The 144179-nt window shown below is 42.2% G+C and overlaps 7 protein-coding genes and 1 long non-coding RNA gene across 15 annotated transcripts; 5 read left to right on the top strand and 3 right to left on the bottom strand.

Annotated features, from left to right (window-relative positions):
- Nucleotides 1-1663: 1663 nt before the first annotated feature.
- Nucleotides 1664-37198, top strand: LOC124010871 (double-stranded RNA-specific editase 1-like). The gene is made up of 11 exons (XM_046323615.1): nucleotides 1664-1878; nucleotides 11718-11744; nucleotides 26908-26976; nucleotides 28945-29918; nucleotides 31006-31120; nucleotides 31432-31600; nucleotides 31775-31929; nucleotides 32011-32179; nucleotides 33104-33285; nucleotides 34587-34765; nucleotides 34964-37198. Exons 1-11 carry the CDS (start codon nucleotides 1770-1772, stop codon nucleotides 35138-35140), a joined length of 2325 nt encoding a protein of 774 aa, XP_046179571.1. The 5' UTR covers nucleotides 1664-1769; the 3' UTR covers nucleotides 35141-37198.
- Nucleotides 37199-44443: 7245 nt separating this feature from the next.
- On the top strand, nucleotides 44444-50282 carry LOC124010694 (centrosomal protein of 70 kDa-like). Its single transcript, XM_046323345.1, has 12 exons — nucleotides 44444-44638; nucleotides 44773-45111; nucleotides 46453-46633; nucleotides 46905-47080; nucleotides 47215-47274; nucleotides 47399-47501; nucleotides 47642-47847; nucleotides 47997-48270; nucleotides 48493-48642; nucleotides 48850-49018; nucleotides 49526-49640; nucleotides 49796-50282. The coding sequence occupies exons 2-12, from the start codon at nucleotides 44966-44968 to the stop codon at nucleotides 49866-49868; spliced, it is 1653 nt and encodes a 550-aa protein (XP_046179301.1). The 5' UTR covers nucleotides 44444-44638; nucleotides 44773-44965; the 3' UTR covers nucleotides 49869-50282.
- On the bottom strand, nucleotides 50135-56888 carry LOC124010787 (septin-10-like). 2 transcript variants are annotated; one of them, XM_046323448.1, is made up of 11 exons: nucleotides 56597-56888; nucleotides 56051-56101; nucleotides 55738-55852; nucleotides 55309-55504; nucleotides 54836-55022; nucleotides 53956-54117; nucleotides 52860-52956; nucleotides 52564-52732; nucleotides 52282-52414; nucleotides 51830-52014; nucleotides 50135-51204 (listed from the first exon to the last, which is right to left on the bottom strand). In XM_046323448.1, the coding sequence occupies exons 1-11, from the start codon at nucleotides 56621-56623 to the stop codon at nucleotides 51189-51191; spliced, it is 1338 nt and encodes a 445-aa protein (XP_046179404.1). In that variant the 5' UTR covers nucleotides 56624-56888; the 3' UTR covers nucleotides 50135-51188. The 2 variants fall into 2 exon arrangements, with proteins under 2 accessions (XP_046179404.1, XP_046179405.1); XM_046323449.1 differs by lacking the exon at nucleotides 56051-56101 and having other exon boundaries at nucleotides 56597-56872.
- LOC124010786 (ankyrin repeat domain-containing protein SOWAHC-like) lies at nucleotides 56799-61682 on the top strand. Its single transcript, XM_046323447.1, has one exon. The coding sequence runs from the start codon at nucleotides 58421-58423 to the stop codon at nucleotides 60149-60151; it is 1731 nt and encodes a 576-aa protein (XP_046179403.1). The 5' UTR covers nucleotides 56799-58420; the 3' UTR covers nucleotides 60152-61682.
- Nucleotides 61683-86377: 24695 nt separating this feature from the next.
- On the bottom strand, nucleotides 86378-120180 carry LOC124010949 (dehydrogenase/reductase SDR family member on chromosome X-like). Of its 2 annotated transcripts, none has more exons than XM_046323782.1 (7): nucleotides 119934-120180; nucleotides 106191-106298; nucleotides 105692-105760; nucleotides 96244-96345; nucleotides 94685-94892; nucleotides 91975-92182; nucleotides 86378-88898 (listed from the first exon to the last, which is right to left on the bottom strand). In XM_046323782.1, exons 2-7 carry the CDS (start codon nucleotides 106243-106245, stop codon nucleotides 88716-88718), a joined length of 825 nt encoding a protein of 274 aa, XP_046179738.1. In that variant the 5' UTR covers nucleotides 106246-106298; nucleotides 119934-120180; the 3' UTR covers nucleotides 86378-88715. The 2 variants fall into 2 exon arrangements, with proteins under 2 accessions (XP_046179738.1, XP_046179737.1); XM_046323781.1 differs by lacking the exon at nucleotides 119934-120180 and adding an exon at nucleotides 112394-112633.
- LOC124010948 (E3 SUMO-protein ligase ZBED1-like) lies at nucleotides 108853-112543 on the bottom strand. The gene is made up of 2 exons (XM_046323780.1): nucleotides 112394-112543; nucleotides 108853-111133 (listed from the first exon to the last, which is right to left on the bottom strand). Exon 2 carries the CDS (start codon nucleotides 111079-111081, stop codon nucleotides 109000-109002), a length of 2082 nt encoding a protein of 693 aa, XP_046179736.1. The 5' UTR covers nucleotides 111082-111133; nucleotides 112394-112543; the 3' UTR covers nucleotides 108853-108999.
- An 880-nt stretch (nucleotides 120181-121060) lies between the features above and the next one.
- Nucleotides 121061-134996, top strand: LOC124010564 (CD99 antigen-like protein 2). Of its 6 annotated transcripts, XM_046323139.1 has the most exons (14): nucleotides 121064-121353; nucleotides 124650-124679; nucleotides 125132-125194; nucleotides 125553-125591; nucleotides 126090-126134; nucleotides 126356-126412; nucleotides 127050-127088; nucleotides 127672-127722; nucleotides 127868-127960; nucleotides 128865-128897; nucleotides 132950-133072; nucleotides 133286-133339; nucleotides 133542-133569; nucleotides 133670-134996. In XM_046323139.1, the coding sequence occupies exons 1-13, from the start codon at nucleotides 121293-121295 to the stop codon at nucleotides 133544-133546; spliced, it is 693 nt and encodes a 230-aa protein (XP_046179095.1). In that variant the 5' UTR covers nucleotides 121064-121292; the 3' UTR covers nucleotides 133547-133569; nucleotides 133670-134996. The 6 variants fall into 6 exon arrangements, with proteins under 6 accessions (XP_046179099.1, XP_046179098.1, XP_046179095.1 ...); XM_046323138.1 differs by lacking the exon at nucleotides 133542-133569 and having other exon boundaries at nucleotides 121067-121353; XM_046323142.1 differs by lacking the exons at nucleotides 126090-126134; nucleotides 133542-133569 and having other exon boundaries at nucleotides 121063-121353.
- Nucleotides 134997-135240: 244 nt separating this feature from the next.
- LOC124010420 lies at nucleotides 135241-136969 on the top strand. Its single transcript, XR_006834432.1, has 4 exons — nucleotides 135241-135680; nucleotides 135931-136101; nucleotides 136428-136575; nucleotides 136914-136969. It is a non-coding gene; the product is annotated as an uncharacterized LOC124010420 (long non-coding RNA).
- The last annotated feature ends 7210 nt before the right edge of the window (nucleotides 136970-144179 follow it).

The following is a 144179-nucleotide window of genomic DNA, read 5'->3' on the forward strand; positions in this document are numbered from 1 at the left end:
AAACATTAGCAAAAGTTGCCCAATTAGCGGAAGAGATGGGGGGGGGGCAAATTCTTCATGGGGTGCACAAGTTCAGAATGTCTGTCAGTCAAAACCCATACAATGCTGTGAATCGCAGAGCCTGAGATCTGACGTCAATGATAGTATGTTATTGTACCGCCACTGTGTTCCAATTCAGGCGCTTATTAATGCCCAAATCTGCCATTTTCAACCCGCGTCCAGGTACAAGTATATTCATTGACAACTTCAGATGCAGTTTATGTATGTGTTCATATTCCCTTCAATGTAAACAAGCCCCTTTCTGATTCTAAACGACGTGCACCTTTTCATGACGCGGCCCGGGAAATGGGTCTATTACGATGTTGTTCAAAAATGGGCTTGGTTCATTTGTGGTGATTACACCACTCCAAGACATGCCACAGGGGGGCAGTGTAGGCCTGAGAACCTGTTCCTCATCTGGCGTTGGTACAGCATACTATCAGTAGATGCACGTCATGCGTCTATCTGTGCATGTGCAGGCCATCAAATAAAAGGCACTCCTTCGATATGAAGTTGTTTTTGTCGAAAATGAAAATGTGTTTAGTTTGTCACTGTCACGAGGTTGGAGTAATAATAGCATGTTCAACTATGTAAGACATTGGCTATAATCGAGGTTGTGCCTTTAGATTTCGAGAAAAGTAACAACTCGGGGAGAATTCCTCACTTCTCTCATTGACTTCTCAAACCCAAAACTCCAGCCTGGTCTGTTTGGTCTGTTTCGCAAGCGTTCCCGGAAGTCTCGCGATGTTGTGCCTCTTGGGTTTAGAAACTCTGTGATACCATGTCAGGTTTTGGTTCCAACATATTTGGATCGCGTTCACTGTTCACTGGAGGGAGACAGAGGTCCACTATTAAGTTATACCGTCTTTCTTGTGTTGTCACGAAACCCACAATGCACTACTTGTATTTTCTTACTGTATGTGTAATTAATATACAATTACAGCTCATCTCCCTCTCTTTATGAGGGCGAGGAGTTTCATAATAACCCCAGGCCAGATTTAGCTGATGCCTGAATGATAGTAGACATGGACACTAAGTGGTGTGGCACTTCTACAGAGACCCAGCCAGGGAGCCACTGGTGCATGTCAGGACAATAATTACCCCCAGGATTAGAGAGGTCTGGATAGGGGACAGGTGTCAGGTGATACCTGAATGTGACACTGGGATAACTGTGACACCATGACAGCAATGGGACAATATAGATCCTTTGAATGTGACATACGTGACTGTGACATGTGTCTCCTCAGATCACGGGGGGTCCGTAAGGAGAGGGCGAGTATTGGCCACCATTGGAGTGACGTTGGTTCGTTTTACAGCATTCATATAAAAGTACCGGCTGGCAAAGCTCATGACATCTGAGGGTGTGAACGACAGACAGGAGAGAGAGAGAGAGAGAGGAGAGCAAGAAAGAGAGGCATATTTTGCTATATTCATTTGACAGCTGTTTACCATGCTGGATCAACATGCCAGACATCACCCTCCTCCACTGTCATAGCCTGACTGCACCTCCTCCACTTATTCCTCGCCCTTCCTCCTCCTCCCAAAGTTGAGTGTGAGGGGAAGGAGGGAGGGTCTGCGCCTGGCGCCTGCACAGTACTTAGCGGAGTGAGAGAGGGAGGGGGGAAGTGCAGTGCCTCCTAGACTCTCCAGGCTAAAGAGAGCCTAGGGGCAACAGGGCAGCCTAAGGGGCAAAACGACTGCTTAGAGGCAACAGAAGAGCCCTGTTTGGCATGGCTCTGTTTCTGGATAGCTCCCAGTCCATGGGGACCGTGGGGGCCTATTACTGCTTGATCCGGAGGAGGTTCAAGAGGAGGCGCAAGAAACGCTCCGAGCGCAAAGGTACTCCTCTCCAGGAGGGATAGGCATTGTGTGGTTGGAGGGGAGTGCTAGTGTGGACTTGTGTGTGTGTATCTGTAGGTCTGTGATTTTTTTTTTATGTCACTGTACTTAACATTGATGTACTATTGGTTGATTGATGAATGCAAGGATTGCTCTTGTGTGCTTGTGTATTTGGTATTTACGGAGTTGTGAGCGTTATTACTGCACATGTTGTGTCTGAGAATGATGCCGGCAGTTTTCAGATATTGGAAATATGCCATTAATATGGTGGAGAATTCAGGCATAGAAATGAACAATGTTGTGGTTGAGTGCCTCAAATGCACGTTAAAAGTTTTTGAGGCAAACCTGTATTTCTAGTAGAATAGTATTACTTTATTTTCCACCGAAACAGAAACATCTATTTGTGTTGTGGTATTTGTGTCAGAAGGATCTAGAACTGTGTTTATGTCACATATAATCTTGCTTACTTGGACTATTCTAGTAGCGGCTGCAGTTTTCTGTCATGCTAGGGCGGCAGACCGGCCCGGCCTCAGGCCACACATCTGTCATTTTCTCTATGGATCTAGTTTTTCCCCTTTAAACAGCACTATAGTTGTCGCACATTCAACTCTGAACCGTACTGTCAGTGCCACTCAGACTTCACACACTATATACAGTACGGGTTATGTATTCTGTCATTTTCTATGACAGGATACAGGCTCAGCCCCTTGCTTTGGGTGATGGTAATAGGCAGATATATTAACTTTCTGCAACGATGGGGGAACCGGTAGTCTATTGCAAGACGAGCAGATATTAGTTTTCAATTCAGAGAGGTGTCCATGCGGAAAGTATAAACCCTCCTTCCACTCCTGGGCTTTAATCTCTGGAGCGTGGATACACCATGGCGATAGGCAGTTTTGTCTCTTTGCATACTGTAACGTGTCCCCGTTATAGTCTTTGAGATCCAAAGCTCTACGAGAGAAAGGAGAATCTGAAAGGAGATGAGGAATGTGATAGTTAAGTTTTTTTTTAAATGATCTGATGTGTTTGATTAATAAAAATACAAATCTTATAATATTCCTGATGTGGGGGAACTCTTGTGCACTTGTTTCTTCAGTTGTTCACCCTGTATAGAGTCTGGAAGGTATCGAGAGAAATAGCAGTAGTGTCTCTCTGCCATGCCTCGTTGGTCAAAGCCTGTGGGGAAATTAAAATGTTTTGGTTTTTTTTTTTTGGGGGGGAGGATAAATGCTAAAAAAAATAAGGTTTATGGTAAACAAAGGCTGAGGATATCTTCTATGTTTTGTTCTATGAGATAATCTTCACCAGCTAATGTCACTTGTTTTGTGAATTTTTAAGCATTTGTCATTTTTTTTAAAGCACATAAAGGCTTCATAATTCATAAAGTAATGTTAACTGACAGATATTGTCTCATAGAACAAAACGTATTAGATCTCATAAGGCTGTGTCAATCTCAGGCCTTATTTTTGGCGTTTATGCCAAAACCCCATTCTTTCTCCATTCATTTTCCCATTAGGAGTGGCTGAACAAACCAGAGGTAACTCCTTTCCATTTTTTAGGAAAGGGAAAGGGGGATACCTCATCAGTCGGACAACTGAATGCCTTCAACTCAAATGTGTCTTCCGCATTTGACCCAACCCCTCAGAATCAGAGAGGTGCGGGGGGGCTCCCATAATCGACATCCACGTCTTCGGCGCCCGTGGAACAGTGGGTTAACTGCCTTGCTCAGGGCGACAAGCTGGCGAGCGCTATAGACAATGTCTAACTTTATAAGGAACTAGAGGAATCGAGTTTTCCCCAGTTTTCCAATGATTTCTTGGAAGTGCTTGGTCTGATTCCTCAGAGCTACAAAACATCTGTTGATGCATTACGAGGAAGGACACCAGTAGGGATTATTGCTTTATTGCTTTGTTGCTATAATAGTCTGTCAAGAGGTAAACAATGAGCTGCCACCTTGGCATATTAATCATATGAATGAATTAAAGGGTAGTTCAGCAGAAGCTTTTAATTATTAGACACGTTTAATATTCTGGCATAAAGCCGCCTCCCGTGACTGAATGAGTAAATCAAATCTATTGTAGTGGAACATTTAGTAAGTATATTTGGGACTGGAGATATTGTAGTCTCTCCGAGCATTATCTGTAATGTGCTGTGCTGCCTGCTGAAGTCATTTTTGTAATATCCTCGCTTCGTTGGCTTTTGACACGATTTGCCAATGGCTGCTAATATTTCGGGGGCTAAATAACTCTGCCGCTTACTCAGCACAACCCCCACATAATATTTGAATTGCAGATTCCCTGTCTTCTTGAAACACTCACACGGCAACGCAGCAATTACTTTGGTCTCATTCTGTCTCATGTATAAAATACATAAATGTAGCTCTAACCCATTGTAAAAAGGTAAATAGTAAAATAAATAAAAATGACTAAGATATTTCCACTATTTACACCCTGCACACTGGGAAGCTATGCGTACCGTCATTTCCGCTGAACCTTGATGCTAACTGGTGTGCGGCGAGGTGAGGTGAAGTGTGAGTGGAATCTACTGGGGAGGAAAGTGAATTCCAGACGAGGTACGCGGACGGACGGAGCACACGGCTGCTCTGTGAGACGTTACCTGGCTGCCCTGGGATGCTAAAGGATGTGTCCGTCTCGGCTGCCTGAGCCGTACGCCATGAGCCTCTTGTCAGTCTGTCTGTCAGACGTAGCAGTATCCTCTTCTCTGATAGGTGGGGGTTGATAGTGATACTTGATAAGTGGCTGTGCTGTATCCAGATGATCCTGGTATCCAGTGAACCCTAAGATAGCTTGCGTTCCATTCTAGGTGGTTCTAGGTATATGATTTAATGAACCTAGGTTGTGTTGTAGCTTTGGTACCAGCGCCACTATAATCAGTGGGTAAAATCCAATTTTGCACACACAAAATAAATTGTCCCACCCAGCGAAGGAATGGCACCCTGTGTGAAGAATTCGATGAGAAACAGTGCATACAGTGACATGCACTAAATGACCTAAATTGATCAACCCCATATTGGTCTCTAACAGTCAGGCCAACCCAAGCTGTACTGTGCAAGTAGGCTACTAGTAGGTCTGCTATTGAAATAGATAAATGAGGCTGTCAACTGAGTCCGAAATACGCAGGTGTCACACTGTTTCAATAGAAAAACAACATAAGCGGATGTTCAAAGTCCACAACAATGCTTGAACCACATCAGGAGACACCCTTTGAGGTCAGAATTTGTTTTTGTGTCGTTGCCCTTTAATTGAAGTGTGCAGGCACCTCGCACTGTTTGGTTAGCGGAAACACTGTTGCACATGAGATCGAGTTTGCAAAACAATTGGCCACTGGATTAATGCAAATAATGGGGATATCATTCTGCAAGGTAGGCGTAGGCTACTTTGTAGTTCACATTTAATTGAGAAGGTTTTCGGGAAAGCATTTTCATCTACCAGAAGACGGTTAGGCCTGTCATTAGCGTCGCTATTTTGCCTGTTCCGTGATTGTTTGAAACCTGGACGTTTTATGTCAGATTATCTTACAAAGACATTTTACGTCAAAGTAGCCTACAGCGTAAATCCCACCATAGAAACGCGGAAGCAATTATTTTATAGAGATGGCCTCATTTGCGTCCTCCTGTTCTGTTGGTTTTCTTTAAACCTTCTTTCGTTGTCTAGAAGGCATTATCCTCGTCATATTAGCAGCCCGTGATCGTTGTTGCATCTTTAGATCTCCCCTCTTTCTACGTTTTGAATGGATATTTCCGTCTATGGAACCACTTTTAGAACATGTGTTTTCTGAAAATGTTGAAGAAATAGTAGTTTATCAACATTTCAAGCTAAACATTCTGATCTATCAGCCTTATTAATGGATACGGCATATACCTCCACCACGCTACCACGATACGCATCCTGGGGTTTAAGAAGTGAGCATATGCAATGCCCACGGAAAAATAAATGGGTTTACATTCAGCGCATGTCACTGCGGATATAACCTCCACTACACCACTAACTATAATGTTACATGCAGCTGACCCTCTCAAACAGGGGCCACCTCTCCCTCCCCCATCCCCCACCTCGCCCCTCTCCTGGGTAGTCGGCCTGTCTGTCAACATTACCTCCAGACCTGGTTAATCCAGGAGCCGTGAGGTGTGAAATTCAACATCTTACCCTTCCCTTCTCTCCATTCCCTCCCTTCTCTCCCAGAGATAGAGGAGCACCTGGCCCGGCCTTGATGGCAGCGGCAGCGGGGGAAGACAGCGATAGTCATCTGTTGTGAGCTACGGGGGTAGTGGTGCGGAGAGAATGGCTGGGGATGGGAAGAGAGCTAAGGCAGAGCTAAGGCAGAGCTAGGAACCTGGAATCGCTCATCTGTCGTGTACCTACCTGCTGAGCACCTGACAAAAAAATGGTGTGCCTCCTCAATGTACGGTGTGGGAGAGAGTACAAAATCACCTGCCTGAGTCTAGGAAGGTAACTGGCTACATGTGACACAGTTGGACTGTCACATGCAGGGCAATTTACACAGTAGCAATTTTCAGCACTGGAGGCCACAGGGCAACCCGTGATGGCGTTAAATGGATTTGATCCAACTGGCAGTCAGCCAGCTGGTTAGGAAGGACGAGGGGCTGCTTCGGTGGGTTGCATCAAGGTTTCAGGACTCGGGGCAGCTAGAAGAATTTAACAGGAATATTGGCTTCCAGTCTGACCTGGTATTCCCAGAAAGATCCAATAATGTAAACTTGTGATTATGATTGTGTGTTCTGCCTTTGTCGTCATCAGGCCTGCAGACCAGAGGCTGAGAGATATAGGCCTAAGGTTAACCCTTGTTAACCCTTGTTAACCCTTGTTTACCCTTGAGCATGACAGTGACAGACCCCTCTGCTCTGCCTAGCCCTTAAGAGTGCAGGTGAGAGGTGATTGCGTAGTGTGTGTTTGTGCCTGCATGCGCGAGTTAAGAGAGAGAGTTGACTGAATACTGCGTATGAATGCCAGGCTGTCATCAGCATAGATCTGGAGACTTCTCTCCCATTGGAGAAGACCCACAGGGGAGGCTGATCCCCCTCCCCCTGACCCTAGCCTGTTAAGTGACACTGATTAGTGTGTAGAATATATACAGCTTCCCTGTTGTCCCCTGTGCCATCATAAAGATGTAATTAGTTCCTATGGGGAAAATGGTAAAGGGACCGAAGTCACTTAATGTCCTTGAAGACCAGGATAGATTTTATTAGCTGTGCAGCAATGGGAGCACTGATCTATATTAGCTAAGGCTACCATTTACAATAAAATTGACAGGACTCACCCTTACTAAGAAGGTTGGGGGGAAAAAACTCAAATGTATTCCAGGTGACTACCTCATGAAGCTGGTTGAGAGAATGCCAAGAGTGTACAAAGCTGTCATCAAGGCATAGGGTGGCTACTTTGAAGAATCTAAAATATAACATATATTTTGATTTGTTTATCACTTCTTTGCTTACTACATGACACCATGTGTGTTATTTCATAGTTTTGATGTCGTCATTATTATTCTACAATGTAGAAAATAGTAAAAAATAGAGGAAAGCCCTTGAATGAGTAGGTGTGTCCAAAATGTTGACTGGTACTGTATATCAGACAGATTGATATATACTGTTATGCCTTTTGATTTATTGCAGTTCAGTTTCAGACCATTTCAAGGTTTAGATAGGCATACTTTCTTCATTTGAGATCTTCATGCGACTACGCCCTAAATGTCACACGATGGATCGACTACTGCAAAATGATTTTTTCCACCCTTGGAACTTTCAGTTTAATAGCCACAACATTTGTAACTGACAAACTGAAAAAGGTCAACCAAAAAGGTTGATTTACCAGATTGCATTATAAGGTCAACAATTGTGGAATTTTAATAACATGTCATTGTTACATCTTCAATTAGCTCCCTCAGTTTGTACACTATTGCTGATGAAGAAAATAAGAGGAAAAGCTATGAACTAGCCTACTGCTCAGTTCCCTCTTGATCTGGTAGTTGATTGTGATTAATTTCATAGCCAATGAGGTACTATGTACAGTAGGAACTCTAGAAACAGGTACTATGTACAGTAGGAACTCTAGGAACAGGTACTATGTACAGTAGGAACTCTAGGAACAGGTATTATGTACAGTAGGAACTCTAGGAACAGGTATTATGTACAGTAGGAACTCTAGGAACAGGTATTATGTACAGTAGGAACTCTAGGAACAGGTATTATGTATAGTAGGAACTCTAGGAACAGGTATTATGTACAGTAGGAACTCTAGGAACAGGTACTATGTACAGTAGGAACTCTAGGAACAAGTATTATGTACAGTAGGAACTCTAGGAACAGGTATTATGTACAGTAGGAACTCTAGGAACAGGTATTATGTATAGTAGGAACTCTAGGAACAGGTATTATGTACAGTAGGAACTCTAGGAACAGGTACTATGTACAGTAGGAACTCTAGGAACAAGTATTATGTACAGTAGGAACTCTAGGAACAGGTACTATGTACAGTAGGAACTCTAGGAACAGGTACTATGTACAGTAGGAACTCTAGGAACAGGTATTATGTACAGTAGGAACTCTAGGAACAGGTATTATGTACAGTAGGAACTCTAGGAACAAGTATTATGTACAGTAGGAACTCTAGGAACAGGTATTATGTACAGTAGTAACTCTAGGAACAGGTACTATGTACAGTAGGAACTCTAGGAACAGGTACTATGTACAGTAGGAACAGGTACTATGTACAGTAGGAACTCTAGGAACAGGTATTATGTACAGTAGGAACTCTAGGAACAGGTATTATGTACAGTAGGAACTCTAGGAACAAGTATTATGTACAGTAGGAACTCTAGGAACAGGTATTATGTACAGTAGGAACTCTAGGAACAGGTATTATGTACAGTAGGAACTCTAGGAACAAGTTATGTACAGTAGGAACTCTAGGAACAGGTATTATGTACAGTAGGAACTCTAGGAACAGGTACTATGTACAGTAGGAACTCTAGGAACAGGTACTATGTACAGTAGGAACAGGTACTATGTACAGTAGGAACTCTAGGAACAGGTATTATGTACAGTAGGAACTCTAGGAACAGGTATTATGTACAGTAGGAACTCTAGGAACAAGTATTATGTACAGTAGGAACTCTAGGAACAGGTACTATGTACAGTAGGAACTCTAGGAACAGGTACTATGTACAGTAGGAACTCTAGGAACAGTTACTATGTACAGTAGGAACTCTAGGAACAGGTATTATGTACAGTAGGAACTCTAGGAACAGGTATTATGTACAGTAGGAACTCTAGGAACAAGTAGTATGTACAGTAGGAACTCTAGGAACAGGTATTATGTACAGTAGGAACTCTAGGAACAGGTACTATGTACAGTAGGAACTCTAGGAACAGGTACTATGTACAGTAGGAACAGGTACTATGTACAGTAGGAACTCTAGGAACAGGTATTATGTACAGTAGGAACTCTAGGAACAGGTATTATGTACAGTAGGAACTCTGGGAACAGGTACTATGTACAGTAGGAACTCTAGGAACAGGTACTATGTACAGTAGGAACTCTAGGAACAGGTATTATGTACAGTAGGAACTCTAGGAACAGGTACCATGTACAGTAGGAACTCTAGGAACAGGTACTATGTACAGTAGGAACAGGTACTATGTACAGTAGGAACTCTAGGAACAGGTATTATGTACAGTAGGAACTCTAGGAACAGGTATTATGTACAGTAGGAACTCTAGGAACAGGTACTATGTACAGTAGGAACTCTAGGAACAGGTATTATGTACAGTAGGAACTCTAGGAACAGGTATTATGTACAGTAGGAACTCTAGGAACAGGTACTATGTACAGTAGGAACTCTAGGAACAGGTATTATGTACAGTAGGAACTCTAGGAACAGGTATTATGTATAGTAGGAACTCTAGGAACAAGTATTATGTACAGTAGGAACTCTAGGAACAGGTATTATGTACAGTAGGAACTCTAGGAACAGGTACTATGTACAGTAGGAACTCTAGGAACAGGTACTATGTACAGTAGGAACAGGTACTATGTACAGTAGGAACTCTAGGAACAGGTATTATGTACAGTAGGAACTCTAGGAACAGGTATTATGTACAGTAGGAACTCTAGGAACAGGTACTATGTACAGTAGGAACTCTAGGAACAGGTACTATGTACAGTAGGAACTCTAGGGACAGGTATTATGTACAGTAGGAACTCTAGGAACAGGTACTATGTACAGTAGTAACTCTAGGAACAGGTACTATGTACAGTAGGAACAGGTACTATGTACAGTAGGAACAGGTACTATGTACAGTAGGAACTCTAGGAACAGGTATTATGTACAGTAGGAACTCTAGGAACAGGTATTATGTACAGTAGGAACTCTAGGAACAGGTACTATGTACAGTAGGAACTCTAGGAACTGGTATTATGTACAGTAGGAACTCTAGGAACAGGTATTATGTACAGTAGGAACTCTAGGAACAGGTACTATGTACAGTAGGAGCTCTAGGAACAGGTACTATGTACAGTAGGAACTCTAGGAACAGGTACTATGTACAGTAGGAACAGGTACTATGTACAGTAGGAACTCTAGGAACAGGTACTATGTACAGTAGGAACAGGTACTATGTACAGTAGGAACTCTAGGAACAGGTACTATGTACAGTAGAAACTCTGATGATTTGGTTGGAGGTTTGGTCTTCTAGTTTGATACATCTTATGTTTGGATTGTCTCTCTCAACCTGTTGTAGGAAGGCAAATAAAAAGTAGTTAGGTACAGACAGCTCCCGAGTGGCGCAGCCATCTAAGGCACTGCATCTCAGTGCTAGAGGTGTCACTACAGACCCTGGTTCGATTCCAGGCTGTATCACAACTGGCCGTGATTGGGAGTCCAATAGGGCGGCGCAGATTTGGCCCGGTGTCGTCCGGGGTGGCCGTCATTGTAAATGAGAATTTGTTCTTAACTGACTTGCCTAGTTAAATAAAGGTTACTTTTTTTTTTAAACAGTCTGTTCCTTTCCGCTCTCACATGCCTCCGTCTCCCTTCCACCATCTCATCTCATCACCTCACCATGGCACATCGATAAGTCACGCCTGTGGCTTGACGGTGCCTGGTCGAGGGTCCTATCCAGCGTGTCTAAAATGATATTTCACGGATAGAAAATGGAGGGTGTGAGAGAGAAATGTATGCTGCCGCTGCTGCCGGCACAAAAAGCTTCCTTGAACATTGCCGGCAGCAGCAACACCTTATTTCCCCCCAGTCCGCCCAAACCCTGTGGATCCATCCATCTGCATTAGACCACCGAGGGGTGGCTCTGACAGTTGGTTTCAGAATTCCCCTCCAGCTGTGGTACTATTCCACTTCTAGAACCAGAACTTTCCCCAACTTTCCATTCATCAGTGTCTCCTCATGGGTTGTCTGGTTAGCTCTGACACCTCTGGCTGGTGTCTTCCTCACAGCGTCTCCCATCATCCTCATCATGAGTTTTGCGTTGTTTTCCTCTCTGATTGGATTTGAGTCAGCGGATTATGGAGTGTGTTACCGGCTCTTGACAAGGGTTGATGATGGTTGACCGATGATTGAGAGCAGGGTACCAGGTGGTTAAATACATATTGTGGTGAACTTCATAACATTACATTTCGTATTTCCACATTTTCCCTCGCAAAAATTCAAGTTGGACTTTTTCATCCCCAGAAAGCATGGAATGGTTTTATCCTATATTATCAGGGGACAATTACCTCAGGTTTTTAGGAAATATCGTTTTTATATTCCAATAATAATAATAATATTCTTATTTTCTCTTATTTTCATAGGTGTTGTCAGCAAAGCAATGACAGAAGGTATGTTGCTCATATTGTCTCGTTTTATGCCCCTTCAACACACTTGAATGTGGTCCTGCCATTTCACCGCATGTGTGTGTGTGTGTGTGTGTGCGCTCACGTGCAAGCCTGCTTGTGTGTACAGGATACTATGAGCACATAACAAGAGTTGTAAGATATGTTCCGGCCTGTGTACCTGTGTGCGGTGATGCGTGAATGTCTATGTATATCGGAGACACGAGTGTATTCTTTGAAGGCGAACGACATCGGCGCAGACATGGTAACTAGGTGCTGGACTCTGGGGCCCAGGCTGTGTGAGATACTGTCTGTTTCTCCGTAGGACGTGAATGACAGGCTTCAGACAGATCTATGTATCAGACATACAGCTCCAGACTCTCCTGGATTTCCTATTAAACACATGTCTACACCACACAGACAGCATACGCTGCTATAGATACGGTACTGTAGAACCACATATTTGATGGTGGATCAGCAGTGTAAATATGGCTGTAGCAATCCTTTATGGCTTTGACATGTTGGTCTTGAGGATGAAATAGTGTGCTCGCATTGATTTGCTAATATCGCGGGTTGATATTCATAGTCCTAAGACTTCCAACATTGATAACTTGAGGGATAGGGAATGTGGATAGCAATATGCTCAGATGTGCTGATGCTACATATCCTTGTAAACATACAGTTGAAGTCGGAAGTTTACATACACTTTGGAGTCACGTTGGAGTCATTAAAACTAGTTTTGGCAAGTCGGTTAGGACATCTACTTTGTGCATGACACAAGTAATTTTTCCAATAATTGTTTACAGACAGATTATTTCACGTATAATTCACTGTATCACAAGTCCAGTGGGTCAGAAGTTTACATATACTAAGTTGACTGTACCTTTAAACAGCTTGGAAAATCCAAGAAAATTATGTCATGGCTTTAGAACAGGGGTGTCAAAGTCAAATGGACGGAGGGCCAAATAAAAAATGTAGCTACAAGCCGAGGGCCGGACTGTTCGAATGTTCATTGAAAATTTTTTAAATGACGCATATAGTCTAGTGAACCTAATTGAACCTACTGAAAACCTAACAAATATATTCCAATATGATCAGATAAATAAAGCAATATTTTCTTATGGCTCTGTCAGTAATCTTTAATTTTCAACAGACACAAAAGACAAATTTCCTTTATATAAAAATCCCCATAACATGAACATTAAATGAAAGAAACCGGTATTCAAGGCACCATCAGTAGCCTATATTTTCTATTTTAGCAAAAGTGGGCTAAATTTACTTCAAAGAAAAAAACAATAATAGCAATTTTCTATCATCCACTCAACTGAAATATTTTTAAAATATAATTGGATTGAAATACAATAAAATAAAGTGCAAAAATCTATTAATCAAAAACAACACTTTGTTTAAGGAGAAGTAACATGCAGTGAAAACAAATATTAAACTTTAACTTTTAAACTTGAACTGAGTAAAAACTCTAAATATGTGATTGCACAGTAATGTTCACTTGTTTGAGGTTGAGGGTGATACTTGGTGGTGTCCCATCTTTTCCACAAGTTCATCAATGTTCGGGGTAAGGCTCTGAGCTGAGGAAATCCTCAGAATTGAGTGGAGGTGTTCAGCAGTAAGTCGACTTCTGTGTGATGTTTTGTTCAAGTTCATCAAAGAAAACAGTTGTTCACACAGGTATGTGCTGCCAAACATAGACAACGTTTGAGCAGCCTGGATGCGCAGCTGGGGCATTGTGTCGGGAGGAAACGGGCGAACTCCGCAGCACCCACTGCCGCATATTTTGCCCTCAGTGCATCATTGCATTGGAGGTCAATCAACTCCATTTGGAGGTTTGGTGGTGAGCTTTCCACGTCAACAGCAAATGGGTTACCGAGCAGTTCCAACCTGCTTTTTTGTGCTTCAAAGTCAGCAAATCGGCGTCGAAAGTCAGCGGCAAGCATACCTATTTTATCAGCCAACTGTGCGCTCGGGAACGCACTGGTAGAGAGCTTCTCTTTCATGGTCTGGCAGCTGGGAAAGTGGCTCAAATTTTCTTTCCGCATCTGCGTCTCCCACAGAGTCAGTTTGGTTTTAAATGCCTTCACTGTACTGTACATATCAGAGATGACACGATCCCGACCCTGCAGCTGCAAGTTCATTGCATTCAGATGACTCGTAATGTCACACAGAAAAGCCATTTCACACAGAAACATTTCGTCTCGGAGTTGTGTTGTGTCTTTCCCTTTGCTGTCCAAGAACAGACAAATCTCCTCACGAAGCTCGAAACATCTTTGAAGCACCTTTCCCTGGCTTAGCCATCGCACCTCTGTGTGATAAGGCAAATCACCATGCTCCGTTTCTAACTCCGTCAGAAATGCCTTGAACTGGCGGTGATTCAAACCTTTGGCTCTGATAAAGTTAACTGTGCGCGTGATGATGCTCATTACATGCTCCATTTTCAAGGCTTTACCGCACAACGCTTCCTGGTGTATGATACAATGATAAGCTGTCAGCTCACCTGTCGCGTTTTCCTCTTGCATCTTGTAAATGTAAATTCCTCTTGCATCCGTAAATGGCCGGGCTGATTTAGCGATCTCTTCTGCCAAAATAAAACTGGCCTTGACAGCAGCCTGGCCTTGTGATTTGGCTTTTTTGAACAGAGCCTGTCGAGATTTGAGGCCTCGTTTTAATTCCTCTGCCTTTTGTAGCCTTTGTTCCATGTCCATATTCTTGTTTTTGTCCGCGTGTTTCGTTTCATAATGTCGTCTCAGATTATACTCTTTCAGTACCGCCACACTTTCTCCACACAGAAGACACACAGGTTTTCCAGCTACCTCCGTGAACAAATACTCCGACTCCCACCTTGTTTGAAACCCCCGGTTCTCAGTGTCCACCTTCCGTTTTGCCATTTTTGATGGGTATCTGAAAGTTAATTTTACTGTGATGCTGACAACTGCTGTGCCAATAAATATTGAAATGAAGCAGCCTACTGCTCGGTGCGTCACCGTTGCATTGTGGGAAATGTAGTATTGGTGCGTGTAAAAGATCTGCGGGCTGCCGGCTTGCTGCGGTCTGCGGGCCGGTTCTAATAACAAATCAAGATCATCCCAGGGGCCGTAAAAAACCTTCTCGCGGGCCGGATGTGGCCCGCGGGCCTTGACTCTGACATATGTGCTTTAGAAGCTTCTGATAGGCTAATTGACATAATTAGAGTCAATTGGAGGTGTACCTGTGGATGTATTGAAGGCCTACCTTCAAACTCAGTTCCTCTTTGCTTGACATCATTTGAAAATCAAAATAAATCCTCCAAGACCTCAGAAATTAATTGTGGACGGGGGAGGCTTGCAAGCTGAAGAACACCATCCCAACCCGTGAAGCACGGCGGTGTTAGCATCATGTTGTGAGGGTGCTTTGCTGCAGGAGGGACTGGTTCACTTCACAAAATAGATGGCATCATGAAGCAGGAAGATTATGTGGATATATTGAAGCAACATCTCAAGACATCAGTCAGGAAGTTCAAGCTTTGTCGCAAATGGGTCTTCCAAATGGACAATGACCCCAAGCATACTTCCAAAGTTGTGGCAAAATGGCCACAACAACAAGGACAGCAAAGTCTAAAAACATGTGGGCAGAACTGAAAAAGCGTGTTGCGACCAAGGAGGCCTACAAACCTGACTCAGTTACACCACCTCTGTCAGGAGGAATGGGACAAAATTCACCCAATTTATTGTGGGAAGCTTGTGGAAGGCTATCTGAAACGTTTGACCCAAGTTAAACAATTTAAAGGCAATTCTACCAAATACTAAACTTCTGACCCGCTGGGAATGCGATGAAAGAAATTAAAGCTAAAATAAATCATTCTCCCTACTATTATTTTGACATTTCACATTCTTAAAATAAGGTGGTGATCCTAACTGACCTAAGACAGGGATGTTTTACTAGGATTAAATTGTGAAAAACTGAGTTTAAATGTTATAATTTAAGGTGTATGTCAACTTCCGACTTCAACTGTATGCTAGCTAAACTTCAATCATGTTTGTATGTGAAACCTTTTACCATGAATGGCTAACAGAGGCTATACAGGCTGTGGATACAATCCAGTGTTGATATCTGTGAGCCTTGAAGTCTGTCTCCCTACTTCCTTTTTCTTCAAACGTGTGTCCACAAACTCACTCACAGATAACTACATTTGTTGACATTTTCTCATTCCCGCCCTAGCTAAATTCTGTCGCCCATTATCTTTGTGAGCGAATGACAACCTAAGCCTTGGTCTCCGTCAATCCAGCACACACAAAGCACGCAGCCGGCATTTCCAGCGAGGCGCCAGGGCTCGGCGGCCTGATAACATTGTCAGCGCTAATGTTCGGAAGGAAGGAGTTGAGTGGCGGCGGGGGTACAAGGCCACTTCTTGTCACGCGGAGAGACGAGATTACACTGTTCAGGCTGAGAGAGAGAGAGGCTGGTTTGGTTAACACAAAAGCCAGCTCTGGTCTTCGTACAACCAAAGCCGCTTAACAACAAGGCTTTCTTGGTTCTACTTGGTTCACTTATGTGATTTACTTACTATAGTGTGCACCGTTCACTGTTGTGTGTATAATTATTGTGCGTCGTCCTACTAAGACTCTAAAACCAGGCTCTTAGAAGAAACCCTGGGAAAGCTGACTGCCATAAAGAATATAGGAGGCATATGGTTAACAAAACCACTCTGTATGTAGCACTGTGCAATACCATATGTGTCAAAGAAAGGAAGGTAAAGACCCTCTTCTCAGCCCTGTCCACCAGCGCCTAGCACTAAGAGCAGCATTCATATCCTGCTGATTTCCCTTCCTGGAATGTGCATTGACCACCCTGCTGATTCTGGTTGTTGTTGTTCCCCTACATTGAATATTAGCTCAGCTGTGGCCCCTAGCAGTCTACAACTATGTATGTGGCCTAGGAGAAATATAGCAATGAGCACATTACCACACCATATGCTTATTGCTATGGTTCTGGCCAATTCAGTGGCCTGCTGTGCTAGGAGCTGTGCAGCACTAGCGCTGTCCATGGTGCTGACTGCTGACAAAGAGCTACTATATTCCTAATGAAACCTATTCTGGAGGCTATGGCAGCCATGGCCGCTGCCCTTTCTTTAATACCCATCTGGCTCCCTGCGCCTGGCCATTATGAATCTGACACATGTTGAGCCAACAGCCACGCAGTTGCCTCCAGCACCATGTTAGTGGAATAGGACGTGGTGCAGCTGGGTGGCTGTAAGGGGTCTGGATGGATGATACCATTATAGCAAGGCTGGATATCACTAGCTACAGACACCTTGTTTCAGTGAGAGCTCATTTTGGCGCTGACACATGCTTCATCACTCAGCTAAACTGATCTGTTCATGCAGGGTCAAGGCAATATGAAACATCATAGACCTGGTGCTTCATTCAGCATTTGTCCACTTGAAAGTGAGAGCAAACCAAACAAAGATTACATTGATACAAAGTAATGAGTAAGACTGTAACTTAACCCAGACCTCCATTTAATCTTCAGTGATGCAAATATGACACTTCCTCTCCCTTGACCTTGGACCCCTGTCATGGAAAGGCCACTCTCCAGGAAGTGACCGTTCAGTCACCGCCCCCTACAGCCAGGAAAGCAAGGTCCCTAATCCCTAGCTAAGAGTGTCACAGTAAAACCTTCCCATCAACGTTTGTTTCAGCCCATAAAGCAGCGATGATAATTATCTGGTCATTCATTCATTCATACGTTTCCTGCCTGGTGGATGACATGTAGAGTGGCAGTTTGGTGATTAACCTAATGTGAATAACCGCAGCGTCGCGTCCCTTATCGTCCTGGAAGGCGAGCGCTGCTGTCTCACGGTGAGCGCTACAGCTTAAGGCGGGGGGGGGGGGGGGGGTTCTAGGGAAGTGATGGCTCTCTGACAGGCAGGCAGGAAGGGGTAGGGGTATAGAAGAAATGTGAGCGATGTCATTTAATAGCTTAGACTCACTTCCCTTCATTGACTACAGCTCAGCGTTCAACACCATAGTATCCCTCAAAGCTCATCACTAAGATCCTGGCACAAAACACCTCCCTCTGCAACTGGATCCGGGACTTCCTGACGGGCCGCCCCCGGGTAGTGAGGGTAGGTAGCAACAGATCTGCCACGCTGATCCTCAACACTGGATCCCCTCAGGGGTGTGTGCTCGGTCCCCTCCTGTACTCACTGTTCACCCACGACTGCGAGGCCAGACACGACTCCAACACCATCATTAAGTTTGCAGACGACACAACAGTGGTAGACCTAATCACCGACAACGACGAGACAGCCTATAGGGAAGAGGACAGAGATTTGGCCGGCTGGTGCCAGAATAACAACATATCCCTCAACGTATGATGATTGTGGACTACAGGAAAAGGAGGACCGAGCACGCCCCCATTCTCATCGACTCGGCTGTAGTGGAGCAGGTTGAGAGTTCAAGTTCCTTGGTGTCCACATCACCAACAAACTAGAATGGTCCAAACACACCAAGACAGTGGTGAAGAGGGCATGACAAAACCTATTCCCCCTCAGGAAACTAAAAAGATTTGGCATGGGTCCTCAAATCCTCAAAAGGTTCTACAGCTGCAACATCGAAAGCATCCTAACTGGTTGCATCACTGCCTGGTACGGAAACTGCTCGGCCTCCGACCGCAAGGCACTACAGAGGGTAGTGCGTATGGCCCAGTACATCACTGGGGCTAAGTTTCCTGCCATCCAGGACCTCTACACCAGGCGGTGTCAAAGGAAGGCCCTAAAAATTGACAAAGACCCCAGCCACCCCAGTCATAGACTGTTCTCTCTACTACCGCATGGCAAGCGGTACCGGAGCGCCAAGCCTAGGACCAAAAGGCTTCTAAACAGTTTTTACCCCCAAGCTATAAGACTCCTGAACAGGTAATCAAATGGCTACCTGGACTATTTGCATTGTGTGTGTCCCCCGTCCCCCGTCCCCCGTCCCCCCTCCCAACCCCTCTTTTACACTGCTGCTACTCTCTGTTTATCATATATGCATAGTCACTTTAGTTATACATTCATGTACTGTACATACTACCTCATTTAGCCTGACTAACCGGTGCTCCCGCACATTGGCTACCCGGACTATCTGTGTTGTGTCCCGCCACCCACCACGCGCCAACCCCTCTTTTACGCTCCCGCTATTCTCTGTTTATCATATATGCATAGTCACTTTAACCATACCTACATGTACATAATACCTCAATCAGCCTGACTAACCGGTGCCTGTATATAGCCTCGCTACTGTTAAAGCCTCGCTACTGTATATAGCCTCGCTACTGTTATAGACTCGCTACTGTATATAGCCTCGCTACTGTTATAGCCTCGCTACTGTTATAGCCTCGCTACTGTATATAGCCTCTACTGTTATACTGTATATAGCCTCTCTACTGTATATAGCCTGTTATAGCCTTGCTACTGTATATAGCCTCGCTACTGTTATAGCCTCTACTGTTATACTGTACTGTATATAGCCTCGCTACTGTTATAGCCTCGCTACTGTTATAGCCTCGCTACTGTATATAGCCTCACTACTGTTATAGCCTCGCTACTGTATATAGCCTCACTACTGTTATAGCCTCTCTACTGTATATAGCCTCGCTACTTTTATAGCCTCGCTACTGTATATAGCCTCGCTACTTTTATAGCCTCGCTACTGTTATAGCCTCCTACTTTTATAGCCTCGCTACTGTATATAGCCTCGCTACTGTTATAGCCTCGCTACTTTTATAGCCTCGCTACTGTATATAGTCTCGCTACTGTTATAGCCTCGATACTGTTATAGCCTCGCTACTGTTATAGCCTCGCTACTGTTATAGTCTCGATACTGTTATAGCCTCGATACTGTTATAGCCTCGCTACTGTTATAGCCTCGATACTGTTACAGCCTCGATACTGTTACAGCCTCGATACTGTTATAGCCTCGCTACTGTTATAGCCTCGCTACTGTTATAGCCTCGATACTGTTATAGTCTCGATACTGTTATAGCTACTGTTATAGCTACTGTTATAGCCTCGCTACTTTTATAGCCTCGCTACTGTTATACTGCTACTGCGGAGTCAATCACCACCTTCCGGAGACACCTCTTTAAGGAATACCTAGGATAGGATAAGTAATCCTTCTCACCCCCCCTTTAAGATTTAGATGCACTATTGTAAAGTGACTGTTCCACTGGATGTCATAAGGTGAATGCAATTTGTAAGTCGCTCTGGATAAGAGCGTCTGTAAATGACTTAAATGTCATTGAATCGCTACTGTTATAGCCTCGTATATACTGCCTCACTGTTATAGCCTTATAGTCTCGATACTGTTATAGCCTCGATACTGTTATAGCCTCGCTACTGTTATAGCCTCACTACTGTTATACTGTTACTGTTATAGCCTCGATACTGTTATAGCCTCGATACTGTTATAGCCTCGCTACTGTTATAGCCTCGCTACTGTTATAGCCCTACTGTTATATACTGTTATAGCCTCGATACTGTTATAGCCTCGATACTGTTATAGCCTCGCTACTGTATATAGCCTCGCTACTGTTATAGCCTCGCTACTTTATATAGCCTCGCTACTGTTATAGCCTCGCTACTGCGGAGTCAATCACCACCTTCCGGAGACACCTGAAACCCCACCTCTTTAAGGAATACCTAGGATAGGATAAGTAATCCTTCTCACCCCCCTTTAAGATTTAGATGCACTATTGTAAAGTGACTGTTCCACTGGATGTCATAAGGTGAATGCACCAATTTGTAAGTCGCTCTGGATAAGAGCGTCTGCTAAATGACTTAAATGTCATTGAATGTAAATACAGTAGCATCGCTACTGTATATAGCCTCGCTACTGTTATAGCCTCGCTACTGTATATAGCCTCGCTACTGTTATAGCCTCGCTACTGTATATAGCCTCGCTACTGTTATAGCCTCACTACTGTATATAGCCTCGCTACTGTATATAGCCTCGCTACTGTTATAGCCTCGATACTGTATATAGCCTCGATACTGTATATAGCCTCGCTACTGTTATAGCCTAGCTACTGTTAAAGCCTCGCTACTGTTATAGCTACTGTATATAGCGCTACTGTTATAGCCTCGCTACTGTATATAGCCTCGCTACTGTTATAGCCTCGCTACTGTTATAGCCTCACTACTGTATATAGCCTCGCTACTGTTATAGCCTCGCTGTTATACTGCTATATAGCCTGTATATAGCCTACTGTATATAGCTACTGTTATAGCCTCGCTACTGTTATAGCCTCGCTACTGTATATACAGTTATAGCCTCACTACTGTATATAGCCTCGCTACTGTTATAGCTACTATAGCTACTGTATATACTGTTATAGCCTCGCTACTGTATATAGCCTCGCTACTGTATATAGCCTGTATATAGCCTCGCTACTGTTATAGCCTCGCTACTGTTTATAGCCTCGCTACTGTATATAGCCTCGCTACTGTTATAGCCTCGCTACTGTATATAGCCTCGCTACTGTATATAGCCTCGCTACTGTTATAGCCTCGCTACTGTATATAGCCTCACTACTGTTATTTTTCACTGTCTTTTTACTGTTATTTTTTTTATTTCTTTACTTTTATTTTTGTTCACCTAATACCTATTTTTAACTTACAAATTGCACTGTTGGTGAGGTCCTGTAAGTAAACATTTCACTGTAAGGTCTACTACACCTGTTGTATTTGGCGCACGTGACAAATAAACTTTGATTTGATTTGACTCAGGATTGATTTGACTAAGGTGGCAGTTGCAGAAGCGCTGTCTAAGTGAACGGTTTCTATTATCTACTATTATCTACTCTGCTTTCAGGTTGACTACAACTACAAACGTGCCCGTTTGCTCCCAAATAGTATTGTCTTTTCTCATTGTCATTGGATGAGAAAAGTTGTAAAAAAGCAAAAACTTTTCAGTTGGACATTTTTGATGTGTTCTATATCTAGTTGTGTCTGCACCCGCTTCTTCTCGAAAGTGTCATTACCGAAGGGATATATGGAGTCTGTATTCCTCAATCACTCCGTCTGTAGTGGCTGGCCTGATTGGATAGATTCTGTGGGAATGCTTATCAAATGCAACCGCTTCAAGGCAACGGCACCAAATAAATGCTTCTGCGGCAATCAGATCATCTCCATTCAACTCCCTCCCTTTTCTCTCATCTGCAGGAGGACTTAGCATTTGTTTCCTTTTGAGAGAGGGGACACCAATTATACTGTCCCGGTCTATGTGAAGTATTTATATCAAAATATTATTGTTTCTATTTGAAACCCTCAGTCATTTATTTCCCCCCCAAAATAAATAACGTGTGTCGAGATTGCTCCAGTAGTGTTTTGAAATGGTATGTTTGAGCAATAGGTGCTGCTGTGGTCCTAGCTGGATATATCCACTCTCTGAAACTCTGAAAATGTGCATTAGAAATATCTGCTTCTTTCCGGGCCTATTTGCAATTGTCCTTCAAGGGCCTCTCCCCTCTCTTCTGAAGAAGAGCTGTGTGGACAACACTGAGTTTCTGTGACCCGCCAATGCAATTGCTTTTCCCCCCTCAGTGTTCCTATGAAGTTATTGCATCTCATTCTGTTGGCTACTCTTCCCTCTACAGAAGTGCTATGTTGTTATCGCCACACCACAGACCGTGGGAGGGGGGGGGAAGAATACAAATCTAACACCCTATTTAATCCCACAGGGAGGAATAGAGAGAACAGGCGACTACTTTTCCGCGTTTCTTGGCTTTGGTCAAGATAGATTGTGGAGATGAGTATTGGGGGAAACGACAGTATGCCCGATACAATACAGCTTGTATTGACTGATGTGTAAAACTGTAGATTCAGTCACTATTTCGTTATATGATTTCCTCGGCAAACGAATATGTGCAACAGCTTCCTTATTAATGCTCTGTGACTGTAGGTTTGATTGGCTGGAGAAATGCCCCGTGTAAAATTGAACAGGTGAGTTAGATTAGCTTAAGGCTGTTTCTCTGTTTTACAATTATTATATTGATTTACTCTCTCTCCTTTCTCCTCCCCTCTCTCCGTTACTTTTCGCTCCGTCTGTTCGTGGGTTGATATAGTATCTGAGATGAACACCACGAACGGTAGTTTCCTCCCGATGGCAGGGGTATATCGCTCGGCCCCGTTGCTTCCTTTTATTGATTTTATTTTACATTTATTTAACCAGGCAAGTCAGTTAAGAACAAATTCTTATTTTCAATGACGGCCTAGGAACAGTGGGTTAACTGCCTGTTCAGGGGCAGAACGACAGATTTGTACCTTGTCAGCTCGGGGGGTGAACTCGCAACCTTCAGGTTACTAGTCCAACACTCTAACCACTTGGCTACCCTGCCGCCCCCCTACAGTTGCTATCACTGTCATGCACATTTGTTCTGGTTACACTATTTTCAGACATCCGATACTCCATTCCGTCAGTGGGTTTCAGTCTTACAATACACTGTACTATTGATACTGTATTTTTAACATACATTTTTTTCATGGCTGTTTGGGGAAATATAATTGAGGTATTATATTTCTGGAGGACTTCCTGTGTATTCTCAAAAGAACAACATTGGCTACTCTACTGTGTAGTGTGTGAACTGCAGCATTTTCCAGAAGAGCTAGTTCAGGGTTTCCCCAACTGTTTTGGGTCCCACGACCCCATTTTCATATCAAAAAGTGTTTGCGATCCCACCAAGTTATGTAATCGACAGCTAATGTTTACTTTAAAAGAAAAATTGGGGGGGGCTATGACAGTTCATTACAAATCAGTCTGATAGCACTTTTGACAATATTTCAATCTGAAGGAAGTGACTGAATTGCACCAGAACGGCATTGGGAAGTTCAGAAGATCATCAGGCCGTACTTTTGTATGATCTTCTGTGTAGGAAAGAATGCGTCGCTGATTTCGTGTCCGGTCCATTCCGAGTCCTGTGCGGCTTGTAGAGGGAAACAGAAGACAACTAAGTGTTCCTGAGAGTCTTACCTTTCAGGGACGGGGTCATAATATTTTCTAGCTTTAAACGGTTTTCAAAGATAGAGACACATTTGTAGGAAAGAAACAGGAACTTCTCTGTTTATTACAACTGCGTCTAGCGGCTCTATGAACCAAAAGCGCAATGAGCTTGTCGAAACCAAGCGATAATGGGACAGATATTAAAGTCGCTAAAGACTGCCCAGACCTATATGGTCAGTCGGCATGGACAGGATTAGTCCAGATGCTGAATATGGACAGTACCAGTCAAACGTTTGGACACACCTACTCATTCATTTGTGGAGTTTCTTTCCTTCTTAATGTGTTTGAGCCAATCAGTTGTGTTGTGACAAGGTAGGGTGGTATTCAGAAGATGGCCTTATTTGGTAAAAGACCAAGAACAGCTCAAATAAGCAAATAGAAATGATAGTCCATCATTACTTTAAGACATGAAGGTCAGTCAATGCGGAAGATTTCAAGAACTTTGAACGTTTCTTCAAGTGCAGACACAAAAAAACTATCAAGCGCTATGATGAAACTGGCTCTCATGAGGACCGTTACAGGAAAGGAAGACCCAGAGTTACCTCTGCTGTAGAGGATGAGTTCGTTACAGTTACCAGCCTCAGAATTTGCAGCCCAAGTAAATGCTTCACAGAGTTCAAGTAACAGACACATTTCAACATCAACTGTTCAGAGGAGACTGCGTGAATCAGGCCTTTATAGTTGAATTGCTGCAAAGAAACCACTACTAAAGGACACCAATAAGCAAAAGAGACTTGCAAGGCCCAAGAAACACGAGCAATGGACATTGACTGGTGAAAATCTGTCCTTTGGTCTGATGAGTCCAACTTTGAGATTTTAGATTCCAACCACCGTGTCTTTGTGAGACACAGAGTAGGATGATCTCTACATGTGTGGTTCCCACCATGAAGCATGGAGGAGGAGGTGTGATTGTGTGGGGGTGCTTTGCCGGTGACACTGTTAGTGATTTTTTTAAATTCAAGGCATACTTAACCAGCATGGCTACCACAGCATTCTGCAGCGATACACCATCCCGTCTGGTTTGCGCTTAGTGGCACTATCATTTGTTTTTCAACAGAACAATGACCCAAAACACACCTGCAGGGCTGTAAGGGCTATTTAACCAAGGAGAGTTATGGAGTGCTGCATCAAATAACCTGGCCTCCACTATCCCCCGACCTCAACCCAATAGAGATGGTTTGGGAGGAGTTGGACCGCAGAGTGAAGGAAAAGCAGCCAACAAGTGCTCAGCATATGTGGGAACAACTTCAAGACTGCTGGCAAAGCGTTACTCATGAAGCCGGTTGAGAGAATGCCAAGAGTGTACAACGCTGTCATCAAGGCACAGGGTGGCTACTTTGTTGAATAATCTAAAATCTAAAATATGTTTCACACTTTTTTTGGTTACTACATAATTCCATATGTGTTATTTCATAGTTTTGATATCTTCACTATTATTCTACAATGTAGAAAATAGTAAAAATAAAGAAAAACCCTTTTAACTCATACTGTATGTATAATATATACTCTAAGATCAACCTTAAAGGAAGATTACATTTCCTCTAGTAACACCTTGTGTTTTTTAATTTAGCTGTGAGACATGATATGTTTTCCAAAAGCAAGCAGTAAAATGTACAGTTGAATAAATTCTATCAACAGTGCATTCGAAATGTATTCAGACCCCTTGACTTTTTCACATTTTGTTATGTTGCAGCCTTATGGATTAAATACATGTTTTCCTCATCAATCTACACAAAATACCAAATAATGACAAAGTGAAAATAAAAACAGAAATACCTTATTTACATAAGTATAATGACACTTTGTTATGAGACATGGGGAAGGGTACCAAAACATTTCTGCGGCATTGGTGGTCCCCAAGAAGACAGTTGCTCCGTCATTTTTAAATGGAAGAAGTTTGGAACCACCAAGACTCTTCCTAGAGCTGGCCGCCCGGCCACACAGCAATCGGGGGAGAAGGGCCTTGGTCAGGGAGGTGACCAAGAACCCGATGGTCAGTCTGACAAGCTCCAAAGTGCCTCTGTGGAGATGGGGGAACCTTCCAGAAGGACAACCATCTCTGCAGCACTCCACCAATCAGGCTTTTATGGTAGAGTGGCCAGACGGAAGCCACTTCTCAGTAAAGGCACATGACAGCCAGCTTGGAGCTTGCCAAAAGGCACCTAAATGACTCAGACCATGAGAAACAAGATTTTCTCATCTGATGAAACCAAGATTGAATTCTTTGGCCTGAATGCCAACCATCACATCTGGAAGAAACCTGGCACCATCCCTACAGTGAAGCATGGTGGTGGCAGCGTCATGTTGTGGGGATGTTTTTCAGCGGCAGGGACTGGGAGACTAGTCAGGATGGAGGAAAAGATAAACGGAGCAAAGTGCAGAGAGATCCTTGATGAAAACCTGCTCCAGAGCGCTCAGGACCTCAGACTGGGACGAAGGTTTACCTTCCAACAGGATAACAACCCTAAGCACACAGCCAAGACAAAACACAGGAGTGGCTTCAGGACAAGTCTCTGAATGACCTTGAGTGGCCCAGCCAGTGCCCGGACTTGAACTCGATTGATCTCTGGTTAGATCTGAAAATAGCTGTGCAGTGACTCTCCCCATCCAACCTGACAGAGCTAGAGTACATCTGAAGTGAAGAATGGGAGAAACTCCCCAAATTGCAGGTGTGCCAAGCTTGTAACGTCATACCCAAGAAGACTCAAGGCTCTAATCGCTGCCAAAGCTGCTTCAACAAAGTACTGAGTAAAGGGTCTGAATACTTATGTTAATGTGATATTTCAGTTTTTATTTTTAATACATTTGCAAAAAAAATCTAAACCTGTTTTTGCTATGTCATTATGGGGTATTGTGTGTAGATTGATGAGAGGAAGAGAAAAAATCGATCAATTTTAGAATAAGTCCAGGACGTAACAAAATGTGGAACAAAAAGTCAATTAGTCAGAATACTCTCCGAATGCGCTGTATAGCAGGATATCTCTTGACTCCTTTCTGGTGTGTGTGTGTGTGTGTGTGTGTGTGTGTGTGTGTGTGTGTGTGTGTGTGTGTGTGTGTGTGTGTGTGTGTGTGTGTGTGTGTGTGTGTGTGTGTGTGTGTGTGTGTGTGTGTGTGTGTGTGTGTGTGTGTGTGTCTTACAGGTCGAGCTGGTGTGAAGCAGCCCCGTAACCAGCCAAGGTTCTTCACCATGGAGGAAGAAGAGAGCATGAGTGAGTTTCTCCCCCCCATTTCACTACACTGGTCCCTCTACTTGCTGTCATGTTGTTTTGCTTGTGAAGTGCTTACACATACTAATAGTAGAATATCCCTAGTTGTGCAAAATGATTTACTTGGTTATATGTTTTCAAGTTGGATACTGTTACCAGTAACACCACATTATTGGAAGGAATCCAGGGAGGAGAATTGTAGGCCTATCGATGTATTAAATCTCCTCTTCCTGATTGGTTTGTGTGGGATTGACCTTGAGAACGTGTCATCAGACTGGGTTTCCTGGCTCAGGAGGGTAGGATCAGAGTTCAAATCTCCCATTCAGTGGGAGATGAGGGGATATCTCCTGCGTTATTTCAGACCATTTTACGAGAAGGATTCTAAGCTTGACCCCCTGCTCCTCTTCTCAAAGCTTCTAAAACCCCACGGAGTACCTCCTTTAGGTTCCGAGAGCAGTTATAGTTCACCCTTAACCTGCCTGCAACAAGCCTGGGAGGGTTATTGAGGAAAGGTTGCTCTTTCTATAGTCAAAGTACAGGGTTTGGCAACAAAAAATGTTTTCCCCCCAAGCCCAATGAGGCTTTCTCATGTTGAAAGGTACTGAGAGAGTGATGGGCTTTATGTATCTATGCCCACAGTATGGAGCAGATGTTGAATTCAGTACTTTGGCCCAGGAACATCATGCGGATCCCATTACACACTTGACAGTTATGATGTTAGGACATGTTATGCGTTCGGACAACCCTAATCCTCCCGCTTCCCTGTTACACCAAGCCCAACCCAGACGGGGGCTCACTTGGATTACTGTGTTGGTCAGGGACGTCCTCGCTGCGGGTTACTCAAGGGCTTTCTGGTGGGTGTGTTTGTGTGTATGTGTGTCTGGGTCAGAACTGAGCATGGTTGGCGACGGACAGTGTTGTCGTGGCGTGATCAATCACAATGCTCTGTTGTTTAAAAAGCTCTTTCCCCACGGGGTTGTATTCACTACTCCCCTCCTGTTGCGCAGGGCGTTAGCCGCGTTGTGTTTTTTTACAGTTTATATTTTCTCTTGCATGCTTGTTATTTACTTTACCACAACCACCAGCCCAGTCATACAAAAACAATCTGATATGTATATACTCTGTAAACTTTGTTTTAGAAAATGATGATATGCAACTTGATCCAGAGCGAAGTCAAATGAAAATAAAAGTATTATTTGAATACATTTTTGACTGCAGTGGTGCATGAAAATCCCAGAAAACACTTGTTTGTTTGTCTCCATTTTGGGGAGGTGGCGATATCCTTATGTTGTCCCTCTTCTTTCCAAGCCCCTTGTCGCTACCTTCTTCTCTCCTCCTGCATTTTGTACAAGGATGTATTTAATCCCTGAGCGCCGAAAGGAGTAACCTATCGAGCTTTTGCTGGAGGATGTTATAAATGAAAATTTACACCCAGTTCCATCAGCTTTATAATCAGGACGTGGCGATATGTGTTCCCTCAACCACAGCTACACCTAATTTATTGATACCATGATTAATACAAGCCTTACAGTTAAATTGGTCATGCAGCCCTTCACAGGACACTTCTAGATGTTTTCAAGCCCATTCTTCAATAACACAGATGAATAGATTAACACTGAAATGTTTAGACATTTTGGTGGGGCTACTTTTGTATTTACACTGCCCATGTCTTTGGTAGTGCTTATTCTGAAAAATACAGAAAAAAACGATGAAGATTTTCCTCAGAAATCTGTCCTTTCCTCAAGTTTTTTTCAGGCCCCCCTTGGATTGTATTGAAGGTTAATGTTGATACTAATATGACTGTGTATTTAACATACACTGTTTTCTGTAATGACTGCTTTGAAAATCTAACATACAAAGGAACACACATCACTTGTCCAGTTACAAAGAGAGATAAAGGAATCTATAAATTTTACATTTACAAGATCCTGCAACGAAGGCGTTGTAAGTTACTCTTTCTGGGCACCGCAGGTTCCAGCAGCACCGACGTTAAGGAAAACCGCAACCTGGACAACGTGGTCTCCTCCTCCAAGGAGGGGTTGGGGGGTGAGGGGGCAGCTCACCTCCCTAATGGGGGCAGTGCAGGTTGTGGAGGGGGCAGGAAGCGTCCCTTAGAAGAGGGTAATAACGGGCATCACAATAACAAGTACAGGCCCAAGAAGCGTAAGAAAATGCCCGGGCCCATTCTGCCCAAAAATGCCCTGATGCAGCTGAATGAGATCAAGCCTGGACTGCAGTACAAGCTGCTGTCTCAGACCGGTCCGGTCCACGCGCCCGTGTTCGTCATGACTGTCGAGGTCAATGGGCAGCTGTTCGAGGGCTCCGGCCCCACCAAGAAGAAGGCTAAACTCAACTCGGCTGAGAAGGCTCTGCGGTCGTTCGTTCAGTTCCCCAACGCCTCCGAGGCGCACATGGCAATGGGTCGGACGCTAACGGTCAACACAGACTTTACCTCCGACCAGGCTGACTTCCCGGACATGTTGTTTAATGGGTTTGAGACCCCGGCCCCTCCGGAGGAGTCCTTCTACCTGGGTTCTAACGGTACCAATGGCTCCTTCAGCTCCCTGGGACTAGTAGAATACCCCCTGCTAGGGAACTCAGGTGCTACCGGCCTGAGTCAGTCCTCGTTAGGCCTACCACTCACCGCCTCCGTCCCGGCCTTCGTCTCCCCCGCTATTGCCAAGAACCCTGTCATGATCCTCAACGAACTACGACCCGGGCTGAAGTACGACTTTGTGTCAGAGAGTGGAGAGAGCCACGCCAAGAACTTTGCCATGTCCGTGGTGGTGGACACGCAGACGTTCCAAGGCTCAGGGCGCAATAAGAAGCTGGCCAAGGCCCGGGCGGCGCAGGCTGCTCTCTCTGCCCTCTTTAACATGCAACTGGACCAGACACCGTCCAGACAGCCCATACCCAGAGAGGGCCTGCAACTGCACCTGCCACAGGTAAGAAATTACTACTCCCAACACCACGTTCTCTCTGAGACTGTTGGATGACATGCTTGTTTCATATGGTTGTTTGAAAAGCTTTACTTTGACTCTATGGCACAGAATAGCACATAGTAAACTCATAACGCAGGACAAACTCCCTCTCCCCATCCAACATCTTGTGTAGCAGTAGAACAATTGTAGTAGTATGCAGAGACTCTTCTTAACTCTATCTGGGTGGTTTAACCCCATGAAATAAGAGGGCAATGGTCACATATGTCAGTTTGGTTCATCCTGCATTGCAGGCAGTATTCAGTGTTCACTTCCTATGAACTATTCTCAGTTTAATTGACCTAATGGTTTAACCAGCTCATTATAAGCCTCTGACAGGGCTTAATTGAAAAGGGAGACGAGGCTTTGAGAGACAGTGGTGCATTACAGCCTTGAGCGTTCCACGTTGCATTGTGTACACTCAAATCTATTTACACGTCACTTAATCCCGTACCCCTAATCCCTCCTGCCTGAGATAGCGACTGACGAGGCAAGGTAAATTAAACTGCAATCTTAATTAACATCAGCTCCCGAATGCTATTCAAACATACCTATTGATCAGACAAGCTGCCTGCTCCGTTGGCCTGTTTAAGAACAGATCAGTCAATGAAGCGGACGGATGATTTGCGTTGCAGCGTTTAAGCTCCCGGGTGTCTTGTCTGTCACTCATCCCCATCTAAACCCTTTTATCTACAGTAGGTATGTCTGATCCCTGAAGAAGTAGGCACCTCGAATCTATTATACTGCACTAGCCTGTCTCCTGTTCTGCTACCTGAGCTTCAGTTTGAGAAAGCAGTGTCTCTTAGGAGTACCCTGGGTTGTCATTGCCTCTGTGATTTCTAATGTACACATTCGTGTGGAGGTTGGGGTTAGATTTTCAATTGATCATAGATGTTTCATCAGAGCTATATGATAAGCCAGAAGGTGATCGTCGTCACGTTTAAACTTTTCTATTCTGTCGAGGTTTAGTCTCTCGTTTTAAGGCCTGGGTTTTTCTTCGGATGTTATGATGCAGAACCTCGGTATCTCATGCTCTGCTTGGTGGTTATTTCAGGTTCTAGCTGATGCTGTGTCCGGTCTGGTAGTTGACAAGTTCAGTGAGCTGACGGATAACTTCACATCCCCTCACGCACGACGGAAAGTCCTAGCAGGCATTGTCATGACAACAGGTACTGTTAGAATATTATTATTTATTTTATTTTTTTACTTCAACCTGATTGTTAATCTCTGACTCTCTGTCAAATCGAGAGAGCCCCGCTGGTGCTGCATGGATCACAACGGGGGGTTTCATTAGAGACTAATCACAAAAGATGTTTGTGTAATTTACATTGTGGATAAGGTATCAATTCACATTTCCTAGGTGATTTTATCACTGCATCATGAAACAAGAAGAACAAATGATACACTGTATTCAGTAGACGATGTCGTTGATATACCATTTTAAACCATTTTTGTCTCACAATCCACACATCTCACCCAGGCACCGATGTCAAGGAGGCACAAGTGATCTGTGTTTCCACCGGGACCAAGTGTATAAACGGCGAGTACATGAGCGACCGCGGCCTGGCTTTGAACGACTGCCATGCTGAGATCATTGCACGTCGTTCCCTCCTTAGGTACCTGTACGCACAGCTGGAACACTTCCTCAGGTAAGTCACTGTAACCACGGAGACTGGGTTAGTAGAAACTGACTGGTCAACAAGACTCCAAAAATGTTTTGGTTTTTTTTACCGGAAGAAACAAATGCCAATGTAGAGAAACGGTTACCCTTTTCTTACCACGCGTCCGTCTGTCCCGTCCGTCTGTCTGTCCGTCTGCCATAGTAACAACAGAGAGGAGCAGCAGAAGTCGATATTCACGAGGTGCGAGAACAAGCAGGGCTTCCGTCTGAAGGACAACGTGCAGTTCCACCTGTACATCAGCACGTCGCCCTGCGGAGACGCACGCATCTTCTCACCCCACGAGGCTGCCTTCGAGGGTGAGACTTCTCCCTAGGTGGCTCTTCTTCTTCTTCATTTTAAACACGCTTCTTCTTATTCCCTTTCCATTTCATCCACAGATCAGGGAGACAGGCACCCTAACAGGAAGGCTCGTGGTCAGCTGAGGACCAAGATAGAGTCTGGGGAGGGGACCATCCCTGTGAAAGTCAGTAACACCATCCAGACCTGGGACGGAGTACTGCAGGGAGAGAGGCTGCTCACCATGTCCTGCAGTGACAAGATTGCCAGGTCTGTGTCTCTCTTTGACACCCCTCCTTTTTTACTTTGTCTACAGTTCGACAACCAGTCAAACTGTAACCATACAGAAGGTGTCTAGTCATTTTCATGGAATGAAGATTTACATGTGATATTCGTAAAAACACCAACAATGTAAATCTACCATTTATGCCATTATTGTGAACTTTGTCCGACTTTTCACAAGTCAGAGACAGCCGCAAAGGCTTTTGCTTGAGCAAATCACATGGAGAGAAAAAGGCCCAGAGAACAAGCCTTGAAGGAACAATCTAACAACCTTTACTGAGATCTAAAGTGTGTAATCAACAATATTGTTCATGATTACACACCTGCAGTTTGACGAGCTGTTACAGTTCCTAGGGCACTCCCAGCAGGGATGCCATTTCCGTGGAGATTAATCAAAGGGCTAATCACAGCTCTAGCATAATCACACCTGTAGCACTGCTCTGTTGGCAGAATGATACACAAGTGATTGGGACTTGAGCGAGGGTAGCTAGCCTGAGGAATGCATTAATCAGAATCATTTGAATAGCATCTGACTCCAGGCAATAAACACCCTTCATCACTAAAAGTGGAGCTTAATGTTTGAAAAATAGAAAATGTCCAACTGAGAGGCTATTACATATTATTTTCTTCAACCCAGGATGCATTATCAGGTGGTGAAAAACCTGGTACAAGTAGACACTTTCAAATTCAACCTCTACGTTCAGATTGATCAGAATGTTCAGGGTAAAAATCCGAAATGTCAAGAGTTTTTAAACTTAGCCTTGGGTCTTAGTCATATCTTGCGCTCGGGAACGTCTGTACTTTGTGGTGGTGAGACTCAAAAGGTCATGTGACTCAAAAGGTCATGTGACTAAAAAAAAAAAAGAAGCGCCTCCCTATGAACACCACTTCTCGCTGCCGCCCTTCTCTCAGGTGGAACGTAGTAGGGATCCAGGGCTCTCTGATGTGTTACTTCACAGAGCCCGTCTACTTCTCCAGCATTATCCTGGGCAGCCTGTACCACGCAGACCACCTCTCCAGAGCCATGTACCAGAGGATCGCTGACATTGAGGACCTGCCTCAGACGTTCAACCTCAACCGGCCACTTCTGAGCGGTAAGGGGTCTGGCTGTCGTCCTACTCATCCTACATCCTCCTCCTACTTAGTTTATGTCAGACAACAGCCCCATGGACTGTCCTGAACAACATACAGTACCAGTCAAAAGTTTGGACACACCTACTCGTTCAAGGGTTTGTCTTCATTTGTTTTATTTTCTACATTGTAGAATAATAGTGAAGACATCAAACCTATGAAATAACACACATGAAATCATATAGCCCTTACGCTGCCTGGAGGTGTGTTGGGTCATTGTCCTGTTGGAAAACAAATGATAGTCCCACTAAGCGCAAACCAGACGGGATGGCGTATCGCTGCAGAATGCTGTGGCAGCCATGCAGGTTAAGTGTGCCTTGCATTCTAAATAAATCACTAACAGTGTCACCAGCAAAGCACCATCACACCTCCTCCGTGGTACACGGTGGGAACTACTGTACACATGCAGAGATCATCCATTCATCTACTCTGTGTCTCACAAAGAAGTGGTGGTCGATTGCTCGTTTCTCTTGGCCCAAGCAAGTCTCTTCTTCTTTTTGGTGTCCTTTAGTAGTGGTTTCTTTGCAGCAATTAGTCTATGAAGGCCTGATTCATGCAGTCTCCTCTGAACAGTTGATGTTGAGATGTGTCTGTTACTTAAAGTATGTGAAGCATTTATTGGTGCTGCCATTTCTGAGGCTGGTAACTCTAATGAACTTATCCTCTGCAGCAGAGGTAACTCTGGGTCGTCCTTTCCTGTGGCGGTCCTCATGAGAGCCAGTTTCATTGCGCTTGAGGGTTTTTCCGACTGCACAGAAATTTTCCACATTGACTGACCTTCATGTCTGAAAGTATTGATGGACTGTCGTTTCTCTTTGTTTATTTGAGCTGTTCTTGCCATAATATTGACTTGGTCTTTTACCAAATATGGCTATCTTCTGTATACCACCCCTACCTTGTTACAACACAACTGATTGGTTCAAACACATTATTAAGAAGGAAAGAAACTCCACAAAGTAACTTTTACCAAGGCACACATGTTAATTGAAATGCATTACTGGTGACTACCTCAAGAAGCTGGTTGAGAGAATGCCAAAAGTGTGCAAAGCTGTCATCAAGGCACATGGTGGCTACTTTGAAGAATCTCAAATATAAAATGACCTCATGATTTCATGTGTTATTTCATAGTTTTGATGTCTTCACTATTATTCTACAATGTACAAAATTAAGAATAACCCTTGAATGAGTAGGTGTGTCCAAACTTTTGACAAGTACTGTATATCTCACAAAGAAATCGTTTTATGTCACTTTCTCTTCTCTGCAGGAATAAGCAACGCAGAAGCACGGCAACCGGGTAAAGCGCCTAACTTCAGTGTGAACTGGGCTGTGGGAGACCAGGGGTTGGAGGTTATCAACGCCATGACAGGCAAGGACGACTTGGGACGGCCCTCGAGGCTCTGCAAGCACGCCCTCTACAGCCGCTGGGTGCGCCTATACTGCAAGGTAGGGTACTTCACCCGCACAACACCATATATACTCTCATGTAGCTGTTGCTGTGCATGGCTGGGTAGTTGAGACTTATTATGTTCCAATCACTCAATTTAAATGGTTTAACATTCTGTTTGTTCACTTGATTGTTGAATCATTTCTTACTCTGTTTTATTCTTGTCCAATTAAAACCTCTCTCTTCCTGCCTTTTAGCTTTCACAGACTCTGAGAATCAAAGGTGCCAAACCCAGCTTGTACCATGACGCCAAACAGGCAGCGTTGGAGTACCATGCTGCCAAGCAGACTCTGACCAAGGAATTCCACAAGGCAGGACTGGGAGCCTGGGTCAAGAAGCCTATCGAACAGGACCAGTTCTCACTCCAGTCCTGAGTGGATTTTTTTTTCATAGAAATAGAATGACTATGTCGTTCTAAAATGTGTATGGTTGTTGTCACGGGAGGAAGAGGGAGGCTCAGATGACGATACTACTCCTACCAGCTGTTTCGACTTTATTTGTTCTGTGTGTGGACGACAGTCGCCCAACCCTTGTTCCCTCTCCTGATCACTCCACTTTTCACCGTTAAGACATTGAATTTGGTTGAATTTAGTCTTGTTGTTTTTCTCAATGACTTACTGTAAAAAGCCACGGTTTTCATTATTGTTCGTGTCAACAGAATGATTGTTATCGATGTTTTGTTAGTTTAATGTCGTTCATTCCACTTACACCAGTAACCTAACGTGTGACATACGACAGCTGTTCAACTGGAAACCTGGGATTTTTTAAACGGATTTTGTTGATTACATTTTATAAATCAATACATGCAAAAAATCAACTGAAATCAGTTGGCTATCTACAGACAAACCTTGTCTACACTCACTGTATAATTATGCCAAATATATAGAAAGGGTTCAAGCTCACCTCCCAGTAGTGGTCATAACAATGACTATTTTGCTGTCTTTTCCCTAAGTATTAGTGCTGTAGCCCGTTCCTCTTGTCTTGAAGGCTGATGTCCTCTCTTGCACTTTTTATGTGCAGTCTTTTCTTTGTTTCCGCTGTGAGATGTAAAGCATTGCACTGTCTGAGGACGATATGCTCGTTTGTTTTTGAATAGTGATAGATACGTGTGTTTTTTGATTCCACAAATCTGATTGAGAATGCTCTCTGATAATGACATGTTTTTATCTAAGTCTATCTGAAGTAGGCCAAAATAACTTCTGAAAAATGTTTGATTCCTTTTTCCCTTTACAGTGAATGACGTAAATTATACTAAAGTGCATATGGCCTTTGAAACGTACATTTCTATGGATATTCCTGCAGTGCGGTTATTTGCTATGCAATTGCAGAATGGCTCACACTCTTGTGGTTGCCAGACAGATGCAGTGGACTTTATGTACTGCTTTTCTATTTGAACACACAGACAACATTTTGCTATTATCATGTAGCATTTGTTGGGAGCTTGATAAAAATAAAAAAAAAACGACTGAAATTATTTTTGCTCATATTTAGCCATGAGTGTTGAGGTAACTTGAGCTAATTTTCTTTGTCTGTCATCATAAGCCTTACCTCACCAAAGATGATTTTTTTATTTGCTTTTTGTTTCTTTAATCTGTAATGTTTGTTTGAACAAAGTTTCTGGTCTCTTCATTTTGATTCCTGTGTTTTAAACTGCTCAATGTCATCTCTTTGGACTATTTATTTTTAAGGAATTGAAATGGATCCCTGTGTTTTAATGTAGCAATTTAAAAGTATGAACCTGTAGATCATTTTGACCTGTTCTGTGTCGTTTTTAACAATTAACATGTTACCAAAAAAAGAAAATATATCCAAAATGTATTACTAACAGGCTCGGAATTGTTCATGTACAGTACTTTATCTAAGTATACTCATTGGAATCAGACAACTCTCGTGAAAAAGCCCATTTTGTAATTTTTTCCCCCCTTTTGTGTTGTCACACTTCTCATCCGCACTTGGCATGTTTTCTTATTTGTTTATTTTGAATAGATTTGTAAGAATCCACAAGTATCAAGGCAATTGCAGTTTTAGAAAGGGGACCAAGCACAACTTGTGATGTAAAAAACAAAAAAAAACTTGAACTGCATCAGAAGTGAATGGCTGGTTAACCATTGTGAATAACTTTTGAACACTCCCTCCCAACCTTTAGGTGTTATGAGGGGGTCTGCTCTACCTATGTTTGCTTTCTCTGACCAAGTTGTGAGCGTTGACTGTGAACTTTGACCGGGTCTTTTCCGTCCTGTAATGGTTCATGCACCGTTTGATTGATGTGCCCAGTCCACTGTAGTCTCTAGAATAAGGGCCCTAATGCATGAGCTCTCACTATAAAGCATGACGAAAAATCCAATAAAACAAACCAGATAAACAAAAATAATACATGTAGAAAATGAGAAAAGGCCTATAAATGAGAAATATAATAAATGGTAATATAGGTAGATGTTGTATATAGTTGTCTTTCTTTATTTCATACACTATTTTCTGCCAAGTTCACTGCATTAAGTAATTTCTTATTTAATACAAAAAAGAAATTAGATTGACAATACAATACTTTAAAAAAATGTGACAAATGTATGAAAAGTAAAAAGTGGCACTATGATGATTTTATAGAAAATAGTGTAATAGCGATGGTGTTAACACTGACGCTAGGCAGCTGCTCTGTTTGCATTAAAGTACCTGTCCAGTGAAAATCAACATTTAAAAGCTTATATTCTGTTTGCTCATACCCAAATAATGTTGTTGACTCGTCCTTGCCGTTGTGGACAAATAATACATTTGAGAAAACCCACTCAGTTAAACCCCATCTCAAAAATGCTTGAAATTTGCTTGGAGAATGACATCATCCTCCTTGGCCGGGACAGGCCTGTCTGTGATTGGTCCAGCAGCTTTTTCCTTGTTACCCCCAAATTCTATGGGAGGGCGCACAAGCGGCTAGTGTTGGCAAACAGGACAAACGCCTATACAACAACTATCTCGCCAGTCACTTCTATTTCAAATGCTGTGGTTTGTAAGAGTTGTCCTGCTGGCTGTTTAGAATCGGTAAGGTAGCATGCTAACGTTAGCTATCGAGACGAACTTAGCTAGCTGTCTAGCCGACAAGAAAGCTAGCCAAAGTAGATCCTCCACACAACAACCATCTCGCCGTTCCCTTCTATTTTAAATCCTGTGGTTTGTAGTTAAAAATAGGATGTCAAGAGGAAACCTAGGTAGCTGTGATTGACTGATATATATAGCAGCAGCAGTTAGTTAGCTAATTTACAGTAGCGCCTAGAAACCACAAACAAAAATACAGTAATTAGTGAAAGCAATGGACGGAAACGAGTCACGCTTGTAAAAGAATCATTCTGCATTTATTGCTGTTATAGTAAAGTGAGGCTGTGCGCAGCCCTGCACCATGTGGATTTGGTATCTACCTTTTATATCCAAGTGAATGCTTTTTATTGTTGTTGCCAAAACCTGTTTCCACTCAGGCCGAGCAGGGGCACATAGCAAATCTGCTTTTTAACATCCTTATTTCTAATCTATTTAACGTATATTTTAATGAAAGGTGGACTCAGCGATATGACATATATGCAGAAAGTAAACTGCATCGTGGGTCAATTTCTGCAACAACTGAGAGCGTTGAAGCGCGAGGCTCAATTTCTCCGCTGTTTTGGTCCTGTGGCTACCACGCTTTACACAGTGTGAAGCGAACCCGTGCAAAGGCGCAGATACTGTGTGAGAGCGAAGTGTTTGCATCTCGCTCATCTCAAATCTCAATAGCTGTTAGTGCTGTTTGTGGCAACGTCATTTCATTGAGTCTACCTTTAATTTTAGGTCAATATTTCATAGAAATCTGGAACGCTGGACAGAGACTTTAAATGTTATCTGGACAATCCCTAACACTATCTCCACATGAGGTGGTGCTGGGGTGCTACTTTGTGTCATATCAGCCTCTTGCACCTGTGCTACATGAGAGCCAGATAATCTCCGCGTGGATTACCTGTCCTTTCTGCCTCAACAGGGAGCAAAACAAACAGAAAATAGAGTGAGAGAGACCTTCTCAAGAATCAGTTTCCTTGCCAATTCAGCAGAAAATGTGTGAGATGGAAATGTGGCACATATGTGTTTTTTTTGTTGCCCGTTACAGTTGTAAATTAATGAATGCATGAAAATTGACAAATGAAAGAATGATGCTGGGAAGTGGCTCTGTGTCAAGGGGAAGTGGGATTAGTGGAGAGAACTCTTCATGCTTTCCCCACTTTCATGTTGTATCTGCAAATTATGTTTCAGGGAGTTAAGTCTCTAAAAGGTGAAAAATAAAACAGTTCTCCCTCCATGACCTTGACAGATGTGACAGCTGGGAGATTTGTTGTAGCCCTCTCCTGTCTATTTCAGTTCATGGTATTGTAGAGACAATTCTCCAAAGTCCAAAACGATGCATCAAGTTATATTATTGTAAAAGACAAGGCTCTTAAGTTAACAACGGTAAATATACAGTATTATTTGGTTGTAGAATACGGTCAAAATGGAAGCTACTTTCTTGGCTTTCCAATAATATTTTGTCTATTCAATTGCACGACATTGATAATAGAACATGGACATAAACTTACGTTCATATAGCTTCAATTTATATTTGTTATACCTTGTGCATACGTTTGTAACATCCTCCCCCCTTTATTTCCCACCTCCTGACTTGGATACAGTAGTGGTCCATCCTTTTGAACATATTTTTCATTTATCACAGCTCATTTGCTCTGACGATGATGATCAACCTCCATTACCCACCTAATGGAGCGGTGGACCCGACGTACATCCAGCACTAGTACTTAACAGATGGTAAGGAAACAGACAGAACTCTACATCAGCAGTGTTTATCCTCCCTTCCTAGCCCCAGCCCCATGCCCTGCACAATAAAAACTAAACTTGAGTTCCTAACAACATTCAGTTCCTATAGCAGCATTCCTAAGAGCAGAAGGACATCCTCATCAGCAGTATACCACCCGCACTATAACCATGCTGCTGTGTTGGCCTAATGTTAGTTTTGGGAGCATCTCATTCTCAACTGCAAAGAGTGGTGATACAATGCTGACTTCTACACAGTAGTTTGGTCATTGGTCAGCAAAAGAGAAAGCTACAACAGAATGAACCAGTGTGCCATGCAAATAGCCTTAGAATAGATATCAGATGGCACATTACACGTTGCTTAGTTGTTTGTTTCATAGAATAAGTCTCCTGAGACTTGAAGAACCGCAGCCAATGCCAGGCTTTCTGCTGAGGCTGCAGAAAGAAACACATTTATACCATCAGGCCACGTGAAACAGATGCCACTAAACTGTTTCATTTAAAATACAAGGACAGCATTAAAAGGTCTTTAGATTAATTAACTGACACAAACTGAAGATAGGCGACTTGCAGTAGAAACAATAAAATACAATAAAAAACCTGCATCATTGAAAAAAAGATTATACAATCTCCAAGTACGTTATTTCTTTTTTACAAAGAAGGATGCCAAATTCTACGTTGCAGAGCTGACCTTGGCATGAGGTGATGTGAATGTCAGCTCTTGGCATTTGCAATCAGGAGGTAATTGTTTGGAGACATTACGTGGCATTTAACAACATTTCAGATAACAACATGAGGTTAATTAACTAGTTCTTTGCAAAATATCTTACACTTTTAGAAGTGTAAAAGTAAATATTTAATGAGACAACATTGTTTTTCTCGAAATTTGAAGACATTTATTTATATGGCCCAATGTCTTCTTATATGGTTGTTGGTAATGGTGGCTATCCAATATCCAGTATCCACTTCGCTCACAGGTATCATTCTATAGGGACCACCCATCTACCATGAATCATTGATCTAAGGCTGCGTTTACACAGGCAGCCCAATTCGGATCTAATTCAGATTTGTTTTCACTCATTTGTCTTTTGATCCATCAGATCAGCTCGGTTCTATTCCAACAATATCAGAATTGGGCTGCCTGTGTAAACACAGCCTTATGTCAACAGGATTGGGCTACCTGTATGAACTCCAGTCTACCTTCCACAGGGAGGCAGGTGATGCCTGGAATGTATAAGGTCTACAGAAATTCTCTAGCTGGATTTGAAAACCTCACAGCATTCACATATACTCTAGGGATGACATATGGGATTTCTTAGATTGTTCGGCTTTATCCAATAGTCTCAAGTGGTTGTTTACTGTATCTGGCCACTGTTTTTTTCAACACCACAATGGCCAATAAGGGAGACATCAGGTAATGTACAATATTCATATTTTTTTTGCCTGGCCAAAAGTCTGAAAAGAAGCAGACAGAATAATTAAAAAACAGACCGTCTATTTATTCACGAGTATACTGTGTGGGTGATAGTGTGGCGGCTAAGATTTGCATTTTGACCTTCTTGAGACAATTACAGGTTTGCCCTTTCTCCAGTGTGGCTGTCCAGTGACGGGAGAAAGACATCAAATGCCACCAGCTTGCACCTGCTCATGTGTAAGAGGTTGACAGATATCATTTTAGTCTCTTTCTTACTAACATTATTATCTTAGGGCAGAGTGATTGTCAAATGTCCATACTGTGTTTAGGTATATGAAATGATGGGTAAAATTCATATCTAGAAGTCATTGGAGGCTGCTGGGGGGGGCTCATAATAATGGCTGGAAACGAGTGAATGGAATCGAATCAAACCATGTGTTTGAACAAAAAATATAAATGCAACATGTAAGGTGTTGGTCCCATGTTTCATGAGCTGAAATAAAATATCCCAGAAATGTTCCATACGCATACAATGCTTATTTCTCTCAAATTGTGTGAACAAATTTGGTTTGTATCAGTAAGTGAGCACTTCTCCTTTGCCAAGATAATCCATTCAACTGACAGGTGTGGCATATCAAGAAGCGGATTAAACAGCATTACCATTACACAGGTGCACCTTGTGCTGGGGACAATAAAATGCCACTTTAAACATTTGCAAAGTATTTGACTTTTCCCACATTTTGTTAGGTTACAGCCGTATTCTAAAATGGATTAATTCGTTTCCCCCCTCATCAATCTACACACAGTAACCCAAAATGACAAAATCTAAAACAGGTTTTTAGAAATTTTTGCAAATTGCAGCAAAGTATTCAGACCCTTTACTCAGTACTTTGTTGGAGAACCTTTGGCAGCGATTACAGCCTCAAGTCTTCTTGGGTATGACACACCTGTATTTGGGGAGTTTCTCCCATTCTTCTCTGAAGATCCTCTCAAACACTATCTGGTTGGAGGTGGAGCGTCGGTGTACAGCTATTTTCAGGTCTCTCCAGAGTCTGGGCTCTGGCTGGGCCACTCAAGGACATTCAGAGACTTGTCCCGAAGCCACTCCTGCATCGTCTTGGCTGTGTCCTAACGGTCATTGTCCTGTTGGAAGGTGAACTTGGGAGCAGGTTTTCATCAATGATCTCTCTGTACTATGCTCTGTTTTATCAGATAATCTTCTTTCTCATGGCCTGAGAGTCCTTTAGGTGCCTTTTGGCAAACTCCAAGTGGGCTGTCATGTGCCTTTTATTGAGGTGTGGCTTCCTCCCAGACCAAGGCCCTTCTCCCCTGATTGCTCAGTTTGGCCGAGCAGCCAGCTCAAGGAAGAGTCTTGGTGGTTCCAAACTTCTTCCATTTAACAATGATGGAGGCCACTGTGTTCTTGGGGACCTTCAATGCTGCAGACATGTTTTGGTACTGTGCCTTGACACAATCCTATCTCGGAGCTCTACGGACAATTCTTTCAACCTCATTGCTTGGTTTTTACTTTGACATGCACTGTCAACTATGGGACTACATATAGGCAGTTGTGTGCCTTTCCAAATCATGTCCAATCAATTGAATTTACCACAGGTTCACTCCAATCAAGTTGTAGAAAAACCTCAAGGATGATCAATGGAAACAGGATGCGCCTGAGCTCAATTTCGAGTCTCATAGCAAAGGGTCTAAATACTTTTGTAAATTTCAGTTTTACATTTTTTATAAATTTGTTAACATTTCTAAAAACCTGTTTTAGCTTTATCCTGATGGGGTATTGTGTGTAGTTTGATGAGGGAAGAAATGTATTTAATCCATTTTAGAATAAGGCTGTAACGTAACAAAATGTGGGAAAATGGAAGGGGTCTGAATACTTTCCTAATGCACTGTAATTGAATGTTAATTTCTCTACCATAAGCCTCCACCATTGTAATTTTTGAGAATTTGGCAGTATGTCCAACCTACCTCACAACCTCGGACCACGTGTACGGCGTTGTGTGAGTGAGTGGTTTGCTGATGTCAATGTTGTGAACAGAGTGCCCCATGGTGATGTTGGGGTTATGGTATGGGCAGGCATAAACTACGGACAACAAACATAATTGCATTTTATCGATGGCAATTTGAAGGCAGAGATAACATGACAACATCATGTTATCTCAAGACATTCACCATCAGCTGGTGAATGTCTTGTCATTCACCAGCTGCCATCACCTCATGTTTCAGCATGATAATACACAGCCTCATTTGTGCATAATATGTGCACAATTCCTGAAAGCTGAAAATGTCCCAGTTCTTCCAGGGCCTGCATACTCACCAGACATGTCACCGATTGAGTTTGTTTGGGATGCTCTGGATATACGTGTACGACAGCATTGTCCAGTTCCTGCCAATCTCCACCAATTCGCACAGCCATTGAAGAGGAATGGGACAACATTCCATAGACCACAATCAACAGCCTGATCAACTCTATGCGAAGGAGATGTGTCGTGCTGCATGAGGAAAACAGTGGTCACACCAGATACTGACTGGTTTTCTTATATGAACTGTAACTCAGTCAAATGTTTGAAATGGTTGCATGTTGTATTTATATAGTTCCAATAATACTGCTCCAGTCATTACCACAAACCTGTCCTGCCCAATTAAGGTGCCACTAACCTCCTGTACAGACGTTTATCATTTTGAGATAAGGTTATTTTGAGATTTATAGCAGATGGCTTTATTCAACTGAAGCAAGTTTGACATATCGTGGGTCAAGATGCTCATTGCATCTTGCTTTCAATAGTAAAAAGCACAGTAATCATAATAGCTTTAATTCACAAACTATTCTTTGTCATATTCGACTGCAATAAAATTATATGGAACGTATTTTTAAGGTTGATGTGTTAGGTTACTGGAACTCAGAAACCCCAAACTCGCCCATGTCTGAGAAAAATCTGTCTTGAACAATCAAAATCCATCATGAACTATCCCCGACATGTTGCTTTATTTTATTGGTTGAAACCGTCCACAATAAACTACTCTACTTCCGCGCGTTTGGTTTGAAATTTGGGAACTGACATTTTTGGAGAAACCAATCATCACAACAAGCACATACATGGTGTATATGTTATGGCCAAACGTTATTGTAGGAAATCTATCTTTTGTTTTGTGGAACATGCTAAACTTGCCTAACTAGTTAGCAACGTAGATTGCTAGCTAGCTAACAGTAGATAGTTATCTAGGTAGCCTATGTGTTCAACATCACTGCTATCTCAGCTAGCTAGTAAACGAACCTATTTTCACTCCTGCAGGTGGAGAAGTGATGACACAGGTATTACAACTATGTGTGTTTGTGTGTTGTCATGGTGGTCTCAAAGGGGGACCAAGTAATTCGATAACACCATATAACGTTGACTGGGGGGAGGGTACAGTAGGAGGCTGACACACCGACAGCCTTCTGTCAAATAGAAGATGGAGCAAGAGGAAGGCTTAGAATTTCTTTATCTCGTCAGGAACAGACAGCGTGGTGTGTATAGCCTAAAGTGTATAACATACTGAGGAAATGGATAGGGAGCACACAAATGATGTGTTTCATTCAAGAGACAAGACATACGTGTTTCTGTGGACCTACAGCCAGTTTCAGGTAGATCTCATATTAAACATTGTATGAATTTTTTAAATAATTGGGAACAATCTGCATCATACTACATCCTTTGTGTGTTGTATTGAAATGGACTGTGTGATTTGGTGGTTTTGCTGTGTGTTTGGACCTATCAGCAGGAGCAGACAGAGTGGGATGCTGTGAACAGACTCCTCCAGCACCATGGGTTCAAGCCGGTTCACTTTGCTGATGTTTCTGGCTAGTTTTCTCAATGTTATTTAGTGAGGCAGTGGTCATGGTACTCAAACAATATAGGCCTATAAGTAAAAATAACTGGAAAGAAAATGGACAATAAGATATTCTACTTTAATGTGTGTCGTCTTGCTCATAGACTTGGTTCTTCTGGAGAAGAAGTCGGCCTGTGACATCAGGACTATGCTGCGGGCGATGCTTACAGACTTGGAGAGGAGACAGACCTTGATTCAGGAGCTCATCGAGTCCAACAACCAACTTAAGTAAGTAGTTATAAAATTAATATTAATTAGTTATATTTATCATTTTAGACACTCACGTACAGGCAGTACATTGCTTTTCCAGTATGTAGGAAACCTCACTTCTTGAAGACTAATATTTTTTAACCCCTAGTTACTTGATCCTATTTCTAACCTCTCAAAACATTCCTCCATCACACCCATCACCTTATATGATTTATTAGAATAATCTCCATGTCAGAAAGAAATATGTTTTTGGCAGGACTGTTGTTCATCCATCTACCTAATAATATAGACCCATGATCCTGCCAGCTGTTGTCACACAATAGTCTTAGTGGACATGAGTAGTAAGCCTAATACAGTGAGACAGAGAGGGGTAAGAGGTAGACATGGGGCCGGCTTACACCAGCTGCTCAGCCAGCAAGTGTTAACCGTGGTCAGTGGTCCTTCTGTAGCTCAGTTGGTAGAGCATGGCGCTTGTAACGCCAGGGTAGTGGGTTCGATCCCCGGGACCACCCATACGTAGAATGTATGCACACATGACTGTAAGTTGCTTTGGATAAAAGCGTCTGCTAAATGGCATATATATATATTAACCATTGGGGCGTGACAGAGGGAGATCACCTGGCCTGAACATCAATCTATCACCATGTTAAGCCTGTCTGTCAGAGACCCTCTCTTTAGCCTGGAATTCAATCTGATATGGTATTTTTTCCCAAAACATCCGTTCGGATTCCAGGCTACCTCACTTAAGCTTCTCTCCTGGAAAGATAATTGATGGTTTTTGACTATGTTTTTCTAGGATAGGTTATTGATGTATCTGACGAATCAATATATGATTGAAAGTTGGATTTTATATTTAATATTGCCCAGTTGATCACTTGAATAATTATGTATATTCTCTTAACCATTATCTCCTGCGAAAGATCTTCTGTTTGATATGTACTAATCCCAATTAGTTCAATATGGCCCTCAATTTTTATTATCCAATAAAATAGGAGGGTGGCAGGTAGCTTAGCGGTTAAGAGCATTGGGCCAGTAACCGAAAAGACACTGGTTCGAATCCGGAGCTGACTAGGTGAGAAACCTGTCTATGCCCTTGTGCAAGGCACTTAATAATTGGTCCTGTATGTCGCTCTGGATAAGAGCGTCTGCAAAATGTTCAAATGTAAATGTAGGATTACATAGGATTTAATAATCCTATCTAGCATTTAGTAAGGGTTAATTGTGTGTCCCAAAGGAGTAGTAAGCAATGCTTCGAAGTGTGACATTTCTGTCTTTGTGTTGCTTTACAATTATCTGTATTGTATCAAAATCCATTAGACCTGCCAGCTTTAAGTAAAGTGTTACCGGTGTTTGTTCCAGAGAGGAGGCTCAGCAGCACGTTAGCCGCGCTGCCCGTCAGTCCCAGAGGGTGACCGAGTTGGAGGGAGTTCTGGACAGGGTGAAGAGCAAGCTGCAGGACCTGGAAGACAGTTACATTGGCAAGGCCACGCAGCAGCACAGCAAAGTGCACCACCTTCAGCAGGACAAGAGAGATGCACAGGTAGGTGGTGCCCTGGAAATAGCCAGGGCTGGTTTACCGGCAGACACAGATTAAGTCTAGTCCTGGACTAAAAAGCACTTTCAATTGAGATTCTCTATTCACCATGCTTTTTAGTCCAGGTCGAGGCTTAATATCTGTGTCTTGGGAACTGGCCACGAGTTGGACACTAATATTTTTTTCCCGACAGCACATGATATCCCCTGATTATACTGTAACTTTCTTGTTTGTCTTTTCTTGTTGTTGTTTTGTTTGTCTGCTCTGCCGCTGGTAGAAATGGTGCCAGGGCCTGGAGCAGAAGCTGTCTGAGGAGAGAGATGTGGTTTCCCAGCTGCAGAGGAAGCTCTACTTCACTGTGACAGAGGAAGAGAGGCATTTTGCTAGGCAGCACAAGGTGTTCTGGCAGATCCACAAGAGATCAGCTCGGCCCAACTCACCAGTGGACCAGCAGTAAGATAAACCGCTGCTGTCGTTAAGACCATAGATTAGGATTGATAATACAACATTTTACCCTTGGTTAACTAAATTATTACAGATTTATGGCTAGAAGTTATAGGATTTCAAAGACCTTTCTTTTCCATCAGGGTGTTGGATGTAATTGACATCTATGAGGCCCAAATGGAACAGCTCTGCGATGATGTCAAGTAAATATTGTATAGACAATCTTATTTTCAATGTTTTGCATCATTTTTATGACAACACCCTTTCTCACTAAGACTAAAGAAAAGTAGATGGATGTCACTAACCAACCTTTACTTCTTCCCTCAGGTCCCTCAAAGCAGATTCTGGGGGATCACAAACATCTGACCAATCGCAGAGCAGCATGAGAAGCACCACCGGAGTCTCCCCCAATCACAAAGCTCTCCTGAAGGTGACTTCCTGTACTTTTTTAACATGATGAACACCAGAACTCTTCATGGTTCTGGATGACTTGTCTTGAACAGTGTAACAACTGTTCCTCTTCCCCTTCATTCCATGATCTTAGTTCTGAATCTTACTTCTCCCCAATAGTCCTATCAGGAACAGTTAATGGACACCAAAGCTCAGAGGGAGGAGCTTAGGAATGAAATTCAGCAGTTGAAGCAAGACTTGGAATCTAGACCCACAGTAAAAGAGCTGAAGTCCTACAAAGAACAACTGAGATGCATGGACAGACTTATTCAGCAGAGTAACATGAAGTGGGGGAAAATGACTGTCATTCTTCTTGGATATGACAAGCACCACAGCTTAACCTCCTAGTTAACCTCTTCCTTACCTTAACCTAGAATGCTGCCTGTCCTATTGGTAGTCATATCTCCTTTACCTCCACCCCAGGTCTGCTCAGGAGTTTAAAGAAGAGGGGAGGGCTGCTCTGAGTAACCAGAAGGTACTCCGTTTATCTCCCCTCGTCTAAAGCGGGAGCGAGTATCAACTCACTTTACATTTTTGATTCAGACTTTGTTGGACTATTTATCTTACCTGACTTTCAGGTTCTGAATGACATCAGAGCGGTTTTGACTACTTCCTGGGCTCCACTGAGGCTCCATAGACCGAGGCCATCAACCAGCCATCCCCTGTCCAACAGGGCCTCAGAGATGGTCGAGTTTGACGAACTCCTCTCCACTCTGGAGATGTGGGCTGACCAACTGGCTTCACTGAAGGTGAGAGCTGTCTTTAAAGCGCATCAAACATGTATGGAGCCAGGTCCAATAGTCCAGTGTCAACTTGCCCTGTCATTGAAAGCCAGAGTTTAAGAACTCTTCATATCTACAACATCTGTTGTCTGTGATATGTATGGCTAGAATAGGCTTCTTTAACCACGTCTGTTTATCATTGTCTAGAGACCCAAGTCTTTACTTGTCTGTCTCTCTCTGTGTGCTTAGGACTTGCACTGTGCCCTGAGTCAGTTGATACTGAGACTGTTACCATGGCAGCCAGCAGGTGCTACTAGTCTTATGGAAAGTGTTCGAGTGGAGGACCTTATGCTACTGGTGGACAGTCTGCTAGAGGATACCAACTCTGGGGAGGATGAGGTTGGTAGTCCTGGCTTACAGCAGTGGATGGAGTAACCATGGAAACTACAGCTCAACTTTAGATGAGGCAAAACATACCTCAGATCATTTCTCATGTACAATGTTTGTGATACAGCGATATTCTCCAATTATTTTTCTTTACAAAAAATGTATGACAAGTTGTGTATAGGTGAAAGCCTAACTCTATGTGAAACCAACTCTAACCAGTTGCTGAGGAGCCCCACTAGGAACACACTCCAGTCCATGGTGTCCCACTTCCAGAAGCTGTTTGATATAACCTCCCTCAGCGGAGTGTATCCACGTATGAACGAGGTCTACACCAGGCTTGGGGAGATGACCACCGCTATGAGGAACCTCAGGGACATCCTGGCCCTGGGTAGGACTGTCTGTCTACAACTCATTTGAGCTATTCTACAGCACCATTGGCACATACTGTACTGGTCAATTCATGTTCTCCAGAACATAACACTGAACAAAAATTAAAATGCAACGAAATCATTCAATTGAAATAAATGAATTAGGCCTTAATCTCTGGATTTCACATGACTGGGAATATAGATAAGGTATCTGTGACCACCAGATGCATAACTTCCCATTTTAAGGTGCACCTGTATAATGATCATGGTGTTTAATCAGCTTCTTGATATGCCACACTGGTCAGGAGGATGGATTATCTTGGCAAAGGAGAAATGCTCACTAACAGGGATGTAAACAAATGTGCGCACAAAATTTGAGAGAAATAAGAATTGTGTAATGGAACATTTCTGGGATATTTTATTTCAACTCATGAAACCAACCCTTGACATATTGCGTTTATATTTTTGTTCAGTATACATGGTTGAGGGATGTAATTCCTTTCCCACTTCTAACAATTTAATTTCAGATGACAGAGCACCCCTTAGTGAGGTGGTAAACCAGGTAGCCAGTCTGGTCAACTCCCCAGAAGCCACGTCCGGCCACGAGCTCCACATCCTCCTGGGAACCAGTGATATTGACAGGTACAAGCAGCAGAATGTATTTTGTTTTATTCTGAGTAATGTTGTTAATGTCATAAAATTTGCCTATTGCCTGGCGTTAAATATGTGTGTTGGTCAGTATTATTTTGAAGCTAAAGGAAAATGTGTTCTTCCCTGCATTCTACTTTTTGGTTCAGGAGCTGCTCCAGACTCCAGGTAGGGAAATGTTATTACCATCCAATAATGCATTTGTTTGAAATCGTTTACTGATCATGTGGTTATTAGTACATCTATTTTGGTTGATCTTACAGATGTTGACTGTCTGGATGACATCATGCCTGTTCTGAGGTCACTAGAGTCAAGAGCAGAGTAACACCGGTGCTTTGTAATTAACAATGCCTTTATGTTTGTGTATTTGATTTGGAGTGATTTTATGGCGTTCTACTTTTGATATGTAAATTAACATGAATTAATACCTCTTCCAACAACAAGATCTCAATTCATTAGTATAGTGAAATAACAACATGACATGTATGTATGTATGTATGTATGAAAAAACACAAGTTTTATTTTTTAGTGATATAAACCCTTCTTTCTCCACACCTAAGAACAAACCTCAGTTAATATGAGTTAAGAAAAAAGCTGTGGACAAAAATATTGCAGGTAAGAGTTATTTTCAGAGCTATCCATTCTGAGGGGGGGGGGGGGGTTGGTAATTATCATGCCACACGCACAACGGTTCTTTACAAAGTCAAAACCACTTGACCTAGTGTTCCATTTAGATAGATCATTGACCAAAAAAACAAAACATGGTTTCACTCTTCAAAAATGAATTCCCATGTCAGCAGCTGCTTCATTCTTTGGCATTTGAATAAAATACTAGTAAGGCACATAAAAATGCATAAAATAAGTGTTTCTTAAAAGTCATATCAATAATACCTCAGTATATTGGAATGTAACACGCGGTGGGTATAACTTCGCTCTGGTCCAGGTCATTGGCGCGCGTTCATCCACTAATGTAACATGAGGTGAGGAACGTGTACTAATGTCCTGGATCAGAGCTAGGTATTTCTAAACATGGAATCTATCCAGAAACCCACAAGTCTACAATAATAATGCATGGAATAAATATCAAGCTATATAAAACACACACTACTGGTGAATAGCATATTTAAAAGACATGCAAATATATATTCTGCTATCTGCAGAATTAAGTGAAGGTTTACAAAACATTATCTGATATCACATTTAAAGTGAATACTCAAGACAACCCGGTAAGAAAACGAATTCCGAGATTGGACAATTAAATACATCTTGAATGTCAAACAAATTGTATTTCTGTTTGGTGTAAAGTACAGTATTTTCAAAGGATGACCTTGATCATTTGGCGCCCTCTAGCTGTAGAAGTGAAAAGTAATACAAAAGGGTTACCAGTCTTAAAGAGCCTTATCAAATACTCTGGCTGGAATTTAACTAACATTTGTGATTTGACTAATAAGGCACACAACGACGACTATCGGTGAATGTATTCCATTTTTGTATTTATTTGTCTTCTGACTGATGTGAGGGGGTCTTTGTCCATTTATTTCTTCACATGAACCCAGAGCTAAAGGAGACCCAACGAGAAAGAGGAAATATAAAATCACTCAATTGGCGAAATGTGTCAACACATCTATACTCCTTAACTAAGCTTTCCTATCAACTGTCAAATCAATAGTTTCCTCTTATCTAAAAACACAAACTGAAATTTTCTTTATACCCTATGTCCCTCCCTATCGTCTCACTGACTTCACAGGTTTCTGAAGCAACAGTTGTGGTTTTGGTTAGTAGCCTCGTCACAAGTCAAGTTAACATCCTTAGCTTCCATTTCTGGACTCCTGTCAATCAGAAATGCAATCACACTGATTAACTAAAATGGCTGTATAACACCTGCAGTCCACACACAAAATATATCATTCTGGTGTACATTAATTTTTGTTAGTCTCTGCAAATGCAACATGAAATTGAGAGGGGAAATAAAGTTTGAATAGGGGAAATAAGTTATGATTGAATGTGATTGACAATGTGTAATAGAGCTTTGAGCTGTCCCAAAACATTTCAGGAATAAACATCTTGAAAGGAATTAAACAGCTGTCCTGAAACATATTTTACAATATCATACTTCTTGCGGTGTTTGTTCTTTTTGCAACCATTTAGGCCTGTGTGATTAAGTATCAAAACTTGTGTCTTACTTTTTACGGTCTTTGTCCTTCTTGAGGTTGGCGTTAGTGTTGAAGGACTGGCCTTGGAGCAGCTCGGCAGCTGCTTTCTTCTTGCTGAAGGTGTTAATCTCGTCCTCTAGAGACCTTCTCTTCTCATCCAGCTTGCTCTTCTCCTCCGAGTGCAGTCTCTTCAGCTGCTCAAACTTACCTTGCAACTGAGGGAAAACGTCAAACGCCAATGTTTTTAATAGCTCAAATTTCTAGTGCTTTTCTAAAACCCAAAGACACTTCTCACATGGATCTCTTCAATCAAAAATACATTAATTTATTATGAAAGATCATTGAAGATGGTTTTTCTGTGATGACTTCCACTACATTTTTTTGTTACAAATCATGAGTCTGAAAGCCACGTCTAGGCCTATGTCTCTTGCTGACCTGTATAGCATGCTGTCACAGTAGAACACTGTGTGTGTGTTCAGTACCTCTCGCTCGGCTTCCTTCAGCTCAGTCTCCTTTTCCTTGACTCTCTGGACAAACATCTGCCTCATCTCCTCCTCTCGCCGCTGCAAGTCTCCCAGGAACTCGTGGCGCTTGGCTTCATAGGTCTCCTGCAGGCTGCAGACACAATTTCATACAAATATACAGCCTCCTCTCGCTGTATAATGTTAAATGTTTTTTCACAGACCTTTTCAATCTATGCAGCTTATCTAGTTATCACAGGCCCAAAATGATAACTGTACGCGCACACACTGCTCTCTCCGTACCTGACTGGCTTGCTCTCTGGGTTTGTGTCCGTGAATCCCATCTCCTCCAGTTTGCAGCGGCGGTAGAGCTCGTAGTGGCGCGTGTGGGTCTGCTCCCTCAGGTCCTCCATGTTCACACAGATCAGCATCTCCCTCAGCTTCACAAAGTCACAGTGGTTCTCATTCTCCACTGAAACAAGGACAGGCAGACATACCTTTACCCCCCCTGGCATTTGTACTGCAGAGCCATAGACACTTCACTTCAAAGAAAGAACGCTGTAAGCCTGAAGCCTACATGGTCAAACAGGTTTACCTACCTTGCACCACACCCCAGGGATACTGCCGAGCTTTGACCATTTTATTTCCAATCTTCACCTCCTCTGAGCTCCCCACAACAGCAAAAGGCAGGATACCCTGACATTAGAAAATAGATCATAGAAGACACTGAGTACATTTACATGCACACTCAATATTAAACAGATTTCGGCAGTAGGATATGTATTGCATCAGTCATGTAAACACCTTACTCTGCATATCTTAATCTGAGTACGGTCAAAATTGAAGCATACGATAGGGTTGGGCGGTATATTCTAATTTACTATATACCGGTATTGATGGATGGACCGTTTACTTTCTTCTATAACGTTATTTCAATGTTTGGTTTGTTAAATGTGATATGCGACTCGTCACTCTCCCTCCCTCTCATCAATATGTTGATAACGATGCTGCTTTCCACTTTGCTTCTTAATATTAATCAAAATAAAACAATTGAATTTGTCACATCCACAAGCGTTCTATAATGACAACTATTAGTCTGTATATATTACTGTCTGCAAATGTTTTTATTGTTAGCCACTGGCTAGCTAATAAATGTACTGAGTCAGAGAAAACATAGCTAGCTAATACACCCTGATACCAGTGCTGGGGTAGGCCTAAATCAGCATGTAGTTTGTGCAACAGTATCTTCTAAATCAGAGAGGAATAGGTGAGGTATGAATAAGTTATCTGCGCATGTGCTAGCACCAGCCAAGCGAGCCTCCCTCTTTAGCGTGAGTGAAGTGAGTTTGGGGGAAAAAAATGAAAGTAGGAATATTTGAAGTAGTTCTCATACAAACTTTAGAAGTTCGAACTCTTTCGGGGGAAAAAAAAAAACACGTCACTGTCGTGGAACATTTATTTTGATTGCATATTTTCTGTATTGCTCAAAGTTCTATCAGGTAGTCCATTAGGGAAATTGTTCTTCTTGCAAAGCATGTAAATATTTTCATCAAACTATCCACAATAATCGTGTTACTGTGTGCATGTAGCCATACTCACAGAGGTGCACTGTCTAGCACAGTCAAATTCACCACTGTGAGGAATGGAATTTGGCAGAGATCCTGAAAGATACCAAGGGAGTGTTCTACAACTCACATTCATGGCAGTGTTGATCTTAGAGACTGTCTCGTCGTCGGTAGGGAACTGGTAGATCTGGACACCGTTACTGACCAACTCACTCATGATCTTGATCTTAAACTTGTGGAGCTCGCTCTTGGAGATGGTGTCTGCTTTGGCGATGACAGGAATGATGTTGACCTACAAACACAGTTTGTAGACAGTTTGTCTTATAAATAATACATTTTCTTTCAGAATTGACATTCCCTCAAGAATCAAACAGGACATCATATTCATACTACAAGTAGAAACAAATTCCCTTTTGTGAAAGAACAGTACTGTAGAACACGACTTATGGGGCTCCCGAGTGGCGCAGCGGTCTAAGGCACTGCATCTCAGTGCTATAGCCATCCCTACAGACCCAGGTTCGATAACAGGCTGTATCACAACCGGCCGTGATTGGGAGTCCCATAGGGAGGCGCTCAATTGGCCCAGCGTCGTTAGTTTGCCCGGGGTAGACTGTCAAGAATTAGTTTAACTAGACAAGTCAGTTAACAACAAAGGTTAAAATAAATACATACAACTAAAGCACAGTCAGGACAGACTTCTGTGATTGCCCAATGTCAACATTATGGTCTGTCCGACTTGTTCAGTCCTGCCACACTAACACAGTAGTAATTACTCATCATGCAAATCCCAGTTTTACCAACCGCCATGACACTTCTTAAACTGCCCAAATACTCCATAAAACACTAAATAAAATTCAAAACGGAATTATACATTTAAACACAACAACAATTCTGAAAAAGTTTATATTTATAGACTAATGCTGTATAACTAATGCTGTATAACTGCCAGAAACAAAATCAAAAGAGAGAAAATGCAATAGTGACAGCTTCTTTTAGTTTTAGGCCCTCACCTTACTGTCCAGTTTCTTCATGGTGACCAGGTCTAGGGACTTGAGAGAGTGTCCTGAAGGGGCGATGAAGTAGAGACAGGCATGGATACGGGAGTCGTGGTAGTTGTGAAGGGACCGCTTGATCTTCAACTCCTCTTGTAGATACGACTCGAACTGGGTGTCAATGTAGTCCACAACATGCTGGTAGCTGCCAATGGAAACATTCAGAGAGGACATATTCCATCAGAAGTTGTGTAGCATATGTGGTAAAACAAGTGATTTGTGGTGTATAGAAAGACATAATAATGTGCTTTGTTTTGTCATTCAGCATCAGGGTCATATTCATTCGGGCATAGGCTACCGTAGCAAAACGTTTGAAACTGAACACTAAAACAAGGGTTTCTTTATTAAGTTTTTGGACACGTTCAGGTAGGCTGTTAGGTTTGGTGCCTAATGAATACGACCCAGGTATATCATGACTGCACTTCTCTCACCTCTCCTGCTTGTTCATCTGGTCCCCAAAGCCCACTGTGTTGACGATGGTCAGCTTGAGTCGCACATTGCTCTCCTGCAGGTCATAGGTCTGCGCTCGCAGCTTCACCTTGGGCTCGAAGTGAGACGACTCAAAGTTCTCAAAGTTAGTGTTGAACAGTGTGTCCATTAGGGTGGATTTGCCAATACCAGTTTCGCCTGCATAGTGAGGGAAATATTGTTTGCTAATCTTAGTGATAACATTGCTTTGGAAAATGAAAAAAAAAAAAACATTTTAGAGTTCCAAAGACATTGAGGATTCTGGGCATAAATCCAGAATAAATTTTAGAAATGAATTTAGAGGAAATGGACCAACATTTTTTTTCCCATCTAAAAAAGGGATTACTGGTCTACCGGATGAACTTTTAATGTAACATCACAACGATACTCACCAATACAGAGGATATTGAAGCAGAAACCTTGACATGTTGATTTGTTGACCAGCTGGTGAGGTAGGCTGTCAAAGCCAACATGGCCAGACAAGGACAGGGGCCGGGCATTTTTGTCCTGTTATAGGGAGACAGCCTAACATTAGACCAACTCAGTATATGATTATATCTGACTGTCTACAGCTTGAACTGGTTAACTAGGTACATAATCTTCTATTCCTATGTTTTCATTGTCTGTACACTACTTACCCATACAGGGCTAAATGTGTCTACAGTACACACAAACATTTATCTATTTCTATGAATGACACCCTACCTGACCTGTACCTTTCTTTACTGACACAGATTGTGGATAGACCTGGAAAGGCTGGAGATAGATGGCAAATCAGTTTAAGCAGCATACATTTGACTAGATTTTGTAGCTAGCACACAAAGTTAACTTTCACTGGCTGCCACATCGGCAAACTAACCCATGCTTTGGCAAACTAGCTAGACAGATCATGGCTAATTGTGGTCTATATGTATTTCATATATTCATTCTTGCTCAAAGGGCGTAAACAAGCTCCGGCAGTAAAACCCTACTTTTTAGAAACTCTGGTTGGAGCTACGCTGTTAGCCACATAGCTAGCTGGATAGTGAAAAAGTTACTGAATCAGTTCCAGGTCGTCTTATTGCAATCCTGCTGTGCAGTCGGTCAGATCTCACAACGCCAAGATAAATTTTTACCTTTCAGGATTACGCAGCGCGACAGCAGTAAAGACGACCTGGAACATAACCATGCTAACTATAGCAAGCTAAAGGTGCCGTAAGTTTTACAACTGTAAATATACATGATTTAGCGATGAAATTAAACAAAAATTACCCCCTGAGCAATATCCGACGTAGTCATCTCGGATTACAGGAGCTAATAGCTACAAATACTAGCAAGTTGTAAAGAAAATAGCCTCAACTAAAAACTTTGAAAAATCGACTACCTACGTAGCCACGAAAGGAATGTAGGCTTGCAAACTTTTTCCATGGCTGGGGATAGACGACTGACAGTTTGTGTTTAACAATATAAACGATATATCTTACAAACATATTAGGTACTACATGTTCTGATTTTGTGATATGTATTTATCAAATTCTGAGTACATAGTAGTTATTTTGAACTGCAAGATTGTTTGTTTACCATATAGCGACCCCCATAGAATGAATGGTATAAACCAATTTTCCGGAAATTCGTTGGACATACATAGTGTGAAACTAAGTAGACATTTTGGTTTTTTGCGCGACTTTGACTGAAGGGCCGCCAATTTAGATTCCAAAATGGCGTTTCAATGGTCACAGTTTCCCAACGTAGTGGTTGCTAAGAGGCGTGGACAGAGATACCTTTGAGGAGATGGAAAACGTCATTGGAATCGTATAACGTTCATTGTGTACGTTGCCCATGTTTCGACTATGGGCCGCGCGGTGCATTCCTGGGATTCTGGGACAAACAGTGAATGGGAGTCGACTGGGCGCTAGCTCAAAAACAACATTAGCATGAATTTAGTGAACAATAAGTATTTTCCGATATGTGAGGATTAAACTTGTTCTCTGAAATATCGTAAAGCTTTGGAATCGTGACATTACGTACTTTTCAGGAACATAGGCAGGTTTCTCAAATCACCCTGATTTTGTGAAGGGATTATGAGAAGATTAGTTTGCAACCACGTGATGCCGCATTACAAGTGAACGCGGTCGTTTGACAGTCTGCTGTTGGGGCGTTATGCCGCGTTCAAGACAACTGGGAACTCTATATCCGACTGATTTAAACGCTTTCAAAGCAACTGGGAACACGAGGGAAAAATCAAGCTTAGACTGGGAAAATTGATCTGAACAGCCATCGAACTCGGAATTCCAACTCTGACTTTCCGACCTTAAGATTACTGACTTCATGATTGGAGGTGGCAGGTAGCCTTGTGGTTAGAGCCTTTGGACCAGTAACCGAAAGGTTGCTAGATCGAATCCCCGAGCTGACAATGAAAAAATCTGTCATTCTGCCCCTGTACAGGGCAGTTAACCCACTGTTCCTAGGCCGTTGTAAATAAGAATTTGTTCTTAGCTGACTTGCCTATTTAAATCAACAAACAATTCGATCGCGTATTTTTCTGAGTTCCCATGTGTCTTGAAGGCTGCATTATACCACAGAACAATGAGACAGATATTAAACCGGGTGTATAAAATTCTCTAACGAAAATATGCAAATATATGCTACCTCCTCGCTTGTTCTTCCCGCCATGATTCATTTTCTCCCATTGGAAACGACAGGCTCTGGTCTATCTTGGGTTAGTGATACGTTCCTACATTCATTGCCCAACATGATTCCTATCTCCTCCTTTCTCTAATATCTCTGGGGTGGATCGCTGTTACCGTATAAATAAAACGGATAGACAGGTCTGCTTGCAAAAGAGGGTCCTTCCCGACTCAACTCTGGGTGGGGTGACGATTCTATTAATTTATATTCTGTATCAAAGAAGCACAACAAGGTCTGTGAGGATGATGTGATGGGACAACCGACTGGCAGGTGAAAACCGTAAATGTACGGGCTGATTTAACTACAGCTAATTTATAAACATATAACAGGGAAGATACTTTTTAGGTATATTAGTGGTTTGCCGAAGGCTACTTGTATGTATTTGTTTTAACCAGCTAATCTAACGTAATGGCGACCGAGTGCACCCAAGAAGCGGTCGTACAATTTCTGACTGAGCGAGGAGGGAGAGTGAAAAAACAGGAATTCATTGACTATTTCAAAGCTGTTTTCCCGGAAGACCCTGACCAGAAAGCAATTGTTCGGGAGAAATTCAAGGGATACGTGGACAACGTCGCATTTGTAAAGTTGGAGAATGGAGTGAAATGTGTGTGTTTAAAAAACAAGTATCGAGTGGAAAAAGACAGCGAAACAGGCACCTTTTTGGAACAAGATAGCAGCACCCCTGTCCTATCAAAATCATATAAGAACTTGATAGACGATTGTACACCACAACTGCATCTGTCAGCATCTTCTGCTGGGGGTGTGCGCTCTTGTGAAACCACTGCAAACGAGGAGGCACAACAAGAAATTTCACCTGGCTCGGGTTACGGAACTGACAATGCCGCAGGAGTGAGACCGCCTGACATTTCAGGAATTATATTGGAAGGTAACATTATAGAAAGAGCTGCGTCAACAAGGTCTGTAGTTCAGAACAATAGTTTACCAGACATTATGGGAAATGCGTTAGGCCTTGGTGGCAATGGAGAGCAGAAATTGACCAAGGAGGACCTTCAGACATTGCAACCGCATGACATACCGCAAATTGCAGTGATTGAGACGTCACCTTTACCTACAGCCGCGGATGGCTCTATGTTCCACTTACCCGGACGTCAATTCCCAACTAATGCACAGGACAGCCTGCTGTCCAGTCACCCTTCATCAGAGGACGGGGCAGACGAAGGCCATAATTATGATTCGCTACTGAGCAAATCGGGGAGTGACAGCAACACACCTAAAAGTAGCCATAACAACTTTATTGAGCTCATGATGAACAGCTCCCCCCAGGTGCGACGCAGCATGGTGTTGAGGAACTCCGTCTACCTGTCTACAAAGTACAGGGACTGTGCCCGGAGCGACAGTGACTCTGTCTCTGTGGTTTCTTCTACTACAGACGAAGACAGAGCTTCAGTCACTCTGGACCCGTTGGAACACGAATGGATGATGTGTGCATCCGACGGCCAATGGGAGAGTCTCCACCGCCTCCTTTCCTGTGAACCGAACCTTGCCATGAAGAAAGATTTTGTGACTGGGTTCACCTGCCTGCACTGGGCTGCCAAGCAAGGCAAACAAGAACTGCTGGCACTTATCGTGAACTTTGCCAAAAAACACACAGTACCCATCAACATCAATGCCCGGTCAAGTGCCGGCTACACACCACTACATCTAGCAGCAATGCACAACCATGTTGAAGTGGTGAAGTTACTGGTAGGAGCCTATGACGCAGACGTAGAGGCCAGAGATTATAATGGGAAAAGGGCGTGTCAGTATCTTACGAACAGTGTGGCCGTTGATATCCGTGACATCATCGGGGCGGGTGGTGGTGCCGACTCGGACTCAGAGAACACAGACGATGGGGGGCATTGGCGGTTGTCTAAAGTTCTCCAGTCTAATCTGATGCCCCTCAAACTGCACAATCACAGTGAGGAGGACACAGGTGATGGAGCAGGGCAGGCCAGACAGAAACCCTTGCGAAGGAAATCATCCCTTAGCAAGATGAGACCCAAACTTCAGAAGATCCGCTTCAGATCTTCGCAGATAGTTCACAGCACTTCGTTCCCAGCACACTGTGAGACAGAGGAGCTTAACGGGTCCAGGAAAAGCTCATTTAAATCCAGACCCATGTCAAATCTGTTTGGCTGAAGAATAGCCTCTAAGTACACCCGACAAAGAGCAAATCAACTACTACAGTGCAGAATGACTGACACAATGCGGTATAGTCTGATGTTACAAGTGTTTGTTTTTTGTGGCATAGGCCAAGTCTGTTGTTACACATACTTAAGGGTTTTTACCCCAGGCATTATATGAATATGCTGAACTAACAGAGTATGGTATTACATGATCTATTGAGTAACTGGCCAGATTGCTACCCCTGGTTAAGGCTAAATATTTCTGTCTTAATCCTATTATCATGCCGAAGTAGCCAAGGAGGTTTTACAGTTTGTCTGCTTTAACCCTTAACGTACATGTAAAGCTGGCTGCAACCAACTGGGCAAAGATGTCAGTTCAACGTCTAGTTTTGATTTACATTTAGTTTTTAACTCTTGCGAATTCAATGTGAAATCAACAAAAAATGTCATTGGATTTGGGTTAGAATTTGGGTGATTTAAAAAAATATTTATTTTTAAATATGAAATTATCTTCCATTGAAGATCAGAACCAAAAATACTTTTTTTTTTCATATCCAATCAGTTTCCCATGTTGATTTGACGTTTTCATATGACATTTTTTGGAGTTGAAATGGCATGGAAACAAGGTTGACTCAACCTGTTTTTGCCAAGTGGGAAGTGTTGAAACTTCCAAGTAATTTGACCACATGGTAGAAACAATGTAATTGATTTCACAATGCTTGGGAGCAAGTCTATCTTATTACTGTCAGACTGTTAGTGATGCTATGAATTTATTCTCCCTTTCCATTTAAGTTGCTTTAAGCTCTTTGAAACCGTTATTGATCCTGCGGTGGATGCCATTCAGTCCAGCTGAAAGACTTGAGATGGGAATTTACTTCCTCTTTGTTTTCAAGTGGAGGATTGGAGGCCAATGAAAAGGCCTCTGGTCCTTTAAGTCTGTAATCGGGATCAGTAGAGGAGCCTTCTGTGTCACAAGGTACGCTTTTTGTTGAGCGTATGGTAGGCCTGCTTGTGTGTAGTGCTATGATGAAAGATCAGGTTTCATAACTATTCACAGTCCACCTTGAATTACGCTATGCAGTTACACTCACTTTATGACCCTCTGATCATAGCTCCTTATTTTGAGTTGTCTAAGGCTGCAGTTGTCTGGTGTTAAGTTGTATGCTACCCTCTGATCTGTTATGCACCAGTGGTTTTCTATCAACAAGCTCCAGCTTGCTGACCCAGGAGAGCCTCTACACACAATAATAAGAATGTGAAAACATGTTTTTAGAAATGTTTGCAAATATATTGAACATTTAAATGCATAAATATCTCAATGACAAAAGTATTCACACCCCTGGGTCAATACTTTGTAGAAGAAACGTTGGATGCGTTTACAGCTGTGAGTCTTTCTGGAGAGCTTTCCAACTTGTGCCCATTTATTATTTTCTAAATTATTCAAGCTCTGTTCAAATTGGTTGTTGATCATTGCTAGACAACCATTTTCAGGTCTTGCCATAGTTTTTCAAGTAGATTTAAGTCAACACTGTAACTCGGCCACTCTGGAACATTCACTGTCATCTTGGTAAGCAACTCCAGGTTAGATTTGGCCTTGTGTTCAAGTTTTTTTTTAAACCTTTATTTAACTAGGTAAGTCAGTTAAGAACAAATTCTTATTTACAATGAAGTCCAAACCCTAACCCGGACGACGCTGGGTCAATTGTGCGCCGCCCTATGGGACTTCTAATCACGGCCGGTTGTGATACAGCCTGGAAACGAACCAGGGTCTGTAGTGACGCCTCTAGCACTGAGATGCTATGCTTGAAAATATGGAGAGTGGTACTCAGTAATGTTTCAGGCAAATCCAATAACACTTTGTATTCAGGACAAAATGTTCATTGCTTAGCCATTTTCTTTGCAGTATTACTTTAGTACCTTGTTATAAACAGGATGCATGTTTTGGAATAATTTTTATTCTGTACAGGCTTCCTTTTCAGACTATCAATTAGGTTAGTATTGTGGAGTAACTACAATGTTGTTGATCCATGCTCAGTTTTCTCCTACCAACTCTTTAACCATTTTAAATTCACCATTGGCCTCATGGCGTAATCCCTGAGCGGTTTCCTTCCTCTCCGGCAACTGAGTAAGGAAGGACGCCTGTATCTTTGTAGCGACTGGATGTATTGATACCCCATCCAAAGTGTAATTAATAACTTCACCATGCTCAAAGGGATATTCAATGTCTGCTGTTTTATTTTTATGCATCTACCAATAGGTTCCCTTATAGCCCTATTGGAAATGTTCCAAGTTCAAATCCCTGAGCTGACAAGGTTCAAATCTGTCATTCTGCCCCTGAACAGGCAGTTAACCCACTGTTCCTAGGCAGTCATTGAACTGACTTGCCTAGTTAAATAAAGGTAAAATAAAATGAATAGCCATGGGAAGTAAAGGTGCTGCAGCACCCCCTGAAAAAATGTTTAAATAATAATAAAAAAATGGAAGAAAATGTATTCTTCACAGAAGTGCACTGGGCCTTTAATAGTCCTATATTTGCAGACTGACATAGCCTTCTCCAGTGCATGCAACAATATTTGTTTTTGTGCAATGTTGCACTGAATTGTAACACTTGTTTTTTGCTAATATAACTGGAGTGTATATTTTCACATATTTAGCAAATCGTTGTCTCACATGTACTAGTCTAATTGTTTGTCTAGATTTAAGGCATAGTACTTATGGCATTGACTGTTTTTGGGGAATATGTTTTCTCAGTCAATGGTTTTTATCACTGAATAGCCTACAATAATGCTACATAGTTTACATCTGATTTTGATTTATTTTATTGTACAGTTTTGTAGTCTTGCCAAATTAGCTCTTACCTTTTTTATTCTGCAATGTTTTTATGTTTTTAAATCAACCACCTGCTGCTAATTCTGATATTCAAAGGGCTGGAACCAAATTTCTCTCTGTCTGTACATTACATTATATTGTTTTATAGCCCTCTTTGATTATCTAACAAAAAAATGTTAACCTATAAAACGATTGTGAGGTGTCAGATTTTGTATCTATGTTCAATACTTTGTCTTCAATAATGTATGCAAAGCTAAAGATTGTGTAGTTTGCATTTTTATCATTTGGAAACCGGAAAATAGCTGTGCAGCAACACTCCACATCCAACCTGACAGAGCTTGATAGGATTTGCAGAGAAGAATGGGATACAGGTGTGGCAAGCTTGTGGCGTCATACCCAAGAAGACTCGAGGCTGACAAAGGTGCTTCAACAAAGTACTGAGTAATAGCATAAATGTGCTATTTCAGTTTTTTTATTTCTAATAGTTTTGCAAACATTTCTAAAAACATCTTTTTGCTTTGTCATTATGGGGAATTGTGCGTAGATTGATGAGGGGAAAACTATTTAATCCATTTTAGAATAAGTCTGTAATGAACAAAATGTGGAAAAAGTCAAGGTTTCTGAATGCACTTTTTATCTATATATACTACCGTTCTAAAGTTTGGGGTCACTTGGACATGTCAGTTTTTGAAAGAAAAGCACCTTTTTTGTCCATTAAAATAACATTGTTGATCAGAAATACAGTGTAGACATTGTTAATGTTGTAAATGACTATTGTAGCTGGAAATGGCAGATTTTTTTCAATGGAACATCTACATAGGTGCACAGAGGCCCATTATCAGCAACCATCACTCCTGTGTTCCAATGGCACGTTGTGTAAGCTAATCCAAGTTTATAATTTGAAAAGGCTAATTGATCATTAGAAAACCCTTTTTCAGTTATGTTAGCCTGTGCTGGAAACTGTTGTTCTGATTAAAGAAGCAATAAAACGGTCCTTCTTTAGACTAGTTGAGTATCTGGAGCAACAGCATTTGTGGGTTTGATTACAGGCTCAAAATGGCCAGAAACAAAGACTCCTTCTTCTCAAATTCGTCAGTCTATTCTTGTTCTGAGAAATGAAGGCTATTCCATGCGAGGAATTTCCAAGAAACGGAAGATCTCATACAACGCTGTGTACTACTCCCTTCACAGAACAGCGCAAACTGGCCCTAACCAGAATAGAAAGAGGAGTGGGAGGGAGTAGGGTTCCATTTGGGACGTATCCCAGGCGATAGAGCCCAGACAGCAGAGAGAGAGTTGGAGGTCATCAGAGAACACAGGACTTTGTGGAATTGCACAGAGTGGGAGTTTGAAGTTGAAACGGCTGACGTGGAATGTGGATCAGAATGAGTCACCAGAGGCACGGCGCCCTTGCTACTCTCTTGCTATGTCTGTATTTCTCTCTTTCTCTTTCTCTCTCACTATCTATGTCTGTCTGTCAAAGTATGTTTACCTAGCTCAAGGCTGATTATCTCACAGGCCAACCAACAGGGTCAGTGTGACACAGCCTCTCTCCACATATCTGTTTATGATTCAGGTTTTAAGCCATGTCTAACATTTTCCACTGGATCCAGTCAGACCGATAAGGTCTGGCACTGAATGGCCGATAAGGTCTGCCAGGATCCAGTGGAAGGTCCTTGATATGTTGAACGTCATTTTACGTTTGCTCTCTGTTCAAGCCTCAGCCTGCACATCTCATTTGAATTACCAGTCCAATGCGTTGAATACGATGTTTGGGTGTTACCTTAACAGTCTACTCCACCTACATGACTCAAACCATGTGTTTTGGTTACCTCCAAATACAGACTTCCATCTGCTTTTCTATACCCCTGAAACACTCTTTACCATATAAAGTGGTTCATAAGACCTCGCAGCCTTCGTTTTGCACAGTCCAAGGCTACTATGCTCAGAGGTTTTTATGATCTATTTTACAAGTGAAACTGTTATAGTTGACATTTACAGTGGGATATAATTCCGACCTTGAGTTGGTGCCTTCTGAGTAAGACACTGAACTGCCCTAGCAAGTCCACTAGATGGCACTGAATGGCTAAACCATTCTCTATCCCCTCTCACTCGGTTTCTTTCTTCCCACCCCCCCTCTCTCTCTCCCCGCTCTCTCTCCCTCTGTCTGTCTCTCTCGCCTCTTTCTCGCTGGTTAATATCATAGATGAGAGTGTATCATAAATTCAGCGGGAGGTGTAATAAATCCTATGTGGCTTAGCCTTCACATTGTCACGTACAGTCGCTAGCTGTGTTAATGAGGACACTTAATCTGACACTGCTGGGGATTGAAATGGGATGTGGGCTACATGAATCAACCGCTCTGGCTAGATGGATCTGCATCCCAAATGGCACCCTATCCCCTATATACTGCACTACTTTGAGGGCTCTGGTCAAAAGTAGTGCACTATAGGGAATAGAATGCCATCTGGGATGTTCACTACGACCCTGACTAGACAATGGAGACTAACTGAGCTATACCATATGCCCTTATTTGATTTAATCTGATTCAAGTCTCTCTGAAGTAAAAATACAATTTAATTTGTTACCTTCTACCAATGTGTCCCATTCACAATGGCAGACTTACCATTTGGCAGACGAGGCAATTGCCTCAGGCCTCACATCATCAAGGGGCCTCTTGAGCTGGGCATAAAATATAATAATTTCTCCGCCTTGAGGCTCCCCCATGATCCACTCGAGGCATAATAAACAAATACTTTTAAAAATCCTGGGCAGAAAAATGAATGTGAAAGGCCATTTAGGTATACAGGTAATTCCAGGATAAAAATGATTGTACTTTTTTTCTGAACGTTCTTATATCTCTCAAATATAGGATAAACACTTCAAAACATACTTCCTTTTGATGACATGTTTAACTATCTGTTTTTCCATGTGTGAATCTGTTATTAAATGTGTTTCTATGGGCTAATAGCAGTAAGGCCAAATTCAATGTTTCGTCCAATACTTTTTTTGTATGATTTTTTTTTTATATCTACAGGGGTTCTACAATTCTAAATCAAATAGCAAAATGATCCTTGGTATGACCATCTTAAAACAATTCCATACGTTAGCTTATTAGTAGTCTCACGTTGCCATACCTCCAAAATCACTTCGCTCTCACACCTTTGAATGGTACAAAGATTATGATTGGATGTTACATTTAAAGAACCCTCCCCCACACACGCCCGTTGGTGCTATGATATGTTCGTCATTGTTGTCAGACTGGGAAGGACACAGTTTGCAGAGAGTTAGTCCAGATGCTAGTTTGCAACATTGCAGAAAATTGAAGAAAACCTGAAGGAAAAACGTAATTGTGTTTCGTCAGCCGTGTGCTCGAAACACACATTCCACATACTGTGCATGTCGCTCTTGCTGCTGGTGATTCTCTGATCCACCTCTACGCAGACAACTCAATTCTGTATACTTCTGGCCCTTCTTTGGACACTGTGTTAACAAACCTCCAGATGAGCTTCAATGCCATACAACACTCCTTCCGTGGCCTCCAACTGCTCTTAAATGCTAGTAAAACTAAATGCATGCTTTTCAACCGATCACTGCCCGCAGCCGCCAGCCTGACTAGCATCACTACTCTGGACGGTTCTGACTTAGAATATGTGGACAATTACAAATACCTAGGTGTCTGGTTAGACTAAACTCTCCTTCAAGACTGACATTAGGCATCTCCAATCCAACATTAAATCTAGAATCGGCTTCCTATTTTGCAACAAAGCATCCATCACCCATGCTGCTAAACACACCCTCATAAAACGGACTATTCTACTGATCCTTGACTTCGGCGATGTCATTTGCAAAATAGCCTCCAACACTCTACTCAGCAAATTAGATAGTCTATCACGGTGCCTTCCGTTTTGTCACCAAAGCCCCATATACTACCCACCACTGCGACCTGCCAAGCTTCACATCTGAAGGAAACCAGGCACCGCTCATCACCTGGCCAATACCATTCCTACGGTGAAGCATAGTGGTGGCAGCATCATGCTGTAGGGATATATTTCATCAGCAGGGACTGGGAGACTAGTCAGTCTCTGGGAGACTAGTCAGTTTATGGGACTCCACCCGGAGGGGCTGGTCCCTAGTAGACAGCCTTACCCTCTGCCCAAGCTGATAGCGGGGAGCAGGGGTCTGGTGGCGATACGCTCGTCACCGATACCTGGATATGGTCTTCAAAAGAGTCTCACAGGCTCTCTTCCAGGTACGGCGACAGCGGTGGATGAACAAAGGCAGAGGGTATGCTGACTTCTTCTTGCTCAGGGAAGAGCGGCCCCAAGGAACACTCAAAGGGCGAGATACCAGTGGCCAAGCAGGGAAGGGTGTTACAGGCGTATTCCACCCACACAAGTTAATGGCTCCAGTTGGTGGGGTTGGCAGAGACGAGGCAACGAAAGGCCGTCTCCAGGTCTTGGTTGGCTCACCCCAACTGGCCGTTAGATTGGGGGTGGAAACCAGAGGACAGGCTGGCTGATGATCCACTGAGGGTGCAGAACGCCTTCCAGAACCGGGACAAGAACTGGGGACCACGATTGGAGACCTTGTCGACTGGAAATCCATGGATCCAAATGAGGGGAAGGGGAATAAAATGGGTGGCTTTAGAAAACCTATCCACCACCGTCAGGATAGTAGTGTTGCCGTCTGATGGGGGAAGCCCTGTAACAAAGTCCAGGGATATATGGGACCAGGGGGGATGAGGAACAGAGGGAGTGGTTGAAGATGGCTAGCCGGAGCTTTCTGCAGAGTCTTATTTTGTGCACACACAGTGCAGGCATTGACGAATTAGGAGACATCCGGAACCATGGAAGGACACCAAAAGCGTAGTCGGACGAAAGCCTGGATGGCAGGTCAGTCTTGAGGAATGTGCCCATTCCAGCACTGGGAGAAACATCCGGTTAGCCGGACCCCCTTCGGGTTTCGGCTCGGAATGCTGTGCCTTTCGGACCAGGCTCTCTATACCCCAGTCGACTGCAGCCGCTAGACAGGAGGTAGGGAGGATGGTCTTGGGGTCAGACGGAGTAGCAGCGTGGCAATACAACTGTGAGAGTGCGTCAGGCTTCACGTTCTTGGACCCCGGCAGTAGGAGAGAGTGTAATTGAAACGGGTGAATAACAGGGCCAACAAGCCTGCCGAGAGTTGAGGCGCTTGGCAGTGTGGAGAGATTCCAGATTCTAATGGTCTGTCTACACTAAGAATGGGTGTTCCGCGACGTCCAACCAGTGCCTCCACTCCTCCAAGCCATCTTGACGGTGAGGAGTTCTCGATTTCCCACATCATAGTTCCTCTCAGCAGGGATAAGACGATGGGAGAGGAAAGCACAGGGGTGCAGCTTTTGGTCCTGGGCTGGATTAAGATGGGGGCTGTAGTAAATCAACATTTTAAATCCGAGAACACCTGGTCAGCTGCTGGAAACCACGTGAAGGGAACCCTGGGAGAGGTGAGTGCTTAGAGGAAAGAAGACAGGGTGCTGTAACCCCGGATGAAGCGACGGTGGAAATGAGCGAACCCCAGGAAACATTGCAGCTGCACTCTGAATGAGGGTTGAGTCCAATCCACCACCATTCCCACCTTGTCTGGATCCATCTGTATATGTCCTGCAGCGATGACGTATTCTAGGAAGGAGATGGTGGAGCGATGGAATTGACACTTCTCCGCTTTAATGAAAAGCTGGTTCTCCAGGAGACGCTGAAGGACTTGTCGGACGTGTTCTTGAGCTGAAAGGGAAAAGACAAGGAGGTCGTAGAGGTAGACAAACAAGAACTGGTTGGAACACCGCCGGAGTATTGGTCAGTCCGAATGGCATAACTAAGTACTCAAAAGTCTGTTTTCCACTCAACTTCCTCACGTATCTGAGCCAGATGGTTGGCATTCCAAAGGTCCAATTTAGAGAAGATGATCATTCTCAAAAGAGGTTTGAAAGCAAATGAGATGAGTGGTAGAGGGTAACAGTTTTTAACCGTGATGCCATTAAGGCTCTTGTAGTTGATACACGGTTGCAGAGTTTTGTCCTTCTTCTCCACAAAGAAGAACCCTGCACCGGCAGGAGATTCCGATGGATGAATACTCCCTGCAGTGAGAGAGATCTCAATGTACTCCTCCATAGCCTTCGTCACCGGACCCGACAGGGAGGAAAGCCACCCACGAAAGGGTGAGGTGCCCGGGAGAAGGTCAATGGCGCAGTCGTAGGGTTGATGCGGAGGGGGAGAAGTAGCGCGGGCCTTGTTGAAGACTTCCCGGAGGTCCAGGTATTCTGTGTGAATGGCGGAGAGATCCGTGGCTTTTCTCAAGCTTGTTAGCACAGGCCTGCTAACCATCTGAATCACTGCATCCCAAACTCTCTGAACCCATTTACTTTCTATCTCTTTTTGATTTTTATTTTGTTTATACCTTCAGGAAACTTGCCTCACCCACTGTGGTACAGAATCGCTGTTACTTTTAATTTTAATTTTATTTTTATGACACACTCAAGAACCTCCAGACGCTAACCAGCTAACTAGCTACAAGCTATTTAGTCATTGTTAGTTTTAAAAAAACAACAAAAACAAAAACATGGATAACACTCGCCAGCCCAGCCCCCCTGCCCCATCCACCGCTGCCCCCTGGACACTGATCTCTTGGCTACATAGCTGACGCACACTGGACTGCCCATTAATCATGGTACTCCACTCTGCTTGTTTGTTTTATCTGTCGGCCCAGTTGCCTAGTCAACGCCATTTTACCTGCTGTTTGTTGTGCTAGCTGATTAGCCTCGCCCACTGTTTTTAGCTAGCTTTCTCAATTCAACACCTGTGACTACTGTATGCCTCGCTGTATGTCTCTCCCAAATGTCAATATGCCCTGTATACTGTTGTTCAGGTTAGTTATCATTGTTTTAGTTCACAATGGAGCCCCTAGATCCACTCTGCATACCCCTGTTACCCCCCTCGTCCCACCCCCCACACATGCGGTGACCTCACCCATTACAACCAGCATTTCCAGAGATACAACCTCTCTCATCATCACCCAGTGCCTGGGCTTACCTCCGCTGTACCCGCACCCCACCATACCCCTGTCTGCGCATTATGCCCTGAATATATTCTACCATGCCCAGAAACCTGCTCCTCTTATCCTCTGCCCCCAACGCTCTAGGCGACCAGTTTTGATAGCCTTTAGCCGTACCCTCATACTACTCCTTCTCTGTTCCGCGGGTGATGTGGAGGTAAACCCAGGCCCCGCATGTCCCCAGGTACCCTCATTTGCTGACTTCTGTGATCGAAAAAGTCTTGGTTTTATGCATGTCAACATCAGAAGCCTCCTCCCTAAGTTTGTTTTACTCACTGCTTTAGCACACTCTGCTAACCCTGATGTCCTTGCCGTGTCTGAATCCTGGCTCAGGAAGGCCACCAAAAATTCAGAGATTTCCATACCCAACTATAACATCTTCCGTCAAGATAGAACTGCTAAAGAGGGAGGAGTTGCAGTCTACTGCAGAGATAGCCTGCAAAGTAATGTCATACTTTCCAGGTCCATACCCAAACAGTTTGAACTACTAATTTTGAAAATTACTCTCTCCAGAAACAAGTCTCTCACTGTTGCTGCCTGCTACCGACCCCCCTCAGCTCCCAGCTGTGCCCTGGACACCATTTGTGAATTGATCGCCCCCCATCTAGCTTCAGAGTTCGTTCTGTTAGGTGACCTAAACTGGGATATGCTTAACACCCCGGCAGTCCTACAATCTAAGCTAGATGCCCTCAATCTCACTCAAATCATCAAGGAACCCACCAGGTACAACCCTAACTCTGTAAACAAGGGCACCCTCATAGACGTCATCCTGACCAACTGGCCCTCCAAATATACCTCTGCTGTCTTCAACCAGGATCTCAGCGATCACTGCCTCATCGCCTGTATCCGCCACGGAGCCGCAGTCAAACGACCACCCCTCATCACTGTCAAACGCTCCCTAAAACACTTCTGTGAGCAGGCCTTTCTAATCGACATGGCCCGGGTATCCTGGAAGGACATTGACCTCATCCCGTCAGTTGAGGATGCATGGTCATTCTTTAAAAGTAACTTCCTCACCATCTTAGATAAGCATGCTCCGTTCAAAAAATGCAGAACCAAGAACAGATACAGCCCTTGGTTCACTCCAGACCTGACTGCCCTCGACCAGCACAAAAACATCCTGTGGCGGACTGCAATAGCATCGAATAGCCCCCGTGATATGCAACTGTTCAGGGAAGTCAGGAACCAATACACGCAGTCAGTCAGGAAAGCTAAGGCCAGCTTCTTCAGGCAGAAGTTTGCATCCTGTAGCTCCAACTCCAAAAAGTTCTGGGACACTGAAGTCCATGGAGAACAAGAGCACCTCCTCCCAGCTGCCCACTGCTCTGAGGCTAGGAAACACGGTCTCCACCGATAAATCCATGATTATCGAAAACTTCAATAAACACTTCTCAACGGCTGGCCATGCCTTCCGCCTGGCTACTCCAACCTCGGCCAACAGCTCTGCCCCCCGTAGCTCCTCACCCAAGCCTCTCCAGGTTCTCCTTTACCCAAATCCAGATAGCAGATGTTCTGAAAGAGCTGCAAAACCTGGACCCGTACAAATCAGCTGGGCTTGACAATCTGGACCCGCTATTTCTGAAACTATCTGCCGCCATTGTCGCAACCCCTATTACCAGCCTGTTCAACCTCTCTTTCATATCGTCTGAGATCCCCAAGGATTGGAAAGCTGCCGCAGTCATCCCCCTCTTCAAAGGGGAGACACCCTGGACCCAAACTGTTACAGACCTATATCCATCCTGCCCTGCCTATCTAAGGTCTTCGAAAGCCAAGTCAACAAACAGGTCACTGACCATCTCGAATCCCACCGTACCTTCTCCGCTGTGCAATCTGGTTTCCGAGCCGGTCACGGGTGCACCTCAGCCACACTCAAGGTACTAAACGATATCATAACCGCCATCGATAAAAGACAGTACTGTGCAGCCGTCTTCATCGACCTCGCCAAGGCTTTCGACTCTGTCAATCACCATATTCTTATCGGCAGACTCTACAGCCTCGGTTTTTCGGATGACTGCCTTGCCTGGTTCACCAATTACTTTGCAGACAGAGTTCAGTGTGTCAAATCGGAGGGCATGCTGTCCGGTCCTCTGGCAGTCTCTATGGGGGTGCCACAGGGTTCAATTCTCGGGCCGACTCTTTTCTCTGTGTATATCAATGATGTTGCTCTTGCTGCGGGCGATTCCCTGATCCACCTCTACGTAGACGACACCATTCTATATACTTTCGGCCCGTCATTGGACACTGTGCTATCTAACCTCCAAACGAGCTTCAATGCCATACAGCACTCCTTCCGTGGCCTCCAACTGCTCTTAAATGCGAGTAAAACCAAATGCATGCTTTTCAACCGATCGCTGCCTGCACCCGCATGCCCGACTAGCATCACCACCCTGGATGGTTCGGACCTTGAATATGTGGACATCTATAAGTACCTAGGTGTCTGGCTAGACTGCAAACTCTCCTTCCAGACCCACATCAAACATCTCCAATCGAAAATCAAATCAAGAGTCGGCTTTCTATTCCGCAACAAAGCCTCCTTCACTCACGCTGCCAAGCTTACCCTAGTTAAACTGACTATCCTACCGATCCTCGACTTCGGCGATGTCATCTACAAAATGGCTTCCAACACTCTACTCAGCAAACTGGATGCAGTCTATCACAGTGCCATCCGTTTTGTCACTAAAGCACCTTATACCACCCACCACTGCGACTTGTATGCTCTAGTCGGCTGGCCCTCACTACATATTCGTCGCTATCCGAGCAGCTAACCGATCGCTGCAGCTGTACATAGTCTATAGGAAAATAGCCCACCCATTTTCACCTACCTCATTCCCATACTGTTTTTTATACGGTTTTTATTTATTTATTTTTCTGCTCTTTTGCACACCAATATCTCTACCTGTACATGACCTGATCATTTATCACTCCAGTGCTAATCTGCAAAACTGTATTATTCGCCTACCTCCTCATGCCTTTTGCACACATTGTATATAGACTGCCCATTTTTTTCTACTGTGTTATTGACTTGTTAATTGTTTATTCCATGTGTAACTCTGTGTTGTCTGTTCACACTGCTATGCTTTTATCTTGGCCAGGTCGCAGTTGCAAATGAGAACTTGTTCTCAACTAGCCTACCTGGTTAAATAAAGGTGAAATAAAATAAAAAATAAAAAGGAAGACGTCCCGGGGCAGGCAGGGCCGACCTAAAACAATGAGCATGGCAGAACAGGCTCCAATCCATGATAGAACCAGTAGCCCAGTCAATCAGGGGATTGTGCTTCTGGAGCCATGAAATTCCCCAAAACCTTGGGGACATTCTATGAGCAGGAACTGCATACGCACACTGTGATTTCCTGATACTCGTAGGTCGATTGGAATCCTAGTGCAGGTGACTCTGCCAATAGAGCGCTCATCCAGCACTCTGACGTCTATGGGAATGGAGAGGGGTTGAGACGAGATTGCCCAGCTCCGACACCATGGTAGTATTGATAGAGTTCTCATCAGCCCCAGAGTCAATGAGCACCCGGAGTGATTTGGCCTGGCCACCCCACAACAGGGTGGCATGAAGAGGGGTGCGAGTAATGTTGTAAAGACTCGAGGCTGTAATCGCTGCCAAAGGTGCTTCAACAAAGTATTGAGTAAAGGGTCTGAATACTTATGTAAATGTGACATTTCAGATTTGATTTGTAATAAATTTGCAAACATTTATAAAAACCTGTTTTTGCTTCATCATTATGGGTTATTGTGTGTAGATTGACGACGGAAAATACAAGGCTTATTCTAAATCCATTTTAGAATAAGGCTGTAACATACCAAAATGTGGGGTCTGAATACTTTCCGAATGCACTGTATATACAGTACCTGTCAAACATTTGGACACACCTACTCATTCAAGGGTTTTTCTTTATTTTTACTATTTTCTACATTGTAGAATATTAGTGAAGACATCAAAACTATGAAATAACACAGTAACCAAAAGTGTTAAACAAATCAAAATATATTTTAAATTTGAGATTCTTCAAAGTAGCCACCCTTCGCCTTGATGACAGTTTTGCACATTCTTGGTATTCTCTCAACCAGCTTCATGAGGTAGTCACCTGGAATGCATTTCAATTAACAGGTGTGCCTTGTTAAAAGTTCATTTGTGGAATTTATTTTCTTCTTAATGCATTTGAGCCAATCAGTTGTGTTGTGACAAGGTAGGGGTGGTATACAGAAGATAGCCCTATTTGGTAAAAGACCAAGTCCATAGTATGGCAAGAACAGCTCAAATAAGCAAAGAGAAACAACAGTCCATCATTACTCTAAGACATGAAGGTCAGTCAATCAAGACAATTTCAAGAACTTTGAAAGTTTCTTCAAGTGCAGTCATAAAAACCATCAAGCGCTATGATGAAACTGTCTCTCATGAGGACTGCTACAGGAAAAAACATGAGCAATGGATATTAGACTGGTGGAAATCTGTCCTTTGGTCTGATGAGTCCACATTTGCGATTTTTGGTTCCAACCTCTGTGTCTTTGTGAGACACAGAGTAGGTGAACGGATGATCTCTGGATGTGTGGTTCCCACCATGAAGCATGGAGGAGGAGGTGTGATGTGTGGGGGTGCTTTGTTGGTGACACTGTCAGTGATTTATTTAGAATTCAAGGCACACTTAACCAGCATGGCTACCACTGCATGCTGCAGCGATACGCCATCCCATCTGGTTTTCACTTATTGGGACTATCATTTGTTTTTCAACAGGGCAATGACCCAACACACCTCCAGGCTGTGTAAGGGCTATTTGACCAAGAAGATGAGTGATGGAGTGCTGCATCAGATGACCTGGCCTCCACAATCCCCCGATCTCAAGCCAATTGAGATGGTTTGGGATAATTTGTACCGCAGAGTGAAGGAAAAGCAGCCAACAAGTGCTCAGCCTATGTGGGAACTCCTTCAACTGTTGGAAAAAGAATTCCAGGTGAAGCTGGTTGAGAGATTGCCAAGATTGTGCAAAGCTGTCACCAAGGCAAAGGGTGGCTACTTTGAAGAATATAAAATATGAAAAATATTTGGATTTGTTTAACCGTTTTGTGGTTACTACATGATTCCATATGTGTTATTGCATAGTTTTGATATCTTCACTATTATTCTACAATGTAGAAAATAATAGAAAATCAAGGAAAACCCTTGAATGAGTATCTGTGTCCAAACTTTTGACTGGTACTGTATATATTTAAAAATATATATATATATATATTGTTGGATACAAAAGACTGTAAAAACACCAGCAAATCTGTTCCAAAGTACACCCATCCATACTAAAGAGATAAACAGTATGTGATCTTATACAATGTAAGCAAGGTTTGAAATTACTAGTTAAATATAGGGCTTCTTGCGGCCAATTTTAAATATAGGGCTTCTTGCGGCCAATTTGCAGTTGACAAATTATTTGTAATTATGTTCAGGCCCCTTGACCAGCCCGGGGCTGAATCACCTGCTGTAAGCTACATACTATACATTACGTGTGAAACATTATATAAGGATTATATAGAGATACAATACACATTTCTTTAGTGATAAGACAGGTGCTGCTGATAATACTGCCATCGTCGTCAAGGCAGAAGACATTAATGTGATTAGATGATACAGTTGAAGTCGGAAGTTTACATACACTTAGGTTGGAGTCATTAAAACTTGTTTTTCAACCACTCCACAAATTTTTTGTTAACAAACTATAGTTTTGGCAAGTCGGTGAGGACACAAGTCATTTTTCCAACAATTGTTTACAGACAGATTATTTCACATATAATTCACTGTATCACAATTCCAGTGGGTCAGAAGTTTACATACACTAAGTTGACTGTGCCTTTAAACAGCTTGGAAAATTCCAGAAAATTATGGCATGACTTTAGAAGCTTCTGATAGGCGAATTGACATCATTTGAGTCAATTGGAGATGTACATGTGGATGTATTTCAAGGCCTACCTTCAAACTCAGTGCCTCTTTGCTTGACATCATGGGAAAATCAAAATAAATCAGCCAAGACCTCAGAAAAAATAATAGTAGACGTCCACAAGTCTGGTTCATCCTTGGGAGCATTTTCCAAACGCCTGAAGGTGCCACGTTCATCTGTACAAACAATAGTAATCAAGTATAAACACCATGGGACCACGCATCTGTCATACCGCTCAGGAAGGAGAAGTGTTCTGTCTCCTAGAGATTAACGTACTTTGATGCGAAAAGTGCAAATCAATCCCAGAACAACAGCAAAGGACCTTGTGAAGATGCTGGAGTGAAGATGCTGGAGGAAACAAGTACAATAGTATCTACATCCACAGTAAAACTAGTCCTATATCGACATAACCTGAAAGGCCGCTCAGCAAGGAAGAAGCCACTGCTCCAAATCCACCATAAAAAAGCCAGACTACGGTTTGCAACTGCACATGGGGACAAAGATGATACTTTTTGGAGAAATGTCCTCTGGTCTGATGAAAGAAAAATAGAACTGTTTGGCCATAATAACCATCATTACGTTTGGAAGAAAAAGGGGTAGGCTTGCAAGTCAAAGAACACTATCCCAACCGTGAAGCACGGCGGTGGCAGCATCATGTTGTGGGGGTGATTTGCTGCAGGAGGGACTGGTGCACTTCACAAAATAGATGGCATCATGAGGGAGGAAAATTATGTGGATATATTGAAGCAACATCTCAAGACATCAGTCAGGAAGTTAAAGCTTGGTTGCAAATGGGTTTTACAAATGGACAACGACCCCAAGCAAACTTCCTGTCACGCCCTGACCTTAGTTGTCTTTGTTTTCTTTATTATTTTGGTTAGGTCAGGGTGTGACGAGGGTGGTATGTGTGTTTTTGTCTTGTCTAGGGTTTTTTGTACATCTATGGGGTTTTGGTTTGTCTAGGTATATATATATATATAGGTCTATGGTGGCCTGAATTGGTTCCCAATCAGAGGCAGCTGTTTGTCATTGTCTCCGATTGAGGATCCTATTTAGGTTGCCATTTTCCATGTTGGTTTTGTTGGTTATTGTCTATGGTTAGTTGCATGTCAGCACTCGTTATATATATATATAGCATCACGGTCGTTTTGTATATCTTGTTCAGTGTTCTCTTTCATTAAAGAGGAATGTGTTCATATCACGCTGCGCCTTGGTCTCCTCGTTACGACGAACGTGACACTTCCAAAGTTGTGGCAAAATGTTTTAAGGACAACAAAGTCAAGGTATTGGAGTGGCCCTCACAAAGCCCTGACCTCAATCCTATAGACAATTTGTGGGCAGAACTGAAAAGTGTGTGCGAGCAAGGAGGCCTACAAACCTGACTCAGTTACACCAGCTCTGTCAGGAGGAATGGGCCAAAATTCATCAAACGTATTGTGGGAAGCTTGTGGAAGACTACCCGAAACGTTTGACCCAAGTTAAACAATTTAAAGGCAATGCTACCAAATACTAATTGAGTGTATGAAAATGTGATGAAAGAAATAATAGCTGAACAAATCATTCTCTCTACTATTATTCTGACATTTCACATTCTTAAAATAAAGTGGTGATCCGAACTGACCTAAAACAGGGAATTCTTACTAGGATTAAATGTCAGGAATGGTTCAAAACTGAGTTTAAATGTATTTGGCTCAGTTGTATGTAAACTTCCAACTTCAACTGTATAACCCATGTAGCTGATGCTTTCTGGCCAAAAAGAGTATGGCATGTCACACTCTTTTTGGCCAGACAGCATCAAATAAATGGGTCACATATAGAAAGACTCGGATGCTGTTTCGCTTGCTCAGATGCTTTCTCCGGTGAGATAGTTTCAGCCACTTGCGAATTGACAGAAAGTTGGCGGGTACACAGTTCAGATGATGGATTTATTTGGGATGAAAGTGCGAATGTAACTTTTGATATTATTTGTTTGACAATCAGATAAAAACATCATGACTGGCTGTGCTTATGGTACATTCAAAAGGTAATACATGTTTTCAGTTGTTTTAGGGGGGGGGGGTCTCAGACTGGCCTCTGCCTGGGCTACCAAATTACTAAGTCCACCCCTGGTCATTCATCATAAACTCAGCTAAAAAAGAAACGTCCCTTTTTCAGGACTCTGTCTTTCAAAGATTATAAAAGGGTTTAAACACTGTTTCCCATGCTTGTTCAATGAACCATAAACAATTAATGAACATGCACCTGTGGAATGGTGATTAAGACACTAAAAGCTTACATATGGTAGGCAATTAAGGTCACAGGTTTGAAAACTTTGGACACTAAAGAGGCCTTTCTACTGACTCTGAAAAACACCAAAAGAAAGATGCCCAGTGTCTCTGCTCATCTGTGTGAACGTGCCTTAGGCATGCTGCAAGGAAGCATGAGGACTGCAGATGTGGCCAGAGCAATAAATTGCAATGTCCATACTGTGAGGGTAGGCAACAACATCTCCTCCCCGCTGATCCTCAACACGGGGGCCCCACAAGGGTGCGTTCTGAGCCCTCTCCTGTACTCCCTGTTCACCCACGACTGCGTGGCCACGCATGCCTCCAATTCAATCATCAAGTTTGCGGGCGACACAACAGTGGTAGGCTTGATTACCAACAACGACGAGACGGCCTACAGGGAGGAGGTGAGGGCCCTCGGAGTGTGGTGTCAGGAAAATAACCTCACACTCAACGTCAACAAAACTAAGGAGATGATTGTGGACTTCAGGAAACAGCAGAGGGAACACCCCCCTATCCACATCGATGGAACAGTATTGGAAAGGGTAGCAAGTTTTAAGTTCCTCGGCATACACATCACAGACAAACTGAATTGGTCCACTCACACTGACAGCGTCGTGAAGAAGGCGCAGCAGCGCCTCTTCAACCTCAGGAGGCTGGAGAAATTCGGCTTGTCACCAAAAGCACTCACAAACTTCTACAGATGCACAATCGAGAGCATCCTGGCGGGCTGTATCACCGCCTGGTACGGCAACTGCTCCGCCCTCAACCGTAAGGCTCTCCAGAGGGTAGTGAGGTCTGCACAACGCATCACCGGGGGCAAACTACCTGCCCTCCAGGACACCTACACCATCCGATGTTACAGGAAGGCCATAGGTCAGTACAGGTGCATCAAAGCTGGGACCGAGAGACTGAAAAACAGCTTCTATCTCAAGGCCATCAGACTGTTAAACAGCCACCACTAACATTGAGTGGCTGCTGCCAACACACTGTCATTGACACTGACCCAACTCCAGCCACTCTAATAATGGGAATTGATGGGAAATTATGTAAATATATCACTAGCCACTTTAAACAATGCTACCTTATATAATTTTACTTACCCTACATTATTCATCTCATATGCATACGTATATACTGTACTCTACATCATCGACTGCATCCTTATGTAATACATGTATCACTAGCCACTTTAACTATGCCACTTTGTTTACTTTGTCTGCAGTACTTAATGCAGCTGGTGGCCACACCAGATACTGACTGTTACTTTTGATTTTGACACCCCCCTTTGTTCAGGGACACATTATTCCATTTATCTTAGTCACATGTCTTTGGAACTTGTTCAGTTTATGTCTCAGTTGTTGAATCTTGTTATGTTCATACAAACATTTACACATGTTAAGTTTGCTGAAAATAAACGCAGTTGACAATGAGAGGACGTTTCTTTTTTTTGCTGAGTTTAGTATCGGTGGGGGCCATAAATGTCTAACCTAGGCTCTGTGTATGTCCATTCTGCTCAAACCACAATGAGACCAATTCTTTGTTCAGGCCTGCCAATGTTCATTAATTATTCTGTATCTTCAGAGGCATCATTCGTTGGCACAGACTTCTGTACATCTACCATGACCTTCCCTTAACCTTAGTCGTGAACATAACGGACATATTGGATTATCTGTGAAATGTTCTCTTACACTGATTTTGGCAGAACCCAGAGCTATGAGAAGGACGGATGCTTCTTTCTTCTAGGCTTGAGACGGTTCTGAGGCTGACTTACCACGTAAAGCCTGCAATGTGCCTGTACTGCATGTTCACGAAGAGACAGTGCTGTGGCTGTCACAGATGATGTGTACATCTATTCCCTGGATAGCGAGAAATCCTATTTTACCGTCTGGCCATGCCATATTGAAATATCTGCCGAGACACAATCCATTTCCTCTGAAAGACATCACAAGGGAGAGTGTGTGTGTGTGTGTGTGTGTGGTGGATGGGATTTCCAAGAACAGTCTTTCAGCCACAGAATAGACTAGACCCATTATTTACATGAGCAGATTAATTGCTTGTTGCATTACACATCTAATTAACTTTAAATAGACCCTCTACCCAGATGGATGATGGATCATCTTAGATTTATATATTACACAGACTAAGTATGCTAAATTGAATCATGAGCTGACATAGTTAAGTAAATCTACAGTGGTTCAAGAGAACATTGCATAAATGGGAAAGGAAGCATGTGAATGGCTATGTCTGGATTGTTTCAATTAAGGTAGAGTGTGTGTAAGTAATTGCAATAGGAAACAATGCATTGTTGATGTAATTAGTGAGAAAGAATGCGGTTTGTGTGAGTGTGCTTGTACAAATATGACAGAGTTTTCTGTTTGAACAAACACACACACACAGTTGAAGTGGGAAGTTTACATACACTTAGGTTGGAGTCATTAAAACTCGTTTTTCAACCACCACACATTTCTTGTTAACAAACTATCGTTTTGGCAAGTCGGTTAGGACATTACTTTGTGCATGACACAAGTAATTTTTCCAACAATTGTTTACAGGCAGATTATTTCATTTATAATTCACTGTATCACAATTCCAGTGGGTCAGAAGTTTACATACATTAAGTTGACTGTGCCTTTAAACAGCTTGGAAAATTCCAGAAAATGTCATGGCTTTAGAAGCTTCTGATAGGCTAATTGACATCATTTGAGTCAATTGGAGGTGTACATGTGCATGTATTTCAAGGCCTACCTTCAAACTCAGTTCCTCTTTGCTTGACATCATGGGGAAATCAAAAGAAATCAGCCAAGACCTCAGAAAACAAATTGTAAACCTCCACAGGTCTGGTTCACCATTGGGAGCAATTTTCAAACGCCTGAAGGTACCACGTTCATCTGTACAAACAATAGTATGCAAGTATAAGCACCATGGGACCATGCAGCCCTCATACCGCTCAGGAAGAAGATGAGTTCTGTCTCCTAGAGATGAACGTACATTGGTGCGAAAAGTGCAAATCAATCCCAGAACAACAGCAAAGGACCTTGTGAAGATGCTGGAGGAAACCGGTACAAAAGTATCTACATCCACAGTAAAACGAGTCCTATATCGACAAAATAGATGGCATCATGAGGAGGGGAAATGATGTATATATATTGAAGCAACATCTCAAGACATTAGTCAGGAAGTTAAAGCTTGGTTGCAAATGGACAATGACCACCAAGCATACTTCCAAAGTTGTGGCAAATTGGCTTAAGGACAACAAAGTCAAGGTATTGTAGTAGCCGTCACAAAGCCCTGATCTCAATCCTATAGAACATTTGTGGGCAGAACTGAAAAAGTGTGTGCGAGCAAGGAGGCCAACAAACCTGACTCAGTTACACCAGCTCTGTCAGAAGGAATGGGCCAAAATTCACCCAACTTATTGTGGGAAGCTTGTGGAAGGCTACCTGAACGTTTGACCCAAGTTAAACAATTTAAAGGCAATGCTACCAAATACTAATTGAGTGTATGTAAACTTCTGACCCACTGGGAATGTGATGAAAGAAATAAAAGCTAAAATAAATCACTCTACTATTATTCTGACATTTCACATTCTTAAAATAAAGTGGTGATCCTAACTGACATAAATCAGGAATTGTTAAACTGAGTTTAAAAGTATTTGGCTAAGGTGAATGTAAACTTCCGACTTCAACTGTATATAAGCATAATTGTTCATGCAATGGTATTTATTTACTTATTTCACTCTAATTGATGCAGAGGCCTCTTCTAACATGCTCTTCTTTAAACACATTGGGGCCGATTCCAGTGCAGGTGAATGGAACGTACTTCCATTTGTTTATTCTGACCTTGAATTTAAGCGTGAGAATAGCATGCATGCTGTTCACACGCTCTTCCTTTTGGGTGGAGTTTGAATAAATAAAGGCGTGGCGGAGGTGTGTCTACAGACACGCTATATTCTGACCTTGACTTAATTCCCTAATAATTCCGCCACCTTTACGCGTGAGGAAACCATGAATAAGGTCTAGCGAACCTACCCGTTTCAAGTGGGAAAAAGCATCTACTTAATTTCCCCCAATAGAAATAACAGAATTATCCATGCACTGTAATTTACAACTTGATAAAAGCTATTGATAAGAGCTAGGTCAATTAGTAATCTGTTTGGAGAAGGGAATTGGAAATATAAATGACACTGTTTTAGATCTATTTGACATGTGAAAACAGTCATATGGCAGCAAACTGAAGCATCTTGCGCCATTATATATTAGCCACTATCAGTATCAACCGTCAGTAGGCCTAATAACCAAACATATTCAACTGCCAATTTACTGTTAGTTCCCTTCAGCTGGTATAGCCTACATTCATTTGCTTCCTCTGTAAACGCGGTCACTGACGTGTGACTGTAGATGAGGTTTATTAGTAAAAGTTGATAGTATTAAAAAAAAACTTGTAGTCTAATGAAAACGAAGCGGAGCGAAGACCAATCCGTGACGGTTTGAACCCGATGCATGGCGGTGTCATCACACAGTTGCATTGTTAGTGTAGGCAATAGACGAGGGTATATTCTTGCTATTATAATTCTACACTAATTTTCAAACATTACCCTGGGTCGAACTGAAAGTAGCATTTTTTTTTTCATTTTCAGAATGAATCAAAAAGGCTCTCGTGTGTAAAGGCTCTCCGAACTAGTTTTTTAATGATTCATAATTACTTTCCTGAACCTAAATAATATACAAGATAAGAGTATTTTTTTAATCTACCAATTGGTGCTGAAACAAAGACGAATATGCATATATTTAGATGGCTTTTTGTCATTGATCCCAATACTCTGAACCCGTTCTCTCGATATGTTCTAGTGAGTCTGTCGACAAAATTCCAGCTAAAAGGTACACCGTATTTAAAGGGAAGGCTTAAGATAAATGAACTGGAACCACTATTCAATGAAAACTTCATGAGAATATATGTTGCCAGCAAGTGGGACGGTTTTCAGCAGTTGAATTAAAATGATTCAGAACACAAGGAAGCCACACCTGCAGAGTGTGCTACGTGGCTGAATACCAAATACTGAGAAGGGCGTAGGAAAGGCTTACATTACTATATCTGAATTGATATGAACACACACACACACACACACCTAACAGCATTTGTCAACATCTAATAGACCACAGGGAGGAAGAGGGTTTTGGTACACTTCAGCTTTCATCAATTTAGCATTCGCAACCTGTTTAAAAGGGCCTGTATTCTGTTCCTATGACTCTAGGCTGTCTCCAACACAAGAATGTACTTAGTTGCCCTTTTTAAAATGGGATTAATCGTAATATAGATAAATTAAAGGTTCAGTCATCAAGTTCGGGTACTACGAACGATGCAGCTAGCAGATGGTTATTTGATTTGGGGTTTTTCCATGACAGAAAATACTAATATAGTCATTGAAGCCTTTAGCACAAGCTCGTTTGAATAATAACATTAAGGTAGCTTCAAAACCCACAGGGATCTTTCTCCCAACTCTGCTTCATTTTCTGCTTGATTTTAATCTCACTCTTGCACAAATATGAGGAATGAATCAATAAAAAGCCTGAATGAATAGCACAGGGTTTAATCAGTCCCATGCTCTCACTAGGGCTCAAATACAGCCTTACTCTTGCTGTTTTGTAATTAAAAACATTAGTTGGACACAACAGCCATTTTAATAATCATTAAACCAACAGCCACACAATACATCAGTACCCCTTTCCTGCAGTCAAATTACCTAGTGGCCTCATGGGTGAAATGTTATTCATTCATTTTTTTAAACGCTCAAAATCCAGTGTTTCAGTGTCAAATGGTTTTGTTATATTTCAGTCGTCTGTGATTTATATAAAGTGTAATATTGGGATTCAAAATTAAATACCTTTTAACTATATCTGAGATGATAAAGGTGTCTTCTTGTTTTTATGCCCATAGTCTTGTGTGTGAGGTGTACAATTCTGTTTCAAAATAGATTTGTTTAAGACTACCAAGAAACACTCACTTGCAGCCCACTGCAGTGAAAGGTTAACAGGTTGAGCAATTCATGATAGTCACCACACTCTTTGCAGGTATGTACTGTACCACTTAAACCTTAACCCAACCCTAAACTATATATCCCTTACCCTAATCCTGCCACATGGACAATGCATCACCTTTTTTCCCTGGACTTTCCTTGTGCAAGAAACCTCATGGAAGAAGCACAGGGAAATGGAATCCCTCTCCTAACTTAACCCTAGGTCTATCTTCCTGTCCACTTCCCGGTTTAACCCCAACTTCATGTCCATATCCCGGGTTCAACCCTAACTTCATGTCCACATCCAGGTTCAATCCTAACTCTAGCTCCATGTCCACATCCAGGTTCAACCCTGACCCTAGCTCCATGTCCACATCCAGGTTCAACCCTAACCCAAGCGCCATGACCACATCCAGGTTCAACCCTAACCCTAGCTTCATGTCCACATCCTGGTTCAACTGTAACCCTAGCTTCATGTTCACATCCAGGTTCAACCCTAACCCTCAACCTCAACTCTAGCCCTACACCAAAAGTGAAATAAGAAAATAACAGCATTCTTAATAAGACATCTGTCTTTCCCCCGCATATACCTCTGGAGTTGGCAGCTATTTCAACCACACAATATGAACGAAGCTGACAGAGCCAGATGTGCTTCCCTGTGGCCCTGGCTCCATTGATAATGCTAACTAGCCCCCAGTGCCTAAGCCCTGTCACTTACCCCCTTTTTACATTTTAAAGCTCTTCTACAGTACAGTTCACAGAGGCAAGTTAACTATTTAGCAGTCACAGAGTTAACTCGGGGACACTCTTTATGGCCAAACGATTGGTCTCTGAATTAGTTTCATATGGATTTTATCGTTATTCAGATACATACCACATATGTGTATAATCCCTGCGGCACTTGAACCCACAACCTTTTGCGTTGCTAACGCCACACTCCGAGCCACACGGGACCACATGGAGCTATTACCTTGCTGAGGTGCCCCAGGACCCGGTTATCTACGCTGACTAACAGGTCTGCTGGAACAACCGCAGGGAACAAGAGGGTGTCCTGTGCATATATAACTAGAGATGGCCGACTTCCCCCAAATCACTGCAGTCAAGGAAATGCTATTCAGCACTCACTATATATCACACATAAACATAAACACACCTGAACACAGGGTTCGTGATCTTGCGGCTCTTAATTCTTTAGCTATCTGTTTGAGACTATAATAAATTGCATTGGCGCAAAATAAAAGCGCAAGGAAAAGACGCAATCGGATGCAGAGCTACGGGTCGAAGCGGTGTCTCGGTAACACACGCATGGGATCACAATGACTTTCTTTTTGCTCAGACCGGATTAAATTCTTTCTTCTAAAACATTTTTTTTTTTAAAGATGGAAGAAAAATGAAAAACATGATAATTGACTCTTCATCCTCTGGCCATTGAGAAATGGGCTGTGCTGCTGAGGCCAGCCCCAGTATAGTTTAGATTCACACTGCTTTAAGACTCTCCTCTCTCAGCATGGATTTATAGAAGAGCCTTACCCAATCTCAGGAATAATATGGAAACAGAGACATGGTAAAAAAAATCCTTGTGTAACTGGTGAATAAAACATTCCCCAAAGTGTGTGTGTGGCCAACTCGACTCATGGTGCCTGAAGAGCAGTGTGCTAAGCCGTCCACTTTGACACACATTATGTATGACGCGCTAGCCTGAAGAAGGACAGATTGGTTTGTCAGATGCTTCGAAAAGACTGAGGCCCTGCTTGCAAGCTGTAGGGGTATTACTTCCACACAGTAACATAATAAATGTCATGGCCTGTCCACGACTCTGTGTGTGTTTGTGTGTGTGTGTCCGTGGTTATGAGAGTAACTGGATCCTTCTTACTTACCTAAACGTCTATACACAGATTGAATATCCTTGAATGAATCAGCTCCCATCATTCTGACAGTGCCTGTGTTTGATGTGAACCAGATCCCCCCCCCACACACACACACACACACACACACACACTATTGTCAATATGTTGAAAATTATAATACAATTTTGTCAACCATTACGCATTACTGTACACAGTAGATTTAAGATAATAGGCAAAACAAAGCTGGGGATAGCAATTCATTTACAATAGATTTTTATTTAGATTTGTGTCCAATGTGGACATCCTTCTCTACGCTATGAGGGAGGACAACACAGTCACATCTAAGAATCACACAATGACTAGAAACTCAAATGAACAACTACTTAATTAATTAGTACAGTCCAACTGAAGAGAACTCGGAAAACAAGGCATCGTTCACAGTGATTGTGGTAATACAATGAACAACCCAAATGACTTCAGATTAAAACGTTCCTACTGAAATGTTTACATCTTGATGTATTATATTTCATGTTTACGGCGTTTATTACGTGTTATTCTTATCTCTTACTTTTCTTCTTTTTTTAAAAAATAGTTATTTTCTTAACTGCATCGTTGATTAAGGGCTTTGACAAGTAAGCGTTTCACTGTATTCGGCACATGTGACAAATAACATTTGATGTCTCTTATGTCTGCCTTTATCCAGCATTAGGACTCATGACACGTGTTGTATTATAACAAAGGCAGACGGAAGCTTGGAGAAGAGTCCTCTTCTCTTCAAACCTTCCTCATTAGTATTCTAAGGAGCATTCGAGTATTGGCACTGTTGTCTTGGGCCATGTACAGAACTGAACCTTACACTGCATACACGCACACACAGTGCTTGAACACAAAACACTTTGGACAAAACACTGCCGATATCCTGCGTGAGAATGTTGACACGCGCACTTAGAATGGATTGGCGACACCAAGAAGAGGTGTTAGATCATCTTAATTAGATAGTTAGATCTTAATTTAAAAGATCTCGTAGCAAGTGTTTGTAATTCAAGCGGCCATCGAACCCGAGCACACATTTCAGGTAGCGCCCCAAGTTAGAACTCTCTACACTAGAAACCTCTTATCATGAGAACCACTTACAGTCATTTAAAGATTCTGAATCTTCTAGTCAGATGAAAATGCCAAAGACAATCATGTCTGAAAACCTGATCCACCAACCATTAACATGTTAAATACTGTTTCAGGACATTTAAAGATGAGCATCATTTTGTTATCACAGTATGGCACAGAGACATCAAAGATCACAACAACATTTCACATCAGTCACAGTGAAGTGGCGATAGCAGGGCAGAACATCCCCTTTGGGCACAGTAAGTCAAACAAGGCAAAGGCATCTACTGTACTATTAGGAAGCTTGCTGTCAGTTCTTGTCCTTGATGATTACAACAACAAGGATTGGACACACGCATTAAATGAGGTAAGTGCAAATTAAGCGGGAATAAGGCTAACCAAGTTAGAGTCTCATGTTTGTCATTGTTAGCCCTTCACCAAAGCATATTTGACATGATATTTTTGATCACAGCTATGAGGCGGCACATCTACAGATATATGGTCCAGTCCTTGATGGGAGTCAGGGTTGGACTAGGACCAGGAATTGCCTCTGGCATTATTCTAACGCAACAGACAATTTTCTTTCCTTGAGGCCCCCCATTATTAACCAGATAAGAAAAAATGTGTTACACAGGCCCACTAGACTAAACATGGACCGGCCCATCTGGCATTTACCCAAAATGCCACATGGCCAGTCCGCCCCTGATGGGAGTCCAAGTAGAAGAAAGAAGAATGGACAGAGGGTCCTATTTTAGGCAGAAAAAAAGATGGCGCTGTTTCGAAGCGATATTACTAGCTCCGAGGCACTACTAGCTCCGATGTTGTTCCTTGCGTCCTTCAATGTTTTGTTATCTGCGATTCCAGAAGAGGGAGCTACAGTACCAAAGCTTCATCAATTTGGCAGCGGGACTGGTATTGCAATATAACAAACAAATTCCATCACTCAATGTGCCGTTCAGCATGTGTTTAATAGTGCTTGTCGCAATGGTAGAATGGACGTCCTCAGAACTGTCTTTGCGGAGGAGAAGAGATGTTAGAAGATATGACGAAGAGTCGATTCCAATGCTGATGTGTTATGCAGTACTATGAGGACAGAGGTCAAGAGAGGACAGTTACAGTAGAGGCAACAACCAAAGTTGGTGCTGAAGCTAGATGTTGCTAAGTAATCAGGAAGCCTAAGTCCACAGGCTGTCGCTGTATGTAATGCTGGCTGGGGCTGACTTGGGCTGTATCCCGATACTACTAAAGTACGCACTTGTGCTCTCCTCCCCATGAATTTAAAAGCATTGGATTGGTGTCAGGCCAGAGGGAGTGGTCTACCATATTTCCTATAGCAGTGCTTTTAGATCCATGAAGGGAAGGGGACAAGTGCACACTTAGGGGCTGTAGGGAAGGGTTGAGAATTGGGACGCAGCTTGGTTGTTGTTGACGCTGGAGGGAGGTGTCATGCCGTTGATCTTGGCATATTTCTAGATCATGGTTCCTGGCTCCTCCTCTAGGCCTCCTGAAGACCAACCAGCGCACAGCTCTGTTTCCACAGCTCAGCCCTCACGTTGTGATCGTAAGTAATGTCAGCGGATTCAGTTCTCTCCCCGTTATAGAAGTAGCAGCCTCCGACCCCCTCCAGCTGAGACGCAGTGGCAGCCAGGATAGCTGTAGACGCTCCCTCGGCTGGGGTCTGGAGATGACACAGAAATAACACATTAAAAAAAAGAACGGCAGGGACAGGCATGTTCTTCAGAAACATAGTGGTCCTCTGTTCCATTTTCAAAATTGTAAACTGAAAGCCCAGTTCTGTCAATCATTCGAAACGGCAACATTAACGCTTTCATAAACAGGATGCAAATACATTTCACATCTGACTTGCTAAGCAGGTTCAGTTAGTTACACCTCGTACCCAGGCTCAATTGCTGGAGAGGCGGCTGGGCGGACGAGATTAGAATTAGGCTATTTAGATACACGACAAACAGTTGTTACAGCAATCTAAGGCGTCTGTGAGCTCTCAGGTGAACTAACACGTCTGTCTGGCAGCAGCAGCCTGTGGTGAGTGATGTGCAGCAGGCCGGGCAGCAGCAGGCAGGTTAAGTGAAGGAGGTTAGAGAGGAGGAAGCAGAGCCAGACTGATCTATTGCAGGCCATGCCTACTGCTCTGGAAAGCCTTGAGCTTATATAAGGCGCATATGGCGGCTCCTAAATGGGCCCACTGCACTGGAGGAGAAACAAACGCCAACACAGAGCATTTAAACACTGCACTCGCTGCCCGTGGGAATCTGAGTTCACGCCCCTCGTTTAAACACACAAACACAATCAACAACACAGAGTGTGAATGTCTTTGCCGATGGGACCTTCGAAAGAGTTCAGAAGAATTTGCTCCCCACAATATATTTGGTCGAGAGGTGAGGCTTTTGTAATCCCAATTGTTGTATGGCCAAACACAGAGTCAATGTGATTAGACACTGAGGATGTTCCTTGAATGGAAAATGTGAATGAAGACACTGGCAGACAGGCCGGCCTGATTTTTGAAACAGCAGATGTTGAAATAGCCCCTAATGGAATCCGTCGACAGATGGGCCACAAAACCACCAGTCCAGAAATGTGTATATACACGTCTTAGACAGCACACATAGATGTCTCACTTATAAAATAAACACTCGTAGAGAAAGGAAAAGTGACTAACATTGAACAAAACAATATTTTGTGCATGTTCAAATTTCTTAGGATGATCATCACTTGCAATATTGCGTAACCATCTGTGGCCAGTGGGCATCACGTAGCTGCCCTCCATAATGCAGTCTGTTGGCAATACAAATGCTGCAATACAAAATGCTGCAATACAAATGCTGCAATACAAAATGCTGCAATACAAAATGCTGCAATACAAAATGCTGCAATACAAAATGCTGCAATACAAAATGCTGCAATACAAAATGCTGCAATACAAATGCTGCAATACAAAATGCTGCAATACAAAATGTTGCAATACAAATGCTGCAATACAAAATGCTGCAATACAAAATGCTGCAATACAAATGCTGCAATACAAAATGCTGCAATACAAAATGCTGCAATACAAAACGCTGCAATACAAAACGCTGCAATACAAAACGCTGCAATACTACAATCCAAACCTCAGTGGATATGAGACATCTTTCCAAACACACAAAACCCGAACGATCAGACCGATAATGAAATATGATTCGGCACTAGACCCCAGTTCCAAGATAAAAACCTCCAAAAGGAAATTATGACTGAGATAAATATCAATATCTGACAATATCAACTCTCATTATCTTTGTGGAATATGAGTATAGAGGAAATGAAATTCAGATGTTTGTCAGGCTATCTTTATATTGTCACCCTTGAAATACTGTATATTTATTTGGAACACTTAAAGCCCAACTAGGTAAGGCTTAATCTCCCAGCACATTTATCTGTGTTAAAGAGGACACAGTCATCTTAAACTATTCAGGCAAACAAGCTAATTGGCTACACTGTCCCTATTAGAATGTCCTAATACAGAATGAATCTGTGACCATGTAATGTGACATTTTAGATGCAGATTCAAGGGTGATTTAAATAATACAAATAATTTTTAAAAATCATTACTGCCACATGCATTTTGCTTGCAGCTAAATTGTTGATTGCCCTAAAATTATAAGCAGGTTGAAGTTTATTGGAACGAGTCTTGTCTTGAAGGCAGAACTGAGCGATCTCTGCTAGATGGTCCAGTTGCAAAGTCAAAATGGTTTATTTTGTTCTCAATTTAAGGTTAGGGTTAAGCATTAGGTTTAGCAGTGTGGTTAAGGTTAGGGTTCGGTTTTAAATGATTGGATGATTTTGTTCCAGCTTGTGACCACTCCAGAACAAGATTCATGACGAGAAACATAACCTGCTAATTAGAATGGGAATTATTATGTGCCATTTGCACAGCACAGGTTTCTCACAAATTGTGATGTAGTTTTCAGAAATACACACACCCGCTCACCAGTGGAGGCTGGTGAGAGGAGGACGGCTCGTAGTAATGGCTGGAACAGAGCGGAATGGAATGGCATCAAACACCTGGTAACCATGTTTGATGCATTTGATACTATTCCACCTATTCTGCTCCAGTCATTACCACGAGCCCGTCCTCCGCAATTACGGTGCCACCAACCTCCTGTGCCTCTCACTCACGTGTGGTTATGAATAAATTGACCACCCCATTGAACACACCCTTTGATGTGACTATAATTGAGATGCTTTTATTATCTCAGAACCCAAAGATTGCAATTATAATCTTTTTTTTTAAAACACATGGATTCCACAGCAATATGATCAACAGAAAAAGTAATTATGAAGCCTGAGCAGTAAAAGCCTGGACCATTCCACATGTGTTGCACCTTATTAGTATTCACATCAATCACCACTGTTAAGCTTTGGTCAAGCGTAGAAGCTTCTTCTATTACCATATCTATCTTTGGTGCATTTATTTCCCCCTCAAGTACTCCAAATTCCTAAGTACTTGTAAAGGTCGTTCACCGTACCCTGAACAGTCTTACAGAACTGTCAGCATAGTCTACGTTACCCTATAGTGAAGTATACGTCTGTTAGGTGGAATACCATGACACTGTTGTTAGTTTTGTGAAGGAATAAGGCAAAACCTACACTTTAACAGTGACACATCATGTGGCCCATATCTATAGTATATTTCATGCATTTTGTCTCAGGTTCCTTTAAATATTTGAATGGTCATCTAGATTAAGATTCTACTTTACCCTAAACAGCATTTTGGCAACAGGTTTCTTGGCTGCCTGGGCTGGAATACAGAGGTTGTTGTACAGGTCAGTGTCCACCATGCCTGGGTCTACTGCGTTGGATGTTACTGGGAGCCCTGCTGCTGTTAGCCTCTCCTGCAGATGGTATGTGAAGAGGACCAGTGCCAGTTTACTCTGAGAGTAGGCACCATGTGCACTGTAGCAGGACCTGGAGGGAGAGAGTGGGATGGAGAGCGAGAGGGAGAGAGAGAATTGGAGAAAGAGGGGGAGGGCGAGAGAGAGACTGTTTATCTCGGGTTAAGTCATCCTTTATAATATGATAATTTGGCAGTTTAGTTTGTCCAAAAAACCTAAGCTAATTAACATACATACAGTGGGGCAAAAAAGTATTTAGTCAGCCACCAATTGTGCAGGTTCTCCCACTTAAAAATATGAGAGAGGCCTGTAATTTTCATCATTGGTACACTTCCACTATGACAGACAAAATGAGAAAATAAAATCCAGAAAATCACATAGGATGTTTAATGAATTTATTTACAAGTGTTCACAAGGTTTTCACACACTGTTGCTGGTATTTTGGCCCATTCCACCATGCAGATCTCCTCTAGAGCAGTGATGTTTTGGGTCTGTTGCTGGGCAACACGGACTTTCAACTCTCTCCAAAGATTTTCTATGGGGTTGAGATCTGGAGACTGGCTAGGCCACTCCAGGTCCTTGAAATGCTTCTTACGAAGCCACTCCTTCGTTGCCCGGGCAGTGTGTTTGGGATCATTGTCATGCTGAAAGACCCAGCCACGTTTCATCTTCAATGCCCTTGCTGATGGAAGGAGGTTTTCATTCAAAATCTCACGATACATGGCCCCATTCATTCTTTCCTTTACACGGATCAGTCATCCTGGTCCCTTTGCAGAAAAACAGCCCCAAAGCATGATGTTTCCACCCCCATGCTTCACAGTAGGTATGGTGTTCTTTGGATGCAACTCAGCATTCTTTGTCCTTCTTTGGATCATCCAAATGCTCTCTAGCAAACTTCAGACGGGCCTGGACATGTACTGGCTTAAGCAGGGGGACACGTCTGGCACTGCAGGATTTGAGTCCCTGGTGTGTTACTGATGGTAGGCTTTGTTACTTTGGTCCCAGCTCTCTGCAGGTCATTCACTCGGTCCCCCCATGTGGTCCTGGGATTTTTGCTCACCGTTCTTATGATCATTTTGACCCCACGGGGTAAGATCTTGTGTGGAGCCCCAGATCGAGGGAGATTATCAGTGGTCTTGTATGTCTTCCATTTCCTAATAATTGCTCCCACAGTTGATTTCTTCAAACCAAGCTTCTTACCTATTGCAGATTCAGTCTTCCCAGCCTGGTGCAGGTCTACAATTTTGTTTCTGGTGTCCTTTGACAGCTCTTTGGTCTTGGCCATAGTGGAGTTTGGAGTGTGAATGTTTGAGGTTGTGGACAGGTGTCTTTTATACCAATAACAAGTTCAAACAGGTGCCATTAATACAGGTAACGAGTGGAGGACAGAGGAGCCTCTTAAAGAAGACGTTACAGGTCTGTGAGAGCCAGAAATCTTGCTTGTTTGTAGGTGACCAAATACTTATTTTCCACCATAATTTGCAAATAAATTCATTAAAAATCCTACAATGTGATTTTCTGGATTTTTTTTCGCATTTTGTCTGTCATAGTTGAAGTGTACCTATGATGAAAATTACAGGCCTCTCTCATCTTCTTAAGTGGGAGAACTTGCACAATTGGTGGCTGACTAAATACTTTTTTGCCCCACTGTAAAATACGTATTCAGTATGTCTATGACCCTGTTGTTCCCAAAACAATGCCCCCTACTAAGCTGTCTGCATGACTAAACCCAATGTCTATTATACAGTGTCTGTATTGTGCTGAATAGATAGACTTATTGTTAACACCATAAACACTGTTCAAAAGCAAATCAACTTGTCTTTACAAACGCACCGTGAAGGTCATAAGAGCATCAGACTGTGAAATACCCAATCTATAATGTGTTTCTCCCCGGTTTCTTTTTCTTACAGCGTGAGATTGTTTCTAGGTAGCACCGTTGCAGCTAGCCGTTGTAGCCAGCAGCATCATCCACTCATTTCTCCCAGATGTGACAAAGCCATCTATCACATCTAAATTCGCAGGCGAGAAAGAGAGACACCGCTGTTCTTGCCCTTGAGGCAAGGAGCCTCTCAGTACAGATTGTATAATAATGGTTTATCATACTATCCGTCATCAAAACAAAAAAAATGTTCCTTGGTAAGAATGTTTTCGAAAACGTTAATATTTATTTTATTGAGGTAAATCTTTTAAGAGTATCAAAAAAATGAAGTTATGGGAATCAAGAGGCTTTGTCGGTCAATGAGATTCATTGGATATGGCATGTATCTTGAATTGAGAATGACATTCACCCGTAGCCACCAGATAAACACTACTACCATTGGTAATGGTTTTAAATGTGCTTCTTGACTGTCCATCAACCATGACTAATACCAACGAGATTACAATACCATGTTGGGATTTTGATTTAGAGAGATTGATTCAATTTCAGCACTCAATTGGACACCTGAGATCAATGTTGGACGCCCTGTACCAAATAATCTGGGTCTGTATTCATAAAGCGTCTCAGGGTAGGAGTGCTGATCAAAAATAATTCTGAGATGCTCTGGGAATACAGGCTCAGGTCCTGGTCCCCTACCTGCCCTGTAGGTCTTCCATATTGAGTCTTCCAACGTGGTGTGTGGCGGAGGACATGGTGACGACGCGGGAGCAGGCGTCGTGTCTCCCAGACCTCTTCAGTTTGTCCAGGAGGAGGTTTGTCAACAGGAAGTGTCCCAGGTAGTTCAGACCAAAGTGCAGCTCGAAACCATCCTCGGTCTTTCCCTCTGGAACCAGCATGATGCCGGCTATGAAGGACAAGCAATATGACATTTCAAACTAAGTGCTTTACAGATACCCAGCCTAAAAACCCCAAAGAGCGAGCAACGCAGAGGCAGAAGCAGAGTGGCTAGGATAAACTCCCTAGGAATGTTTAATCAGTATGTCAATAAGATATAACAGCTGCCTATGCCGATATACAGTAACATACTTCTGTTGAGTGATTGTGAATGGATAAATTCATGGAACCGCTAAGGTCGTGGGTTCAATTCTCAATCCAAGTAAGACTTACAGTACAGTGAGTGCATACATTTTTAGTTTGTGTAGGCCTTAATTCCCTTATCACGTGATCATTAAAAACACTCCCTCTATAGACGACTGACCTCTCGGTGTGCCGTAACACTTACAGACGATGGTCAACAAGACCTGTCTGCAGATCAGTCTATGGTCTCTCAAGCTTCCCCTAATGCAGATTGAAACAGCTCATTACTCAAACCTCAACACCATTGGCTACATGGTAATGGAGGTTACGACGATGTGTTTGTCAATAACACTATTGGACATGCCATTAGACGGCTAAAGTGAAAGAGAGACAAGGCGACATTAGGCCTTGCTTAGCTTACTAAAGCATAGGGCATAGACAGAGAAAACTCACGGCGTGATGACAACTCTACTGGCGGGGGGGGGTTCAGGGAAATCAGAATGCTATAGGGTCCTGCATCCCAAATGGCACCGTATTCTGTATTTAGTACAGAACATTTGACCAGAGCCCTACGGGTCCCCGTCAAGAGTAGCACACTATATAGAGAATAGGGTGCCGTTTGGGACCCATCCTGGGTCTGTGTAGCGATGACCTTTCCCTATCATTACTCTCTCAATGGGACGACACTAACGTCTGCCCTATGTCCTACCTTCGGCATCTACTATCCATTATCTATCAGCCGGGTGTGATATGTGATGTTAGCTGCTGAGAGCATCTTGCAGACTGGTGAATTATTAATTCAGCCTGTTTGTGGGCAGAGAGCGGCTGACTATTACCCCAAGCCAGTCGGTACCGGAGTCTCCATAGACCTTCTCTCAATAAAAGTTATTTTGTTCAAGCAAACTGCCCTGGAGCCTAAAACAATAGGGCTTCACCTGAAATGGCACCATATTCCTATAGCAGAGCACTACCTCATAGTGCTATGATCAAAAGCGGTGCGCCATAGGGAATAGGGTGCCATTTCGGAGGCCCCCTAGGACCATGAGACACTGTATTTTCAAGGGTTGACGACAACCAGTGTTTGCTTGATTTTTAAGATGAAATAACTATGCTATGATTCTCTTTAAAGGTGAATATTGTGGTGTATTGAATAAAGAGGTTGTTTGGTGTATAAGTACCATTGTTCACAAGGACGTGAAGTGGTAGAGCCCGGGCTTTAAACCTTTGGACAAACTGCCGTACCGACTTTAGGGAACACAGGTCCAGGATCAGAAATTCCACTGTGAACAGAACCCAAAAACACACAAACAACATTAACATTCTTCTATGCCTAAATATACCGGCATCTAACTTATAGCATCAACTAATCACAAACAAACATTACAATTTAACTATGCTATAATATATAGATGTCTGGTTAGCTACAGTAGTACTAACACAGGTCAGGACATCATCCTTTCATTTAGTTTTACATCAACCATTGACAGACAGTAAAGTGATCATACCAGTCCAGAAACTGCAAGACAGATTATTGCAAAAACTTTCAATGAGTAGAAGTACATTTTAAAAAGCAGCACAACATTGCTTTGAATCAAGGGCAATGGTGACATCATTGAGGACCTTTAAGGTTGCAGTGACACATCCATAACCTGAGCGGTAACCAGATTGCACACCAGGCATCAAGAAAGCCAGTGACTTGATTATTGACAAGTTTTTCCAACACTTTTGATAAACAGGGCAAAATCGAAATAGGCCTATAACAGTTGGGATCAGCTTGATCTCCCCCTTTAAATAAAGGACGAACTGTGGCTCGCTTCCAAGCAATGGGAATCTCCCCAGAGAGGAGAGAGAGTGATTAAAAAGGTCAGAGACAGGCTTGGCGATAATAGGGGCAGCAACCTTAAAGGAGAAAGGGTCTAAACCATCTGACCCAGATGTTTTTTAGGGTTTAAGTTTAAGGAGCTCCTTTAGCACCTCGGACTCAGTGACCGTCTGCAGGGGAAAACGTTGCAGCGGGGGAAAAGAGAGTCCTCTCCTTGCTTTTAATATCTCAGGAATCCTAATTATGCAAATCCTAATCTTTTACTTCCTTTCCCCCTGAAGGATAAAGCAGCTGTATGATAAGCTATGGTCCCATTCAGTAGTACACTATAAACCGTGAGACAAAAACTAAAACACAAGGTAGATTACATTATGGCAATACACTCAGTAACCTGGCATGAATTAAACATGATCTCATCGGCAGTTGAATAAAAGAGAACAAAGCACGAGTAGATGTATATCTAATATTCTCTGGTATGGAAACTATAACCGACGAAACGTTGTTACAAGAAAAGGTGGAGAGTTAATTGTGTATGCAGGAATCATTCTTATGGGCCAAATGATAGCGTGTTTATTTATCACCACAGGAAGTGACAGAGTAGACAGAGAGCTTCACTGAACTTTACTCATCTGCATAACAGTGCAAGGGAAATAAATACACTTCTTGATCACGGCTCCATCATAAAAAGGGCCACATTAAATCCTAATTACACGAAGTCAAAGCATTTTAAAAGTCAACGCTATAATGAGACAGGAACAAGAATGTCATGACTGAAGCTAGCTCTACAGCTAGGAATCCAGGGTTTAACACAATAGTTTTGAGTAATGACATTAGCTCCCTACACACACACACACACACACACACACACACACACACACACACACACACACACACACACACACACACACACACACACACACACACACACACACACACACACACACACACACACACACACACACACACACACACACACACACACACACACACACGAATCAGAATGTCATATCTCTGAACCACTTGGCACAGCTTGTGGCGTCCCCGAACTGAGTGCTCAAGCACATAATTAAACAAATTTTGTCCCATAATTAGGTATTGTCCCATAATTAGGTAAATTACTCTGCATTACACTAATCACGAGACTCTTCCCCACTGAGTGTAAAGAGTGAACAGTGTTTCAAGCATTGTTGAGCGGCCATATCAATGGCTCCAGAAAATAAGACTAGAGAAATCTGCTATAAATGTAGATGTTCTGTTGGGAAGGAGAACTACAGATGAAAAGATATTCAGCAACTCTTGGTAGGAAAATGGACGTTTGCTTCAAAAATCAACCTTTTATTGTTAAAACCATTCTGAAAATAGCTTCATAAGGGTACTAGGAAAGACCCATAGGCGATGCGCGTGTGTGTGTGTGTGTGTGTGTGTGTGTGTGTGTGTGTGTGTGTGTGTGTGTGTGTGTGTGTGTGTGTGTGTGTGTGTGTGTGTGTGTGTGTGTGTGTGTGTGTGTGTGTGTGTGTGTGTGTGTGTGTATATACTTACAACCCATAACTGTAATGTACAAATATGTGTAAAGCGAGGGGTCAAAGAGGTCAATTGACAGCCCTGTAGCTGTAGAAAGGAGAGGACAGAGGACATCTCTCTGTAATAATCAGTGTGTTGTGTGAGTCAACAAAGGCCTTGTTAGCTAACAATCTTGTATCTTAAGTGGGAGATAACAAAACATGCCCCCGGCTAATGGCTTGTATAAGGTCATCCCAAGAGACCGTGATTTACAAAGAGTAGAAAGTGGAGAGAGGCTGTTCTTTGTCCCTTGTATGAGTAAGCTAACTATATGGTGGTTATAGGCTTCAATTCATCTAATACCATACAAATATCCCAACAAATGCATATTTATTCTCTTTCTCCTCCGTCCTTTCTTCCTCTCAAACTCTTAGGATTTTACGGTGAATTTATCCTCCGAAAATGAACATATCCATAAAAAATAAAATAACTTCACTGCGAATGTGTGAATCCCCAATAAGCTCTCTCTATTCTAATCACTGTCCAATTTTGACCAATATTTGCATAGATTACAATAATTAATTGGAAAAAATATCCATACTGTAGTAAATATTCTTCCAATCCATCTCTAGTGCCAGAGCTTTGTCACGGTGCCAGACCTGTCATGAAGGAAAGTAGGGTATCCTCTAGACTAGTCACAGTGCCAAAGAGCCAGCTGGAGGACACAGACTAGAAGGCGTCATGCCATCTGGAATATCAACAAAGACGTATCATCCAAAGACGTGTTGAAATGCTGCCATCTTCCTGAATTACATTCTCTCCCTGACCAGTTCCGACTGCTGCTGTACATAGACAAACTGACCAGCTGCTGTCCAATAACAGGACAGAGGACTGGAAACAGGCTGGCTGCTAGTTTGACCGTCCAGCTGCAACTCTGATAAGAGATTGATCGTCCACAATTATTTATAGGAGCTTATAGGATAGATTGATGCTGCTCCGAAAGAGGAGGAGGAGAAGGCAGATTGGATGGTAAATCAGCAGGATGTCTATTGGCATGAGATTCGTCTCTCACTCTCCGTTGCAGAAAGGAGGTATGGAAGTCAGGAAGTTGTTAAAAGGAGATGGATGCAGCCACTGGTGTCGCAAACTAAAGCGCTGGGCTTTCTGACACCAACTTTTATTGCTGTGACTCTGCAATGATCATAAAACCCCAGCAGATACAGCACGTTTCTAGATGACCGTAAATAACAGGTTGATTGTACAGTAGTACAGTGGTTGTGGTCCCGCAGTATCACACCAAAATGTGTCATATGGACAAAGGCTCAGACACGGCGATGACAAAACAGCTAAAAGCAGTGGTGGATGTCCAGTCTTTTGCCCACATCACCTGCTGGGTTCTCAACGAGCTATTTTTGACGTTTTGTAGAATCATCGGGAAATCGACTGCTGATATTCTGGTCAGAGGCACGCGGCCGTCCATAGTTCTGGGCCCGGCTTCCCAAAACCATCGAGATTAAATTCATTGTTAGAACTTTGTCGGATCATCTTTAAATCTCGGGACTGTTTCACAAATCCATCGTCACTACAGTTGCCATTGAACATGCTTGTTATTTATTGGGAACAGACAACAGCACAAAGGGCAAGAAGGTAGAGACAACAATACATCACGCAAAGCAGCCACAACTGTCAGTAAGTGTCCATGATTCAGTCTTTGAATGAAGAGATTGAGGTAAAACTATCCAGTTTGAGTGTTTGTTGCAGCTAGTGAACTGAACATTTGAGCGGCCCAGGGATGCGTGTGCTTTGGGGATCTTTAACAGAATGTGACTCGCAGAACGGGTGTTGTATGTGGAGGATGAGGGCTGCAGTAGATATCTTAGAAATCTTAGACAGGGGGGAGTGGGGGGTACAGAGATAAGCAGTTTACGGAGGAGTATAGAGTGCAGTGATGTGTCCTATAAGGAGCATTGGTGGTAAATCTAATAGCCGAATGGTAAAGAAACGCTCGGGAGCACCCTTACCTGCCGATCTATAAATTACATCTCCGTAATCTAGCATATGTAGGTAGGTCATCTGAATCAGGGTTAGTTTGGCAGCTGGGGTGAAAGAGGAGCGAATTACAATGGAGAAAACCAAGTCTAGATTGAATCTTTGCCTGCAGCTGAGAGAAGGCCAGTGTACCATCTAGCCATACTCCCAAGTATTTGTATGGAGGTGACTACCTCAAGCTCTAAACCCTCAGAGGTAGTAATCACACCTGTGGGGAGAGTGGCATTCTTCTTACCAAACCACATGACCATTGTTTTGGAGGTGTTCAGCAAAAGGTTAAGGGCAGAGAAAGCTTGTTGAACACTAAGAATGCTTTGTTGTAGAGCGTTTAACACAAAATCCGGGGAGGGACCTGCTGAGTATAAGACTATCATCTGCATATAAATGGATGAGAGAGCTTCCTACTGCCTGAGCTACAGTGGGGCAAAAAAGTATTTAGTCAGCCACCAATTGTACAAGTTCTCCCACTTAAAAAGATGAACGAGGCCTGTAATTTTCATCATATGTACACTTCAACTATGACAGACAAAATGAGAAGAAAAAAAATCCAGAAAATCACATTGTAGGATTTTTAATTTATTTATTTGCAAATTATGGTGGAAAATAAGTATTTGGTCAATAACAAAAGTTTCTCAATACTTTGTTATATACCCTTTGTTGGCAATGACAGAGGTCAAACATTTTCTGTAAGTGTTCACAAGGTATACACACTGTTGCTGGTATTTTGGCCCATTCCTCCATGCAGATCTCCTCTAGAGCAGTGATGTTTTGGGTCTGTTGCTGGGCAACACGGACTTTCAACTCCCTCCAAAGATTTTCTATGGGGTTGAGATCTGGGGACTGGCTAGGCCACTCCAGGACCTTGAAATGCTTCTTACGAAGCCACTCCTTCATTGCCCGGGCGGTGTGTTTGGGATTATTGTCATGCTGAAAGACCCAGCCACATTTAATCTTCAATGCCCTTGCTGATGGAAGGAGGGTTTCATCTCATGATACATGGCCCCATTCATTCTTTCCTTTACATGGATCAGTCGTCCTGGTCCCTTTGCAGAAAAACAGCCCCAAAGCATGATGTTTCCACCCCCATGCTTCACAGTAGGTATGGTGTTCTTTGGATGCAACTCAGCATTCTTTGTCCTTCTTTGGATCATCCAAATGCTCTCTAGCAAACTTCAGACGGGCCTGGACATGTACTGGCTTAAGCAGGGGAACACGTCTGGCACTGCAGGATTTGAGTCCCTGGTGTGTTACTGATGGTAGGCTTTGTTACTTTGGTCCCAGGTATGGTGTTCTTTGGATGCAACTCAGCATTCTTTGTCCTCCAAACACGACGAGTTGAGTTTTTACCAAAAATATATATTTTGGTTTCATCTGACCATATGACATTCTCCCAATCTTCTTCTGGATCATCCAAATGCTCTCTAGCAAACTTCCGACGGCCTGGACATGTACTGGCTTAAGCAGGGGGACACGTCTGGCACTGCAGTATTTGAGTCCCTGGCAGCGTAGTGTGTTACTGATGGTAGGCTTTGTTACTTTGGTCCCAGCTCTCTGCAGGTCATTCACTAGGTCCCCCCGTGTGGTTCTGGGATTTTTGCTCACCGTTCTTGTGATCATTTTGACCCCACGGGGTGAGATCTTGCGTGGAGCCCTAGATCAAGGGAGATTATCAGTGGTCTTGTATGTCTTCCATTTCCTAATAATTGCTCCCACAGTTGATTTCTTCAAACAAACCTGCTTACCTATTGCAGATTCAGTCTTCCCAGCCTGGTGCAGGTCTACAATTTTGTTTCTGGTGTCCTTTGACAGTTCTTTGGTCTTGGCCATAGTGGAGTTTGGAGTGTGACTGTTTGAGGTTGTGGACAGGTGTCTTTTATACCGATAACAAGTTCAAACAGCTGCCATTAATACAGGTAACAAGTGGAGGACAGATGAGCCTCTTAAAGAAGAAGTTACAGGTCTGTGAGAGCCAGAAATCTTGCTTGTTTGTAGATGACCAAATACTTATTTTCCAACATAATTTGCAAATAAATTCATGAAAAATCCTACAATGTGATTTTCTGGATTTTTTTCTTCTCATTTTGTCTGTCATAGTTGAAGTGTACATATGATGAAAATTACAGGCCTCGTTCATCTTTTTAAGTGGGAGAACTTGCACAATTGGTGGCTGACTAAATACTTTTTTGCCACACTGTATGTTGTTGATGTAAATTGAGAAGAGCGTGGGGCCTAGGATTGAGCCTTGGGGTACACCCTTGGTGACAGTCAGTGGCTGAGACAGCAGATGTTCTGACTTTATACACTGCACTCTTTGAGAAAGGTAGTTAGCAAACCATGCCAAAGACCCCTCAGAGACATCAATACTCCTTAGCTGTCCCACAAGAATGGAATGGTCTACCCTATCAAAAGCTTTGGCAATGTCAATAAATATAGCAGCCCAACATTGCTTAGAATCAAGGGCAATGGTGACATCATTGAGGACCTTTAAGGTTGCAGTGACACATCCATAACATGAGCGGAAACTTTGCATACCAGAGAGAATACTATAGACATCAAGAAAGCCAGTGAGTTGATTATTGACAAGTTTTTCCAACACGTTTGATAAACAGGGCAAAATAGAAATAGACCTATAACAGTTGGGATCAGCTTTATCTCCCCCTTTTAATAAAGGACAAACCGTGGCTGCCTTCCAAGCATCGGGGGGAAAAGAGGGTTGAACATTGGGGCTAGTCGCATTAGAAGTGGTGGTAGATCAGGAAATGTTGGAAGGGCAAGGATGCATGGCTGAGTCAAATAGGAATCCTGACTTAATATATTGGTGATTAAAGAGCTCAGCCATGTGCTTCTTGTCAGTAACAACCACATCATCAACTTTAAAGGACACGGGCAGCTGTGAGGAGGAGGGTTTATTCTCCAGGTCTTTAACCGTCTTCCAGAACTTCTTGCGGTTAGACCCACAGAGAGAACTGCTCCTTAAAGTAACTAACATTGGCCTTCTGGATAGCGTGAGTGCACTTATTTCTCATTTTCCTGAACGAGAGCCAGTCAGCCTGAGTATGTGTGTCGCCAAATGCAATTCTTGAGGTGGAGTATCTCTGCATAGATTACATAGGGTAAGCATTAGAATAAGCCGGCTAAATATTTGTAGCTATATGTCAGGGATCAAATAGATTTTTCATTGAGCGGATGGTCGTAGGCCAGCACATAATTACAAATAATTTGAAGGCTGCAAATTGACAAACATATATATTTGACTAAACATAATAATTGCAAACCTTGCTTACATCCCATGTCTCTCTATTATGTGTGGGAATACTTGAGAAAATATTTTTTAAATTAAAATCACCTGGAGCTGATTACCTGGTGTTTTTAGTCATTTATTTATGTGTTTTCTCACAAATGAAAGCACCCTCTGTGAGAATGCCAGTTGGGGAACCCTGCTATAGGTTGTATTTCATAGGCTGTGATCAAATATCAGTATTGTGGAATAATTCTACAATTAAGGTAAGATTTGAAAGGGAGAAAACTGATCCGAGAGCAGCGCTGCCTTTCTTTTGATCACATCAGTATCGACCGATCTCTCTGCGTGGGGTTTGGGGAAACACATGTTACATCGAGTGGAGCAGCGGTTAAAGGCACTGCATCTCAGAGCTGGAGACGCCCTGGTTCGAATCCAGGCTGTATCACAACCGGCCATGATTGGGAGTCCCATAGGGCGGCGCACAATTGGCCCAGCGTCGTCTGGGTTTGGCCGGGGGTAGGCCGTCATTGTAAATAAGAATTTGTTCTTAACTGACTCGCCTATTTAAATAAAGGTTAAATACGGTCCATCACTACGGGAAACCGGGCCCTGGTGCGTTTCCCCTCTTATGCAGAGACGTCTTTAAAGCAGACAGTCTTGAATAAGGAACAGGGTTAAACTGTTGAGGGGGCAGAATAAATTAGGCTTAATAGGACCTGAAGCTACTGTCTCTAAGCATTGTCTTGCCTGGTTGGCAATTTAGCAAACACATTCTGACAACACACAAATCTGTTCTACTGTCTCCGTATGCTGCTGATGAAGCAAGGTTAGACATTCTGGCCCTACAAAAGTCAGAGGAGAATTCCTGGTGACATGCCACACAAACATTTTCTCAACCATCCAATCTTAGACAGCAAACACAGTGATATGGATTGTATGTTGGGTGACGAGGACAAACTCTGACATATAGAGCTAATACCAAACGTGGTCAGATATGGAGAGGGCATGAAATACACATATACAAAAAAAATGAGCTCAGAAATGCATCTCGGTGGCCGACATTGTTATTGGCTCTCAGGCCTACCAGTACACACTATATAAGACAATCAGATATCCTGTTTATGTCGGAACTCTAACTGTTTTGCCTCCCACACAACTTGTTAGAGGTTTGCTAAACACTGCTTGCCTGACAGTGCATGCCAGGGCTGGGGCGGATTCAATGCACCAGGGGGACATTTCCTGTTCTTAATACAAACAGGCCCATTTCTCATTCCCACGTCTGTCATCATTACTCTGTGGAGCAGGGCATACATAACAGTGATGTTACCCTGGCTGACTGGAGCTGTGCTATGATCAGTCATTTCAGCACCAGAGAGGAAGGGAAGAGCTGCCTGCTTGGGATCAAAAAATGCTGCCTTCCCTTCTTTCCAAACAGCCTCTTTAAATCACATCTGCATGACAATGAAACTGAGACTGGTTGGCAGCAGTTTGCTTTCCTCCTCGTACTCATCAAACACAAGCACAGACAAACATCTCCCTCGCCTTTCCCCTGCTCCCATTCGTGACACAGCTTTGCTTTTATCAAAATAAATGTAAAAAGTACATTTAAGGGAAGGAGGGACCGGGGAAAAAAATGGGAATTGAAGAGAAAACCTGCTACTTTTAGATAATTGCTTTTGGAATGGACTCTGGCGTCCAGGCTGCCTCTGACAAGGTGCAGGTGAACAGACATCCTCCCTCTGTTACAAAGCAGGAGAAGTGGTTTACTCTTACCAGCACGAACCCACATTTTTACCCCGGAAAACACAGTTAAAAGTCAGGGCACTCATGTACATAGGCCTATGTCTGAATAGCTTACTCCCTGTGTATAAGAGCAGACCTATTTGAGAGGTAGCCTATTTATTCTGCAATGGCTGTGTGGAAACGATAGAGAGACAGAGGGAGAGAGATAGAGCGGGAGAGAGAGGCTATTATTATTATATTATTATAAGGGAAACAGTCATGAGAAAATTACCTTTCCCCTCGCTGCCCTCTTCGTGGATCTTCTTCACAGCTTGCAGACCTTCCTCTTCAGAGTTCCCAGCTGGAGGAGAGGGGAATGATTAGGGGGAAAAAATAGGATGGATGGAGGGATGAATGAATGGGGTACTCTGGAGCAGCAAGTATCCTTCCCTCATCATAGAGACCAGGGAGAGCAGAGTGAAAGACTAAACCTACACTTCTGATTTGGGTTTCATTGAAGCAGTGCCACTATTACGTCAATAATGATTTCTTTGCAAAACCCTATTAAATTTGATTGAGGAGTCAAATTTGATTAGGTTAGGAAATAACTGCCTTAGGCAGGAATGTGTTCACAACGTATCAAAGATTCCCTATGTACTGTCGTGAAAATCAGTGCAACATTACTTAGGCTACAATTCAACAAAACATTAACCTAAGGATGTTAGCACACAGGCAATTTAGAATGATTTGGGAGATTACGGAGTCATGACCAAAGGGTGTGTGTACAATACCTATAACCACATGCATGCCAAGGCTTGCCAGGTGTCTTGCAGTTTCATAACCCATTCCTCGGGCACCCCCCGTCACTATGGCAACCCTTCCATTTTGTTTGGGCAAAACTGTGTGAGGAAGAGAAAGAAAACTAAGGTCCATATGTTGCCATCGCCTTGCAACACAATGGAACATCTATGGGTTGATACAAACAGGCGTATTTATTTCATCCAGTCCAACATATCACTGAGAACAACACAATTACGGGCAATCAAAACATAATTCCGCTGACTCCATTTTATTTTGCCCATTATAAAAACCACACAGTACTTCCATTTCGGGGCAATTTGTGTTGGGTCAGAGATTACATTGGGCTATAATCTGCAGTTATCGAAGTGTACGGTGTGGAGTCGGACTGAAGTTGAGTGAGTCACTGGTAAATAAGTCCGTAACGACCTCTAGTCCTGAAACATGAAGGGAGGAAGAGCTCTTCATTATCGATGACACATAGATCCATTTTGCTTGACAACAACAGTTCCTGCCCCTGAAGATAAAATGACGTTGTGCAACAAGCACACAAAGCACAGCTTGCACGCGGCCAGACAGTTTAGCATGACTAAAATTAGAGAGCCGCAGTGCTTATCTATGCACAGAGGGTAATCAGGACGGTTGAGATTTCAACTCTATTACATTTCTCCCAATCAGATTTGTATCACATTTGTCGTGGCGGCTGGTGAGTGGTTAAATGAGCAGTTCGATGCTCATTTAGTTTCCAAAAAAACTGTAACACTGAGGAGAAGCCTATGCATGCAAGTTGATACCTTCGTAGTATCATCAGGACTCATCTGAGGAAGTTGTATTGGACACATTGAACACAAAATGAACACGAACAAGCAGAGATTCAAGTTATATAGGATATATTTTATGTTCTTCTGAGAGTTCAGTACAGATAACAAAGCTTGGCACATCAAAGCTAATCTCAAACGTACTGTAAAGACATCTTAAACAGTCCAAGGACTTCAAAGAGCAAAGCAAAAAATGACTCAGACATGACTTGAACATTGGGACAATAAAAGCCATTTAGCTCTACATCAAATAGTTAATCAAATAAAATCGCAGCATGATCAGAAATAGAAAATTGACCAGATGTTACACTCATATAAATCCTTTTTTACTAGTAAACAACTAAATGCCCTCAGTAGATAGTGCCTTGCAAAATTATTTGGCCCCCTTGAACTTTGCGACCTTTTGCCACATTTCAGGCTTCAAACAAAGATATAAAACAGTATTTGTGAAGAATCAACAACAAGTGGGACACAATCATGAAGTGGAACGACATTTATTGGATATTTCAAACTTTTTTAACAAATCAAAAAATGAAAAATTGGGCGTGCAAAATTATTCAGCCCCTTTACTTTCAGTGCAGCAAACTCTCTCCAGAAGTTCAGTGAGGATCTCTGAATGATCCAATGTTGACCTAAATGACTAATGATGATAAATACAATCCACCTGTGTGTAATCAAGTCTCCGTATAAATGCACCTGCACTGTGATAATCTCAGAGGTCCGTTAAAAGCGCAGAGAGCATCATGAAGAACAAGGAACACACCAGGCAGGTCCGAGATACTGTTGTGAAGAAGTTTAAAGCCGGATTTGGATACAAACAGATTTCCCAAGCTTTAAACATCCCAAGGAGCACTGTGCAAGCGATAATATTGAAATGGAAGGAGTATTAGACCACTGCAAATCTACCAAGACCTGGCCGTCCCTCTAAACTTTCAGCTCATACAAGGAGAAGACTGATCAGAGATGCAGCCAAGAGGCCCATGATCACTCTGGATGAACTGCAGAGTTCTACAGCTGAGGTGGGAGACTCTGTCCATAGGACAACAATCAGTCGTATATTGCACAAATCTGGTCTTTATGGAAGAGTGGCAAGAAGAAAGCCATTTCTTAAAGATATCCATAAAAAGTGTCATTTAAAGTTTGCCACAAGCCACCTGGGAGACACACCAAACATGTGGAAGAAGGTGCTCTGGTCAGATGAAACCAAAATTGAACTTTTTGGCAACAATGCAAAACATTATGTTTGGTGTAAAAGCAACACAGCTCATCGCCCTGAACACACCATCCCCACTGTCAAACATGGTGGTGGCAGCATCATGGTTTGGGCCTGCTTTTCTTCAGCAGGGACAGGGGAGATGGTTAAAATTGATGGGAAGATGGATGGAGCCAAATACAGGACCATTCTGGAAGAAAACCTGATGGAGTCTGCAAAAGACCTGAGACTGGGATGGAGATTTGTCTTCCAACAAGACAATGATCCAAAACATAAAGCAAAATCTACAATGGAATGGTTCAAAAATAAACATATCCAGCTGTTAGAATGGCCAAGTCAAAGTCCAGACCTGAATCCAATTGAGAATCTGTGGAAAGAACTGAAAACTGCTGTTCACAAATGCTCTCCATCCAACCTCACTGAGCTCGAGATGTTTTGCAAGGAGGAATGGGAATCAAATTCAGTCTCTCGATGTGCAAAACTGATAGAGACATACCCCAAGCGACTTACAGCTGTAATCGCAGCAAAAGGTGGCACTACAAAGTATTAACTTAAGGGGGCTGAATAATTTTGCACGCCCAATTTCTCAGTTTTTGATTTGTCGTTCCACTTCATGATTGTGTCCCACTTGTTGTTGATTCTTCACAAAAAAATACAGTTTTATATCTTTATGTTTGAAGCCTGAAATGTGGCAAAAGGTCGCAAAGTTCAAGGGGGCCGAATACTTTCGCAAGGCACTTTATATTCTTTTGTTAAGTATTTCCTTTAGGATTAGGGTATTGTAACTGTTTGGTAGTGGGCAGTGGCCTGCCCAGTTATTCCATGGCCTGACCCAGAGTCCTGCTCCAGTCCCAAGCCCCATTCACCTGAGTCATCCTCAATAGATTCAGCCTCATTGCAGCGCCGTGAGTTTTCATAGAGAAACACCTGTTGGTCTACATGTGCCGGGGTGAGGCGGTTCCTCTTACCACAGAAGAAAGTCCCTGAGGAACTGAACAGTCTGTGGGAGGGGACACTAGTGGCGGGGACACACCAGTACTTCTGGAGCACCTTGGGGAGAGTAGGGAATAAGCCCATACGGTCCGACCACCAATGGAGAGGGTCTTCGTTGAGACCCAGGATCTTCTGGGATTTGAAGTTGCTCAGCTCTTCCACGACCTGAGCGTGTAGCTCTTCTTGGTTCTCGTCATTGCCTGACTGGCAGAATATCACAGCCAAAGGGTTGCCTGCATTGCTACATGAAGGAGAGGGTTTGTCAAGAGTCTGTTTTTTGTTGGGTGGCTCATCAGAAAGAGGAGCCAATTCATCTGTGACCACATTCTCATTCCTCTGTTTCTCAAGAATGGCTTTGGCCTCCTCAATGACTTTACTCTCCACTTGGGAGCGGTCGTGGGGGGACAGGAAAGGAAGCCTCTTGTAACGGGGATCCAGGAAAGTGGCAACGTTGAGAAACATTGCAATCTCAGACGTCTGCGGGTAGGTGCTGGACAACACCTTGGAGATTACCTCTTTGGCCATGCCAACCTCTTTTGCGTCCCCTTCTTTGGCCTTGAGGGTTGTGTTCAGGAGCATGTGAAGGACAGGCCTCACCATACTAATGGTCGGATACCTACAGTCTGTTATCATGTCAGCTACCAGTTTGAAAGGTTGCAGAACTCCAATCAAGCCCTCAACCATGTTCCATTCACTGTCCTTGAAACTCAGCTGATGGTTGTCACTGTCCTCCATGAGTACCACACTGATAATGGCCTGCTGCTCTTTCAGGCGCTGGAGCATAGTCAGTGTGGTCACCCAGGATCGGACCCGGTCTCTGATGAGGACACACTGGGCTAGGCCTTGCTGCCTCTGCTTCTCACGCAGCAAATACATAGCCATCACAGACTGTTGGAAATAATCAACAAGTTTGCGGCAACGTCCCAAAAAACAGTCAATTCTGGGCAGCTGAAAGGCCTCATCCATCCCTCGATTTATAGTGTGGCCAAGGCAAGGCATCTGCACGGATAGATCCAGAAGAGAGCAAGCTTTCACAATGTCCAATGAACCATTAGTGGTGGCACCGTTGACTTTGTGAGTTATCCCCCATTCGACAAATGCTTCGTACAATGCTCTGGTAATATTCTCAGCTGTATTGTCCTCTGGAACTTCAAAAGTTTTCAGGCATTTGGTACTCATGGAGAAACCAGAACCTAGTCCGTTTTGGTTCAGAGAGTGCATGGACAGGGAGATGTAGGTCCTGTTCTGGGTTTGGCTTTGCCAAAGGTCAGTTGAGACACCGCAGTTCACCACCCCTGCCACCTCACCCAGCACTGCATCTCGGATCTGATTGTACCTCTGTGGTAGGGCTTTCATTGCTACGTCGATTCTGCTAGGGGGCAAGTATCTTGGATCTGCAGTCCTTAAAAGGGCCTGAAAGGTGGGTTCTTCCACCACAGACACAGGGTACATCCCTTCACAGACAAAGCTGATGATCGCAGACGTCAGATCATTATGCCGTCGGTTGATATTTTCAAATGCTGGGCTCTGCTTCAGGATGGCTTCCTGACATTGCTGCTGCATAGGTTCAGTCTTTATCTTGGAGTAGGCCGTTGCAACCGCCTCACGCATCTGCTCCGTGTTGCTCTTCACAAACTCACAGAACTCAACTGGGTGGTTCTTCTCCAGGTGGTACGAGAGATTGGAGGTGTTCCCGGAATATGCTATTTGAGTCATACATATGCGACAGTAGATCCTCCTCCAGTGTAGTATACACCCGTCTGCATCGGTGTCAAAGCCAAAATACCTCCATACTTTACTTTTTGCCCTTGGATGTGCAACAAGGTGGAGATTAGATGAGGAAGCACCTTTGGCCTCCATTTTGTTCCTTTGACAATGATCCTTTTAGGTGCCTTCACTCATTACTGAGTACCTAACAAAGGCAGTGAGATAAAGGTAGCATGAGATAACAAAAGGTCAACAACAAGAAAAGAAAATGTCAGATAGGGGCTTTTACCTCAATAATTAATAGGCGATAACTACATTTTTTCTTATTTGTAATTCAACCTATTCTCTAAATAAAATATTCTAAGAGCCAGTACAGAATGAGCTTGCCTCTCCACTGCTGTGGAGGACATTGCGTCACCTTAAACATAAATCTAGGGGACACAATGCAATCTGCTTTGAGTATTGACAATTTTGTTGATCCAATCATCTCTCTAATTCCTAGCCGGTCTTATCTTGATTGGGATACTGAAAATTGCCTGACCCGGTCCCTCACCATAAAGCCTAGGATCCAATTACACAAGCATCTTTTGCAAAGGCTAAAACTAACTTCAGCACAGCTTAGGACCTAAATGACGCAACTGGATTCTTTGCATGCTTAGGTATGTTTGAGAGGTTTAGGCTAATTGGTCTTTCCTATAACAAGACAGAATACAACACTGCTATTGTGCCAGTACAGGCTAGGCTACAAGTTCACATGAGAGGATTTCGACATTCTGATGTGATGTGAATAAGGGGGAATCTGGGCTAAAGGTCATTGATTACCCCTATCCTTCCAAAAGCACTATAGTTCACAAGGCAATGAAGATATGTAGTGAGATTATCATGACGTGTGATTCACTTTACAAGGCATGGTATTATGGCACACTTTTAATTTTTTAAATGTGCATAGGAAAATATAAAAAAAACATTCCCATTACAGACCTAGGCTACTATTGTGGGAGAATCAGTGAGCATACAAACACTAAACTCAAATGTATGGTTAAAGTAGCCCATGTCTGGGGTTGTGTGCATTTGTGAAATGGAATGCTGATATATAATTAATATTTTGTGCTGGAAAATACTGGTTATGGAAAGCAGATCATACATCCCAACAACATAAAGGCTATAGGTAAGTTACAGTAGCAGTCAACTATCGTATAACACTTGCAGCTTAATTTTATGACAGCCAGTTATTTCAATTCCTTAACAATTTGTTAAACAGTGGTTGCATTTTGATATTAATTCGTTTGCTAGTCAATTCTCAGTCAAATTGGCTATTGTTGTTGAAAGCCTTCACTGGCTAGCTAAGTAGCTAACGTTAACAGGCAGCGCTAGCCAGCAGCTAACGTTATAGGCTAGGATAAGTAATAATCACAGCTGCATTCAATATCTGTAATGAATATGGGGATGAACAGAAAAGTCTAACCTGGTAACGTAAATGACTTGTTGAACAGTTGATACAGAAGAACTTTAACTCCCACTAAATACAACCTCAAAATTGGTAAAATGAAAGACAGTAGCCACATATCTGTGCCAGGTCTCTTCGTGTGTTTCAGTCCTTGGATTCCGTGCTACTCTCTGCACACTTGTGCTTCGCTTAAGTTCCTCCTGCTTTGTGAGTGCGCGGAAGCGCGCTCCGACCCTTGACATTAGTTCTGCCCACTCAAATCTGTATCACGAGTAGGGCACGCAACTGGCAGGAGGCGTAGAGATGTGAGGAGAGAGAAAAAAAGGCCTACCCTTATTAATCTAATCTCACAGGTCTGTACAGTGCATCAAATATAATATCGTCAGTATTTTTATTTATTTAGACTTCTTACTTCACAAATCCAGTTATACAATATTAGCCCAATACATTTTTATAAATAATTTTTAAAATGAAGCATTGGCTTTGATTGTAAGGCTTTGACTAGTCGAAAATACTTGAGCTTCACTTCTGTTATAGGGGAGAGTGGGGTAAATTGAGCCAAATGGGTAAATTGAATAATAATAATAATAATATATGCCATTTAGCAGACACTTTTATCTAAAGCGACTTACAGTCATGTGTGCATACATTCTACGTATGGGTGGTCCCGGGGATCGAACCCACTACCCTGGCGTTACAAGCTCCATGCTCTACCAACTGAGCTACACAGGACCACCCTTGCTTCTAGGAAACCATACACCACCCTTGCTTCTAGGAAACCATACACAAAATTAATCATTTGACCAAATATTAAGGAAGAGGTCATAATTTCACGGAGTCTGCGAAGGAAGAAACTACATTAAACATATATTTTTTAATCCAAGTCAAATGAATGTATTGTGTTAGAGGTTTCATGATGCTTGTACTGTATCTAAACCAAATTAGATACTTTTAAGATTGTTCTATACATCAGGTGGGGTCTCTATAAGCTTCTATATGAGGTCCTAAACCTAACATGAAAGTGCATCCTTGTAGCTGTGTGGGCTAATATGGTCAAAATGAGCCAATGGTTGAGCAAATGGCAAGTTGAGCAAATTGAAGTGCTTTCTTCCTAAGCGTAATGCAAGGCATTATCACTGGGATATGAGGTAACAGGGCTTGGTCTATGTTGAAAGTGTTTTTTTTTTAAGTACAAAGTGTTTGTTAGGTGTTAGGTGCATCCAGTGATACATAACATCCTGATATATATGTAGATATCTTTGTTAGAAAGAATACTATGTTTCCCTTGATGGTGTGATGCTGAATGCAAAAAATAAGGAAGGTTTAATGTACATAATATTGCCTAAGGCCCAAGGCGTTGTGGCAACGCCAAGATTTAGGCTTTTGCTCGATCCAACAAAGTCTTGAGTCAAGCAAACCACCCAGACTGATAGACCCTGTCTTTTTTCCTACATTGGTGCCGAGATCACACAGGAGTCTATCAGTTTCTCCCAGCGTTTCCCAAAATAAGGGTCGCGTGCGATTTGCCTGATTTGAAAATGGGGTTGCGAGAGAAACTCTAAAATACGTTTTTTAATCATTGTGCATGGTTCATAGAACCAGGGTTACGTCAGTAACCTCTGGTAGCCACTAGATGCAGTTGTAATAAACAGAGCGGTTTCTGCTTTCTTCCTACAGTACAGATGTGGCTCTGTCTTATGTGTCTTCTGTTTCCCTCTACAATGCCCACAATTTGAGCAGGACTAATTAGAACAGAGTGGACAAGACCAGGCACCAAATCAGACTGGGGAAAAAAGTACTTTATCAATGATGATGTCCTTTTCTACAAAGAAGGTCATACAAAAGAATTGTCTTCTGAACTTCCCAATACCATTCTGATGCATTTCAGTCACTTCAACCCCATGCTTCCTTCAGATTGAAGTCATGTCAAAAGTATAGTCAGACTGATTTGTAATAGACTGTTGATTACATTGGCCGTTGATTACATCATTTTTTTTACATGGTGGGTCATGAAAACATTTAGATATCAAAATGGGGTCATGGGCCCAAAATGTTTGGGTACCTCTAGTTTATCCCTTTCAGTAGAGACAAAAACCCGCAAACTGTAGCATTCCACCAACTTTTCTTTCTGCCCACTTACCTAGTGATGATTGCGGCAGTGGCGTGTATGCATGGACGCATAGTGAAGCGAGGCTAACAAAACATACAAAATAATTTAATGTTTGTCTCTCTGTGTTTCATAAATTTCCTTCAATTCACAAGAGGCTGAATGTAATCTCACCGGAGAAAGCATCCGGGCGAATTAAACAGCGTCCCTCTGTCTCAGTATGTGCAGAGTATCTGTCGGATGCTGTAAGGTCAGAAAGTGCATGACGTTGTTGCCGCCCATAGCATTGAATGCAAGGGAAGTCAGTGAGCATTATGCATAGTCACTTTAATTACTCTACCTACATGTACATATTACCTCAATTACCTCGACTAACTGGTGCCCCCGCACATTGACTCTGTACCTGTACCCCCTGTATATAGCCTCACTATTGTAATTTTACTGCTGCTCTTGAATTATTTGTTACTTTAATAAACTGTCGGCGGCCATGACACTTTACCCGCATCGGATCATTGAAGAGAGAGTGACAGCGTAAATATATTTTATAAGCTGCATGAAATCCATTGTAATGTTATTGCTACATCTGTGAAGTTGTAAGAATGGAAAATTGAATTGTGAACATTATTATACAGTGCGATCTCTGGTGTCATCTACCTTCCGGAGACACCTGAAACCCCACCTCTTTAAGGAATACCTAGGATAGGATAAAGTATCCTTCTCACCCCCCCCCTTAAAAGATTTAGATGCACTATTGTAAAGTGGCTGTTCCACTGGATGTCACAAGGTGAATGCACCAATTTGTAAGTCGCTCTGGATAAGAGCGTCTGCTAAATGACTTAAATGTCAATGTAAATGTAAATTTCTTACTTTTTTAGGTATTTTCTTAAAACTGCATTGTTGGTTAAGGACTTGTAAGTGCATTTCACTGTAAGGTCTATTGTACCTGTTGTATTCGACACATGTGACAAATAAAATTTGATTTGACTTGATAAAAAAAAAATCATAGCCAATTAGCATTGAGCTAAACTGAGTGAGTACAGCTGTGAATGGTCCTGGTGCACCAAAAAAAGGGAAGCCCGTTTGGATTTGGCTTCAGGCTAATCACATCACAAGCCAAACATCATTACTGACAGAGAAAATATGAATTGTTGCATCTCGTTGTGTTGTTGTCCTCTGGTGGCTAGCTAGCTAGCTAAAATAGTCCCTTTCTTAAATTAGCCAAGGATTATTTCTCCGTACTGGTCAATGATTATAACGGTGATTCTGATCCAACCATAAATTCAAATATTGTGCCCCTGGCCTGAGAGAATGGAAGTTCAACATATAGCTAGATGTAGTATGCTAATGTTACCTAGCTGGACTGGCTGTATCGTTGCCCATGAAAGGAAGTTAGGCTAGTGAGCATGTATCTTAGCCAGGTAGCGTAGGACAACAAAAACTAAAAGCGTGAAATATATAACAAGATTCATAGACTGTTCAGACAACATGAAAGAGGAGGATGGTATTAGCATTTCTCTACAAGTGGGGTGAGTCAACATGTTTTTTTCTACTTGGCACACACACACACACACACACACACACACACACACACACACACACACACACACACACACACACACACACACACACACACACACACACACACACACACACACACACACACACACACACACACACACACACACACACACACACACACACAGAGAAATCAATACCATGGATAGCCACATCATATTTAGCTTACGTTGTTTGGACTAAATCACTTTTGGTATATTTTAGTTGTCACTGTATTAGACTAAGCATAGGTGATTATATGATGTTGAAATGGTGCTGGAATAGTGGAGGCAGCTCATGTTTTCTTTGCGACTCTCTGTGGTTCTAAAGAAAGAGTTGTTTTGTGGTCTGAAAATGTTGGAAATATTACCTTGCTTGACCATACTGTAGGTCATGTAGGTTTGTTACATGCAATATGTTTTGGCCTTAGGCCTATATATCACAAGGCATATGAACTAAAAGGTTATATAGCAAACAATGCAATTATCACAAAACATAGATTGTAATATGGCAGTGATTTTACCAATGTCCTCAGTATAAATCTTGCTTTTCATCTTACTGTCTTTGGCACGCATTCAATCTAGAAACACAAAAACGGCAGTCTGCATGACATCGCAACAGCCGGGTCCAAATAGCAACGTTTCCTGTACATTTTTATTGCACCAAAATAAACATGTTTAAAAATGTATTGAGAATATCTTAGTAGCAAGCCATGCAACTAAAATCTACTTTCAAGACAATGTGTTGGTTTGTTACATGCTTGGTAGCTGTCTACCATTAGCTAGCTAGCCAGCTCATTAAAACACGAGACCCATGGCCATAGCTACATAAGAGGTCTGGACATCTGTCATTTTTATTTTATTTTAGGAACTCGCTCAAGGTCTTAGTGTTGAGAGTTAGAATAATAGAATACACAAGGTGCAATTTCGAAAATTGGTTGTGCATCATGAGTTGTTGTTACTTGTTACTCACTGACAGTCACTCAATTAGCCATGACCTTCACTCAATTAGCCAATACCAGTAATTGTTTTTGAGTAGTTAAATAGTCTAGTCAGCTATCTAAACTTGTAGTAATTATGGCGGAATTCTGACCGGGCACACAGGTTTTATCTAACCTTTATTTAAGTAGGCAAGTCAGTTAAGAACAAATTCTTACTTACAATGACAGACCCGAACGTAGCTGGGCCAATTGTGCAACGCCCTATGGGACTCCCAATCACAGCCAGTTGTGATACAGCCTGGAATTGAACCAGGATCTGTAGTGGCGCCTCTAGAACTGAGATGCAGTGCCTTTGACTGCTGCGCCACTCTGGAGCACGTGCCGAGGGCCTCTGACGTCCAGGGGGGCCCCAACTGATTTTGTTAGTTACTTTCACTCAGATAACATATTAACATGGCATAAGTAATGGCAAAATGTGTAGAATTGCAGGAAATTAGCTGTACAACTGCACAAACTTTTTTTCTGTAAAGCAAAGGTATTTGTTAACCCTTTGTTTATTAAATACTTTTTTTTTGCTAAGAGATCCTTCTGTATTAAATTATAGTTTTTAATCCCGGTGCTGAGTTAATGTGAGTTAATGTGTAGGGGCTAATTGTATAGCTAATAGACTATGTATTTGTAGATCGACTGAATGAAGCTACAGCAGCCATGGTGATAATGGCTGGGGCCATTTTTGCTTGTTTTTACTGCTCTCCAAATAGCATTTTAGAGTGACTGACTCGCCGATGTCATAGTGATAGAATGCATCAGATTTTGGTTATTAAACACGATCCTTGACAAGTTACAAGACAGCATCACTGGCAGACAGTCTACAGTCAAATCAAGTCAACCCATTGTTGTGTGTTTCGATGATGTTGTTTACACTGTCAGGAAAGTGCACCGTCTTTGTGTTCTGTCAAACAGCAGGGAGCTCATTCCATGAAGGCCCCCTGAGGGATTGACAAACTTCAGGTTTACCTTTACTGGAATTATAGAGCAGTAGGCTAGGCTAGAACAGAGCAGGTGGGTAAGCTCCAACTTTAAAGTGTTATGCAAACACATTTCTCTCTATTTAGAGAGGTCTCCTATTTAGAGGTCTCCTTTCCTCTGCGTCCCAAATTGCACCCTATTCCCTACATAAAGCTCTAGTCAAAAGTAGTGCACTACATAGGGAATAGGGTGCCATTTCGGATGTACCCAGTCAGTTCTGACTGCACTATTAAAAATAAAAGGTGCAAGTTGGAACCAAATAAAGTTCTTGAGAGCGAAGCCATAAGAAAACCATTTTAGGGTCTTTGAAGAACCATAAATGAGAAGGTTCTTTGAATAAAAAAAAAACAGAAATGGCACAGTAATTGAATAGCCCTGCTGTAAGGTTTTAAGCCTTATCTGCATATACCATCTAAACAGCTGTGAAATATAGTTTCCATAACCAACATATTGTATTTACAGCTGTTTGAAGCTGCTGTACAAAACTGAAAGTAATATATGCAAAAAAAGCAACAATTTGGGGAAGGCCCTTTCCTGTTTCAGCAATGCCCCCGTGCACAAAGCGAAGTCCATACAGAAATGGGTTAATCGAGATCAGTGTGGAAGAACTTGACTGGCCTGCACCGAGCCCTGACCTCAACCCTGTCGAACACCTTTGGGATGAATTAGAATGCCAACTGCGAGCCAGGCCTAATCACCCAACATCAGTGCCCGACCTCCCTAATGCTCTTGTGGCTGAATGGAAGCAAGTCCCTGCAGCAATGTTCCAACATCTAGTGGAAAATAGTGGGGGCTGTTGGAGCAGAGAAAAGGGGAGGGGGGCAACTCCGTATTAAAAACACCCATGATTTTGGAATGAGATGTTTGATGAGAAGGTGGTTCTTTTACACAACTGAGTGTTCATTTAACTCTCATTTAAATGTATGCAGGCTTCCATTTATTTCATGAAGCTTTTAGAATTCTGAAGAACAGTAGATCCACATCAAGAACCCCATGCTTAAGTAAACTGTTCTTTATCAAGGCAAGAGTTATCCAAGGAACCTTAAAAGCTGAGGAAGAACCATTTAAGAACCTTTTTTTCAGCATGAGTGGGAAGTTTAGACTGAGTGGGATTATTAAATAATATTTTTGATGTATTGTAGAATAGACTACTGGGGGCAGTAGGCCTAAATTGTTATCCAACATTATGATTATGATTATTCTCTTTGATTTCAATGCAAATATTTATAGAGATGGTTGGGATTTTGTTATTGCAATGTTAATACATCTAATGTTGGATACACAGGACACTGTATAAGGTCAAAAAAGAAAGAAAAGCAGAGCTGTTTTAAAGGTAAGCATTTACAGGACATTCCGCAGAATTAAAATATTCATAGAATAAAATCAATCCCATCTATCCCCATCACACTTTCCAATTGTGGATGAAGCAAAATCAGAATCAGAACCAGAATGATTCAATATAATTTTAAATGTTATTGGTGCCTCCTCGTGTCTCTATGAATTGTCAACGGTGTTTTTGTTGGATGACCAATAACGGGACATTTGCGAGCGAGGGGGAAAAGGGTGACACAGATGCTTCAAAAACGTGTAGCCAGAACCGCCTTCCCGCCTTCTTTGTCACACGATAGCAGCTTTTCCACTAATATACGTTTTACTGAATTATAAAATATTACTATGAATACCAATAGTAATTAAGGGTAACATTTCCCCTGCTTTGCAATAGCCTACCTCATGCTAACACGAATGTGGCGCAACACGTTGGAGATCAAATTGAATAGGGTATTCAGCCTACACGATACGCATAAAAGGAACTGCACATATTGTACTCAACATCATCAATATATACAAACGAATTCCATGTTACCGTTGGTTAAATGATGCACCTTGAGCTCATGGTCAGAGCGGTCAAGACGCGCCTGTGGACTTACCAAAGGGTCACCCTGGCGCGTCTCCGTATAAGCCAAAGTCAGGGTATCGTCTGCTTTTCTCACGACAAGCGTCAGATACCGTGGTCGCAATCCACGTCTCGGCATATATACCATAGTATTACATAAAGAATGAGTAAGATGGCAAAAATAAACAAAGCCACTAAGATCGCCTTGTTAAATGGAGACAAGAAAGACTGCATGTCAGCAGCGAAGAAAACGAGGATGAATAAGCGGGCTCTGTTGCTCCGGCTCTTATGAATGAAATGATGGACACGTTATCTGCACTCTACAGCACCCGAACTAGTCCGCCTTGGAATCTGCATTGATGCGTGCCAACTTGAAGAGTCAGACTCGCTGGCATCCACTGGCCTATACATTTGTCTTTAGAGACCTCAACATTCACTGAAGCAACACAAATATGATTATAAATCATTATATATAGACAACACTGACCATCCTCAGATGTTGATAAACAGAGACGATTTCAAATGTCATTATTATTATTTTTTAAATAATAAGGCAAACATTATTTCAATATCGTGCTCTGTTATTCGATGTTGGCCATTTTCCTATTATAGATGATGCATTACATCGATTAGGGCCACACTATTTTACAAGATGAGAGTTTGTAGTATAGCTGCCAATTACATTATTTCTCATTACCATTTTCACCATGGCCAGTTGCCACATTTTCTTTGCTTTTACGCACACCGCACAGTATGGAAAGGCACGTTACAAATTAAAGTGAAAACCATGACATCTCGCTAGATGGCACAATCGCCCCGTTCAAATAGCCAATGTGTTATGGGAGTACCACACATTTGGATCTGCTGAGGAGTTTTTGGGAAATAATATTAACGTAGGTGTCTGCAGTGTTCTATATTTGTTTTTACATCATAAACATGACATTGATTCAAAATCGCTTTTGTGTTGTCTATACGCATATGCTGAGAAAATAATAATTTCCCTTGAATAGAGACAGTTCATATAGCGTTTGAGTCAGGATAATTACATACATTTTCAATCAATTGACGGTGATAGGCAACAAGAGTAATGTCAATTTAGGCGTATGCCCCTCACTTCTCTCAGCTTGTGACTTGATGCGCGGCCAGGGTAACGCCTTTATTTTACGAAGTTACCGCAGCACACCCACCCCGACTGCTCTTTCGTTCTGTTGGAAAGTTGACTGCCAATCTGTAACTGGAGAACACTCGAGTGCTAGTAGGCACGTTGACACACCCTAAAGTTACCGATTTATTTTGACAAAGAACTCCGAGCAAGGAATTAGTTAAAATAGCCATATCGATCCAACATCGGATAATTCAGGAAAACTTTTGTTTTCTTTCCTATTCAGCAGACATGAAATCTTGCTTATGGATTGCGTTGTTTGTAACTCTTGCTATAGGGACGAAAACACAGGGTAAGGTTTTTTTTCTTCCCCACCCAGGATACATAACTAAGCCATTATTAGGCCTATTATGAATAGCTATTATGATAATGATAATAATATGATGATAATGATGACCATTGCTATTATTGTTGTTGGGTACTAGTTGTTTTGTTGTTATGTTGATGGTAACGTAGGCCTATTTAAAGTCTTCCTTAGGCCTATCCTTTGGACAAGGTACATACAAGATTGCCCTAGAAGTAGTAGAAATACGTTTATAGATTTAGGCAAGAAAATAGAAATGCCATGTCTGTGCCCCCGTATGTGTTAGGGCACGTGCCTGTTGCATGCATTTGTTTCGCACCCCACTCACCCATGCAGTTTTTAGTTGAACAGCTAAGAATAACATGCATTTACCTTAATAAGGATCGGCCCCTTTTTTTCAAATTTTGACTAAAATGACATACCCAAATCTAACTGCCTGTAGCTCAGGCCCTGAAGCAAGGATATGCATGGTCTTGGTTCCATTTGAAAGGAAACACTTTGAAGTTTGTGGAAATGTGAAAGGATTGTAGGAGAATATAACACATTAGATTTGGTTAAAAATATAATGCAAAGAAAAAAAAAAGTTTTTTTGTACCATCATCTTTGAAATACAAGAGAAAGGCCATAATGTATTATTCCAGACCAGGTGCAATTAAGATTTTGGCAACTAGGTGGCAGCAATGTATGCGCAAAGTTTTAGACTGATCCAATGAACCATTGCATTTATGTTAAACCTCTTGTATCAAGACTGCCAAAATGTGCCTAATTTGTTTACTAAGAACTTTTTTCAGTTCAAAACTGTGCACTCTCCTCAAACAATAGCATGGCATTCTTCACTGTAATAGCTACTGTAAATTGGACAGTGCAGTTAGATCGACAATAATAAGCTTTCTGCCAATATGGTAAGCTTTCTGCCAATTTCTGGGAAATTGTCTTGTTACTTACAACCTCATGCTAATCGCATTAGCCTACGTTAGCTCAACCGTCCCACAGGGGACCTTCTGATCCTGAAGAAGTTTTTAACAGCAAGGCAGTATAACACTTACAAACGTGTAGGCTACTACAACACTTGTGTACTTCTTGTACAGTTTTATAATCCTTCCTCTCAGAAGAGTTCTGACTCATCTTAGTGTGGTAGTATATGACTCAAGGGTGTGTCTAGTCTCCCCTTTATAATAAGGGTAGTGTCTTTGGCTCATAGGGAAGCACATGTGCGTGCAATGCTAACTGGCATGACTGGGCACAACTTTGAAAAACAAGTCTAAGGCACAGGAGAGAGTGTTTTGTTTTCTAGCAGGATTTAATTACTGAAAGGTAAGGGAGGTTTGCAGAACAGTTCCCTGTACTGCATACTAACAACTCTCTCACTGAAGTTTTTCTTCTTTCAAGACACTTTCAAGCCAAGGCCCGCTCAGCCAACCTTGTTTTTTTTGTAGGCTCTCTGAGCTTGTGTGTCAGTTGAAAAATATCCAGATAAACAGTAGTTCCAACAAACTTAGTTGGAAATACATTTGCTAGTTGCTAGTTTTTAGCCAGACACTGTTGCCTCAACCCAATGTTTCAGATCCTCTTTCCCACAATGCAATGTTTGTAAAAAAATATATACGTTTCGGATCTTAATTTGATCACCCTGTTGCAGGAAGATTTACATCTGTAGGCCTGTAAGATATTGGACTTTGAAAGACTTTTCAGCCTTATAGCTCCTCTGTGAGTTATACAGCACCCAATGAATGTAACATTCAAAATATATTTCCCACCCTGTGAATGGCTGTGTCTCTTGGCTTCCTGTGTGAGGCTGCTCCAGGATTAGCTAGAGTTGACAACAGGCATGCAGCCCCAAACCCCTACCTAGATGGGCACGCTGTCTTCATGATGACACATGTGATGCCTAGATCTAAAAGCCAGACTGAACTGAAGAAAGACTGTTTCATACTACCCCATCATTGCCTCAAGTGTCCAGTACACAGTGAAATAATTAGTACAAGTGGGTTATATTTAGTTAGTTGATACAGTTAATAGCTTGTTGGTCTTTCTTCTGAAAGTACACTGTAAAACCATGAAACATGTGACACGTTTATAACCCAAATGTCAGTGTTTAAATCTTAAACATTAGGCATTTAGATTAGCCAATAAAGCTTATCATCTTAATCAAATGCATTTAGATTGCAAGATTAAACACGATAGTCAGCTTTTTCCAATTGGTTTCCAACCAGGAGATCGCATATATCTCTTTAAGTATTCAGTTTTTAAACACTACTGTTTACTTTTCCATCATCCTGTTTAGAGTGCATTTAGTCATTAGAAATTGATGTGACTTCCCATGCCTTATTCAGATCAATGTTAGGAATGTCTGTCACCTTACTGGACAGGACATTTGATTCAAGAAATCTTTTTAATCGCATGGTGTTGTTGTTACTTGGCTGTGTTGTGTTCATTTCTGGTAACTCTCTCAGAGTGAAAAAAGACTTGGGAGGGGCCCTCATTATCATATTTCGCAGCATGCTTTTGTTGCAGGTTCATTTTTAGAATAGTTTGTTTTAAAATCTATGTTTCCTCATACACATCGACTGATTAATTGATGTTATACTATACAAATATAAATAACTTAATAAAACAAAAAACTAATCCAATCTGTGAGAGGTTGGACTTACTGCACCCGTTACTGAGATGGTTGTTTTAGTTTAGATGGTTTAGTTCAGTGGTTCCTAGCCTTTTGCAGTTACTGTACCACCAACAGAATGTGCTCTGTCAGAGTACCCCTGATTTACACCCTCATGAGTATTTTATTAGTAGGCCTATGGTCTCATGAGTATTCTCAAGTACCCCTTGTGGCTAGGCCAAGTAGCCTCGGGGGTCCTAGTACCCCTGGTCGGGAACCACTGGTTCAGGCTGTCTTGTTTATTAAGTAATTCACCATAGCAGTCATTCTGACTGCAGGTTGTGGGTGATACAATTTTCAAACCTTCAAACTGTAACTGACTGTAGTCGCAACAGACTGCATGCCAAGCAAGGCCAGTTCCCTCATAACAAAACCTCACCAGGCAACCAATACAGGATGTCCTACCTGCTGTTAAGTAGCACAAACACTGTCACAATATCAAAGTCACGCACATAGCAACTGTTGGTTCCATTAAACTTTTTTAGGACACAGTTGAAAAAGCTAGTTGAGTTAGTTGAGTAGAAAGTGGTGCTAACTAAGATGCATAGACAGCCAGTGTTGTGGGTGTGTTGGTGTTGTCTTGGAAATTGTGGCTGACCAATAGTATTTCATCTTTGTCCCACAGTCTTTGATCTTGCTGATGCCTTAGATTTTGGTAAGTTTCTTGATCTTTCACATTTTTTTTTCATGTCTGTTGATAGGTAAGCCAACTGTAGATGTAGTTCATATTGATGAAACAGGTGTAATGGCTGTTCCTCACTGTGTTCAGGTGGTATGTCTTCCTCCTCTGCCTATCTGGAGCACTGCTCACAGCGCTGTCTGGCTCTGTTCCAGTTGAATGCATTTTGCATAATGCAAATTGGTTAGTTAGTTATTACTGAACAGGATTTCAGGTCCAAATATAACTTAGGCCTTCTGAAAATCTTTTATATGTGATTAGAAATGACAATTCTAATTCTTAATACTCATAACACATGATGATCCTGTTAATATAGTACAGATGTTTGTTTTGTTAACATTTCCAGCCTTATAGATTTATATAGATTTATAGATATAATGTGATTAATGATTTTATGAAAGGCAAAAAAAAACTCTCTCTTTGTTTAGATAACCCTAAGGCAACTGCTATTCCAAAACAGCCAAAGAAACCTGCAAAGGATCCCAGTCCAGGTAGGGAAACCTATCACATAATATAACACTGACTGTGGGATGAAACAAACTCTGGAAGTCAACAAGAAGTCACTAGCAAGGGAAGATAGATATCTCATTAGTCACAACTCCTATGACTCAACATGAACCACATCAATAACCACTTTGAGGGAACAGAATATGAGCACAGCATGTGACTGCAGGGTGGCACAGCCCCCGAAGGGGACTCTTATGCAAGGATCAACCCTATGCAAGGATTTCCTTTTCTGTTGTCACACTTCTTCAAATACCCCTCTACATGACCAGATTCTTCTGTGTTGACAGTGTTATAATCATGCTATAAGCATGAATAAACGCCATTATATTTCTTCATCTCCAGGAGGTGGATTTGATCTATTTGATGCTCTTGGTCCAGAAGGTAAAAGGGACACAATAATAGGTGTAGATGGCTCTCTCTTTGTCTAAGTTGGTGTTGGTTTTCCTCTCGAACTTTTCTATATATCAGACTTACATTTGGTTACCCTTCCCATTCAACAGACTTACTCTCATCTGCTCGTTGGTGTTGGGATAATAAGATTCGATCATTCCTTGGCTCGGATTTATTTTTCACTGATGTGCTTTAAGGGTTCATCCAGTTTGCAATTTGGGTGATAGATTAATAACTGCATCAAATTGTATAGTTATACTGTTGTAGTATTCAGTTATATTCAACCAGTAATAACTGGCTAAATGAAACACCCCTCCCTTTCAGCAAATCGCAGCCTGGATCGCCTTCTTTTATTATGCTATATTTCGAATAAGTTTTCCTTTCCTGGCTTTAAAATGGTTCAACTCGAGGGTGAGAATCCTGGGAATTATGGTTTAAAGTTGACGCTTTTGAAATCCATCTTCCTTGATTCACCTTTCCTCTTCTTAGAGCCTGATAAACCAGCTGGGATCCCTCCTAAAGAAGGTGGAACGAGTAAGGCATCTATGGCCGACAATTGTCAAATGAATGGATAGCTCACATGTATTTCAGCTAAGATTCTCTTTCTGTTCTCAGATGATTTAGATTTCATGGATACGTCAATGTGTTTATTTAATGTGTTCTTAACTAAATATGTTCTCCAATCATTTGTCCAATCATTTTCCCAATGTGGAATACAATGCTCTTATAGTTGATATACTTGACGCCCTTTCCAGATCCCAAACCTGCCCCTCCACCTCCCGCACCTGTAGATCCCAAAAAACCAGCTGATGGTAAGTAAATGAACTCAACTAGCTGAAATGACACCCATCACTTGTAATTACAGTATCCATCCTATTTGATCAGGATTCTAGCTATCAGATTATTGAACACAGGAAGACTTTCTGATCAGTGCATATAATTAACATCCACTAAATGTGGGTAGTTTTAGGTATTGGCAGGTAGGAATGTCTATTTCACCTGCCACGGTGTTCAATTTGCAGGTCTCTACAGAACGAGCATTACATTTGTGAATAAAATAGTCAAATGTACAAGTGGCAATTTATTGCAGAAAAATGATGCAGTAGCTTTTTTTCAAATTATTTCTGCTGTTTTGATTCATAGCTGCAAATTTCACAATGAAATATGAATCCTATATCCCAATATACCACATTACTTCTTACTAATACATTTCTTGTTTTAGAAACATTACAACGCAAGGTCAAACGTTTTATTATTTAAAAAAATACGTTTTTTTTCTGGTAAAAAATCAGAGTGGCGAGTACCACAGTGGCTGCAGACCAAACAGTTAATTTTAGGCCCTGGTTCTGATTCCTAAAGCAAACCTAGTATTGACCTCAAGATGGGAGATGTCATCCATTGTAAATGATACAATCATAGAATGTTTTCTGTTCTATTTTCTCTCCATAGATGCGATGGGTTTTGACCTGTCTGATGCCCTGGGTCCAGGTAAAGCCAGAGTTATTATTAGGTTCTCAGTCTAGGGAAGACGTCTTTCTATTTGATGTAGGTCTATATTGGGGATACTCTCTTTGTCCCTCCCTCCCTGTTTATTTAACCCAATCAAACAAACAAACAATGAATCAATCATTCAATCAAGCAATCAACTGGGCTTGATTCATACCCACTGCTATCTATGATTAAGCTTTTCTTCAGCAGCCTTTACATACCCAGCAATCACCTTTTGTCTTGAGACGTCTTGAGATGTCTTGAGACATGGGGATATAGCTGCGTATGTAAAGGAGATTCCCCCTGCTTTGCGTCCAGTGACTCTCACACTCTCACCTCTCTTGATAAGAAGCTGGGCCTCTTGAGCCTTCAAAAACCTGCTAAACCACACTGTCACGTTCACTTAAGAGCTTAAGTGATTGTAGGTGCTGATGTTTTCACATCTAATGTCGGAGGAAATGGTATGAGGGTCTAGTGGCATGCTTCCCGGTGTGAAAACATATTATAATGTTATTATAACGTGTTATAATGTAATATAACTTCCGACTCCTCTTCCTTGTTCTGTAATGTCTACCATCCATAGATCCCGTACCGGGTAAACCAGCTGTTGTTCCACCTAAAGATGGAGGCACCGGTACTAAGCATTGGATATATTCCTTCATTTCCTCTGTTTGATGATCACATATGTGTGTGCTACTGTGTATTGTTATTATGGACTCCCAGGAGAACAATGCTAAGTGTTACTGACTCACTGTTGCTACACTGTTTTCATCTGGAAGGTGGCGGGTCCTTCGGAGACAATGACCTGTTTGATGTGAGCGACAACGGTGGCTACAAGCCTGATCCCGGCAAGGGAGGTGGAGGAGGAGGAGGTAGGACATTTAGGGCTTTTATTATTGAATTTCTGTTCTGAAATCAGTTTAGAAGCAGTGTCACAGGCCAGACAAAGGGTGCTGTTCAAACAAATGAGTTCATGGGTTTGACTTCCAACAGTAGGCCTGCAAACTGTTGAGGGAGAGTAGTTTCTACTCAGACTAAGGTACGTCAAAATACGCACAATAGAGTATGTCGGGGAGGCTGGGGACCTGACAGAAATGGTCCATTGTTGCCATATTAAAATTAATTGCAGTGCTAAATTCACTGTGGACTAAAACAGAACCGTTCTGTCTTAAAACTGTATGCGCATTTCCTTTCTCTTTTTCCTCTTAGTCACTTAGAATGGAAGTAATTACTTGTTCTTTACAAAAGAGAGAACAAAAAGCAGAAATAGGGAAGAGAAAAACCCCTCATGGTTACCAATGTAATTAGTGCCATATGGCTGTTAGTCTGATGCTATCCTGCAGGATACTGTGGAGAGTCCATAGGAGCTGGAAACAAACTGAAATGAACTGTCATTAAAGTCGGCGTAAGGGGAAGAGCTTCAGAATGCTAAAGACGACATGTTGAAAGGAATCTGGAATTATTTGACCAACTCTATGGAAGTCTTTATACAATAAATCTCTGAAGTCTTCATGAACATTTGCACATACATGTAAATAGCACACGCAGGCCTATCTAGCTACTTCTATGTACAGTATGTCTAGAAGTATATACTACAGATTCTACGAGGGAGTAGAAGTGCATCTCAATTCGCTCTGTTAAAAAAAGAAAAAAAAGAAATTATATATATATATATATATATATAGCACGTGCCAGTGATCCAGCCCCCTCAGATCCCAATGGTATGCCATTTATAGGATTTATGCTTACTTTCTCGCTCTCTTTTTCCGTCTTCAGGAGGAGGTAATGCTCCTGCAGATCAACCTCAAGGTAAAACAATCAATCCATTTATTTCTACAGTAAATAATGTTAATTATCAAGCGTCTCAGAGGAGGAATTATATGGGGTGCCGTTTGTCAAGTTGAACGGCTATTTCCCGGGCTATTTCGCACCAGATTTAGGTGGAATCTTTAGAGTCTGTATTCGCCCACTTGTACCCACACCCAGTCCTTTCATATAACTCTTACCACTCATCTTTACCAGGGTGTCAAAGGCCTGCACTATGAAGAATCTCAGTGACAATTAATTCTTCCCACACCTCTTGAGGGACTAAGCTCCGTGCTTTTATAGTCATATCCGTTTCCTGTCTCACAGGAAGTTGGCTGATTGTTTCCCTGGTTTTATTGTGTGCTCCTCACGGTCGGATTATGTTGCTCTATAGTCCCTGTTTCAATCCAAACACGGCACAGATATTGAAAATGAATAATAAAACAAGTGAAAGGGCTGCGCTGAGCGGATGTGGTCTATCAAACTAAATGTGTTGAAAAATGCTTTGAGGATTCCCTGATCAAATAGTGCAAGTGGATGCTTGGCGATGGCAATTTTTTCCTAAGTAGCAAGAAATATAGTTTAACTTCTGGGTAAATAAGTACAGTAAGCTTTATGGGAACATTGGGAACTATTGGTTTGGGATGCAAAGGGGAATTAACTCTGATTGGCTTGATTGGGTGCACGCTATTGGCCATAGCCTAAAACCCAGGTACGATTCTGTGTCGTTGCAGATCTAGACCTACTGTGGGGCCAATTCCTGAAGATGCTAGATGCTAACATGCCAGAGGGCGTCCATGTTTGGATATCCAACATAAAGCAAGCAGTGTTGCCTCTGTTAGAGAAGGCCATGGAGCTTTTGGATGTGGGCCAATGAATGAGCCTCCAGTGACTTTCAGGAATCAGGAAATCATCTATCCACCTATGTTCTGATTGGTGCTCAGCTATGAGGGAGTGTTCTGATTAGTTGTTTACATGGTCTTAAAGGTTTGAGGTGCTTTAAAACACCTCTCAGGGCTGATCTTACAAAGCAATGGTTTGTACACTTAGACAAAATGGTTCCAAAAAGGTTTATTCGGCTGTCCCTATAGGATAACCCCTTTGGGTTCCATGTAGAACTCTCTTTGGTTCTACCTGGAACCAAACAGGATTCTCCTAATGGACAGCCGAATAACTCTTTTTCGGTTCTAGAGAGATCTTTTTTTTTTCTGAGTGTAGGCTCCAGTTTTGACTGGGTTAAAGCTAGGGTTAGTACAAAGTTCAGAGGTTTTATCCCTTAAGGAGTGGGTGTGCTCTCCATCCCCTCTTTGACACCCCACCCTTCTCTTTACTTTCTGAAGTCACAGTCTCTGAATCATCCCCGTGTGTTGAGCTTATGGGATTCTGTTTTGTAAAATGTTACAGCTATAAAGCCTAAAGATAGTGGTTACTGATATTATCAAGGTTACTTTTATTCCCCCCCCCCTGCCCACCCCCCCCCCGTTTTCCACGGTTAGTGTGGTTTTTGAGGCATTCTTATGCATTGCATGTAGTTGTTTCATATGTGTGTTCCTTCTTGTGTGATTAGTCTTTCCAGATGACATGTCAATTAATGCAAAACAATAATGAAGATGTAAAAAAAAGCTATGTTTACAATTTTTTGACAATTATGGGTCATTGTCTCGGGAAGGTCTTTGTTGAAATGTTTTTCCTGTGTCGCACCCTGTCATAACAAGCCCATCATTACTATACCCTAAGCCTGTTACTTACTAAGGCTTTTGCAGCCTAGCCCTAACAGCCCCACACAGAGGCCTAGTCAGCACACATTCCTAGCGTAGCCAAACTTCACAGCACTCGGTTGAAAGATCCAACACTTTTTTTGCGCTAATGTGTTCCAGAACAAACTGACATGCGGTTCTCTCAGATTCCAATATTGACAACATGAATGACTTATTCTGAAACACTGAAGGATATATTTGTTCAGCCAGAAGAGGTTATACAATCTTGTGCGTTTACAAATGATTTATGTCTCATGGCGAATGTTGCTGTAAGGTTAACGGATGTCTTTTTCATTGGGGTAATGTTTCTTTGGCCACTTGCATTCAAATACAAAATATTGTTTCCATTACAATGTGTCTTACCATGTTAGAAGTGCTACCTCTTGTTCTTGTGTGTGTGTTACAGCAGAGAGGTTAGCTATCAACACATTGCTATTGTCGTCTCTTTGTCTATTGTTGTATCCCTTCAGATGTTAATAAAGCCTGCTGAACGCTGTTCTGATTTATGGTGTTCTGGTTTAAACACATAGCGTGGTTTCTGTTGATGGAATCCATGCACCCGGCTCTTGAAGAATATAGCTTGCATGTGGGACTGTGGGTGAAGGTTATTGGACTGAACTGTACGATTGTAGCCACAGGTGGTAGGTTGCATTCTCCAGCAGTAAGTCACCGTTTGTTGGGGTGTTACCCTGGGCACCGCCCTGTTTCAATGCTTGATACACTATTACTCACAGTGGTTCTCTATGGGATAAACCAGTTTTTACTTGTATGTAAGGTTTATTCATCAAAAGTTTAAGTGTTTGTTCACTTTAATCCCATTGTGTATTTCTTTCTTTGTTACTTTCTGTGTCCTTGGAGTTGGGTTTGTGTTATGTCCTTCACTGTATCACTGGGCTGTGGCTTTCTCTGAGGTTTCATGTTTTTTTTTTGTCGAGATAGTTTTTGATAGTTTTAAGATGTTTTTGAAGAGAAACTCTGGAATATTTGTGTTTCAGCCCCCATAGTGTTCTGTTGTTGCGCTATTTTCTACCCAGAAATACTTTGCCAGCACATTACAACCAGATGCCGTCATAAAAGGGCTCTCGACCACCACCTTGTGGAATTATGGTATAGTTCCAAAATGTTTTCCATTGGTGTGCCACTAGACTAGAGCCTTATGTTTTAGGGGGAAAAAGGCAAATTATGCAACATGAATAATATCCTCACTCACTCACACTTTCTTTAAAATACTTTAACCCTCCTGTTTCATGTTAATGAATTCTGTGTTCCCGGGTCCAAAATTACCGCCCCAATACAGCTGATTATAAATCCATAATAATACATATATTATCACCTAATGTCGTGTTAGATCTTTTTATCAACTTAAGTTATTGTGAACATTACACGTTTTGAACTTCTATTTGCTATTAATGGCCTGTAGGCCTCATTGACCTGAGCTCCTACAACTCGTTTTTTGAGCAAAGAAAGCATAATGTATGGATTATTTACAGATTAATTATGGATGAATACTCAGATGAAACATATCGTTCTATTTATCACAGACTAATTTGTGTCAAAGTTTTTAACAAGGACACTCTTCTCCTCACCAGTGTCATGATCAAAGATATGATCAAGAGCCTCACATACAGTATATCGTTTGGTCATTGTGCTGCCATGGAATGAATTGTGAGAAAGGCCCCAAAAAAGCTTAATATACCTGAGCTGCGAGAAAAGTTCTATATATTATTGAAACAGTGTTGCGATTGTTTGTGAGAATGCCAACAGGTGTGGTTCCTGTTGGGGAAAGATTCTATTGGGGAAAGGTTCCTGTGGGGTTTGCCATGGAAGCCAAGAATGGGAGTGAGGTGTGTGTGTGTGTGTGTGTGTGTGTGTGTGTGTGTGTGTGTGTGTGTGTGTGTGTGCGTGCTCAAGCACACATGCATATGGGGGTCTGGGAGAGGAAGTGTGTTCATCTGATGAATGGGCATGTGCCTGAACTCAATTTTATACACTAATTGTAGTCTCACCCATTCATTTCTAATGACCGGTAATTTTTGACCAGGAACACCACAGCTGTACAAAAGTTAAATAAAACATCAAAAATCATCTAAATGTATTTTGTGTATTCAGATGCCCTGTGTGGACAAAGTCATGGAACCTTATTACGATCAGAATAAATGAACTACAATTTTCAGAGATAAAACTTAAATCGGTCAAATTCGACCGGAGAAAAGCAGGAGGGTTAACAAGAATCAATCAGAGAGTAAACAACCTTATCAACTAAACAACAACGACAATGGATCTTTTTTTGTTGTGTAGATGTAGAAGCTGGATCTGGTCAGATCGCTGGCGTAGTGAGTGCAATAGGAGTGGCCCTCCTTGGTGCTGCCTCTAGCTACTTTGCCTACCAGAAGAAGAAACTGTGTTTCAAGATTCAGGGAGGTGAGTGAATGGGATTGAGATACAGACGTACAGTACGGTATGTGTAGTAGTGGATACAAGGTTGCCCTGGCTGTCGATCCCTGTATGGCATCTAATACAAGTCTACAACCATGTCTCAGGGCGAGATACAAGGGTCTAGAGGTCCCACTATAAAGTTGTCTGTGGCACAGAACATGTTCTTCAATGTAAATGCTTATGTATTTCTCCATTCAGGTGTAGACCCAGAAAGTGGAAAGAACGCACGTGGAGCTCGGTCTGATCCTCAATGTAAGCACTAGCTATTACACGATCTCACTAGTGTCTCTCTCTCTCTCCCTTCTCCTACAATATACTACCCACTACTCCAATATACTACCTTACACTATCTACTACCTTCCTAAATACACCCTACCTACTATCTCCATCTAGGGTGGGTCTGGCTACTCCTCTGTTTCTTTACTTCTCTCTGCCCTCCTTTTCTTTCCTACAGATTAGGGCAAAGGAGCCCTCGGAAAAAGGTCTGCCGAGAAGGGTTTTAACTTCTTTTAAAATCCAATGTATTTTTGTTTTTTTGTTAACATGACATAACCATTATTTCTGTGCTTCCTCTGATTCCAGCGATGAGCAACTTGCTCAGGTCATTCTAACTTCGATCAGGTCATCATAGAGGAGCCTCACCTTTAGCAAAGAAACACCTTCTTCCATCAGCCGGTATCAACTGTCTGCCGGAGACGTCAATGGGCAAAAAAACACACAATAAAATCTCTATATATTTTTTACATTTGTCTTTCATTTGTAATTTAACTTTGGGAGAATGTTAGTTATATGTTTTATTTTTGTTGTGTGTGCCTTATCTAGCTGTGTAAAGACACTTAGATAGATATACAACTTGAATACATGTTTTTTTGCATTGAAGATCTGTCAATCATTTTCATTGTATATTGTACAGTACCAAACAATTGTCTTTCGACTTGCTGACTTTTCATCACTTTTCATTTCATTTTCATTTCATACTTTAGTAGGCCTAGCTAGTATCCCCAACTACATTTTTACATTTGACTGTGTTTACATTCCACATAGCTTTCCTATTTGTTTGACTTTAACTGTCTCCACATATATTACATTCTGATTGGCAGTAGGGTCTCTCTTTTCGTCAAATAACAGCGCTTGTTTTTAAATATAATCCTTTACCAAAGGATTTAGAAATGTTTGAATAGATTAAGGTATGATGAAAAAAAAGTGCCTTAGAGAAAGAGATTATTTTGGTGGATATGAAAAGAGTGTGTAGGGTACTATTTGGGATGAGGATTGGTTTCAGGCTGAACTTTTAGCTGCGTCACGTTTTGTCTTCTACTAAGTTAATTGTTTGGGGTGCAAGCCACTCGTTAGTGTTTATGTGAGGAAAGATAACATAAATGCACATGGTAAATAGACATAAATATATTTTTTAAATGCATTGTGCATGTTTATTTACAAAATAACATTTATACTGAGAAGAGAAGTGGTTATTGTATGTTGTAAGTTATACTTGTTTAAGATTGTTATGAACGATTGCTTGATTTCTGATGCAATACAGATAAGAATGGAAATCGATACCTGGGGTTGATACCAAACTGGTAAACTGGAATGTTCTACCGTGTCACTTGTGCTGTAAATGCTAATGAAGAATGCATATAAAAGCTCTGCTGCTTTTTTGCTGTGTGATATCTGCCATTTTAGTTCTCTTAACTTTCAGCACATGTAATTAAAACCTTTTTAAGTAACTGTAACTGAAGAAGTGTTACTGCTTATTCTTTACCAATACAGGAAATCATTTGACTTAGTTGATTGTAGTATGTTAGTTTTGTGTGTTTTGAAGGAAGCTTGATTCCTTCTCTGAAAGACAATGGAGGGCTGTCGATAATGTACCTTATTGTTATCAATAAAGTTAACTTTTTACAATTGATTGGTATTTTTTTAAATTTAATGTTGTTTTCCATCAGGTTTCAACGTCAGTGTTGTTGTCTATAGTATCATTCATTTGTATATCATGAAGATTGACCAATGCTTCTACAGTGAATTGAATGCACCTGCACATAGTACTATGCCCTTAGTTCCAGGGGTTGGACTACTGCAGACTCTAGACTACAGTTGTTGACGGTCCTGCTTAAACCCTGCAGGTTTTCATTTTAGTCAAATGACCAGTGACACATGACTGAGAACTCAAATAGACTCACTCTGATTGGCTCTTGCTCTAAAAACATCAGATGTATTTGTGTAGCTACCAGCTTGAGGTTATACTCCCTGGCTTTAGATAAACTCTCATAGTACATTTACAAACATCGAAACGGCTGTAAAGCCAATCGAAATGGCTGTGTAAAAAAAAAGGATGACTTTATACGGATCATTCTGTATCTATTGTTTGTGGGACAGTTACTACTGCTGGACTCGCTGGACTGTTGGATTACAGTATCATCAACATATTGGAGTTTCATTTGAGGGGAAATCAGTGCATTTTCCGCCAAGTCCTCTCTGCCAGTGGTGCGGGACCTGATCGATCACTTTGACACTTTTATTACCATTTATCACTTTTACCTCTGCCTCAAGTTGTTCATTCATTTAGAGGAGTCGCTGTCACACACCATGCCAGGTAAGTTATTATCATTATATCATAACCATTTTAATATAACCTGTCAGTGTCAAGTTGATTGACATCACTCTCTAATTTAATGCAAGAGGAAAAAAGGAAGTGCTTGACTCTCGGTAAAAGAACTTGAGAAATTAACTATTTTTAACTCTTAAAGAACATAATGCTGATGGCACTGTGAAACTCCCCTGCTGGGTGTTAGTCATCTATTTCTATAAACAACACCTCCCACTCTTCCTTCCTGTGCCACCAGCGAACCAGGCCTTTGTCTTCCTGTGCCACCAGCAAACCAGGCCTTTGTCTTCCTGGCCACCACAGACTGCTACTGCATGGGGGCTCTGGTGGTAGGACAGTGTTTACGACGACACAGGACCACACGCCAGACTGTTGTGATGGTCTCCACTAATGTCTCTAGCCAGGCACGGTGAGAGAAGTCCCTGCATCTCGGACAGAAATATAATATGATATCGTTGAGTCATTGGAGAGTGATGCATGACCTATGCGAATTGGAATGAAAGTTATACTCTGTGTCTGTGACAGAGGTCCTTGAAAAATCAGGCAAATGCAGTATGTTGTCTCCCATGGGTTAAGAGGCTATTAGATTCACTGGATGGAGTCTTTTGCAATCCTGAGTGCACTGCGGACCTAGTGTATTTTTTGTGTATTGAAGTCATGTAAAATCTGATTGTAGTTGTAGGAAATCTTGTGTTCTCTCCCCATTGGGCTGCCCTGGGCCATGTGTTTGACCAGGTCCTGGTAGTGGACGTGCTGGACAGTGGAGACCAAGCACATCTATCCTGGCTGGGACAACCAGAACTGGGGGGTCACTTTCACCAAGCTCCACTGTTGGACCCTCACCCAATACAGCAAATGTGTGTTCCTGGATGCAGACACACTCGTGAGTCTCCCGAGACACCACTCGTCTCTAATATAAACACCCACTCAATCATCAATTTGTTTTAAAGACGAGGAACCAATCTTACAATGGCAAAGCTTGATCTTTAACAGCAAATACATTTTTAATGTTTGATTTAAAGTAGTAGTCCAACTGCATAGTTGGACTTCGAGGTACATCCTATAAAGAATGTGTCTTTTCCCATGTCTGTTGTTCTTACGCAAAAGTACCAGAGAGAGAGACGAGAGTCCAGTACTCTTGACCCCCCTCTCTTCTCCTCTCTACACACCTCTACCAACGTACCTTAGGTGGTTCTCAACAGTACACACTCTCTTTTACAGAGCCAGGGGAGAGAAGAAGAGAAGGCAAAGGGGAAATAAAAAGGGGAGAGAAGAAGAGAAGGCAAAGGGGAAATAAAAAAGGGAGAGAAGAAGAGAAGCCAAAGGGGAGAGAAGAAGAAAAGCCAAAGGGGAGAGAAGAAGAAGCGCAAAGTGAAGAGAAGAAGAAAAGCCAAAGGGGAGAGAAGAAGAGAAGCCAAAGGGGAGAGAAGAAGAAAAGCCAAAGGGGAGAGAAGAAGAAAAGCCAAAGGGAAGAGAAGACGAAAAACCAAAGGGGAGAGGAGAAGCCAAAGGTTAGAGAAGCTACAGTGTCGTTGATAGAGAACCTCACAGAATCATTACTCAGAGAAGTCACTCTGCTCACAGAGGAAAGGGAGAAGAGGCCCGATTACCCACAAAGCCAGGAGAAATGGTTAGTATTTAACAAAATGTGATATTGAGCTTTTGCCTATGCATTATCTATTCATTACGATTATTAAGTAGTTATGACTTAGGTGTCTGAGGGATTTTGGAAGTGGTAAGTATTAGTTGTTAATTCTGATATCTCTTTTAACCTGGTTACGAATTCCGATCAGCTTCAGGGATTTTGCTCAACGGGTATGAATTGAGAGAAATGAAGGTTATCGCACTGGCACAACTAAGGTTGTGATTCTAGAGGCTGTGCATATGCCCTGTCAATGTCAATGCGTCATAGGAAGGAACAGTGTGAGAAAGTGACTAAAATGCTTTCTCGACCCCCATTGAAATCTGAATCAGGGACCTATATGATGGAGGCCATTTTAGGCAATACTTGCAACCTGGTGTAAACCAATTAGTGGGTAATAATTACCCACTCTAAGGGAGGAGCTGGAGACCCACGAGGACCCAGTGAGGAGGAGTCAGATGTCACTGACACAGCCTTCACCCTCATGGAGGATCCTGCCACTGAACCTGTACGTCACCTGTCTACACTAACATATGCTGAGTGTACAAAACATTAGGAACACCTGCTCTTGACATAGATTGACCAGGTCAATCCAGGTGAAAGCTATGACCCCTTATTGATGTTACTTGTTAAATCCACTTCAATCAGTTATGAATGGGAGGAGACAGGTAAAAGACAATTGAGACATGGATTGTGTATGTGTGCCGTTCAGAGGGTGAGTGGGCAAGACAAAATATTTAAGTGCCTTTGAACGGGCTATGGTAATAAGTGTCTGGCGCACTGGTTTGAGTGTGTCAAGAACTGCTGCTGGATTTTTCACGTTCAACAGTTTCACATGTGTATCAAGAATGGACCACGCCCTAGTAAAAAAAAGGATTACTTTATACGGATCATTCTGTATAACCCAGCCAACTTGACACAACTGTGGGAAGCATTGGAGACAACATCCCTGTGGAACTCTTCCAACAACGTGTAGAGTCCATGCCCCAATGAATTGAGGTTGTTCTTGCAAATCAATATTAGGAAGGTGTTCCGAATGTTTTGTACACTCAGTGTATATTTAAAACCTACTATTAGGAACTGATTTAAGAAATAGTCCATCTATCTTCCATGTTTAAATGGTCAACGTTAGAGAAATTGATGGCAAAATACACATTCTACTGTAGTAACACCCTCTGCTGGTGCACAACAGTATTAACATATTTGACCTTAACAACAGAATATCACACATGGTATTGCTTCAAGGCCTCCTGGTAACCATTCCTTAGTGATTTATTTTAATGTCCCTCATGTCTCCATCTTTCATTTTTCATTACTCTTCCGACTGATGGTGAATGGAATGGCTGCCTAATCTATTTTTGTTATCATCTTGGTTATTTCTAATATAATTTATCATCTTGGTTCCTCATCTATTATATAATCTTGTTTTTTAACATTCGGTTATTTCCTTGTTGACTGCTGTAGAGACAGAGGAGGATCATCTGGAGCAGCGCTGGCTGTGGGAGGAGGGCCAGGCGGACTACCTTGGCAAAGACGCCTTCTAAAAAACTGGACAGATTCTTAGATTAGAAGCATGTTTTGTGTGGCAAGATACTGTAGCAATAGTACTGTATTCTCATGTTCATGCTTATGTGTGTTATGTATGTAGTGTAGGCCACTCTAATAGTTTTTTATTTTTATTAAATTGGAATCAAGTTTGTCCTTTTGTTGTAAAAATAAATAAAAATAAACTTGATTAAAATTTCATTAAAAAAATGTGGCCATTGAATTCAAGTTGAAATGCATTCCTTATTTTGATGTTATGCTGGAAATATCTGGAAGATTTTAAATTGTGTTTATGTTGCCACTAGAGGGTACTGTGGCTTTTTAAATAACGCACTTTTCCTGGTCAAAGTTAAAGTCACACTCAACTCCAACAGCCCTATAGGGGTCATGCCAGTCTTTGCATAGACTCCAGAGACTAGGGAAGCTAGGGAAAGAAGAAGTCATATTGGCCTCAGGGATCCTAGATGTTGTTGGAGCAACATTCATCCATATGCTTGCACACCACTATTGTCCTATGAGAGAATGGTAGACCGCACTGAGAGGGTCTGGGAAGGGATGTGTAGTCCTACCAAGGCTAAGGAGATATAAGGTCAGTACAGAACTGTTAACGCTATCCTGAAAGACTAAACACAACCTCTAACTTAACAGAATAATAACTTCTTCCAAAACGTATATAGGCTACTTACAGGAACAAGCCCACCTTCCCATTCCGCCTTCCAGCTCACTATCTCTCTTGTCCAGTCTGTTCCAGTCCTTCATCTTCCCATTTGGAGAACAGCAGCAGCCTTACATAACTTAAGGCTGCAGTAAAATTGACTTATCAGTGTGGCCAGCTGGCTGTATTCTCTACCAGTTATTCAATAGCTTTGACATGACAATAACACTCCTAAAGAGTTTCAATACTGCCTGAGTCTATTTGCTTTGACAATTTGCTTTCATTTGACACCCAGAGGTTTTCTCAGAATTCCATTGCTTTGCTGTCAGGTACATTAACTGTGCTATCCACCTAGCCAGGTTGAAACTCTAGCAAACTGCATGCACCGTTAAAAACAGGAGCTTCAGGCAATAACTTAGAGGGTGGAGGCGTGAGGAGAGAAACATATATATTTCATTTTGTTTCCATTTGTTTACTCTCCCTTAAATATATTTCAGTGCTAGGCTCATCTTCGTCCCGAATGGCAGCCTATTCACTTTGTAGTGCACTACTTCTACTGGCTCTGGTCAAAAGTAGCGCACTATATAGGGAGTAGGGTGACATTTGGGATGCATTAACTAGTGCCTCACAGGGAGAAACTGAGGTTATCATCTCTTGGCCCTTTCAGGAGATGGGGACAAGGTTTTCTTTTGGTTGTCTGATATTCTCCCAAGAAGAAAGTGCTCGAAGCTGTCTGCTTTTAGTAATAAAGCATTAATAAAGTTTAGAGGACAATCGCGTAGGCCTAGAGAAGGCGTACTGTTTTTAAATGTGTGTGTTTTGTGTGTGTGTGGGGGACGCCTTGATTGCATTGGAATGAAATATGATAAGTGCCGTGAACCCCTAGAAGCACCTCCATATGTGTTTGGTTAACTTTGAAGCTGACTTTGAGCCTAACCTCAGAGTGGGCGTCCTAAATGGCCCACTATTCCCTTAATAGTGCACTACATAGAGAATAGGGTGCCATTTGGGACACATCCAGACTGTGACTGTGTGGCAGTGGTTGCATGACCATTTGGATTTTGCTAGCAGTGCAAATTTGATCTGTGGTTTGACCGATAGGGTATGATTCTATTAGTGTACAATCCCTCCCATAAGGCTAATTGAGAATGGATTGCAGAAGTAATCATATTCAGATGAGGAGAGAGACCACAGGAAGCAGATCTAAGAAGGGTAGTATGCCAAAGGTTAAGGGAATTCTATGGATTTTTTAAAGTACCTTTTCAGACAGGGACCAGACACAACATTGTCTGAGGTAATACCGACAATTATATTTGAACTATAGCACAGTTAATCACCCTAAAATAAAAACCATAAAGAAACTATAATGACTGCATGTTGCAATTAACATGTTGCAGTCTCTCACGACAGACTGTTGAGATGACCAGCATACACGCCAGATTTGATTCGGGGTCCCCGAGATTATGGAGCAATAAATACAACAACTCTTGACTTAATGCTTGAGAAGACGATTGTATGGTACTGCAATGCTTGTCATAAAATAAATACAACAACACTTGACTTAATGCTGGAGAAGATGCTGTATGGTACTGCAATGATTGTCATAAAATAAATACAACAACACTTGACTTAATGCTGGAGAAGACTGCTGTATGGTACTGCAATGCTTTTCATAAAATAAATACAACAACACTTGACTTAATGCTGGAGAAGACTGCTGTATGGTACTGCAATGCTTGTCATAAAATAAATACAACAACACTTGACTTAATGCTGGAGAAGACTGCTGTATGGTACTGCAATGCTTGTCATAAAATAAATACAACAACACTTGACTTAATGCTGGAGAAGACTGCTGTATGGTACTGCAATGCTTGTCATAAAATAAATACAACAACACTTGACTTAATGCTGGAGAAGACTGCTGTATGGTACTGCAATGCTTGTCATAAAATAAATACAACAACACTTGACTTAATGCTGGAGAAGACTGCTGTATGGTACTGCAATGCTTGTCATAAAATAAATACAACAACACTTGACTTAATACTGGAGAAGACTGCTGTATGGTACTGCAATGATTGTCATAAAATAAATACAACAACACTTGACTTAATGCTGGAGAAGACTGCTGTATGGTACTGCAATGCTTGTCATAAAATAAATACAACAACACTTGACTTAATGCTGGAGAAGACTGCTGTATGGTACTGCAATGATTGTCATAAAATAAATACAACAACACTTGACTTAATGCTGGAGAAGACTGCTGTATGGTACTGCAATGCTTGTCATAAAATAAATACAACAACACTTGACTTAATGCTGGAGAAGACTGCTGTATGGTACTGCAATGCTTGTCATAAAATAAATACAAAAGTATCTGTTTGCTGTGTTTCTCTTCAGGTTTACTATTAGATTAGCCTAGATTCATCCCCTTGACCAATCTCCTGGTAGAGTGTGGGTGTATCTCAGTATGCATTCTGCACAGCAGTGACAGCCTCCTTGCACAGGGGGCACAGTTTCCCATCTCCTCCTGTGGAAGGCAGGATAAAGGACTGTTACGCCATAAACATAATGCACTCAATGCTACTGTGACATCATAATCAGTGACTTTGACAATCTGATTAATCAGAACCCTCTATGAAGATGGCTTGATATAGATGGCTCTAGAAGAGGGGTTTTTCAACCTTTCCTTGCCCAGAGACCAACAAGTCAGTTCGTCAAATGTCTGCCCTGCTAGACCTTCCCCAGTCAACTATAAGTACTGTTATTGTGAAGTAGAAACGTCTAGGAGCAACAACGACTCAGCTGCAAAGTGGTAGGACACACAAGCTCACAGAACAGGACAGCCGAGTGCTGAAGCGCGTAGCACGTAAAAATTGCCTATTCTCGGTTGCAACACTACTGAGTTCCCTACTGAGTTCCAAACTGCCTCTGGAAGCAACGTCAGCACAATAACGGTTCGTCAGGAGCTTCATGAAATGGGTTTCCATGGCTGAGCAGCCTCACACAAGCCCAAGATCACCATGCTCAATGCCAAGCGGCGTCGGCTGGAGTGGTGAAGCTCGCCACCATTGGACTGGGGCAGTGGAAACGAGTTCTCTGGAGTGATGAATCATGCTTTACCATCTGGCAGTTCGACTGAAAAATCAGGGTTTGGCAGAAGCCAGGAGAACGCTACCTGCGCCAATGCATAATGCCAACTGTAAAGTTTGGTGGAGGAGAAATAATGGTCTGGGGCTGTTTGCCATGGTTCGGGTTAGGTCCCTTAGTTCTAGTGAATGAAAATCTTAACGCTACAGCATACAATGACTTTCTCAACAATTCTGTGCTTCCAACTTTGTGGCAACAGTTTGGGGAAGGCTCTTTCCTGTTTCAGCATGAAAATGCCCCCATGCACAAAGCGAGGTCCATACAGAAATGGTTTGTCAAGATCGGTGTGGAAGAACTTGACTGGCCTGCAGAGAACCCTGACCTCAACCCCATCGAACACCTTTGGGATGAATTGGAATGCCGACTGCGAGCAAGGCCTAATCGCCCAACATCAGTGCCCAACCTCACTAATGGAAGCAAGTCCCTGCAGCAATGTTCCAATGTCTAGTGGAAAGCCTTCCCAGAAGAGTGGAGGCTGTTATAGCATCAAAGGGGGGACCAACTCCATATTAATGCCCATGATTTTGGAACGAGATGTTCGAGGAGCAGGTGTCCACATACTTTTGGTCATGTATTGTATGCGATTTTCTTAACCCATCTAGTGACTAAATAACAGCATAGGTTTCAAGTATCATGTTAGCTAGTCTTCGGTGTACGCCTGGGAGAAGTTACAGGAGAGACGGGTGAGACGAAAGTAACACAATGTAAACTGATGACCTGGAATCAAATAAAATGCATTTTAAACACAGGTCATTGCCTCCTCTAGTTCATATTGCTTTTATAATGTTATCAAAATATCAAGTGACTGAATGTTTGAAAATGATATATGACATCGTTAGAATTATACATGAATCAATTGATCAGCTTCTCAGATAAGCTTTTATCAAGAGGTCAGTGGTTAAACATATATATCTTTATGATTCTGGGGGTCAATAACCATGGAAATATGATAAGCATGATGAGTTTGCCTTTTAAGGAGAGCATAAAGACATTTATTCTATCAAGACACGAGGAGCGCGCATGACAAGGACAACTGGAGCATAGCAGGACGAGTAATTAAAATGGTGAAAAACATATTCTACTACATTCTCATTCAAGTGAGATTAGAAAATTATGATTAATAGAGCTATTATGTGATCCATTTGAGTCCGATTCATAATGTAAGGTAAACTATTGTGGTTTCGCAACATTGCGATGTTGACGCATGGTTAATTTTCATAAATGTCGAACTTATTTATTCAAATTGGCACAAATATGAAATTATGGCTGATAGTACATTGGTTGAAATTAACGAGCATTACAACACATAAACATGGAGACGAGACAAATATCGTGCACTTCTCGCCAACTGTTACTTCTGTCCCAAGGCTGTGCTATTCCCGCCCCACCGGCAGGTACAAAAGTAACATTGTGGTAGTTATGTTCTCGGCCTATTTAATTTAAACTAATTTACCATATAAATGAAATTACAGTTGCTAATGGTAGAGGA

Source organism: Oncorhynchus gorbuscha, linkage group LG23 (assembly GCF_021184085.1).
Source record: "Oncorhynchus gorbuscha isolate QuinsamMale2020 ecotype Even-year linkage group LG23, OgorEven_v1.0, whole genome shotgun sequence".
Lineage (NCBI taxonomy): Eukaryota > Metazoa > Chordata > Actinopteri > Salmoniformes > Salmonidae > Oncorhynchus > Oncorhynchus gorbuscha.

Bases quoted from the DNA above. Each gene is read 5' to 3' on its own strand.
- LOC124010949 (XM_046323781.1), bottom strand. From the start codon at position 112,493: ATGTGGCTACTGTCTTTCATTTTACCAATTTTGAGGTTGTATTTAGTG. The intron at 105,761-106,190 runs GTATTGTACACA...CCTCTCCTCCAG, and splicing joins TGGCATGCATGTGGTTATAG to CTGGGAACTCTGAAGAGGAA. The intron at 94,893-96,243 runs GTACTTATACAC...TGTCCTTCATAG, and splicing joins TCACGTCCTTGTGAACAATG to CCGGCATCATGCTGGTTCCA.
- LOC124010871 (XM_046323615.1), top strand. From the start codon at position 1,770: ATGGCTCTGTTTCTGGATAGCTCCCAGTCCATGGGGACCGTGGGGGCC. The intron at 31,930-32,010 runs GTGAGACTTCTC...TTTCATCCACAG, and splicing joins CCACGAGGCTGCCTTCGAGG to ATCAGGGAGACAGGCACCCT. The intron at 34,766-34,963 runs GTAGGGTACTTC...CCTGCCTTTTAG, and splicing joins GGGTGCGCCTATACTGCAAG to CTTTCACAGACTCTGAGAAT.
- LOC124010786 (XM_046323447.1), top strand. From the start codon at position 58,421: ATGGCGACCGAGTGCACCCAAGAAGCGGTCGTACAATTTCTGACTGAG.
- LOC124010787 (XM_046323448.1), bottom strand. From the start codon at position 56,623: ATGACTACGTCGGATATTGCTCAGGGG. The intron at 52,957-53,955 runs GTGAGTTGTAGA...TTCTAATGTCAG, and splicing joins AGATCAACACTGCCATGAAT to GGTATCCTGCCTTTTGCTGT. The intron at 52,415-52,563 runs GTACGGAGAGAG...TTGTGTCTGCAG, and splicing joins CCAGAGAGCAAGCCAGTCAG to CCTGCAGGAGACCTATGAAG.
- LOC124010694 (XM_046323345.1), top strand. From the start codon at position 44,966: ATGTGTGTCGTCTTGCTCATAGACTTGGTTCTTCTGGAGAAGAAGTCG. The intron at 47,275-47,398 runs GTAAATATTGTA...TTCTTCCCTCAG, and splicing joins CAGCTCTGCGATGATGTCAA to GTCCCTCAAAGCAGATTCTG. The intron at 48,271-48,492 runs GTGAGAGCTGTC...CTGTGTGCTTAG, and splicing joins ACCAACTGGCTTCACTGAAG to GACTTGCACTGTGCCCTGAG.
- LOC124010948 (XM_046323780.1), bottom strand. From the start codon at position 111,081: ATGGAGGCCAAAGGTGCTTCCTCATCTAATCTCCACCTTGTTGCACAT.
- LOC124010564 (XM_046323138.1), top strand. From the start codon at position 121,293: ATGAAATCTTGCTTATGGATTGCGTTGTTTGTAACTCTTGCTATAGGG. The intron at 121,354-124,649 runs GTAAGGTTTTTT...TTTGTCCCACAG, and splicing joins TATAGGGACGAAAACACAGG to TCTTTGATCTTGCTGATGCC. The intron at 124,680-125,131 runs GTAAGTTTCTTG...CTCTTTGTTTAG, and splicing joins TGCTGATGCCTTAGATTTTG to ATAACCCTAAGGCAACTGCT.